This window comes from Leguminivora glycinivorella, chromosome 10, assembly GCF_023078275.1.
Source record: "Leguminivora glycinivorella isolate SPB_JAAS2020 chromosome 10, LegGlyc_1.1, whole genome shotgun sequence".
Taxonomy (NCBI): domain Eukaryota; kingdom Metazoa; phylum Arthropoda; class Insecta; order Lepidoptera; family Tortricidae; genus Leguminivora; species Leguminivora glycinivorella.
Window position 1 is genome coordinate 16,663,255 of NC_062980.1, and position 144,179 is coordinate 16,807,433.

At 35.7% G+C, this 144,179-nt stretch overlaps 2 protein-coding genes across 3 annotated transcripts; one reads left to right on the forward strand and one right to left on the reverse strand.

Annotated features, from left to right (window-relative positions):
- Nucleotides 1–21,822: 21,822 nt before the first annotated feature.
- LOC125230529 (putative inorganic phosphate cotransporter) lies at nucleotides 21,823–43,195 on the forward strand. Of its 2 annotated transcripts, none has more exons than XM_048135710.1 (11): nucleotides 21,823–21,986; nucleotides 22,351–22,637; nucleotides 22,752–22,931; nucleotides 23,330–23,468; nucleotides 23,716–23,933; nucleotides 24,411–24,560; nucleotides 25,057–25,189; nucleotides 25,519–25,637; nucleotides 26,029–26,148; nucleotides 26,244–26,367; nucleotides 42,779–43,195. In XM_048135710.1, the coding sequence occupies exons 1-11, from the start codon at nucleotides 21,923–21,925 to the stop codon at nucleotides 42,829–42,831; spliced, it is 1,587 nt and encodes a 528-aa protein (XP_047991667.1). In that variant the 5' UTR covers nucleotides 21,823–21,922; the 3' UTR covers nucleotides 42,832–43,195. The 2 variants fall into 2 exon arrangements, with proteins under 2 accessions (XP_047991667.1, XP_047991668.1); XM_048135711.1 differs by lacking the exon at nucleotides 42,779–43,195 and adding an exon at nucleotides 42,454–42,649 and having other exon boundaries at nucleotides 21,829–21,986.
- A 1,954-nt stretch (nucleotides 43,196–45,149) lies between these two features.
- LOC125230410 lies at nucleotides 45,150–105,839 on the reverse strand. The gene is made up of 31 exons (XM_048135548.1): nucleotides 105,785–105,839; nucleotides 101,736–101,956; nucleotides 98,803–98,982; nucleotides 98,391–98,529; nucleotides 97,556–97,779; nucleotides 86,444–86,593; nucleotides 85,681–85,813; nucleotides 85,016–85,134; nucleotides 84,072–84,194; nucleotides 83,140–83,345; nucleotides 74,243–74,364; nucleotides 73,870–74,159; nucleotides 72,662–72,841; nucleotides 69,904–70,042; nucleotides 66,934–67,154; nucleotides 66,398–66,547; nucleotides 65,660–65,792; nucleotides 65,435–65,553; nucleotides 64,971–65,090; nucleotides 59,906–60,023; nucleotides 58,056–58,084; nucleotides 53,335–53,350; nucleotides 52,277–52,482; nucleotides 51,811–51,996; nucleotides 51,484–51,622; nucleotides 50,229–50,452; nucleotides 48,279–48,431; nucleotides 47,161–47,293; nucleotides 46,197–46,318; nucleotides 45,949–46,071; nucleotides 45,150–45,394 (listed from the first exon to the last, which is right to left on the reverse strand). Exons 1-31 carry the CDS (start codon nucleotides 105,837–105,839, stop codon nucleotides 45,227–45,229), a joined length of 4,641 nt encoding a protein of 1,546 aa, XP_047991505.1. The 3' UTR covers nucleotides 45,150–45,226.
- Nucleotides 105,840–144,179: the final 38,340 nt, after the last annotated feature.

The window sequence follows — 144,179 nt, forward strand, 5'->3', positions numbered from 1 at the left end:
CAATTTTTTTAAAACGAGCCTTCACCGGTACAATTATTACCACTTTTGGAGATTTTCTCATATTGTGTTAGATCAAGTAGAAAAAGTCCTATAATGTGATATATATTTATAAACTACTCGCAAAGCCCTTTAATTTGATACCACACACGGTATGATCAAGCGCTCGGTTGCGATTTCACTATTTTTAACACGAAAGCCCTCTTAAAGAGTCTTGCGAAGCTTGACGAACGTGGTCCACAGCTGGGCGCCATCGTAGCGATCGTACTTAGACAGTCTAGGCGAGACAGTCGAAGCGATAGATGAAATGAATTTTATTAGGGAAAGCATCTCAAGATTAATTCAATACCAAATAAATTGAAAACAAAAACTAAAGTACTCGAACTTGTATGTATGTATGTATGTATAAACTCTTTATTGTACAAAACACAAAACACAAATATGACACAGGATAGACAGTACAAAGGCGAACTTATCCCTTTAAGGGATTTCTTCCAGCTAACCTTTGAGTAGGTGAAATGTGATGAAGAATGGTAGACAAATATAGCACTTAGTACAACAGTTTATAGGAAAGCCCATAAAAATATAAAAGAGACTAAAACAAAAATAATAAAATAAAATTGGAATAAAAGGTACACAGGTAAAGGTAAAGGTAAAGGTACTTGTGCTCTAACAAATGTTTATAAAAAATAGCGAATTTGTTTAAGGCAAAAACGTTTTTTTTTTCATGATGTACCAGCCTACTGGACTCATTTAAACTTTCTGTATCTACATATGTTTGACAGCAATGCATGCATATCTAGATTTGATTTAATAATCCTTTACTTAATTACATATGATTTTACAGCACTTCAATTGAGGCAGTGCCATGCAAAATTAATTAAATCAGTACTAATTCACTGAAAACAAATTATTAATTGTAATTTTTTATTTTATCATTAAAAGCCCAGAGAAAATATATATTTTCCCTTGCACTATCACTTTCCTTTTTTTCATGGGATCGCAATAAAGTAATATATGCAATAATACAACTGGCCCCGTAGCCGAATGGTATTTCTATGACGACAAACGACGCAGATATGCAATCTATATTGGTGCGACAAAGCCAGACTACATTTGAAGAAATGTAATTCAGCTACGGGGCATGTTGTCTTCTTCTTCTTTTCCTGTTACCCTCTGCTTAGGTGCAGGGCTTGAATCATATTTCTCCATTTACTCCGGTCTTGGGCAGTTTGGGTAACCTCCTCCCATCCCATGCCTAGCACCCTGAGCTCCTGCTGATCCGAACGACGCCAAGTCGATTTAGGGCCGCATGGTTTGCGCTTTCCGGGTATATTCCAGGTGAGGGCCATTTTGGATATGTGGGTATGAGGTTTGGTGGGTGGGGTCTGTTGTACCTATTTTATTAAACCAAGCTATTTTTGACATACATATACCGTACGCATTCTGGTGATTAGATTAGGTACTAAGCTTTTTGAGATTAGAATACCGCGACAGTTAATGTTGACACCACAGAACTTTATTTATATAGAAGAAACAAGTTCATCTATTTGTATAGGGGCCGAGCGTGTCAAATTTTGTACTGAAGTTGTTTCTTGCCTGTAATTTTAAATATGTCTCAGTCTCTTGATTGTTCATAATTTTTGTGTTGTTGCAATTAAATATCACGTAACGAGGCATTTTTTATGTTTTGATTGACTTCAACTTACAAAAATTGACGCCCGAAAGCTGCAAGCTGCGATTAAAGACGGACAACTCAGTGGATTTCACTGAGTTCATTTGACACGCTAAGTAGATACGTTTGCTTGATCTATGGTATATATGACATCTGTGGTTGACACTGAGTTTAATGAACTAACCGTCGGAAAATTCGATATTATACCTACAAAGTGCTTAAATTCGATTAGAATACCTATTTAGGACCTAAAATCCGCCTATATTCAATTTGCACTCTATTAAGAGGGAGTAGAGCAGGGAGAATTTTCAGAATGTGGCAAATTACCCCATTACACACACAAACACCCTTCACGCACACTACCGCAATTTACTGTGAAAGGTCAGTGACCCTTTGCTTTTTCAAGAGTGTTATTTTGAGTTGGTAGTAAACTACTGACCTCCTTTGAAAAATTAAAACTGTAAAAAGGGTAGCATAAAAGAAGACAGAGAAAAAATACGTGCCATCTAGCTTTCCTTCTCTGTTCATGTCTCATGTGACTTTAATTTACTTAAATATGTAGATAACGTTCCCTACGCAGTTGATTGTTTACGTAGGTAGTATTACTTTGCACTTCATTTTGCGTTACTTTTCTATACTTAGATAAAAAATCGTCAGGCGCCTATCCCCGCAAACATTATTCAAAGACGTGTGTGAAGGCCGATACCTCCAGGTCTTCAGAGGCCTGTGCTGTGCATTACGTATAATATATGAGTTGTATTAAAGACTATGAGATGTTTTCTTTATTTATTTGGGTTCTTAGGTGTTTTTATCATGTATTTTGATATAAAAATATAGTATGTGTATAAAAAAAAAAATCTAATGTATAGCGTACATCCAGCAGCAGTCAAGTCAGAGACATAAAGAAGGACAGGTAATATCGGCGCATATCTTATCTTATCCAATACCGCCACCGCCATCTGCATCAGACTCTTGATCTTACCAAATCTCCGCGTCGCTTCTCTAGATTTCAGTTTCTTTAGACGTAAGTTCAAGTTCAAGCAATTTCGTTGCAGCATGATGGAAATAAAGGAAATCATACATGTGTTTTCTAGGTAGGTAGATGATCCATTAAGACTTATTTTACTGTTATTAATCATAATCAATTATTCCAACTGGCTTGGGCCATATGTAGGTATATATTATTTTTAATATATTATGACGAAATTTATGACGTCTGCTAATAATATAGTTAGCTAATGAAAACGATACAGACAGACTTGAAGAAAATTAATTTTACAATTAATTTAAACAACTATGACTTTCTGATATACTATCCTCCTAATATGACTATATACCTAGGAGGTTCAAGCACAAATTGTTCGGCCACCAGTGGGCCTTGTCGTTTTTTTCTTTCGTGTATGATATCAATTTCAATTTATTATTTTTATAAACTTGAAAAAAGAACAAATCAAAAAATATTTAATAAAATAATTTAATTTCTTCCCTAGTTGTATAGTTTCATACTTATGATTTTTATTTTAAAGTAACCCGTTTATATTATAGAAACCATGGGTGATTTTTGTGGACTTAAGTAGAAAACTGCGGTTGACAGAAGTGTGCTTAACACTTCTAAATGTTAATTTCTTGTATCTGTCGCAGTAAGATAGATAAAGCCGTTATATAGTTATAACCCTAGGAATATAATTATACGTCGTAACATAGTTAAACGAAAGCGATTAATTGCTATCTTACTAGGAATATAACTATAATACTAAACTAGTTTAGTCATATAAGTAGTAGGGTACCCCCGTTACCAGCCCGGGTCTGGGGCCTGCTCCCAGGACCCCACCACCGCCCATCCATGGTCTTACTGAACTAAAAAAAAAAAAAAAAAAAAAAAAAAAAAAAAAAAAAAAAAAAAACTAATAGCCCCCCATTTAGATTCATTGCGCTGGGTCTTGACGCTCTCAGAAGCCTCCTTCTAGTATTTACAGAATACGTTCTTTACACAATAAACCTTGTGCACGACGGTCACAAAAGGATTACCGACCCTTTCTATTGTTCGATCTGGACTCGGCGCTAGACCATTGTTACCCTACCCAGCTACCTGGCAGTGTCATGCACACCTTTTCCTTGTGTCTCATACTGATAGGTATTTTATAATTAATTTTTAGTATAACTTTGTAATCATATGGATTGCGATTCTAACCTAACCTAACCTAATTAAAATACCTAACTTTTCCATTCGTAACCTAACCAAATTTAATTAAAACCTACTCTTAGTTAACCTAAGTAGTCTAGACTTACCTTTATGAAACCTAACTGAGTTTCACCTACTTTTACTTTTATTTCTATAAATGTAGGTATTTATGAAATGTATTATAATTACGTTTTAACTTAAGAACTTCTGAGTTACATTTAAGTTTATCCAAATACCTAAACTTAACGATCCTATCTAGCGTATCTTTCTTTTTCTCGAATATTTATGATATCTTATACCTATTTCTATCATACATCTCTTTGTTGTATTACCAAATTTGTACATATGATTAATAAGTCAATTTTTTGATTACGTCTTAATAAAAGTTAATTTCCCATCTTATCAAACTTTCTTTTTTTACATATATTTCAATGTTTTGTATCTGAATAAACCTCGGTAATTTTGTGAAGTTGCGTTTTTGCTTAATTGCTTTATTTATTGTACCTTCTTTGAATAATTTACTTACCTATGTCTATTATTATTTTTTATGACTTGTGTATTGTTTAAGAGAATGCATACTTTCAATAAACTTGTTACGACGTAAGAAACTGAGAACCGGTTAAAACATGTTTAAGGCTAATTCTATGTGAATAAAAATGTCTTTTGTGCATTTTTAAAGATAATAATATATTTATTGTTTCCGCTTATTTGAATAATTCGGGTTTTGGGTAAAGAGATCCTTCGACGAACATGTCAAGGCATGATACTTTCTATTCATATTTAACAAAGAGCATTAACTGGTGTAAACATGTTTTAGACTAACGCACCGGTAATTCTTGTGACTTGAATTTATTATTGTAACAACTTAGTTGCTTTATTATAGATGTTTATTGTATTGTAAAATGACAAAAAGTTTATTGTTTGCGTTCAGGTATAAGATGAACTGGTTGAAACAAGATTTATGGTACGTTCCCCTGCTCTCTACCATATTACGAGTATAAAAGCCAAAGAGAGTCGAGGCTGAATAAGTATTCCTGTAGAGGCAGCCTTCTGTACCAGAGCTCCTTGTATCTAGTGTGGTATATAGAGAAGTGGAGTGTGCGTTCAAAAGTGAAGTGTTTATAGACAGATCCAACAATGGACGTGAGTATGTTTTTCTTTTTAAATTACTGTAACCCATATTGCCTTTTTATAATATTGTTTCGTCTAGTGTTCTTTGTATTTAATTAATAGAATTGTTAATAGTGTTTAAAATATTGTCTTTCATTGTTTCAGTTCTCTGAAAATACTTTCAAGAACTATTACTACCCGGAAAATCAGGGTGATTCAACCGATGAGGAAGGTACAGCTGGTTTCAAAGTTAAGCAAGCCCTCGCAAAGAAACGTCCTGGAAATAATATTGACAGCTTCTTTGAACGACCTAAAAAGCAGTGTAAAACCTTGAAACGGTCTTCGAATGTAAGCAAAAGTTCGCCAGAAGGCGTGGCTAATTTATCATCTGGACAAGATGATGGGGCGTATTCATCTCACTTAATTAAAATAGAGATATATGATATGCAAACAATCAAAAACATCCCATCCACGGAACACTGGAAGCACGCGGACGTCAGACTGAAGTATTTTGCGTTGGAAGACGACTTGGAATTACAAAATACGCGAAATATTGTATATAATATTACAAAACAATTAGCTTCTAAGGACACATGTGTAAAATATTTTATAGATAATAAGAAACAGTGATAAATATAATTTTTAACGATAGCAGTAGGATAGTGTTAAAGTGTTTCACATTTCTTATCTTTCCTTTTTATGATTTAAGTAAATTTCCTTGTAAGATATTCTTTTGCATTGTTTAACATTCCAAACAAAATAAATAAGAAATAAAATGGTGTCAAATGTCTGTAGTTTTATAAAGGTTACTATGTGAGAATTCAAAATAAAAATAATTATTACCAGTACACGTATTTTTATTTATTTCACAAAAAAGGTCTTAAACATGTTTCGTAATACTAGATCATTACATAAAGAATTATCAGAAAACAAGTTAAGCATATGTTTCATAGATTTTCCATGAAACTTAAAATACAAATAAACTAAACAATATTCACCACAAACAGAAGTGAAATGGTTTTGAAGTGATTTATTATTGTAAAACCACCGTCTCGTATTTCTATCTAGAAATGACTTATGATAACCGGAAGGTTTCCTGCCAAAGGAGTCAAAATATTCACCTACACCATTTACATCAATGTGTATAGCAACCCAATGGGAACCCGGTTTTGAATCAGGGTCCAAATTACTGACAATAAAGGTAGGTAGATTAACCCGAATAGGTATTTTGTTGGCAGCAAAAACATTTGAATTAAACAATGGGTTTAGTTTCCTCATACAAAATTGAATTTCTTTAGTATCCATAGTTAAGTAACATATACAAATTATTGATGATCATGCAAACAATGGTGAATTCCAAATAAAATAAATTAAAGAGAACGGGGTATTTATATGTTTCTTAACTATTGTAATCTACAGATACATCACGATTTTTATTTATTTCAATTATATTATCAAATTCTGCATACACAATACAATTAATGGTACTAGTTAGAGCGGAATCAAAACGTACTTCTATCCGAACGCTACCATGTCTAACAAGATTCCAGTGTGAAGTTGAATTAGCAGATAAATCAGGAGTTAAATCAAAACACAATAAACAATAACCTTGACCAAAATCTGTTCTGCTTATTCCATTACCCTCGTTATGGAAATGAATACCAGTTCCAGAAAATAGAGTGTGATATGCTGCTGCTATTGTACCAGAACTAAATGAAGGTTGTAATGTTTTAGAAGGAACTTCATGACCATCTACGAACAAACTAAATGAATTCATATTATAATGTTGAAAATTAAACGGATTTAATGCTAAATTACCATTAAAACCTGAATTTGATACAAATCCAATAATACATCTTTTAGGAATTTGTCCGAGAAATATATTATCTAATGTTTTACCCTGAACCCCCGTTGGTATTGTGAGAACCTTAACTTCTGCCCTCGTAATGGGGTACTTCGCAGTTGTTGTGGCTAATACTTTTTGATGGGCTAACAAAACACTAGGATTGATTCTCGTTCTCCTTACAATGAGGCTGGCATCCATTATTTGTACTTTGAATTTTTTATCTTGGTGGCAAATAAGATTGAATGATTCTTTTGAGCGAACTAACTTAATACGTAGTTCTACACCATTTATTAAGAATTTCTCTTGATTAAATATATCACCATGTAAATGACCAATCATTTCTACTTCCTTACTCTCCTTGATAAATTCCAGCCTTTTGTTAAACCCTTTGTTGTTAACGTCAACAGTATCCATATAGCCCGGCGTATCTTCATACCACAATCCACAAGTAAGATGAGTTGTTTTGGCTGCTGGTCCGTAGTTGAGAAGATTTTCCATATAAGCACGGTAGGCATATGTATTGTTTGGTGGTGATATGAGTTTTTGATTTAAATATACATCAAGTTGATTAAAAAGAGAATGTAACCAGTTATTGGTGGGTCCAACTGCAGCATCTGCTTTTAATTTAGTACCATCTTGGTTCAACACTTTAGCAGTAATGTGTATCATTGTGTGTGATAGATCTATGTAGTCATCACCTGATCCAGGTACTTGAAATTCGATTGGACCGTCATCGCTTAAAGATGAAATTGGTTTATAATGAATCCACTGTCCGCTTTCAATGCTTGTTTGAGTTGATGGAAGGGCAAATATATCTAATTCAGATTTCGCACACTCACATGAATGATTATGTAAAAATGACATTATTTAGTTTGAAAATATATCGTTATTTATATCTTTTTTATTTTTTTTACTTCCTCTTCGTCGCGATGCTTTTAGAGCAATGAGCGGTTCCCTTCTTTTATTGGACATTTTATACCCAGATCCTGACATAAGGGAATCAATTTTTTCATCGGCCTTTCTTTTCAGGTTTGCACTTGCTTCCTTGAATCGTGATCGTATGGAACTGTCTATAGGGCGAGCATTTACCATATCAGATAAGAGTCCAACTCCTGCTCCTAAAGTTTCTTTTCCAATGGTTCTTAAACCACTAGATAATAAAGGGAGTACGGATCTAAATAGTCCTCCCAAAAAACTGCCTATACCATGTCCTCTTTGATATGGAACTCCCTTATAGACAATTCCTACACCAGAGCCGGCTTGGTGTGAATAATAATGTTCGTAAGGACAAGAGGTTGATGATCTGTTATACATCATTTTACACGTTGAAAGTGTAGTTTCACGCAAGAAGACCCAAATTGAAATGGTACTCTGACACCGGTTGTTGTTCTTATATCTATTTCAATTGTATCAAACTCTCTTCGTAAAACTGGTACATAGTGAGCAGGTGAGAAAATATGTGTTTTATAAGCTCCATAAATGAACTTAGTTGGATCTAAAGGTATTATTCTAATTAACGATGTTATAACATCTCCAACTACTTGTGGATGAATGATATCTGTATAAACAAATATTTGAGATGGTAAACCTAAATATAAATTTGCTGGGTTTTTTCCCAATGTGATTTGTTTCAAATTTGTTCTTGGTTTAAAACCCATTTGAAGACTTAGTATTGGAGTTGTTATGATAGAAGTGATATCTTTATTTGATGTTGTTACTCCTATCATTTTTGTTAGTTCATCATAACGAAATTTAACATTATTTTTTAACTGAGGGTTTTCATTAAACGCTTGAAGAAAGTGATCTATATTATCGTAAGTAGTGGCTGGTATATGAGCTTTTATATCCACAATTTTTGAAGTCTTGTCAGCAGGCGAAAACACTTTTTTCTTTATATAAATTATGTTTTCATGCTCTTGTACATTATACATAGAACAAGGGTATTGAAATTCCACCAAACCAACTACCCATTCTCCATCCAATTTAATGGTCTTTGGTAATTTTGTTAAAAAATGTGCAGTCGTATTATCTGTGTAATAATCGGATGAACTATTACTTAACAAAGTTAAATAAAAGCTATTATCACTCATATTTTCTTTAAGCTTGATTCAGGTATCCAAGAATTAAATTTATTAGGATAACCTTGCCACTTCACTAGTATTTCCTTTCTGCCAGCAACTCGACGTGAACGTAATATTTTATCAATTTTATACTCGTTGGAGGGGAGGTAAGTTACTTTTTGTATTTCTTTTGAATAAAACGTCCCAATTATGCGTTCGCCTTCCAAATCCCTTAGTGTATAAACAATCCGAGGAGATCTTTTAATAATTGAATTAATTATAAATATTTCATCACTCCAATTACTTTCGTAACCTTTTTGAAATATATGTTTGTATTTAGTGATTCTAACATGATCTCCTACGTTTAGTTTTGCAGTTTCTGGTGAGATTTGTCTATCTGTATTGCGATCATATAAATTACACCAAACAGTCATAATATTATTAGAGTTAACATCAACTGGACACATTTTTATGCTTGAATGATAGCTGTGGTTGTAAGAATAAAGAAGATCTTGTAGAACATTTATGTAATTATATGTATTCTTATGAGTGAAGTAACGCCACATTTTCGTTTTAAGAGTTCTCTGGAACCTTTCTACTATACTTGCTTTAATATCAGGGTTATTAGTGGTATAATAATTAATATTTTTACTTTTGAAATAATCTCTTACCACCTTTGAAACGAATTCCGTACCTTTATCAGATTGGATATGACGAGGAACTGAGTTGGCTTCAGTAAATATGCTTTCAAAACAATGTTTAACTGTTGCTGAATCCTTCTTCTTCATGGCTCTTGCAAAAGCATATTTACTGAATACATCGATAACACAAAGAATATATTTGTAACCATCATTAAATTGACTATATGTACTCATGTCACTCAAATCAGCTTGCCAAAGTTCATTAAAGTTAGATAGAATGTATCTATTTCTAGTAAACTGCCTATGAACAGGTTTATGTAGTGTATACGTGTCTTGAGATTGTAACCATTTTTTTACATCTTCTTTATTCATTTGACCTTTCATTTCCTTTGTTAAATTATTTAAACTGCTATAACCAGCGGGATGAGAGATATCATAGTAGATTCTGTTAATATCTAATAAGGAGTCCATCTTTCCCAATTTATAGTTTTTGCAGATGATTTTTGTACTCGTGTAGTAAGAGGAGTAGATGTGTTGTTTTCTTTATCTAACGAGGCTCGTGTTCTTATAGAAGTAGAGGGGGTAAAGGGCTCAATCAAAGGAGTGTCATTAATAAATGCTAAATTTGTAGGATTACCTATGCATGACTTAGGAACTTTGATATCTTTTAAAAGTAAAGCAAACACTTCCCAGCCAATTGGTTTAGGACGTTTAAGACATCTAACCGTGTCGCTCACCAAATCAGTAATATTGCTATTTTGAATAGTCTGGTTGTTTATAACAACTTCACCAGTCTGCTTCCACCAAATTTTAGGTTTACTTAAAACAATGTAATCTAATAGCGTTCTAGCTTTTTTTTCATAAGATTTAGGTAATATCTCTATTATTTTTGATGGACTGATCGGCATTGATTCTTGATTTATTTCACCAGGTGTCGTGTTAAACAAAGATGGTGCAGCTATCTCAGTTACATCACCTTTCGCTGATTCCTTATATTCTGTCTCCTCCTTTTTGGGTATCTTTGAATTTATGATATCATTACTTTCTTTGTTGAATTGATCGAACCCCTCCATTACTATAGGTATCTTAAACGGTTTTCGATCTGTTTCAATAAAATGTAGAAACCGCTGCAATGCTTGAGAATAAAGCATCCATTTTTCACGATCGTTCATTTTACTTTTGAGAATTTTTTGCATCTCTTCATCTAGCCGAGATGAGGAATTTTCAGGAGGGTTCTCATTGCGTTTCAACTTTTCAATAAAGTCCGATTCAACTAATAACATTTTTTTCGTGTTTTCCATTTTGTTTATTTATGATAAAGAGTTAACTAAGGCACTTAGAACTGCTCCTAAAATAATAGGTAAAAAGGCACCTCCTTTTTGAATTATAACCGTTTTTCTTAATTTATGTTTACCTTTTGAAACTAATTTCCTTAATATGTCTTTGTACTTTTTTAACTTTGTTTTTTCCTTTTTTTCTAAAGGAATTTTCCCATTCAGAACGTTATAAATGCACTCGCATATAATGTTGATCTCTTCATCATCACAAGATTTAAGTAATGCAGTACGATATTTGGGTTTAAGCAAGTGCAATGCTTCTAATAAATGTTTATATGTGTTTACTCTTGCATGCATCATGTAGAACTGACTAAAATTTGTTGATTTTTATCATATTTAAATCCTTTTTTGGGTACATACACTGTGCAATGTCCATCAAATGGAAATATTTTTGTTTTAAAACGACATATGTCATTTGTATTTTGTTTCAGATCAATCATAAGGTAACCATGAGCATCCTTTGTAGCATCTTTGTAGGCTTCATCCACGAATTTTGAGTTTTCAGGACAAACTTGTCGTGACAGGTATCGTATTTGAGTTTTATCTCTAGGGTTCTTAAAAAATACAATGTAGCTTGTGTTCAGTGAAATATCACGTTGACCTCTTCCTTGATGAAATATGTTTTGTGTTATATAAAAAACACTTAAATTTCTATGATGACTTCCTTTAGTAAAAATATCAACAACTCGTCCATCTGATTCTCTCATTAAATCATCTATTATTAGAAGTTTAGGTTTTTTCCCATCGAAAGTTGAAAAATCTGGTATTCCTTGACTATAATTTACATTTTCTAGATTATAAAGAGGTTGCATTTCATCATAACACCAAATAATTTCATCAAATTCTATGTTACATATCTCTTTAGTATTATTCAAAAAATTTGTAACAAATTGAGTTTTGCCACACCCACTGGGACCTGCGACAATGGTAGTGAAAGGATGATAAAAATGAATCATCTTTGAATGCTGTAATATGTTTAACAGTGTTGATATGAATGCGGATAGACATTAAATGGTGCTATTCAATAAACATATTACTATTTAAACTAAAGTAGAGTAAAAAAAAAAAAACTGATAAAAAATATGTATATTTATTCTGATATTAACACTTTTCTTTATAATCTATTGTTACATTTTATATACCCAACCACCAATTTAAATTTAAACATAAAAAACAATAAATCTATGTTTACAATATTCTTATGCCAAAACACGAATAAATTAATTAAAATTAATTAAAATATAATTTACAATTAAATTTAAGTTAACTATTCAAATTTACATACAAAATATATATTACAAACAATAATTCGAATTTGAATGTTCTGTCATTTACATGACAAAATTTAAATTATTTTTTTATTTTACAATGTCCCCACGCAAGGGTGTCACAAGTGTTTTCTAATAAGTAACGTTTTGTATCATCATGAGATAATGATATTTTATTAATTTTTTGAGTGAATATTACATGTTTTATAGATTTAAATCTTAGCATTTGAGCACGTTGCACATTTTTGTTAAATAAACATGTTTTGAAATTATTTAGAGTAAATTTCTTTGTAACACATACATTGACTCCTTTAGCTTTTGATAAAACACCATATTTACCTTTTTTGTCATCATTCTCATCATATTTTTCAACATCTAAGGCATACATTTTAGATTTTAGACCAACGAACTCTTTTAAAATTCTACCATTATTTTCATCTTTGAAAAATCCTAATCGCTTTTTATTTATAAGTGGGAAATTATATTTATTGATAGGAGGATAGTCAGATGTATCAAAATAGAAATTAAGATCTTTTTTTATATCTGCATAAAAATTTTCAGTGAAAATTTGATAAATTAAACTATCCGTATCTGTATAAAGAAGTTTGAGTTTGTTAGGATATTTGATTTTCATGTAGTTGTAGTGAAAGTCATACATTAAAGTTTTTGATATATCTAATACACAAAACCCCAAATAAATCGGTTTATTATAAAAGACTTTAGTTTTTTTCAATTGAACAGCTACTAAATTCTCTGAGAATATGGATAGACTGTGGAACTCAGGTCTAGCTATCAAAGACTGAACCCCTTGCGATTTCCCTCGATTTTCCCAGTGATTTAATAATTTGACGTTTACACGTTTTGCAACATTTTCCATAGTCTTACCGAACACTGAATTGTTCATTAGTTTAAAAAAATCTTTTTCAAAATCAGATGATGCCAGCGATCTCATGTGGGTATTTAAATCTATGTAACTTTTTAACCACATAGACTGCTGAAATTTAAGAATGCGATGTATTTTACTTAATACCAAACCATTCTTCAAACACTGTTTTAGATTTCGATAATGAATTACATAATTAGTTTTTCTATTTAAATTAGGAATCAGTTTTTTTCTTTACAATTACCCAAACAAACGTTTTCAGGACAGAATGGTAAATCTGAATGTGAGTCATGAATTTCGTTAGGGTATTCGAGGTCAACTTCTAATATGAAACCATGATCAGCGTCATCGGCTATATTGAAGTCTGTATCTACATGAACCCATTCAAATTTACCTGTAGGGAGACATTGAGACATAGCCCATCCGTAAAGGTTGTTTGCATCAAAATACATAAGATAGGACGATGGTATGTTTGAATCAAAATCACCCATAAATTTATTATTAGCTTTCGCATATCTGTTACTACATTGCGATATGCCACCTCGAATATTTTTTGCAATGAATGATATTTTATCTATATCAGTTAGGAGTTCTAATTTTATTTTTGTAGTAAATAACATTGCATCCCAACTTAATCCTGGAGCAGTATAATAATGAGCGGGATCTAAACCATACGTCTTAAGACAAAGGTTTCTAAAATTTTCAAATACGTCAGCCAGTAACAAAACATCTGTTTTTAGGTATAAATCGGAGTAATCGCCCATATTTTTGCAACGAAAATGGGACCAAACATCTTTTGCATGATTATAATCATCTTCTGAGATGTGACTATCAGTCAAAGAACTAAAAAAATTGTCTTTAGAGGGAAGATCAGTTAACTTTAAAGAATCGTATGATGTCATGTATTCATACGGATACACACCCTTTCGTAATAAGCGTTTAAAATCGTCCTCACAAGTGAAATTCAATTTTAATTCATGAAATTGTTTAGGAAACAAGTTTTTTGCTAGTTTATCAAGACTGCTGGGCATAAATTTAAGTGAATCTACAAACCTCAATTTGATTGTGCGATTATTTATTTGTAACTTCTTAGAAAATGAAATGTATTTTTCTTTGTTCTGTGGAATCAATTCAATGTCCCCTTCCACCAAACCAAGTCCATGTACTATGAAATGACTATCATAGTTACTCAAATTATGAAAAAATACAGGTATAAATTGAGGTGCTTTGTATTTTTCAGAACAAAATGTATGCGCTACGCCTTCGTAAAGACCAGTATGGAAATTGTAGGAAATGATAGAATCACTATTTAAATTTCTATCACAAATGTAACATGTCCTACTCTGAGCAATATGTTTATTATTTTCAATGGATAAAGGCAATGGAGTTTTTCCGAAAGTATTCCTCTTACAAATGCTTTTTAAATCTTTTTCTATGTACTTCATAAATACCTGGGTGCAATCTTTACCTTTGTATGTTCTATACACAGACAATTTATCATTATAAGAACACTTAATATAATATCCAAAACTATATACCTCATGTTTTTGAATATTTGTAGTAGAAGATGTTGTAGGGTTATTTGACTGTGTTGCTATTGGGTTTAAAAAGGCTTCAAAATCAGCATAAACAACAAAAGGCACCCTTAATTTACGTTCGTAATTATCGAAGGTAACTTCATTGGTGGGAACGTTTTCATTGAACCAGTTTTTCTTTTTATCTTGTTCTGAAGGTAAATGTGTGCAAACATGGAAACAATCGTTTTTTTGATGTTTCATTAAATTTTCGTGAGTTGTGAAGTTGGATAAGCATCCATCGCAAATATGAACAGCATGCTGTGTATTTGATAATTGCTTAGATACTAATCTAGATAAGTTTTTGATAAAGCAATAATGTCCGTTACTATTTTTGGATATATACAATAAGTTCAAATGGATATCTTTTCTACACTTTGTTAAATGCAATGGTCCTACTATATCATGTTTTTTATTTTGAGAATTGTATTCAATTCCAAAAACGTTTATGCTCATATTATTATTATTTTCAAATTTTGGAATATCCCCCAATTTTATTGGAAAAGTTAAATCTCTAAAATTCAATTTATTTTTATGAACAATATACGATTTAGTACAGTTTGAACGATGGTTTGTTGGGGGGTATAATCCTGACAATACTGCCCATCTAAAACATTCTTGATCACTATTTTTTACATTAATAACTGCTTTTTTATTTTGAATATCTCTTGGTAACTCAATATAAGAAGAACCGCGCAACGGATTAAATTTGTTAACATTAACATCTAGATAGTTAAATTTTACTAAACCCCACCCACTGTCTTTTCTTTCAAAGTTAGATAATTTTGTTAATATATCCTTAATCACGGACTCGAAAATTTCATCCTTGTCGCTACTAGTATCAATAATATTGTTACATAATTGGAAATCAAAAGTATTATTGATTTGTTTGCTCTCTTGTGTAAAATCGGCATTTAGAATAAAGTTAACTTTCAATGCAAAATGATTACTAAGGGAACGATCCAATAATGCAAAGATTTTATCTCTATTCTTTTGTAAAATAGTTTCAGGTGTAAAAGGTTGGTAAACTTTTTCATTAAGTAGTATTCTATAAGTGGCCACCCTATTCTTAAACGCATTCTCAATTAATTGAACATCAATCCATTCTAAGTCAGATCTTATAACATTATTTTTATGAAGATTACTGTTTAAATGATTTTTAAAATATCTTTTAGACACTAACTTTTTACATACAGAACATTCAATTTCAGCATTATTATTTGTACTTACAATGACAGAAGGGGTTGGTTTAGATGACGTTGATGATGTAGGCTCAACAGCTAGGCGACTTTTCTTAACAGATACTTCTTCTTCTGTCTCTAAAACTGTAGCCGACCTTTTCAATCCACCTCCTATTTGAGAAGATCTAAAACAACGAAAACATATACATTTATAAATACTCTGATGCGAGATATAATTAAAAATATTTAAATGTTACTTCATTTATACTAACTCAAATCTTTTCGACACTGCTGACAATAGGCTTGCATCATTAAAACACCGTCAATTACATCTTCAGATACAGTTTTCTTCTTGGAATCGTTGATATAATGACCACTACATGGTGTAAAGTATGGTTTAATATCAAAATCTTCCACTAATGTAGAAGGTAACTTATTTTCTGTGTACCAGAGCCTTATACTGTTATGGAAACATTTTAAAATAAATTCTTTACTTAATTGTGCAATCTTGTCACGAGGTAAAGTGGGACCAATATGATAGTAAGTAAAAACCATTTTGGAAATGAACGTCACAAATAAGTATTACAATTATTGAAGCACGGTGGTAAAACACTGAATGATAACAATCTCAGATACCCCGTTTATATATGTGGGCTCTCCCACCTCACCATCAACGTAACAATAAGATCAAGTATCGCCTCGTTAAAAAACTATCCTATTGTTCAGCAGGTAATGGAATAATCGCTACAAGTAGAAACAAGATCCGGTCATAACAAGTTAAAACTCAACATGAAGCAGGTATTCGTTAAATGGTTTGAACATGCAGGAACATGAATATTTTAAGTGGAAATAACTTACGTCTCTCCGTGACATTGGCTCACAAGTCGGGCGGCTTCATATAACTCTTCATCTAGTTCGATTACTTCACAGAGTCTTATAAGTTCCGCATCATAAACATCACAGTTCAGAGAATCCATTGTCAAACGAAGCCGCCTCCCCACATTGAGTTTCTGCGTTAAGTAATTCAATAAAGAGTATACATTTTATAAAACAAAGAGGGTTATTACATATTAACAAATGTAGTGGACCGACTTAACACTTTTCGTCATTTTTAATGTGAAACAATGCAAAAGAATATCTTACAAGGAAATTTACTTAAATCATAAAAAGGAAAGATAAGAAATGTGAAACACTTTAACACTATCCTACTGCTATCGTTAAAAATTATATTTATCACTGTTTCTTATTATCTATAAAATATTTTACACATGTGTCCTTAGAAGCTAATTGTTTTGTAATATTATATACAATATTTCGCGTATTTTGTAATTCCAAGTCGTCTTCCAACGCAAAATACTTCAGTCTGACGTCCGCGTGCTTCCAGTGTTCCGTGGATGGGATGTTTTTGATTGTTTGCATATCATATATCTCTATTTTAATTAAGTGAGATGAATACGCCCCATCATCTTGTCCAGATGATAAATTAGCCACGCCTTCTGGCGAACTTTTGCTTACATTCGAAGACCGTTTCAAGGTTTTACACTGCTTTTTAGGTCGTTCAAAGAAGCTGTCAATATTATTTCCAGGACGTTTCTTTGCGAGGGCTTGCTTAACTTTGAAACCAGCTGTACCTTCCTCATCGGTTGAATCACCCTGATTTTCCGGGTAGTAATAGTTCTTGAAAGTATTTTCAGAGAACTGAAACAATGAAAGACAATATTTTAAACACTATTAACAATTCTATTAATTAAATACAAAGAACACTAGACGAAACAATATTATAAAAAGGCAATAATATATGGGTTACAGTAATTTAAAAAGAAAAACATACTCACGTCCATTGTTGGATCTGTCTATAAACACTTCACTTTTGAACGCACACTCCACTTCTCTATATACCACACTAGATACAAGGAGCTCTGGTACAGAAGGCTGCCTCTACAGGAATACTTATTCAGCCTCGACTCTCTTTGGCTTTTATACTCGTAATATGGTAGAGAGCAGGGGAACGTACCATAAATCTTGTTTCAACCAGTTCATCTTATACCTGAACGCAAACAATAAACTTTTTGTCATTTTACAATACAATAAACATCTATAATAAAGCAACTAAGTTGTTACAATAATAAATTCAAGTCACAAGAATTACCGGTGCGTTAGTCTAAAACATGTTTACACCAGTTAATGCTCTTTGTTAAATATGAATAGAAAGTATCATGCCTTGACATGTTCGTCGAAGGATCTCTTTACCCAAAACCCGAATTATTCAAATAAGCGGAAACAATAAATATATTATTATCTTTAAAAATGCACAAAAGACATTTTTATTCACATAGAATTAGCCTTAAACATGTTTTAACCGGTTCTCAGTTTCTTACGTCGTAACAAGTTTATTGAAAGTATGCATTCTCTTAAACAATACACAAGTCATAAAAAATAATAATAGACATAGGTAAGTAAATTATTCAAAGAAGGTACAATAAATAAAGCAATTATTATTATTATTATTATTTATTATTTATTTATTGGAAAACCAACAGCACATGAAACATGTTAACAGAAACAATAGAAACAAGAGGCCAATTACAGGGTAATTAAGCAAAAACGCAACTTCACAAAATTACCGAGGTTTATTCAGATACAAAACATTGAAATATATGTAAAAAAAGAAAGTTTGATAAGATGGGAAATTAACTTTTATTAAGACGTAATCAAAAAATTGACTTATTAATCATATGTACAAATTTGGTAATACAACAAAGAGATGTATGATAGAAATAGGTATAAGATATCATAAATATTCGAGAAAAAGAAAGATACGCTAGATAGGATCGTTAAGTTTAGGTATTTGGATAAACTTAAATGTAACTCAGAAGTTCTTAAGTTAAAACGTAATTATAATACATTTCATAAATACCTACATTTATAGAAATAAAAGTAAAAGTAGGTGAAACTCAGTTAGGTTTCATAAAGGTAAGTCTAGACTACTCAGGTTAACTAAGAGTAGGTTTTAATTAAATTTGGTTAGGTTACGAATGGAAAAGTTAGGTATTTTAATTAGGTTAGGTTAGGTTAGAATCGCAATCCATATGATTACAAAGTTATACTAAAAATTAATTATAAAATACCTATCAGTATGAGACACAAGGAAAAGGTGTGCATGACACTGCCAGGTAGCTGGGTAGGGTAACAATGGTCTAGCGCCGAGTCCAGATCGAACAATAGAAAGGGTCGGTAATCCTTTTGTGACCGTCGTGCACAAGGTTTATTGTGTAAAGAACGTATTCTGTAAATACTAGAAGGAGGCTTCTGAGAGCGTCAAGACCCAGCGCAATGAATCTAAATGGGGGGCTATTAGTTTTTTTTTTTTTTTTTTTTTTTTTTTTTTTTTTTTTTTTTAGGTTCAGTAAGACCATGGATGGGCGGTGGTGGGGTCCTGGGAGCAGGCCCCAGACCCGGGCTGGTAACGGGGGTACCCTACTACTCATATAGTTATATGACTGGATTCAGTTTAGTGAAATGATTGTAGGCAGGAGTGCAGCGGTGCGGCGGAGGTATAGTTATAACCCTAGGGATATAAGGGAGCGATTCAGAACCATCTTACTAGGAATATAATTATAATACGGTATTTAAAATTGCAAACGGGACTTAATCGCGTATTACTATGTATTAAGTCCCGTTTGCAATTTTAAATATGTGTAAAAATCGTGAAAGTTTAAATCAGTGTTTTATAATACGTATAGCGGGACGATTTGGAATAACAACACCGTCACTGACGTTAGAACAAAGTTTATTTTGTATCGATCCGAACATAGTACACAAGGTTTGGTTACTAAACAAACGAATCCAAGCTATATTAGTTAAAACGTAACAGTTAGGGCATGCTCCCGGTATTTCCTGGGAAATCCCGGTAATTTAATCGCGGTAAGCAAATTTAAACCCAACATTCAAAATGACAAGGTTGTAATTAGGTACGAGTTCAATTTGTTATGACTTATGATAAACATTAAGATTAAACTGACAAACAACGTCAAACTCGTAACGGAAAAAGTATCGTCCGAGTAACCAGCCAGTATTAATACCCCTAAATACTGAAAAAGGTAAGCAACCTCTAGCAATGCGATACTTGTCATATCAACCTCTAGCAATGTCGCATTACGAATACAATAGAATGGGCACGTAAAAAATAACTAATAATACAAATTAAACAAAAAATATTACCCCCATCAAGATATAGCTCAATCGATTCTACTCTCGATTCTGAACAAACTGATTTCAGGTTTTTAGTGTTAAGTGAAACACGGTGTATAACTATATTACTTAACTAGAGACGTATTATAATTATATCCCTAGACTAAGTTTAATCCAGTGATATAATTATATAACTAAACTAGTAACGTATTATAATTATATTCCTAGTAAGATGGTAAGGAATCGCTTTCGTTTAGCTATGTTACGGCATATAATTATATCCCTAGGGTTATAACTATACCTCCGCCGCACCGCCGCACTCCTGCCTACAATCATTTCACTAAACTGGATCCAGTCATATAACTATATGAATAAACTAGTTTAGTATTATAGTTATATTCCTAGTAAGATAGCAATTAATCGCTTTCGTTTAACTATGTTACGACGTATAATTATATTCCTAGGGTTATAACTATATAACGGCTTTATCTATCTTACTGCGACATATCGATAAGATACTAGTCTAACTACGAAGCAATACATTGAAGTATAAATTGCGCCCATATACAGAGAGCTCATAAAAACATATTTCAAGTCACTTTAGGTACCTACTTGTATATATTTTATACAATGCGACAACCATTGATAGACATCGCGATTCACCCATTTCCCGACCCTAATTACTCCCTTCGTAAACATATTCACCCCTTCGCGACCCGATTCCCTCCATTCCTGATCCTATTCTCCCCTCAGGTCGCGGCTATTTATTCATCCCGTGAAAATTCCCCAACACAGTTGTATCGCTTTCTTCAGGAAAACCATTATAAAAATGGAAATATGTCTTATGATTTTCTGTTATACACAAACTTTAGAAGACACATATACACATTCAAAAGCTACTTACTTAGCTAAATTTCACAAAAAAATAAGTTAAAATTAGTAAAAATGCAATAAATTTGAACGTATACTTTGACAGACATCACAGACATGAAACTGTAAATATATTATTTTCCTACTTTTTATTGCGGAAAATAGAAGGAAAATGTAAAAAGATATAATAAATATATATACCCCTGGAACCCTATTCACCCCAAATTACGGTATTTATTAACTAGATTTATCAAAAAAAAATTGTCCGTTAAGAACAACTCAGCTAAAAGACATTGCGAAAAAATCTTTAAAATTAAGGTACCGCTCTCGAATCTGAATAACAATGAAATAGTCTGTGTCGGACTGTTTAGTTTTTTTGGCTATTTGTTACCAAACTTGAGTGTCACACCTTTTCGGAAATTTTTGATTGGCTGTAGCGTCTTTAAAAATAAAAATATCAAAAAAAATCAAAACAGTCCGACACAGATAAAAATTCTAATAATCTGTGTTGCAAAAATCATTGCTCTAACTTCAAAAACCAGGGAGAAAATAGTCGAGAGCGTTTGTATGGAGAATTGACCTTTTTATGGGATAGGAGGCAAACGAGCAGACAGGTCGCCTGATGGTAAGCGATCACCGCTGCCCATGGACACCCGAAACACCAGAGGTGTTGGAGGTGCGTTGCCGGCCTTTAAGATGGGTGTACGCTCTGTTTTAATACAAAAATATGAAAAAAAAACAAAAGAGGTACCTACGTCAAGATCGTAGCAAAATGGCGATATAGGTATGGAGTCCGCCTGTATAATGGTAGTAGGAAATTTTTACACATTACGTATGAATAAAGTAAGCAGGTATGATGAAATAAAAATATATATTAAATGAATATTTATTAAAGTAACGTGTTATAATCGGAAAACAAAGCAAAATATAATTATAGTTAATTACATTGTAAACAAGATAAGCCTAAACAAATTATACCGACACAAATAAAATGTAAATAGGTATTATTTTTATCTCAGCACCTCATTTAAAGTTGTTTCGTAGGACTTGTAGCCGGCTAACAGGAATATTTTTAGAATTTTTAGAATCCTTAGAATTAGTGACAAAATGAAGGAAAGTGAACGGGAAAGCCAATATCAAAAGGTTCCCACCAGAGAACTTATTAAGGAGAGTAAGTACATAAGTAGGCACGGAAGCTTATGTCTATTAACTATGAAACTAAAAATAGATTGTGTTTTTATGTACGTTCAAGCATTCTACAGGAAACTATAAAAAGTATTATGTGATAAGAAGGGATGAACGTCATGATTGTGACGAAAAAGGTATTACGAATTAATGTGGAAGGAAGTAAATAACTGGACAGGAAAATCGTGATACCGATGATATGAAACGAAAGGAAGTGAATGATGGGATGAACGCGGAGGATAGAGGTATTAAAGAAGAAGACATACTGCTCCGACCGCAAATGATTGGGATTAGGGCAGGCATATTTTTTTATAGCGCCAGTAATTTTACAATAAAATATTTCTTTGCAGATATTCCAGAAATACCAGTGTCTTATGGTTATGGATTTCGTCATGTACAAGTGGCACTCTTACTGTTGAGCTTGACAGTAGCCTATGCGGCACGGGCACATATAGGTCTCACTGTAGTCGCCATGTCTAAACCACCACGTAATACTAGTATTAGTAATTCTAGTGGTCCTATAAGTGCAAGCATATATAACAATACAGTTGAATACAATAATGAAACATTGAGATCCGATATTAATGGAACTGTTTCAAAAATTGGCAAAGATGACAGTATCTGGAATGTTTATATGGTAATCGTATTTTTTTTACTTGTGTGTGTTCTTTATATACTAATATTAAACTAAATATTGTGTTTTCTGTTTATAAATTGTTTCGCTTGGAACTAAACGTTATATCATTTTCAGACATATGAATGGCCAAAATCAATTCAAGAATTGATTTTAGACTCGTTTTTTTTGGGATACTTTTTGATGATGTTTCCCACGGGAATGATTGCCCAAAGATTTGGGGGTAAGATACCTTTGCAAGTATGTATGCTAGTCAACGGAGTGATTTCAATTGTGACTCCTTTTGTAGCTGCCTGGGTGAGACAATTTTTATATACTTAAGATTGCAATACTTAAAATTGCAGACGGAACTCGATAACGGGAGAAGATCAAAGTCCAAGACCACGAGAACAAAAGTCACGTTTGCAATTTTAAGCTCAAGTTTAAAAAAGATTACAATTGTGTGTCAAATATTATAAATGTTTTGACAGATCTAAAGTCTACTGTCACACAGAAATAACATTGTGTAAAGATAAGAAAATAGAAATGAAAATGATATATAAAAACTGCAATGATAAAGAGAAATATAATTTACTATTCAAGTAGGTAGTGCTACCGCATTTAAGACTAACACAACCAACAATATAATAATTTAATTGACAAATATTTGTAACATGATTTAAACAGATTAGGTAAAAATTCTTGCAAATCTTCAGGGAGGATGGAAAGCTGTATGTTGCTGCCGGGTGATACAAGGACTGAGTCAAGCAGGGGTGTACCCTAGCATCCAAACTGTACTATCAAAATGGGCGCCAGCAAGTGAACGAGGCAGATTTGCCAGCTATATCTATTCAGGTGCAAAATATAGGACATGATGAAGTTTGTCGATGACCTTGAAGGTTGTAATATACTTTTTACTCAAGAGAGGGCATTGCTAAATGTGGTTCGAATTTGACGAGACCTTTTAACTATGAAACTTAGTCAACATTTTTGGGCTTTTAATAATCACCGCTACAGTATTACGCTGGTATTCGTAACAGCATGTTTAAAAACTAAATTATTTTTGAAGCAGCTTAGCAGTCTCATTTCGGTGTCTTTTCAGGTTCCACAATAGGAACAGTAATAGCATTCCAGTCAAGTGGTGCATTATCATCTAGTAAGGCGGGATGGCCAGCTACATTCTGGTTATTCGGAGCAGTGTGCATTGCTGCTTTTATTCTTCTGACATTCTTTGCTGCTGGCTCCCCAACCGAACACAAGAAAATAAGTGAAGAGGAGAAAACCTTTATCTTGGGAAGAATTGATGATGGTGTAAAAACGGTACATATAATTTTAAATTAATATGCAACAAAAATATTTTTAGACTTACATACATATTATTGTATGAACCAAGATGTAGACTGTTCAGTATTTGCGTGTCCTGATCCCAATTACTTGGGGTCGGTGCAGCATGTCTTTTTCTTCCATATCCCACTGTCAGACGAAATCTCTTACATAGTTCATCTACTTGTTCTTCGGTTTTCCTCTCACGCGTTTTTTTATATACGTATTATATACAAGCTACACTTATTTTGGGCCGGATCCAATTCTGTGTATGATGTCTTTGATTATTTATTTATACCTCGACAAAAATAATATATTATCAATATTTATATCCCAGTCAATATTATAAGTCTATTGAACAGTGAATCATTTAAACTTTAATTTTATTGTACATCAATACATATTGTCAGATAACATGTATTCGATGTTTTCTTTCTAAGTACTATACATATATTTTTATACTTTATTTTTCAGAGGATGGCTACTCCATGGAAGCAAATTTTGTTATCAAAACACGTTTGGGGAGCTTTTGCAGTACACGTTGCTTCTGGAGTCTGTTTTGTTTTCTTCATTACTCAAACACCTACTTACATGTTCTACATACTTGGTTTTAACATCAAAAACGTATGTAGAATCACATTCTTGTTTTGTATGTGCAAAACTCACCCAAATCTAATTTAAATAACAAAATTATGTATTTATTTTATATATGACAAATCTTATACAGATATAATTACAATAATCTTACATTAACGTACGCTGGTATATTATTCCTTTTTTTCATTTCGTTATAATGTAACTGTAGTTTTTTTAAATGTTCTGTGACTTCCGAGTCCAGTCCCCGCGAATGATACGGGCGGCTGAATTCAATTAATCTTTTTTTTTTGTAACTGTAGTAAAGCTTAAAAAGTACATATTTGTTTGAAATGTAATTCAAATGCAATTTTCTCATCCAATTATGAGGAATCAAGAGAGCCTTTATTACCTGTTGGTGTGGTAAAACAATCTTGTCCCTAAGTGACTACAATTTAAACATTGCTTGAAGTTTTAGATGAACTGTCACCTATATTTACCACATTGACATTTTTTCGTCGTAGGTAACCAAATCTTTATTTTCCAGAGCGGCATTTTGTCCTCGTTACCCTATATAGCAAGTATTATCTTATCGGTCGTCTACGGGATTGTATCGGACTATTGCACCAACAGAGGTATCGTCTCTTTGAAGACAGCAAGGATCGCATGCAACAGTCTTGGTACGTGATATTTAATAATTATTTACTGCATATACCTATGCTCTAATTGTATTGAATTTGTACTTTTTCATGTTTATTTCAATTTCAGATATGAGATTTAATCATTTTAATTTTTTTCTTTCTTAAATCGGTATAATTTCTGAATTTAATGTTACCTTCTTAGGGACATGTGGTGATCTCTCATTTCGAAGGCCAACATTCAAATTGGAGCATTGTGCCAAAATAGTTAGTTTTAGGTAGTTATCATAAATAATTAGGTAATCTTAATCTCAGTAACACAGTCGTTCTCTAATTTATTTTCAATTAAATTTCATCTCTTCTTCTTACAGCACAAATCGGACCAGCACTCTGCCTTGTAGCAGTGTCGTTTACTGAAAACAGTGCATTAGCCGTCGTTTTGCTGGTTCTTGGGGTTGGGTTGCTTGCCGGAGTACACGTCGGTTGGATGGTAAGCATCAAAATATCTTTCATATTTTTATCTTCATAAGTAGTATAGGTACTTACATGTGCAAACCACGAACTCGTTGAGTTCTCTGGCATACCTTTATTCTTCTCTCTCAATCTCTCTCGCTCTGACGATCTATTTACCTTACTCTATGGCAAGAAGTAAAGAATACACTACTTAGTTCTACTAATGTTAGGTGTATGGTTACGGTTTTCTGTAAGTTTATAAGTATTTCCCCAGTAGCAGTCTGCAGTGCTTAGCCTTATAATGACAATTGCTTTAGTTGCCCCAATTTATTTTACCTCTGCATGTTTTTACAAATGTTTTCCAAAACTTGTCATATTACTAATTTACTACATATTTTGTATTTTAATTATATTTCTCTCCATTATAGTTAAACTACATAGACCTGTCTCCAAACTTTAGTGGGTCTTTAATGGCGTTGGGAAATACATTGACGTCATTCACTTCTCTGTCGCAGCCTATATTAATATCGAATATCGTCACAGACGTGGTAAGTACCTCCTAGTATCCTCCCAAATACACTTAAGATGGTGGGTTTACTTATAAGGTTTATGGTGGGTTATAGTTTATATAATTATGTTTCAGAGAAACCGTTTCCAATGGCGTATTATGATGTTCCTAATGGCTACAATCATCTTCATTACTAACGGAATTTATGCATCGCTTATTTCAACGGATGTTCAGCCTTGGGATCAAATTGAGTCAAAAGGTAAGAAAACCTAGGTAATATTTTTTCATAACATTCTGTTTAAGTCTAGAGTGGTTCATCTGTTGATTTCAATAAAAAAACCTAAATCAAACTTCTTGGATAAATTAAGCCAGTGAGCCGCTTCCCAGCAAAAACTGTATCGCTTGCCATTGAGGAGGCACACTGACATTTTATCCCGCCAGGCGGCGCCTGTGCAAGTGTCTAGGCATGTCACTGTCATTCATATCTGAGAGAGAGAAAAAATATCTTCTTACTTCTCACGTATGAAATTCTTTATCTGTGCAATGGACTAATAAGGTGGTGATATCTGTCATAATCTTTGAGTGTGCCTCCTCATTATGATTGGCTTACCACGTTTTGTGTAAAGATAGAAGAAAATCAGGGTACGTAGCCGAATGGCACAAACGCTCACGAAACTGTGACGATTCGATAATCTCGTTTCGTACAAACCTATGCATGCATAAATATAATCGTTATTTTCATTCCAAGTAGAAACATCATTCAAAACATCGGTAGCAAAAGTTCTAGGAAACAGGTCGGAACTCGACTTGGCGTCAGGCGATGGTGCGCAGCCAATCACGATCGAGATGAGCGCGTCGTCGCTGGAGGGTGCGCTTCGGATGCCCATATATGGTAATACAAGCGAGCAATGCCGTCGGGGCTCCGGGGGGACGCTAGCGTGGCAGGTTCGGGCGGGGCCGGCACCCGAGCGGGCTATATAAGCCAGTACACGGGGCACAGGGGGACATTCAGGAACGAGTCGCGGGTCGAGGCAGCCACGGAGAGATCTCTCCAAAGATAAGAAGGAGTCATGTGAGTTCTTTAATATTTATCACTGTTTTTCTTTGTGATTTCATTATGATGTTCTATTGTGCTTTGTTATATGACTATTTTGTGATACTTTGAAACATAACTGAGTTATTAGGGGTTTTTATTATACACTTAGAATAATTTATGGATTTTAAATAATTCTCTGATATTCTAGAGCATATTATATTATAATTTTATTACAATGCTTATTGCATATTTTCTGTGTTTGAGATCCAAGGGTCTTACATTAATTCCAAGGAATGCTGAAGCAAACTAAATTATTTTATATGAGAACTTATTACAATGTTAATTATATGGTTATTTATACAAGCTTTTGCTTTAAATGGACTAAGGTTCTAAACAACTTCAGAAAAACAATGCTTAGCTGCATGCTTTTGTGTTTGAGATCCAAGGGTCTTACATTAATTCCAAGGAGTCCTGGAGCAAACTAAATGATATTTTATGTGTTAATTATATGGTTAATCTGTACGAGCTTTTGCTTTTAAGTGAACTAAGGTTCCAACCAACTTCAGAAAATACTGAAGCAATTTATCTCTTATTTATTAATTAGAAATAAAAGATTATTTTATTTCTGGATATTTGATAATATTGTGATATTATATTTTTATTATTTTATTATATCTTTAGAATGAGCTGCTAATGGGGACTATATTTTTGGAGATTTAATTATGGGATAGCTGGGTTTAGAGAATAAAAATAATGAGACAAGAAGATATTACAGTTTGGTTTTAAAATTATTTTTATTATTTTGATTGAATAATTCCTGGTACAATTCTTACCTCTTTTGTCAATAAAGTTAAAGAGCTTAGGGACTAGGTTCTGTCGGGAATGCCAGTTTGAATTAAATATTTTTATTTCGGATTTGGTTTTGATAAATTAAAGAGACTCAGGTCTTTTCTCTTGCTAGTTGGCATTGAAGTTATGATGCTTGTTTGGGCAGGAGGTCCAGGCTTGAGTATATCAGCTAAGCGTAACGTGACAGTTGAGGCAAGTTTTGTATAGCAATGCGTACAAGCTTACCACATACAATGATGGCCATTAAATGGAATTTTCTTGTTCAAATATAGTGATTGTAATTTTCATTTGTCGATATGTTGGAGGAGAGTCTGGGGTTCTATGGTTTATAAAGTTCAAAATTTTTGAGAGAACCGGTTGATAGGTTCACATTCCAGAAAAGATGATTCTAAGAAAGGATCCAAGGCCTGGCATTTTAGATGATAGAATAGGCGACCTTACCTCATGCGCAAACCAGGAGGTATTTGCCTAAATAAAGCCCCGAACACAAAATAAAACAAAGGGTTCTTGGAATTCTTGAATTGCTGATAGTTTTCCTTTAATTATCTTTGAATAATATTAATAGTGAAGTTGTATTCTCATTTTCGCTGATTCTCACTGACAATATAAAATAGAAATAATATTAATAGAATTCCAATTTCGTATTCGATTCGAAGAAAGAATTGAATTGGCAAATAGCTTTACGTTGATGGTCAGAGCTTAGTATGTATTACCGACTATGTATTGTAATTCATACTAGGACGCGTTGGGGATGAAACACCTTTAAAAATAAAATTCCTAAAAATTTGACTAATAAATTAAAATTTTCACCTTAATTATTGTATTTTATTTCTTTCTACTTCACAAAGTGTATATTTGACTATGAGAATTGAAAGAATATGTTGGTTGTAATTGCTCTATAAAATAAATTATGTATCGGTACTCATCTATAGGGAATATCAGAATAGCGGAAACTATTATCATGTTGGGGGTAGAATTTGTAAAAGTAGGGAAATATCTGGTGTGTTGAAACTTCCTACACTTGAGAAAAGGATTTGTGGTTACTTCGTACAACTTAGGCGTCCTTCCTCTACTAAACGATCACATTTTATTATTTTTCTTATGGCCAATCGTTTTAAATGCAGAACAAAACAAACAAAATTAATTTGGGATTAAATTAGGGGTAGTTCTTAAGCTTAATGGGTTCTTGGGCTGTTAAATATATGGGGTGCTTAGAGTAGAGTATAGGGTAGGTTAGGTAGGTCTCCTTTTGACTGTTACAATCTGGCGCCGTGACCAGCACGGGCTATTTGTGATCAGGACGGGCATTCGTATGCCATGTTGTGGTTGTTTGCCACATTAGAATGTTGTTAGCTTCATTTGTTTACATTTGTTCATGTCTTTGTTTTACTTAAGAGTGTATTTGTTTTGTTTTGCAAGTGACATGTTTTAATGTCACAATTTGTTGCAGTGAAAAAGGACTCAAGTTGTAGTTTCAACTCATTGTATTAAGTTTGAGTAGTTTTGATTATACGCATCTTATTTATATACAGTGTAACTATAAATTGATTACTAACCTTACAGCATTCAACGGGTTTGAAGACAATAAATGGTGATTGACCATTTTCTTTCCACATATCACTTAACACTAGTTCACAATTCACTTACACAACATGTGGTAGTTACTGAATATCTAACACATTACACATTTTAACTAGATTTGTTATATTTCGTTTCACAGTAAATGATGAATTTCACTGATAGGTTACGTTGTTTTGCCGGCTTCAATAGTCGTGGAATTGCGGTTAAATTATCACTTACTTTTGTACGGGGGTTTTACCTCATTGATTGTTATGTATGCGAATATATTTCCACTTGATAGTAGAATAAATATTACTTTAAAAACTTGATAAACAAGTGAAAACACGGAAAAAGTTGTTTGTTTTTTTGACAAACTATGGAACTATTGTTACTAGTGAGGAAAAGTGCCATCTGTCAGTGAACTTTAGCGGGCAACACTGACAGAGCGAGTATAGTCTGGTGGACTACGTGGTTACTAGACGGTGCGCTCAGGTTGAAAATATATGAGGGACTCAAAATTTCATCACAAAACGGATTTTGATTTTTAGAGGGTTTTATGTCTTTTTTCGACAAAATTGTTCAAAATACTGTAAACAGGGGTTTGGAAGGTTAATTTAGTATTGTATTGTAGGATTAGATAAATAATAATAGATACCTAGTTATTTATTTTATAAGGGGGGCAAAGTTGTTGTTTCACCGTACTTGCCAATGTTGATATTTGCGTAAGCGAGGGATTCTAGTATTGAACCGCGAGCGTAGTGAGTGGTTTGTTGTTTGACCGGCCGTGCCGATGTTGATACTTGAGTACTTAAGCGAGGGATTCTAGTATTGAACCGCGAGCGTAGTGAGTGGTTTGTTGTTTGACCGGCCGTGCCGATGTTGATACTTGAGTACTTAAGCGAGGGATTCTAGTATTGAACCACGAGCGTAGCGAGTAAAAACGACGCGCTACGGAGTGCTATAAGTCTGTCTGTCTGTCTGTCTGTATGTATGTATGTATGTCTGACTGTCTGTCTGTACGTCTGTCTATCTGTTCGACTGTCCGTGTGTCTGTCTGTCTGTCTGTGTGTATGTATGTATGTCTGACTGTCTGTCTGTACGTCTGTCTGTCTGTTCGACTGTCCGTGTGTCTGTCTGTCTGTCTGTACGTATGTCTGTCTGTCTGTATGTAAGTATGTCTGTCTGTCTGTTCGACTGTCTGTTTGTCTTGTGTGTGTGTTTGTCTGTGCTATCGTAGCTCCCGAACGCAGGAACCAACTTATATTTATTTTTTGTTTGAAAACTGAATTAGTCGGGAGTGTTCTTAGTCATGTTTCATAAGAAAGCGTTGGAAAGTTAGTTTTAGTGTTTAGTAATGTTAGCGAGCTAAACTTTAAGCTAAAATCTTTTATAGGTAAAATTGATCAAAGCTTTAGGGATTGTGGGGTTTTCAAACTATGTCACACGGGTGGATAGTGGTCAACAAATTCGTATTTATGCTAACAGCGTATGTGGCTCAGCGGTAGTACATCGGACATGTGATTCGAGGGTCCAGAGTTCGAACCTCCGATGGGATAATCAAATTTTTCTGTTTTTTTACTTTTCCTGTTTTTCTAGGATATTTGGGTAATTTATATTTATATACAGTTATATTTTTGATTTTGATTATCTATAGAATTTATGAATATACTGTTATGCTATTGTTTGTAAGGTTGTCGCCGATTTATTGTTACACCTACGTTTCGATACGTAATGAGTGATTCAGTTTAAAGTTCTAACGACCATTATAGATTTTGTTGTTGGATCAGCGAGAAAGAAAAATCTACTTAAGTAGAATAAAAAGGGAAATTCCAAAAATAATACATCATAATTTATATTCACATATTTCTAGGCAACTTAAATTTCTTGTTTTAAGTTTTATTTCTAGGTTAAATATTATTTCTAGGTAGTTTTAGTTTATTTCTGTAAGTTTTACTTTGTAAGTACATAGCCGCAATAGGTTAGTTTCAATGACTTCAACATACCTACTTGTTTAGCATTTATTTAGTATTTTACGTGTAGTAAGATCAGTCGATAGTCGCTTTCGTAAAACTAGTGCCTACGCCAAATCTTGAGATTCAAACGAGAAGAGGGACGGCCGGGCTCGCACCCGCGCCGCCGCCTCGTCGCCTACCGCCGCCGCCTCACCTCACCGTGTCGTCACGCGCCACGCGTTTGTCAGCCTTCGCCGCCGCCGCCTCATGCACCGCCTCGCCTAGTCATGCTCCATGGGCTAGTCAGACCGCTTACCGTCGCCGCCTTGCCTGCCGACGCCACCTTGCCTGCCGTCGCCGCCTTGTCTGCCGTCACCGCCTTGCCTACCGTCGCCGCCGCCTCGCGCCGCCGCCTCGCCGTCGCCGCCCGCCCGTCACCGACTAGTTCCAACTGGTTGACGACAGCTTCAGATAGAGAACTTTGGAAAACCTTGGAGCAGGACTTTATCCCATAGAATAAGGGTTCTTACTTAAAACTTAACATGTTCTTAACTTACCTTTACTTTACTTAACTTACTTTTATCTTTACTTAAGCTTAGTGTTGATATGTATAGGTCTATTGTATGGTTATCAACATTAGAGTAGGAAGTTCTATAATTTGATAGATGGTCAAAATAGAATAGATTTGTGTTTACCAACGGCAAACAGGATAGTCTAGTGAGTTGGATTTTGTTAGTTAGTATGGCACAAACTTAACGCCTGTCATTTTGTAATAGCAATTCTTCGTAGCGAACGATTGTCGTCCTCAACATTTAGGATATCATTGTTTATATACGCGGTTAGTGTAAGGTTTCATGTAATCTTTATTTTAATATTTAACAAATATTAGTTCTTATTTAGTCTCAAAGCTCGTTTTAATCCTTCAGATTTTGTGAAGATCTACCATAATTATAGTTTATAAGATGTTCATATGACGTCAGGGTTTTAGTGTTAGCAACTAAAGCAAAGATTACTTCTGTCAGCTTTCTTCGTATGAATAGTGGCACTGAAACTTGGTAGTTCATGTGCTCTGCCTACCTCTTTATGGGATATAGCCGTGATTATATGTATGTATGAGTAGAAATATGAAAGGGTTTCAAGAACAACACTGAAGGAACGTTTTTGTAGGGATTGTTTTAAGGAACTAACACTTTAAGTACATATCATTAATCATCATCACTTAATATTATAAGTAAGTAAGTATGTAAATATACTTTATTGAACCATTTTACACATTACATTTATGTATACATAATGTTGAGTGAGAGTATAACTAGGTAACAATAGGTAGTCTTATCGCTAAAAAGGAATAAAATATAGTCCATGTCAGCGACTTTTACAACTTTCCTTTATGAATATGTATAAGTATGGCTCGCAAAGCCGAACCTGGTTTTAAATGTCTTCGATTGTTATGTCTGCCCATACAGCTAAACTATAGAATGAATCGTCATCGGCGTTATTTTCGGACCGGACCGATACTACTTGAAATCTTCAAAAAAAAAAGTGTACACTTATCTTAAAGGCCGGCAACGCACCTCCAACACTTCTGGTGTTTCCGGTGTCCATGGGTGGCAGTGATCGCTTACCAGTAGGCGACCTGTCTGCTTGTTTGCCTCCTACCCCATAAAAAGTTATATGTTTTACCAAACATAGTCACATAATGTGTATTAGACGTAGTAAAGTTCGAAATCAGAATAAAAGTAGATGACGACAGTTGCATAATTTTTATTTCTCTTATAACATTGTGTTTTATATTTTTAGGTCTACACTACTTATCTTGTTCTTGTATAATGGTGGGTCAAGACTTTACTATAAGGGGGGGCACGTGAAGATGCAGGAAGTTCGAATTTGGAAGAAACCAAGATTTACAAGTTAACGGGATATATTTGAGATGTTTAATTACTCTTTTGTTGATTTTACCAACCCTATTTACTTTTGTTGCGTACTGTTATATATTTCTATTGTTTGTTTTTCCATTTGTAGCTTAGAAAACTTAAGAAAGCAAGATGAAGGAATGAAGATTTATAAGTTAACGGGACATATTTGACATGTTTATCTACCCTTTTATTATTTTATACTAATCCTATTTACTTTTGTTATGTACTGTTATGTTTTTCCATTGTTTTGTTTTCCCATTTATAGCTTAGGAAACTTAGAAGTTTATGTGAATTGACTCAAGGCACAATGGAGTAAATATCAGCCAGAAGATATTAAAAGGTTTCAAAAATTGTTGCGGGGACCGCTTTCCATCAGGCGGCCGTATAATTACCTGTTTGTCATCGACGTGATAGAAGAAATTGGTAAAATGGTAAATGAAGTCAGACTAGTTAGAGTCAGTTAGCAGTTTCATATTATGTCGAGGTAAGTGAGCATGTCTGAATTATTATAATCTTCGTGTTTTACTTATGTAACTTTATAGATTCGGCGAGATAGATCTACAATATAATGCATTCGATTAAATTCGAATCTTCTTGTGATTAGGTAGGTAGGTACTTTATTGGTTCGAACCATGTCGCAACAGTAGCGATATAACAACGTGAGTGCAACCGTAGTTTATTGAGTATTCTTGTAGTTTATGTTGGTACATAATTGTCAGTTTTAACATTACTCCGTTTATTTAAAATTAGAAAGGGTTTTCATGTTATTCTTTTATATTTCCTTGAATAAAACTAGAGACGTAGTATATTAAACGTTTTAGTTCTTAAAATTAACTAGTCTTTTAAATTTTGATAAACACTCTTAAGAGTAAACTTTTATATTACCATTAGAGTCAAGTACGATCAAATAGAGTCAACTATATTATGAAACGTTTCACTCTTAACTTTAATTAGTTCCTTAAACCAAGGTAAGTGTTTGTTTTACTAGATATATTAGTAGATTACCATTATCGTCGGGTATTCATAGTATTGCTTTCGTCGACGCCGAGCTCACGGAGGTCTACGTTCACTCTATCCGCTCAACAATATTTAGGGAGACTAGCAGGACGGCGTTCTCCCATGCTCTTAAGGCGAATGTGAGGTAACGATACCGCTCAAAACCGAACGAAACGGTGTGTTCTTGTGTTGAAGGACGAAACTCATTTTGGGTTATCGTGCCAGCGAAGTAAGTAAGTAATAGGTATAAGTAAGTACCAAGTAAGTAGTAAGTATTTGTTCTATTATATATTCTATGGAAGTAGGTATATAAGTAGGTATTCATAATATTGCATGTCAAAGGAAAATTATTTTTCATACCTACTCAGTAAAATCTGCGTCTACTATATTCAATTGTTAAAATCCAATTTTACATTCCAATTCTATAGCATCGAATCAGTAAATAAGGGATAGTTCATTACGTTTTTCATAAACGTAGGTATTTATACTTTCTAGCTATTTGATTTTGATTTTGAAAATATACCTACATGTGACTTACTTAAAAATAGGAAAATTTTTGTTTGTCAAATTTCAACTCAATGTAACTGTCAGCAGAGGGTAAGAGTATGTACCAACTATTGTATTGTATTGTATTGTATTGTAGTATGGGCGATTGTCCGCAACCGATTTCTTGCGCGTATTTTGCGTGATGTATAAGCTAACTATTATCAATAGGTATTCTAATTATACGCAGATTAACGAAATAAGACGTAGTTTGTCATTACCATCATTATACATAGATAAACTTACATTAAGAGGTTAAAGGTACACCTACTTAGGGAGTTTTCGCATTCGATATCGGTCGGATCGGATAGTGTGTGAACACACTTAAAGACAAATTTCAATTTACGTAGTTGTGTGTTTTCTGAATGTATGTATAGTTGTGTTTGAATGTAAGTATGTATAGTTTTGTTTTTGAATGTAGGTATGTAATGTATGTATGTTACGAGACTATTTAGAAGTCATTTATTTTCTATTAAGGGCTATTCATCTATTCATTTCTTTTGAAATCGTTGACGTAATTAAATAAAGCTTAAAGTAAGAGAAAGAAACTCAGCGTATTTATCACTATTCATTTTCATCACCAAAACTTAAATCTTAGATTTTTTGTGTGTAATTTGTGACAGAAGAAGAAAAGTTAGTTTCGCAAAGAGGACCTGAAGTAGGCCAACAAGTATGTAAAGGAACACTTTTGTATTTTAAATGTAATGGTAGGTATGTGTATGTATGTTATTTTAGTATTCGCTTGTTTCAAGTGATACGGTAATGCTTGTGGTTGAAACATGATGTTTTAGCATAACATCACATTACATGTTCCTAATAACGCCATCTAGTTTCAATTTGTTGTCTTTAGAGGGTAATGGGTAGATTGGTGACAACATAAATTTTTTATTTTAAAATATAGGGTGTCGCGAAGAAAAGAAGGAAAGTGGACCGTCAAGAAGAAGAAGATGAGAGGTCAATGAGAAATTCCGTCAATGTCGTCATTTTATAAATGTAAACTGGAAAGTTTAATTGTTTTACGTACGTGAAAAAGACGGTGTATACCGTAATCATATGTACAAGCGGTACGTGCGAGTGTGTTATTGTCGCGGGGTAAGTGTTATACGACTGTTCGTGTATTTACAGGACTAGTTCTAAATGTGCTTAGTGTTCATTCATATTTTTCGTGCGACATTTTGCCCGAAACGCAATTGTTCCTACGGTGGTAAAATAATCAGAAAAGATAAATGAAAGAAAATTAAACATCAAGGCAATCTGTCTTCGTCGATATACATTGCCTATTTCACCACAGTCGCCGTAGCACACTTAGTTCAGTGGATTGGGCTACGAAGCGGTAGATTACCGGTTCGAACCCCGGCAATGAAATATTTTTGTGTATTTTATTGTTTGAGTTTTTTCCTTTTAATTTGTTTTAGTTTAGTTTTAAGGTTCTTCCTCTATATTTATTTTAGTTTTGTTTTTAATCTTATTGTTCAAGGTTATCCATTTGTGATTAAACTTTGGTCAATTGGTTCCTTTATTTAGCTTCTCACAATTTGAACCCTTTAGAATACGCTAAATTTTAGTTGTCACGGGGGCATGTATGGCAGCGAGTAAAGAGAGTTGTAATTATTTTGTGTGTGATAAAGATGACTTTTGTTGTGAGTTATCCTCGAGTCTGGTTATCACAACTGATTATGTAAAAGTTTAATTCGCAGGGGGGCACGTATGTCAGCATGTATAATTGTAATTAGTTTGTGTAAACAACAGATGAATCACATTGTAAGTGTATGTGTATGTTACTTTTGTTTCCGATTAACTTAATTAATAACTGAGGGTGCTCGTCATCATAATTCGGCAAAGGTTAGAAGCCAGTAACTAATAGTTTTACATTTACAGAGTTAGTCAATAGCATAAAACTTGCAATGACATGGGGGCAAGTTTAGTGTTAGGATATCTAGTTATGGTAGCGTAGTAGTATCAATTCACGCATCGTTACATGACAATATTGTTCCTTAAAGTATGTTTCTTATCATGTGGATGGGAAATGAATAGAAATATTTTATTCCAGGACCTAGCAACAATGAACTACAATGTAATGACTATGTGCGAAGTTGTACGAGAACCTATTAATTAGACCTTAGTTTGATGAACCAATTAGCTACTTACATTAAAATTTATTATTTTGTTTATCAGGCATAGATTTAGTCATGTTTTTCTATTCCCAAGTAAAACTGATTGTAAATAAGGGACATCCGTCTTTAAGCCGTCATTTTATCCTCCACCTAGCTAAAAATATCGTGTAACTGTAACAGTATTAATTTTGCAATGTTGTGTTGGGGAAACTAAAAATAAAGGTTAATCCAAGGTTCATATTTTGTTTGTAATTACGCTAACTCGACGTGTTTCGTGCTTCGAGCTTTTGAGTTACAGAGCCAGCAACAGTTGTACGGGACAGCAGTAGTTGTACGAGCCGCAGTTGCAGTAGCAGATCTATGAATTGGAGTGGCTGTCTTCGCCTGAAGCCCTTCCAAGAACATATTTGTGCAGTCAGCATCTACTACTTCAGCAGAATAAACAAGTTCAATAACATCTGAAGAGGATCTGGATAATGAAGAATGAGACGTGGGTAATCGTTTGGTTCAGGATATTTGTGGCTGGACAGATGTAAGATGAACATGTTACCATTTTGTAGTTAGAATACCTAAGTTAAGTGGCATAGCGCGTAGTAATTTTGATTAAAGCAATTGGCGTAACTAATTTGGCGTAAAGTAAAGTACATTTGGCGTAAATATAATTGCAATTTGGCGTAAATGATTAAGCGTAATTTTTAGAGCATATAAGGCGTAACCTAGCGTAATTTTTAGAGCATATAAGGCGTAAATTTTATGGTTGAAGTGATGTGGGATTGGTTTTTGGTGGTTGTGGGTGGCCAGTGCATGTGCGGGGCTATGGCTTTTTGTTAAACAGCAAGTCATGGTTTCGTATGTGTAAGGGTTTATTCATGACTATCAGGAATTAATTCTAACGTTGCTCTGACTATATTTATTTTTAGCGTAATTTGTCTCAACCAATTACGTTAAACATTAAGCGTAAGCGTAAACTTTAATTATAAGTTATGTTTTGTAGTATAGTATACTATGTAGATTTTTTTTTCAATATAAAGCACAATGCAATAAATATTTTATTCAAAAGGAAATGGGATTAATTTTTTTCTGTCAATATTTTGATTGTTTGCAACTTTGTATTAAACTGTATGAAAGAGCGAGTGAGGAAGAATAAAAGATGATTGAATGGAACATGTATGTTATGTGTGTACGACTCAGATGATGTATGTTATGTGTAGATGTAAGAGCGGATGGATGAAAGAATTGATGTATGATTTTGTATGAGAGAGTTTATTAAGAGTTGTTTATCATCAAATATTGACAACAGTTATTGTTATTTGCAAACGGGGAAAAGGGGAACAAAGATGTGTTATCAAGAGAATATTGGTGTTAGGTTAAGGTCATACCTTTTATAGGTAAATTCTTTTTGATAACACAATACTCTACAAGAAGCTATCACTATTCGTCCGTCACACTCTCTATGAACGAGTGGGTTTGCAGAAGGAGTGTTTTGATTTAGTTTGCTTAACCTATCTTAGGGGATCCGGGGTACCGGGCTGCACAGCAAGCACGTGGAAAAAAAAAAAAAAAGAACCATGTGTTTGAACTGCAGTGACGTGGCGGTACTACCTTTGGAGAGAAATGTGTGCCTCTGATAGACAGTTTTGGTTATTGCTATTTAACTGAAAAGCTTTCTATAGAAATGATTTTTTTGAAATCAATTGCATTGTAGATTAGTATGGCATTTTGCAGCCGATATACATCCAGATATGTATAATTTTTATAGTAATTTTTCATCATAAGTAGGATTATGATAATAATAACTTCCACAAAATAAAATAAAGTTATTATTAATGTAATAGCAAGGCTGAGGCTGTCCAGGAGTTCCTTCCTGTCCATTTGTATTACCAGTAACTCGGTCGAGACTTTCAAATACTTTTAAGGATGTCTTCTACATTCTTAACTGACCATTTGGCTGACTCCTGAGCTTACGTGATGTGGGGTGGTCAAGCATGTGAATTAAACACATGTTTGAATTACTTCGTGTCCATCTATCCTGACGCTAACCTCAGATAAGGACTTTAGAGTTCGTTTGGGTTCCACACGAATAAAAAAAAAAATCGAGTGGAAATCATTTGAGCCATAACGTAATATATATGAATTCAAAATACTTCTAGCTTTCTTGCTTGGAAATAGAGTACTACATCAAGCCAAGAAAGAAAGGAATCGGTTGTCCTGTGTGGGTTATTGACTGGAGTTATTGCCACTGGGAAAAAGTGTTGGAGGTTACCGCAAAGGTTTTTCCATTCTTTATGAGGAGGTTTTCGTTGTTTCTGGACATCTGGGCAATGTAGGTGGTGGAATCTCAATGGCTACGGTCGTAGATTCCGGATGAAACGCGAGGACTTTGCTACATAGGGCTCACTTGCCTCACAACCAAGTGTCGCATGGAGGGTGGAAATTCTGTCTGAAAGCAATTGGACTCATGGGTCATAATTCTGTGGGTTTATAATTTCATGCCGGATAATTTGTTTCCTTTCTAGTAATGGTCACTTTACACACCACATTTACATCAAGGGGTTAAATAACAATATCTGATTTAGAGTGGGAACATTTGTGCTCCGAGTCAAGGTTTACAAAACCTTTCCTCTGTGACAAATGTTGGGGGCAATTGTGACGATCCGATAATCTCGTTTCGTACAAACCTATGCATGCATAAATATAATCGTTATTTTCATTCCAAGTAGAAACATCATTCAAAACATCGGTAGCAAAAGTTCTAGGAAACAGGTCGGAACTCGACTTGGCGTCAGGCGATGGTGCGCAGCCAATCACGATCGAGATGAGCGCGTCGTCGCTGGAGGGTGCGCTTCGGATGCCCATATATGGTAATACAAGCGAGCAATGCCGTCGGGGCTCCGGGGGGACGCTAGCGTGGCAGGTTCGGGCGGGGCCGGCACCCGAGCGGGCTATATAAGCCAGTACACGGGGCACAGGGGGACATTCAGGAACGAGTCGCGGGTCGAGGCAGCCACGGAGAGATCTCTCCAAAGATAAGAAGGAGTCATGTGAGTTCTTTAATATTTATCACTGTTTTTCTTTGTGATTTCATTATGATGTTCTATTGTGCTTTGTTATATGACTATTTTGTGATACTTTGAAACATAACTGAGTTATTAGGGGTTTTTATTATACACTTAGAATAATTTATGGATTTTAAATAATTCTCTGATATTCTAGAGCATATTATATTATAATTTTATTACAATGCTTATTGCATATTTTCTGTGTTTGAGATCCAAGGGTCTTACATTAATTCCAAGGAATGCTGAAGCAAACTAAATTATTTTATATGAGAACTTATTACAATGTTAATTATATGGTTATTTATACAAGCTTTTGCTTTAAATGGACTAAGGTTCTAAACAACTTCAGAAAAACAATGCTTAGCTGCATGCTTTTGTGTTTGAGATCCAAGGGTCTTACATTAATTCCAAGGAGTCCTGGAGCAAACTAAATGATATTTTATGTGTTAATTATATGGTTAATCTGTACGAGCTTTTGCTTTTAAGTGAACTAAGGTTCCAACCAACTTCAGAAAATACTGAAGCAATTTATCTCTTATTTATTAATTAGAAATAAAAGATTATTTTATTTCTGGATATTTGATAATATTGTGATATTATATTTTTATTATTTTATTATATCTTTAGAATGAGCTGCTAATGGGGACTATATTTTTGGAGATTTAATTATGGGATAGCTGGGTTTAGAGAATAAAAATAATGAGACAAGAAGATATTACAGTTTGGTTTTAAAATTATTTTTATTATTTTGATTGAATAATTCCTGGTACAATTCTTACCTCTTTTGTCAATAAAGTTAAAGAGCTTAGGGACTAGGTTCTGTCGGGAATGCCAGTTTGAATTAAATATTTTTATTTCGGATTTGGTTTTGATAAATTAAAGAGACTCAGGTCTTTTCTCTTGCTAGTTGGCATTGAAGTTATGATGCTTGTTTGGGCAGGAGGTCCAGGCTTGAGTATATCAGCTAAGCGTAACGTGACAGTTGAGGCAAGTTTTGTATAGCAATGCGTACAAGCTTACCACATACAATGATGGCCATTAAATGGAATTTTCTTGTTCAAATATAGTGATTGTAATTTTCATTTGTCGATATGTTGGAGGAGAGTCTGGGGTTCTATGGTTTATAAAGTTCAAAATTTTTGAGAGAACCGGTTGATAGGTTCACATTCCAGAAAAGATGATTCTAAGAAAGGATCCAAGGCCTGGCATTTTAGATGATAGAATAGGCGACCTTACCTCATGCGCAAACCAGGAGGTATTTGCCTAAATAAAGCCCCGAACACAAAATAAAACAAAGGGTTCTTGGAATTCTTGAATTGCTGATAGTTTTCCTTTAATTATCTTTGAATAATATTAATAGTGAAGTTGTATTCTCATTTTCGCTGATTCTCACTGACAATATAAAATAGAAATAATATTAATAGAATTCCAATTTCGTATTCGATTCGAAGAAAGAATTGAATTGGCAAATAGCTTTACGTTGATGGTCAGAGCTTAGTATGTATTACCGACTATGTATTGTAATTCATACTAGGACGCGTTGGGGATGAAACACCTTTAAAAATAAAATTCCTAAAAATTTGACTAATAAATTAAAATTTTCACCTTAATTATTGTATTTTATTTCTTTCTACTTCACAAAGTGTATATTTGACTATGAGAATTGAAAGAATATGTTGGTTGTAATTGCTCTATAAAATAAATTATGTATCGGTACTCATCTATAGGGAATATCAGAATAGCGGAAACTATTATCATGTTGGGGGTAGAATTTGTAAAAGTAGGGAAATATCTGGTGTGTTGAAACTTCCTACACTTGAGAAAAGGATTTGTGGTTACTTCGTACAACTTAGGCGTCCTTCCTCTACTAAACGATCACATTTTATTATTTTTCTTATGGCCAATCGTTTTAAATGCAGAACAAAACAAACAAAATTAATTTGGGATTAAATTAGGGGTAGAAACGCTCGTAGCTATCTGTCTCTATCGCTCTTGCGTATTGGCGCGACAGAGCCAGACTACCTTTCGCGGCGATTCGTTTTCGTTTCTCGTCGCAGAAATGCCATTCGGCTACGGGGCCTGGTTCTTGTGTTAAGCGCTAAGCTTTGAGACAAATTAATGTTGATTCTGACTAGGGTTACATGGTAACCCTGCGGCACTCCACTCAAAGTGGTGCACGGTGTCGGCATTCGTTGATGGTTGTATACAAATAGTACCACGTTGTTAGTCTGTCATCGATACGCCCCTATTTGTTTCTATAAACCAACGAATAAAATATTTTTTGCATTTAAATTGCAGCAAAACTTTGTTTATTTTTCAGAAAGCAGCGACACGGAAAAAAAAAAAAGCAATAACTCCTAGTTAGCCAAAGTTTATGCCGTCATACTATTTCTGATATCAATACATTTCCGATACTCATTAAAAAAAAATTTCATCGTCGTACACTTTTTTATCGTGATCTTCAATATATTGTAGGAGTCTAATATTGCCTTGATGCCACTAAAATTGAGAACTGATTGACAATTTTTTTTTTTAACTAAAATTCCTTAAAATTATTTATTACTCGTAACCCATTCACTAACACTACGTCGACAGCCGAACCACTGCCGCAAGAAGACATACCCGTATATTTTATGTATTTTCAGTGATAGTAGGTACGTCGACAGGCGGAGCATTGTCAGCGAAAGGATTAAATTAAAATAAAATTCAAGGCACATCCTTATCCTCATGAAACAACCATAATAAAATAATAGTTATCGAACATATCTTTGGATTTTTTCCCACAATAGAACAATACACAAACTTTAAAGCGGAGCCTCATAGCCTCCCTTTGTAGGAGTCCGTAGGCAATCGAATTAATTTCCATTTTAAGTGCTAATAAAGAGACTGCAAAATCGACAAAGAGTGAGGATTGGTGGGAAACAAAAGAATCGTTGAAAGCCGCACCGACGATGAAGCCACAATACAAGTTAAGCTTGGGAAGACATTTTTTGTTTTGTTTCTACTAATTTTAAGACGCTACAGGAGCGAAAATGCTAAAACGGAGAGAAGCCCCCTTTTCCTTTCAATTTGGGAATTCTAGTTGAATATACTAGTGTTATGAACTAGATTTATCGACAACAAAATGTCAATTAAGAACAACTCAGTTTAAAAGATATTGCGAAAAAATCTTAAGGTTCCGCTCTCGACTGTTTCCTCCTTCAAAACTTAATCAATCGTAACAAAATTTGAGAATCTGAATAACAATGAAATAATATGTGTCGTACTCTTTAGCTTTTTTGGCCAGTTGTCACCAATTTTTAATACCAAACTTTTTTTTACGCCATAATCAATAACGCCATTTTTGGAAATTTTTGATAGGCTCTAGCGTCTTTAAAAATAAGAATATCAAAAAAATATAAACGGTTCGACACAGATAAAAATCATTGCTCTAACTTTAAAAACCAGGGAGGAAATAGTCGAGAGCGTTTGTATGCATAATTGACCCCTCCTGTAGCGTCTTAAGTGAGTGCAAATAACATTTGAATGAGTAGGTAGGCTCCAAAATTAGTTAAACTAAATTGAAAAATAGTACCTATGCAATATGTAGGCCAGTTAACTACAAATGTTAATATTTAGGCCAGTGCTGTTTATACAAATAGGAAATATCGATAAATTAGCCGCGATGTTACTGTTGTTGCGCTGGTAGTTCTACTGTATAAAATAGTACATTACGATACAAGTGCGTAAAAAAGGAAGCTCGAAACGAGTGGCGATAAATTAAAACACGACCGAAGGGAGTGTTTTAAATCGACACGAGTTACGAATTTCCTTTTCGCACGTGTATCGTACGACGTTTTTCAGTACATATGAGCCTCCGAAGTTTCGACCTGGCATATAATGAACCACTTCTCGCAAAAAAAAAACACCATCTGTACTGAAAAATATTTTAAGTATTTCTAAATGAAAATTTACGAATTCGTTGGGTTAATTTAATAAAACTTGATATACAGTAAAGCGAATTAAAATATGAAACAAAGCATATTACTGAAAAAAAAAGATAAAAAAATATATGCATGCTTTAAACAAGAAATCCATATGAAAACACAGTTACATGAGGCCAATTATTTTCATCGTCGCATAAAGAGCTACTACTAGAATGGGTACAGTTAGGTAGTACCTACCTAAAGTAGTAAGGTGGAAATTACTAATATAATTTAAAAAGCTGACGGAAATATACATGAATGTGATATATTATTGGTTCCTGTTAATAATGAGCAAAATTCATACTAACTTACTGCTTACTAACGGTGCTATCAGAGAGCCTCCTGGGAAAAAACACAGCTGCGGATCTAATGCAAGACTTCACTCCATAGTTGCCGATCGACTACGCTAAGATCAGTAAGTATACCCAAAGACATATAGATATATAACTACCATTGTTAAATGGCATTCGTACAACAAAATGGACTAGCATTTTTGAAACCTGAGTTGCTTTACGAATTAACTGTTCAATACTGATATTACTGATACATATGTAGTACTAGATCTTCAAATATATTTCAAAATTTTCTGTAACTTTGCACGCATGTACTTTGCCCAGTTTCTATCTGTGGAAACTTGTTATTGGCTCATTGTTTTTATGTTATAAGCCTTATTGTAACTTTAGCTGTAAGTTTTCCTAACAAATAAAATAAAATAAATAAATAAAATAATAAACTTTAAACTTAATTATAAGGTACAGCGGGTCAAATTTCGAATCCATTTTTTTCCATTATTACACTATGATTTTGAGTTCTACATGTATCCACTGAACACGCCTGCCATATATAACCGGTGGACACTCTATTTAATAATACCAACATTGTAAAACATGGAAAAAATGGATCAGTTACATTTGCCCCCCAGTCGTGATTTGCCTCGCTGTACATTATCAGGATAGTTGATTTTTATTGAGATTGTGGCTTTTGCAAGTTGCCGTGAAGACGGAAGCTAGCAGGCCAGCGGCCACACAAACATACATCAAAAAGATTATGATTTACACTTTCGTATGTATTATTAATCTTAATATTCTGTGTAAAATCCCGCTCAAAATAGCTATATTATGCAAAAGTCTAAAGCATTGGGTTTTCTTCTCCTGCCTCTATATTTCTTCTCGTTTCTTCTTCAGGATCATTCCATTTTTGCACCTCGGCTGTTCCAATGGAAAGGTATATTATATAAGTTACTAAATAAATCCCACCTACTATGAAAAATAACCTTCCCCATAGGTGCTGGCTTGTCTGTAATGAGAAAATGAGTATGGTTAAATTACATCCCAGCAAAAAAAAATATATTTTTATGTAAAATGTTGCCAAAAAAAGACTACTAGGTTCACCTGCCAAAAACTTATTATCTGGTCTTTTTAACCCGACGGGGTGTTATAAGTTTGACGTGTCTGTCTGTCTGTCTCTGTGTGTGTGTCTGTCTGTTTCATCGTAGCTCCCGAACGGATAAACCGATTTAGATTTAGTTTTTTGTGTTTGAAAGCTGAGTTAGTCGGGAGTGTTCTTAGCCATGTTTCATGAAAATCGGTGCACTACGTCGCGGTCGGAGGTTTTTCAAAATTTTAATTTTGTGGCTAGGTTATTAATATATAATATACTAGCTTTTGCCCGCGGCTTCGCTCGCATTAGAAAGAGACAGAAAGTGGCCTATGTCACTCTCCATCCCTTCACTATCTCCACTTAAAAAAACACGTCAATTCGTCGCTCCGTTTTGCCGTGAAAGACGGACAAACAAACAGACACACACACTTTCCCATTTATAATATTAGTATGGATATTAAAATACTTACAACATCCTCATTTAGTACAACTCCAGCGATTACAGGTGCTACGGAAGCGAATACGTTTGTTACAAAATTGCTAATGCTTATCATGGGGCCAGCAAAGTTTGGAGCTAAATCGATGATGTTTATCTGCAAACAAAACATTTTTTTTAATTCCGTGCCCAAAAGCTCTAATTTTATATTAGTAACATATTTTTGTTTCTCTCTCTCTTTCTTAATTTGATCTTTCTTATTGAACACAATTTAAAACTTACAAAAAATCCCGAAAACACTGCTGTTTCAAAAGCGCAAGTAAAAATTAGTATCGTCTCCACTAGCACAATGTCTTTCTTCACATAGGCAAGAGAGATTAGTCCTACCACCGTTGGTATAGTTCCTGAAATGAAAAATAAATAAATATTGGGGGACACCCTCACACAGATCAACCCAGCCCCAAAGTAAGCAAAGCTTGTACTATGGGTGATAGGCCACGATATACACACTTGTATAGAAAAATACATAAGTACCTATATTTATAGAAAACATCCATGACTCAGAACATATGAACAACAAATATCTGTGTTCATCACACAAATAAATGTCCTTACCGGGATTCTAACCCAGGACCGCGGCTTATATAGCAGGCAGGGTCACTACCGACTACGCCAGACCGGTCGTCGTCAAATATCGGTTTAAAAAAACGTCAAGCGATCATTCACAAAACTTTCTTCAGCTTGTGATGTTCACAATTTCCTAAACATAACTAGTTCCAAAACAACCTCTAAGACGACCAGTCTGGCCTAGTGGATAGACCCTGACCATGACTCAAGTGTTAAGTCAATTTACCTAAGAGGGCATTTTCGCGAAAAAAGATTCAAAAACTTTTTTTTTTCTAAAATAGGCAAATTTAATGTTTTTCCTACTCAGAATCACGAGCCCTTTCGATCCTACTAGGTAAAAAAAGCGTCCCAAATTAAATTTTTCCACTTCGTTACCATTTTTCAAACACTTTGTACAGCAGTTACAAAATGGAAAGTATGCAAAATAATTGGGATCATTTTTTTTGTCTGTTGTTTTTTGCCCTAGATCGAAAGGGCTCGTGATTCTGAGTAGGAAAAATATAAAATTTACCTACCTAAAAAAAAAGTTTTTGGTGATTGTTCTCGCGAAAATGCCCAATATTGTGGCTATAATATATTTTGTGCATTAGAAAATAAAAGGCTGTAGAAAACACAATACCCATGCTTTGAGCTAATTTTCTAGCATTGATGACGGAGAGCCACTTCTTGACAATAACCATGTCGATGAACCAGCTGAAGAAGAAGTTGGTAAGCCACATAACAAAGAACGGTATTCCTGTGAGGAGGCCATTCTGGAAACAACACATATTTTAAAACTACTAAATACACGTGTCTCATTTGTTTCGAGTTTCAAAAGTGAAATAAAAATATTATGTTTAATATTAACTTAATAAGTAATCAAAGCTTCACGATGATTAAATAACAACAATTTTGCAATATCCATTGAGTTAAGAATATTATAAGGTTCACAATATTCTAGTCAAAGCGGACCCCAGACTCTCACGATCCATGGAAAATTTTATGCCGGGATACGGCAAGGAGGAGTTGTGATCGAAGAGCCATGAAGGCCCAACACACGTGCGAAGAGTGCCCTGCGTGGGATGAGCCTCGCGTCGAGGGCGAAGCGAGGCTCATCCCACGCAGGGCCACACAGGGGTCCACGGCTATAGGGGGAGACCTCTCCAGCCAGCCAGCCAGCGCTAATACGTCATATGCTTAGCAGTGAAGAGGCGTGGGAGGCAGTATCCACATTTAGCGTCGTTGTCATGACGCAAAGGAGGCCACCGAACGAGTGCGCGAGAATGACGCCAACTCGCTCTCTCAGCACCGCAGAAGGCCGCCTGTCTGGCGAAGAGTCTTCGCAGCTCTCTGTTGCCGCCTAACAGAAACTTGCGGGTGATGAACCGGGAGCTCCATCACCCGTCTGAAGAGTTTCCGTGCTGGAAGGCCCTCAAGTGTTCCGAGGTGCCTTTAGCGGAGTAGGCTGCATGACCAGCCACAAGAGCCGGGCCCGCAAGAGCAACGCTGGCGGGGCAACGGTGGTCTACAAGTTCTACAACCATGTTCCCGAACGCCCAAGGCGAACGTCGGAACACCCCAGGGGGTTTAGTCCGTGGGAGTCAAACATACCGACTTGGCTCTCCCTAGCCAGTGGGAGCCATAACGGATTCCCCTTAGGTAAAAAAAAACCCACGATAATGAATGATTTTGCGGTAACAATTATACTTCATAGTTACTTATTTATAATATATTGGCATTAAATACTTATCTACTTACAATTTTTATATCGACCTTCATCACTTTGTCCATAAAAGACGGAATTTCAGAATACATCGTCATCTGAAACCATCCCTGTCCAATATGGGCTATTGCGACGGCGATCATGCCTCTGCAGCATAGCAACTGTTTCCAAGGAACTTTAAGATGTTTCTGAAAAAAAAAATTTTAAGAAAAAAAAACCGCCGCCTTTGGGGTTCTGGTGAAAGCTACTTGCGAATGTTACATTATGTAGAAATGTGTAAGTATTTTTTTAAACTGGTTTTAATACTTTAATCATTTGATGGTAAACACAAATGAGGTTTGAGGAGTTTCCTCAACAATTCCTCATGAATCCGATTATAAGAAATCGAAGCTTGACAAAATTTGACTTCAAAACTCAATATTCTTAACAAACATAACTAAATAAATGTCACTGTTCTGAACGTAAATGCATGATATTCTTATAAAAATACCAAAGTGACTATAAGTGTGCCGTTCAGATTTAAGGAGTTCCGATCTGAACTTCATCAGCAGTTCCACTGCACCAAATGTCACTGTTCTGGAAGTAAATGCATGCTGTTCTTATAAAAATACCAAAGTCACTATAAGCGTGCCGTTCAGATTTGAGGAGTTCCGTTCTGACCATCATCAGCAGTTCCACTGCACCAAATGTCACTGTTCTGGACGTAAATGCATGCTGTTCTTATAAAAATACCAAAGTCACTAATATAAGTGTGCCGTTCAGATTTGAGTTGAGGAGTTCGCTTCTGACCATCATCAGCAGTTCCACTGCACCAAATGTCACTGTTCTGGACGTAAGTGCATGATGTTCTTATAAAAATACCAAAGTCACTATAAGTGTGCCGTTCAGATTTGAGAAGTTCGGTTCTAACCATTATCAGCAGTTCCACTGCACCAAATGTCACTGTTCTGGACGTAAGTGCATGCTGTTCTTATAAAAATACCAAAGTCACTATAAGCGTGCCGTTCAGATTTGAGGAGTTCCGTTCTGACCATCATCAGCAGTTCAACTGCACCAAATGTCACTGTGCCGTACGTAAATGCATGCTGTTCCTTAAAAAAACACAAAAATCACCATATGTGTGCCTTTCAGATTTGAGGAGTTCCCTCGATTTCTCCAGGATCCCATCATCAGAACTGGGTTCTGAGAAAAATGGGACCAATCTGTATGCATTATACATTCAAGGAAAAATTTTTTTTTCAAAATCGGTCCAGTAACGACGGAGATTTCGTGGAACAAACATTAAAAAAAATAAAAACATACAGACGAATTGAAAACCACCTTCCTTGAGAGATTTGAGGCGGCGGTTAAAAAAAATAGTTGCGATGTGTAGCCATAGTTACAGGAGCCGCTGTTAAAAACTAGTTTTCTGTATAAGATGTTGCATTAGCTGACTGAACCATCCAATTGACTATATTCTTGCAAAGAAACTACGTATACAGGGTGTAAACCTAATACGGGCGAACCTCTTAACGGTGGTGATTATAGTACATAAAAAGTGGAATTAGATAACTTTTACTTAAAATTGAAGTATTTTTTATATCCATACAAATTAATTCGGCCCGCAACGTAGTGCAAACACACTCGCGTTAAATGCTCGTTGACAGTTGTCATTGATTGTCATCGCAACCACGTTTACAGTACATTGCTGCTGAGAAATTTTTCAAAAATTAATTATAGGCTGAAAATTAAGAGTAGCTCAAAAACACCTCTTAATTGATGATAACAATATTGAATTATATGCCTGGTTTCATTTATCGCCCTTATTACGTTTACGCACTGTATATTTGCTTTTGATTTGATACAGACGTAGTTGTAGATTGAAGATTGTTATGGGGTCGAAAAGTGTTCGAGTAGAGACCAGACCACGGACTAATTAGCAAACACACTAAACGCAGCTTAGGTAGAAAATCTAAAATCAACTACTGATACAAAAATATCCAGACCTTTCCTTTAGCCTCTGTGTTTTTGAGAGCTTCCTCGATATATTGTCTCTCAGCGACAGAAATTCGAGGGTGTTGTCTAGGTGAATCAGCTCCAAGGAACCAGAAGATGATGGCGACGATCAGTGATAAAAGACCGTAGAAGCGGAAAACGCCTGGCCATCCAACAGGAGAGGCTGCTAAGTAGCCCGTCAGTAACAACCCAACGACAGTTCCTAAAGGTTGACCTAAAAGCAAAGGATAGTTAAATCATAACATACCTCTATATTCACATATTTCTGATGCAAGCAACTGGGTCTATCCGCAGCAAGAGTAACACGAGTCATGATTTTATGGCATGTTCTATTTATTCACGACGCAAGTTTAAGTGATAATCTATCTCTAAATAAATGTTACTTTTTTTTAACTTCTGATTAGCAGAAACGTCTGCAATCGATGCCATTAGGCTTAGAATAAATTTAAAAGTGGAAAATGTCTGCCTTGGGTGAGACTTGAACTCACAGCCTCTGGATCGATACTCCAGCGCTCTGCCAACTGAGCCACCAAGACTTCAACGAAGCCAGCGAAATTTTCCACCACTTATATCGATCCAGAGGCCGTGAGTTCAAGTCTCACCCAAGGCAGACATTTTCCACTTTTAAATTTATTCTAAATGTTACTTTACCAAAAGATCCTTTAATTTGCAACTGCAGTTCAAATGAACACGCAATGAAATCGTGACTCACGTTACTTTTATGTTGATTCACCCAACAGGTGATCGAATAGCTGCAGGGCTATGATGCTTGAAATTACATTACTTATCTACGTGAATAAAGCATCCGTCACGTTCTGGCAATTATGTCAGTGTGAGAGGGTGTCTTATCCACGTTGATAAGTAATAAAATTGCAAGCATGATAGCCCGACTGGAACTTTCCTCGCACAACGTGTCGGCATTGCGATACGATATCGGGTTACGAAATTTTAGCAGCATCCTTTGTAAAATGCTTGGCCTGGTAGCTTTTAAGACTAAAATCCACTTGGCATTGCTATATATATAGGGTAAGGGCTCAGGGTGTTAGGGATAGGGTGAGAAGAGGGTATCCAGATCTAAGCTGCCCCAGCCCGGAGTCAATGGAGGAATATGAACCCCGTACCCTACAAGGGGTAACTAATTTGAAAAAGAAGAATACCTATTAAATTGTATGCTTAGTTTGCTTTCTTTCTGTAATTTTGTTCATGTATACAAATTATGAATTAAGATGATAATTTTATATTTACCTCCATACGCAAATGCCGTCAATTGGCTTCGTTCTTCCAACGGTGCCCATTTCCCGAATGACCTGTGCATACCTGCTACGAAACAAGACTGGCCCAAGCCTTGAATCATTCGGAGAACCATCACAAATATCCAGCCTCCCTGAAAATCATGAACAAATTTGATATATTATTATTAAAATAAATAGTCATTAATTTAAACAAGTAAATGCAAAAGAAATCAAACCGTACAATGGAAACAGAAATGTAAGTCAATATAAAAATAAGATTTCAATGACTCGTTACAGACGAGACAAAACGTGTAAGCAACTGTGATATCCTGAAACTTACGTAATAAGCCGCCCACGGAGTAACAAAAGAAAGCAATCCATTTATAACCAAAGCACTGGTAAGAAGGTAACGCGTACCAAACCGGTGGACGATTTGTCCCGCTGGTATCTGAAGAATTACGTATCCTAATCCGAATGAAGCCAAAATATAGTCCTGAGATTTTTTATCCCATTGTAGTGTTGGAAACTGTAAAAAATATTGAATGAATATAATAACTACAGTATTTTCCTACCTACTGCCTAAAAAACTTGGATCAATAGGTTAAAAAGCAGTAAGTATTTCTTGCTAGACTTTGGTTTGAATCTAAATCTAGACTCAAAAAAATTTAAGTATATTTCTAAAATTACCCGGAACCGGTAGCTCTTAAAAAGTGCCGAATGTCAGATTGCTATTTCTATCGTCTACGCACATGCCATCTGAAGGATCTTATACGCAAATAAGTACCTAGAATTATAAAAAATCTTACCGGTTCATGAAAAAATATTCCATTAAACACTCCAACACTTCCCATATCTGTATCATTTCCAGCTTCTAAACTTGAGTTTGTAGTGCGTTCATTGTGATGTCCATGCATCATGGCTACTAAGGCTACTCCCATGAATGACCTTAAGCTGAATGCTGCCATGTAGCAAAAGAACAGCAATAAGGTCTGCTGATGTCGGTAGCCATAGCCTAAAAATGAGGAATTCATATATAATTTAACATGTATTTTATAAGGGGGTCAATATCAACTGTTGGATAATTTCAATCAAACGATATATTTAAAAAAATATATTATGAGCTAAAGGTAACACGCGTTTCATAATAATTATTACCATTGGAACCGAATGCCTATAGATAATGATGTATATCATTGAAAAGAAAATGATTAATTAAAATTACCTCCCAGTCGAGATTGACCGTCTGTTATACCTTAATTAGCTTGAAAACTTTTGACCTTTCAACTATTTAAACATTAATCTACAATTAAAATCATTGATTTACATACACATATTTCCAAAAAGTCTATTTATTTATTTGGAAATCTACCCCCTATGTGTGGAATACTAAACTTTAAAAAAATTTGCAGCATTTCTTTAAAATAAAATAAGCATTCTGTTGTTTTGCCTTTACTTTCATTGTTTCATAATTTTTTAAACAAAGTTTAAGTTACTTTTTTAAAGTCGAGAACTCAGACGAGAATACACGTACAAAACAAAATATAGATATTTTTTGCATTCCAATAAAATTGAATAGTTAGTTTAATGAAAAAATTTATGAACTAACCCATTTTCACTGGTTTTTCGTATAAGGTGAAATAAGTAATTGAAGGCGTTTTTTCCTTGCTGCATTTTTCTTCATAATTTCTTTCATCTGACTTTATCATAATCTAAAGTGATCACTCGAATGAAAGTATTATTTGTGTTGTGTTATAGTTTAAAATGTTCTTATTAAATGATAAATATAATAAAGTTCTTAATTTTCGTAATTTCTAAACTCTTCTGGATAATTGTATCTATAGTTATTTTATTAACAAAACTTCACTTAAACTCGATTGTAGAAATTGTGTATTAATTCACCGCGATTTGTATGTGCTTGCCAATATGCTTTGGGTTTTTGACTAAACTCTTGTCAACTGATACACCTGCTCAAATAGGTAAGTAGCCGAATTCATTGGCGTCAAATCAAATAGAGGAAGGTCTGATACTATATTTAGTAAGGTTAATAACTCAAATAATTTTTGATTATACATGGCTGGTAGAAACTCCAATAAAGTACGGACGTTTTATTGAATTAATTAAATACTTAAAATAAATACTTTCAAATAGAAAAAAATCTTTAGCTCTCTCTCTGTCATTTTGGTCACTCGGTAAGTTGTCCAGAAGATTGGCCACTTTCTCCGCTGTATAGCGACGCTAAACTGCTAAGGGAAATATTTTCCAGTGCTCTGATCACTAGAAACTTCTAACAAAGCTAATAGACAGGTCTTAATGTGGAGTCGTTGCGTGCTACCCCCTCCATCTCAGAATTTAAGTTCCAAATCCCGCAAATATGGAGGATACAACTGCACCGTCGCCAACTTTGGTGATTGGAATATAAAGTAAACAACGCAAGGGTAATGTCCACACAAATAGGCTAAGACAAGCGGATGACCCATACTCCAAGGCACCTGCGTGGGTGTGTAATGATTGGTATAACTTTTTTTGGTATAGTAACATTTGATATAACAACATTTGGAATATATTTAACGGATATAATCACTCATTAGATATAATTAACGTTTGGTATAACAACAAAATATCTACTTTTATTTTATATATTCATCATTTGGTATAACACTTATTTATAATAACCGTTATATGGTATAATTATCCATTGATATACAACTAGTATACTATAACTAGCAAATAGTATAAAGTATTTCATGAATTAATTTTATTCTTTTTTGAAGGGATCACAGTTCTAACCTAACCTACTTTTCTGATAGCAGTACATATGTTTAAGGATCACAGTTCTAACCTAACCTAACCTATTTTTCTGGCAGCAGCTCGTTGCCTGTAGTGGTCACAGTTCTAACCTAACCTACTTTTCTGGTAAATGATGGATCTAATTCATTGTACAAAAAAATGTTATTCTAACTGTGCTTTAGAAGAAATTAGTGTTATACATTTTATTTATTATCAGAAATAAGCATTATACTCAAAGTATGTTATAATAAATGTTGTTCGAAAAAATGATCATTATATTAAATAAGAATTATACAATTTTTGAGTATATTATTTGTTATTATACGATTCAATAATTATATCAAATGATCGTTATTACGACTAAAAATATATCAAAAAAAGCTATATCGACCGTTACGCACCCCACCTGCGTCATTCCGTTAGGCCACTTGCCATCGACCCTGGCCGCGGGACTTTGGGTTCGAGAACCTGCGGCACCTTAACACTGATATGGGCCCTCTAGATGACGTCATTAAGGCTGCGAAAAATTCTATAAACGACTAGTACCTACATGAGAGGTAGCGGTGGCACTGACTGTCCAGCGCAACTCCGAATTAACATCCTTAGATTAACATGAAGCCATTCTTGATACGATTAATCGCTTCGATTGAATGGACAGATCTGATATCGTGGGATCGTGGCGATCGGTCGCATCGAAATTACCAGCCAATCCAGCCATACAAGTTTGCCATCGACGTAAATGATCAATGGCCCCGTTACTCAAACGAGACGGAATAATATAGCCAGTAAGTAAGTATGATATAAAAACAGAATCGTTGGTCGCAACGGGCCATACACTTCGGATCCATCGTTGATTCATGCTTGCACGGGATTATGTTGCAATCGCCGATATCCTATGCAATTAAGTAAATCGTTAACGATTTTGGAATACACTGTCGATCGATCGTTTCGATTAATCTGTTACGACGGATCGCACAGATGAATCGTACCGTAAATGGGGGGCTTTACGGTTATTTTGTCCTCCTAGCGGGTTGTCCGGCATTTCAGCAAAGTTCACGAGCACTCTTCCTGTCAGGTAAATAACCGTTTAAGTTCGTACAGTGTTAAATTTGGATTATCTAATAACATGTTTTTAAATGATTGCAACGCCATCTGCGTAAATATTATCATTCTGCGCGTCGCGTCGGTCGTTATGTGTTTAAGCATTTATACTTCTTGTAACGAAAACTGTAATACATGGAGAAGGCGAACCACGTGACGAAACATCTGTGGGACCGTGCGCGACGACACGCCACGTGACAGGTGACCATTATGGACAATATTGTCGCCGCTGTTAAGCGAGAAGTAAGTAAAAATTGTGAAAAAATTAATGAAATCTTGTGTTATTTTACTATATTAGACAATTTTGGACAATGGTGGTTACAACATTATCGCCAATAACATTAAAGTTGTTGTTTTCAGTGAGAAATTAACAAACTGGTGACTAAAACGGGGTTTCGTGCCATCGCTCACGAAATCATTTTCCAACCTAAGACGATGAATAAAGACAAGAAATTGGTGCTAGCTGGGCATTTTCTATAGATTGAAGACTTTTTTCCACCATTTGTACCTATGTGCAATAAAGTATAAAATAAATCATTGGTTTTTGAAATTGTTGATCAGTTCACTGCTATGCTATGTCATTTTCATAGGCTAACTATTGGCTTCGTGCGAAGTGCATGGAGGGGGTAGACAAAGCGATCGCAGCGCTTGCGGTGGTCAAAATCGACACTGATTGTGGTTGTCATCTATCATAACTCATAAAATATAATACAATGTGGTGTAATGTTTGATATGGGGTATCAATGTTGTTTCGTTGTTAATTGTAAAAATAATGGCATAAATAGTCGTTGCACGTTCTATGCGTTTATTAGAGCACATTGGAAATTGGATCAAAAAACTAAATGGATAGCTACGGTGAAAAGAAAACGTAAGTGACATGTCAAAACAAAACATTATAATAAATTATATTTAAGCTTTCTTTACCTAATATTGTTCAATACGCTGTTAGTATTTTTCCTACTGTAAAAGATTATGCTTAAAGATTCAGGCCTAGCCTGGGAATTAGGCCCGTGTCGGATATTTCTGCGGCCGCGGACATGACTACGTACTTACGTTTAGATTTATTTTATATGGCATTAACGGGACGGAGGTTTAGCGAATACCATATCACTAGCTCGAAAAACTTGTACCATTACTCCTATGTTCTTTAAGATTCCCTATATGCCCTGCCAGCACCAATTTATTGACTCTTTCTGTAGTCTGGGGTTGGAAGTTTATACCGTGAGTAATGCTTTGGAAACTGATTTTTGGTATTATATCCTTGTCTTTATAATCTATCTACCTAAATTACACTTGAAATAGTAGCTCTTGTCATTCGATTTATTTAAAATTAACGAAAAATCGTTAAAATATAGTGTTTGTTTACATGTCATTTTTTGACATTTTCCACTTCAAATTCACATGGTAGTAATTGTCGTGCACGTAGCCAATAGGTATTACAAATATCATTTGCAGGGTACAGGGTTTATTGTAAAATAAAAACAAACTAGCTATAATAACTTTTAATTATAGTATACATTACAAAAACTTGTTTCATTTACTTGAAAATATTGGAGGTTTAGCAGATATCACATCAAATATGTAATCATCAATGCGATGAAATAAGTTCTCAGGAATTTTATTTAAAATGTGATAAGCCTTCAGCGGATGGACTACTTCTGCTTTTATTGTTCTCGTGCTCCTTCGTCCGATTGAAACGTCGATATTTAAGCATTTTCGTCAATCCGTTTCGATCAATTCGATTTGTACACATGAGCACACTTAAGGAAACAAATAAAATGATTTTGGAACATAACTGGGATTGGCTTCCACATCGGCTTTTCTACCTCCAATAAAATTTGCACTATAAATTCACCCTAAATTCAATTCAATACTTGTATCAAAAGATTACGCACTTTTAAGTAAAACTTCAGAGGTTGGACGACACTTTTCTTTTTACGGCAACTATTCACTTAAACGGTGGTTTCGTTTCCACCACGGTCTTGGAAATAGCTAAAATTTAGTCGATATTTTTCTTGGAGTTATTACAAATTCACCATAACAAATTTTACTAGGCCCATATTAAATTTATCTCAAAAACGATATGAAAATGTTTACAGCAATATGGATTCGACAGCGTAAGTCAGCGACTAAGATGTCAATTTTGGCCGTAGTGAGCGCTGTGATCGTTTTAGCTACCCCCTCCACCCGCTTTGCACCCTGCCAATTGACGCAGGTGTTATTAACGCAAAAGTCCTAGCTGAAATTTCATTCGAAATGACTTTCAATGTACTCGTATAGAGAAACTTCTCACAAACGGTTATTTAGCTACTGGAACCAAAAAGTTCCGTTACGCCTATCGTGTTACCTATATGGAAATTAGAAGTACCTCCTCAAGGAACCCTCTTTAAATGTATCAGAAGGTACTTAAAGGGTTTGACAAATTGGCCTTCTCGGTAGTAACCCCACCTACAGAGCAAGAGGTCCCGGGTTCAAATCCTGATGAGATCTTTTTTATTTTTTCTACAGATTCTAATTTCCATAGTGTTACCTAATCTAAAACGTCAAAACATTTGGTAGAGGCTCCTGTAGAGGCTAAGCTGCGTCTCCGAATAAAATGAAAGTACAAACCATGTGATATTTTAATAAATTTATTAATATTATAATATTATATCACACATTTTGGTTTCATTTTTTGTCCATCGATGTTATTTCTACAGGTTTTTCGGCTTCCATTTTTTCTTCATCTGAAATCAACATCAACTTAATTTATTGAAATATTCGCTTATACAGGTACCTATAGTCTGACCGTTTTCTAAAATCTAGTTCACTTTATATTTGCTATGGCTTACTATATATATAAACTCTACTTACTCTAATAAAGGCTTACTCTAATGAAGTCATTTTTAAACGGACAGACACAGTGAAATATGGTTTGTCATTGTTACAAAAGAATTAAAAAAAAAAACCGCCGCCTTTGGGGTTCTGGTGAAAGCTACTTGCGAATGTTGGATTATGTAGAAATGTGTAGGTATTTTTTAAAACTGCATAATACTTTAATTATTTGACGGCAACACAAATGAATATACGTATACCATTAAGGTTTGAGGAGTTTCCTCAACAATTCCCCATGAATCCGATTATAAGAAATCGAAGCTTGATAAAATTTGGCTTGAAAACTCAATATTCTTAACAACATAACTACCTTATAAATGTCACTGTTCTGAACTTACTGCATGTTATTCTTATAGAAATACCAAAGTCACTATAAGTGTGCCGTTGAGATTTAAGGAGTTCCGATCTGATCTCTATCAGCAGTTCCACTGCACCAAATGTCACTGTTCTGGACGTAAGTGCATGCTGTTCTTATAAAAATACTAAAGTCTCTATAAGTGTGCCGTTCAGTAGTAGTAGTAGTAGTAGTTGTAGTAATCACTTTTTTGTGTACAACAGTTTATATACAATTTGTAGGTACAGAGATACAAAGGCGAGCTTATCGCTATAAGGAATCTCTTCCAGCTAACCTTGGAGTAGATGAGAGGATCGTTCCAGTAGGTAAGATAGACAAACTTACAGGAGTACAATAAAGGTCAAAAGTAATCCAAAATATTGTTAACAATTAAATAAACTACATACATACAAAATGACACTATAAAATAAATTACATGCTAGAGTACATTAATAAAATACAAAATATGTACCTAACCAATATATAAATATATCAATACATACATAATATACATATATAAATAACGCATAAAGTATATTATATATAAAATTCCCAAACATTATCGTACTTGTTCAGAAAGCCAAAGTTTCTTCAGATTCACCTTGAGTAATGTCACAGACTGAGACCGTTTGACCGACAGAGCCATCTCATTCCACAATTTCACAGCGCGCACCGTGAATGATTTTGCGTACAGATTTGAGTAGTTCGGTTCTGACCATCATCAGCAGTTCCACTGCTCCAAATGTCACTGGTCTGGACGTAAGTGCACGCTGTTCTTATAAAAATACCAAAGTCATTATAAGTGTGCCGTTCATATTTGAGGATTTCGGTTCTGACCATCATCAGCAGTTCCACTGCACCAAATGTCACTATTCTGGACGTAAGTGCATGCTGTTCTTATAAAAATACCAAAGTCACTATAAGCGTGCCATTCAGATTTGAGGAGTTCCGTTCTGACCATCATCAGCAGTTTCACTGCACCAAATGTTACTGTTCCGTATGTAAAATGCATGCTGTTCCTTAAAAAACACAAATATCACCATATGTGTGCCTTTCACATTTGAGGAATTCCCTCGATTTTTCCAGGATGCCATCATCAGAACTGGGTTCTGAGAAAAATGGGACCAATCTGTATGCATATATATTCAAGCAAAAAATTTTTTTTATAAATCGGTCCAGTAACGACGGAGATATCGTGGATCAAACATTAAAAAAAAATACTTACAGACGAATTGAAAACCACATTCCTTGAGAGATTTGAGGCGGCGGTTAAAAAAGAAGATCAGTAAATCTATGAAAGTACAAAAGGTTGTTACAACTAAAAAAAAAGTGAACCTACCATCGACCTGGTCCCAAGGCTGCTTGTCAGCAGACATGAAGAAGACGAAAAATGCGTTGCAGACTGATATGATGGCCGCCATGACAAACATGACGATGCGCCACTGCTGTGGATCATACTGAAACAATGCGATAACCAATTTTAATGATTTGAAATGTAAATTCTGGTTACTGCTGCCAAAGTGGTGTACCCTTGTTTCGCCGACAAACTTTTCATCGAATATTATTTCATCGACAACAAATCATCGAAAGTTTAGTTCGAGTAAAATTGTTTCGAGTAATTTGGTTTCAACTACTATTTATTTGAAATTTTCTTAGTTTTGATATAGCGAGCCTAGCAACATATAAACAAGAATAAAAATTTTCAGAAATTTAAAATATGTGCTTATATATGAATATTTTATTCTCCGACTCATATATCTTTCGAAGGCCGCTTTAGCACAATATACAAACATGGAGTAAATGTGTATTTCTCCGTGGACCGCAGCCCCGGCCCTTGATGCGGCGCTGCCCGATCGTGACATCTGTCACTAGGTCACTACACAATCAACAATGAAAATATTTATTGTTACTGATATGAATATCTACGCCAGTTTCTGCCCGCAAATTATAATGTACTGAATTTCAGTGATCGATGAATTATCAAAGTGATCTGTGTTTCGCCCTTCAGGACTGTGTGACGACTGACATTCCTTAATATTTTTAATACTTATATCCTTTTTAAATCTCTGTGTTATTTTAGTAGGTATTCTATTTATATTTAGCGTAATTCCTTTAATTTATACTTAAGTAAGTCTATTGATAGATAAATTATACCTAATACCTATAAATGGATCAAACGTCCCGTTCGCGGTGCCCCTACTCCCCTGACTCCTCACGCACTTACAATGCCCACGGGTTGAAAGTACATATCGGAAAGAAACACAAAACTCAAACAATCGCCTCTAGCCTCACCCCCACGGTACAGCAACAGCAGCGGCAACAAGCTCCTTCAGCCAGCAGTAGTAGCCTAGGCTTGGACGATCTCGCGACACTGAAGCAATCCGTGCGAGTGTTGCGCCACATCCCTAAGGGAGCCCGCAACCTAGCAGCTGGGAAACTTTGCGATACCATCGATAAATGTTTGAACAACAAACGGCTGATTGGTTCGCATTGCTGTCTTTTGCTTTTACCGCTTTAAAAGCGCCGGCAAAAACCGGCTCCAGCAACCTGACTTCCATTGTTAAGAAGAACATAGAGTCTTCTGTGATGATCGATTCCCTTTTTGTCGAAGCCGACACAACGGCCTATAGACCGCCATCGGTTTTAAAATGGTAATAAACGTTTTTTTTTTGTTTTTTTTTTTAAGAACAATTGAATCCAAGGTTTTCGAGGGTGACTTAAAGGGCGCAGTTCGTGTTCTTATGTCAGACGATAGCGTAGCGCCCTCTAACCCTGAAACTCTAGCCAGCTTAGTACTGAAACACCCAGCCCCCTCTCGGCCGCTACATTTCCCACTTGAACCAGACAGGTCTTGTCCTGCCCTTTCTGTCAAACCAGACGATGTTGCACAAGCACTTGGCTCTTTCAATAGCAGTTCTGCTGCGGGCTTAGACGGCATTCGCCCTTTACATCTAAAGGAACTCACTTCCTGCACTGCTGGCGACAACGGGCCGCGTTTCCTAGAGTGCCTGACTAAATTGTGCAACTTCCAACTTAGCGGGCAAGTGAACCCGGAAGTTTGCCCTTACATCTATGGAGCATCCTTATGTGCCCTCTCTAAAAAGGATGGAGGTGTAAGGCCAATTGCGATTGGATGCGTATTTCGCCGTTTAACCGCTAAGCTTGGATGCCGTGCTGTGCGCGACGAAATGGCTTCATTATTACAACCGCACCAACTTGGGTTCGGTACTAAACTAGGTTGTGAGGCAGCTATCCACGCCACCAGAGCGTTCACGCTTGATCCGAGCAACGCAGACTGCGTGGTTGTTAAACTCGACATAAAAAATGCCTTCAACTCGTTAGAACGTGACACGTTATTATTAGAAGTTAAAAATAAAATCCCAACACTTTATCCGTTTCTTCATCAAGCATATTCCTCCCATTCCAAATTATTTTTTAATGAATCTCTGATACTTTCCCAGGTTGGTGCACAGCAAGGAGATCCGCTTGGCCCCCTTATCTTCAGCTTAGCCATCCAAAATGCCATTAAAACACTTCAATCACCCTTAAACGTATGGTACCTAGACGATGGCACGCTTGGCGGCAAGCCGGAAGAAGTTCGTAAAGACTTACTCGAGCTTCTTCCTCTCTTAAATGAACTTGGTCTCGAGATCAACTCAAGCAAATGTGAGTTTTATGCCTGCAGCGCAAATTCCCGGTTGTCATTTCAATTATTCAGTGCCATACTTCCCGGACTTAAGGAGCTATCCACCAATAACTTCAATCTGCTTGGAAGCCCTATTTTTCCGGAAGCCGTCCCAGAAGCGTTCAGAGTAAGAGAAGAATTACTACTTATAGCTAAAGAAAGACTTAAAAACCTTTCAGCACATGTAGCCCTTACTCTGCTACGATTCTGCTTTGCTGTTCCCAAATTAACATACTTTCTCCGTACCGTACCTACCTGGCTACATTCTCAACATGTTGACTCCTTCGACCGCACATTAAAAGAAACTGCAGAATGTCTCCTTAACGTATTTCTGAATCCGGACCAATGGGACCTGGCATCCTTACCTATTCGGAATGGTGGCCTAGGCCTACGCCGCGCTAGGGATGTGAGCCTTCCAGCCTTCTTATCGTCGGCGGCTGGGGTTTTAGACCTTGTCTCTAAAATATTACCCTTAAATGGAGACAAGGCTATACCCTATGCCTCTGACGCACAGTCGGCCTGGACGGCTCTCAATCCGAGTGCGACCGTACCCGAAAAGCTATCCCGCCAACGTTGTTGGGATGCGGCAGGAGTTAAACGAACGTTCGACTCCCTATTGCAGAACGCGGTCGGAGTGGACAGAGCCAGACTCAATGCAGCCTCGAGACCCGAAACCGGTGCTTGGCTGCACGCCCTCCCATCTCCAAGCCTTGGTACCCTACTCGACAACGACTCACTGCGGGTGGCCGTTGCTCTACGCCTGGGCTGCGATGTATGCCAACCTCAGTCATGCATCTGCGGCTCCATGGTAGAGAGCAATGGCCATCACGCATTGAGTTGTTGTCGATGTGCCGGTAGATTCCCACGACACCACGCCTTGAACGATATCATCCGTCGGGCCCTGATATCCGCAAACATCCCCTCGACGCTGGAACCGCCAGGCCTCAGCCGATTGGATGGCAAAAGGCCCGACGGCTTGACGCTGGTACCGTGGGAAAAAGGCAAATGCTTACTCTGGGACGCGACGTGTGTAAGCACTTTTGCCCCCTCGCACCTCGCACGTACCATCAGGACGGCGGGCGCAGCCGCCGAGTTAGCAGCCCTACAAAAGCGGCAAAAGTACTCGGCGCTCACCAACTACCTGTTCGTCCCGGTAGCTGTAGAGACGTCCGGTTGCTGGTGCGCGGAGGCAAAAGTCTTCCTCCGTGAATTGGGGCGCCGCTTACGGGAAAGAGGCCTAGACCCGCGCTCAGGGTCATTCCTTTTGCAGAGGCTGTCCATTGCCATTCAACGCGGTAACGCGGCGAGTGTAATGGGCACCTTTGCACCAGGGGTTGCGCGGGGAGGCCTCTTCCAGTAGGTTTTTTTTTTGTTTTATACTCGATGTACGTTTTTTAGTTTTACAGTTATTTAAGTTTTTAAGTAGATTTAATTTCATTTTATTTGTAAGCTAATTTGTACCCATTTTATAATTTAAATTGTTTTAATAAATACTATTCAACTAATATTTCTTCATCGCTGATTCATTTCAAAGTACTTCAAATAGCAGAAATACAAAACATCGCAATTCATTTAGTCGACGTATTATTACAAAACTTTCTCATTTGTCGTACTACACATTTATGGATGTTTTATTCTAGGAAACTTCAAATTGTCGATTTTATCGTGGCACATCACATACGTCCATAATTAAACTATGACCATTGGCTTTAATCCTATATTAGAGTACCAGTAGGTTTAGGTTAGGTTAGAACTGCGATGCTACAACAACGATGAACGTGTTTTAAACTAGGTTTAGGTTAGGTTAGAACTGTTACCACACACAAAAACGACCAGCTTACAGAGTAGGTTTAGGTTAGGTTAGAACTGCGACCTACACGACAACGAATAGCTTCTAATCCACACACAAAAACGACCAGTTTACAGAGTAGGTTTAGGTTAGGTTAAAAATGCGACCCTACACAACAGCGAACCTTTTTTAAAGAAGGTTTAGGTTAGATTAGAACTGTGATCTAAACAAACAGTTTATAAAATGTAAAATTTTAGAAGACATCATAATTGAAATAATATTATTCGTAATGAATTGTATTTAATGTAAAACAAAATAAAATGAAAAAACACGAAATGAAACACCACGATATAAAGTAAGTATACTCGGAATAAGTTATCTACGAAGTAAAAGTCTACGGTTTGATTTTACTTGTGTCGATTGTTCTACGATATGAACTGTCGATGAAATGAAATTATTTGAAACGTTGTCTTTGAAATAATATTCGAACAAGTGTCTGTCGGCGATTCAAGGGTAAACCTGCCAAAGTAGACAAAAAACTCGAAGTTCAAAGGCACAGATATCAATAATAATAATGAGTGTTGAAAAAATCATTCAAATTCAAATAAAAAAGCCATTGCTCTACCTTCAAAAACCAGGGAGCAAATAGTATAGGGCGAAATAAGACTTATATTGACCGGGATATGAACCGTAATCACCTTATTGATTTTAATTGAGGTCCCGATATTTCGACGCAGTTGCTTAAATTGCACCATGATCACGGGAAACTGAAGACCGTCAATATAAGTCTTTTGAAACTAACTGTGAATAATTTAAAACTCTTTGGGCGAAATACTTAGTTAACAGTTTTTATCCTCTTCCAAAAGGACGAAATCATCAAAACATTGCTTTTCGTACTTTGTCATGTCCAACGGGTGACAAGAAACTTACCACATCGGTGACCACATTAGATACAAGAACGGGCAAAAGGGTGATGCATATTGTAGAAAAGGTGTTGCCAGTGGCCATCAAAGAACCACTGAAGTTTGGTGACAAGTCTATGTAATTAACCTGCAAACATAGTACATAATTAAATATTTACATTTTTATATATTTTTATCACTATTTCTTTTTTACTTGAAGAATTCATTTAATGCACTGAAACTTTTGCCTTATGAAGACATATCCCGGTCCTGGGCTAATCTCATCCAGAAGTGGACACGCAACGAGCCAAAGAAATGAATCAGTCGTCTAGTATATTCATGTCAGTCCTTCGATCAATTGAGAAAAGCGGCTATTCTTGCTGTGGATATTGTTTTCTTCTAAGAAAACTCTTCATTAACTACAGTTAAAAAAAAATATGAAGGTAGACGGAGAATAACAAATTAAAAATAACTATCTGATAATATTCTTACCATCCATCCAGAATGAATTCCTGCAGATAGTCCCACTGCCATAATTAGTAGTAATACTGCTAGTGCACTACTGTTTGTAAAAGTAACTAACACCAGACATACCGCGGGACCCCATTGAGCTGTACAGAATAATAAAATAATACTAGTAAAATTCGTATATAAAATTTAAATTATATTAACAAAGAGAGAAATAATTGTACTTCTTAAGGATAACAACAAACGTACCAAGACAGTTGCACACCTTACGCGCATTTTTAGTGGAGAGATAGTTCCTGTTGATGAAGAAGTCTGATAAGACTCCAAAACCAATATTCGCGATAGAACTCGCTACGTAGGGCAGTGAGGATAGAAGTCCACTCTATCGAAGAAAGGTAAAAGTACGGGTAAGTACGTAAACACCTACTACTAGATTTAAAAACTATGTTCAATTTATGATTAAGTACTAAGCCGTTTTATCTTTAAACATTAAGGCTGCGTTTGATTCCCTTAAGCTGGACTTCCGAGCAAAGCGGCTCCGGCGTCACTAACGCAGCGACACTAACGCGGCGACAGAGCGATATTACTATGCAGTATGGAAATGAAAATATACACCGATTTTCGGTTCGTAGACAGTAAATGTATCTCGGTAGATACATTGTTAGAAAAAGTAAGAAAGGGAGAAAAGCTAATTTATTTATGCAGGCTAAAATTATCGGATGGTAGCCGTCACTTGAATGTAGATTATAATCCCAAGAAATCCAAAAATTGATCGAAAAGTTCGTAAGGAATTAATTTGGTATAACTTTCATATTTATATCAGCAGACTACGGACAAACTGAACAGGATGTGAATAAAAAAGTTTACCAAAAAATTTTAAAGTTTGTCTTTACATTGATAATCTGCTAATATTTTCCAATTGCTTAGTTCATTAGGCATACGAGTAATTGACATTTTGAACTTTATAATCTGCAAAAAGATACTTACATCTTTGACGTTAAAGCCGAGTATATAATGCATGTACGACGGTATTTGAGTAAAGAGAAATACAAAACTGATCCCTGCTGCTGTGTGAGTAGCAAATGTAGACCAAAGAGGTATAGATGTGAAGATACGTTTCCATGGTGCCTTGGCAGCCTGAAAGAATTTCAGTAAGTGTCACATGGATAATGTAAACATAGGCGTATAAAATAAATTTGATTTATCAGTATTAGTAGCCATTACTGACAATAAATTATCAATATCTGATTTCATTGCCAAAAAATGAGAATATGAATGAATAAGGTATGTACTATAAATTAAACTACCTGTTATACATATATTTATTTTACGAGTATAATATCAGTATGTCCAATTAAAATTTATGAATACTGGCTGACTTGTAGAAAAAAAAACGAACCTACTCGGTAAAGCCGACGGAACAGATAGAGCCAGATTTCCAATAGATGAAAGAGGTACTTTAGACAAAAAGTTTAGAGTTGAATAGTAATTCTATGACACATTAGAGAGTAGCTTTCAATCACCTTTTTGTTTGTACCATCATCAATCTTCCCCAAAATGTAATTTTTTTCAGCCTCGGTGATAGTTTTGTGAACATCGGGACTAGCAGCGCCGAAAACGGCTAACATCAGAGAAGCCGCTAGACATAAGGCGCCTGTTATCCAAAAGGTACTTGGCCACCCTGCGGCAGTTCCGGCCAATAACCCTCCTATTTGAAAGGCAATAACTGTTCCCAGTAACGTCCCTGAAAAAAGTAAAAACAAAACTTATTTTCCCAATTACATACAAAAAAAAAATCTAATAAAAATAAAAACCAACAATAATATACAAAAGTTATCTGTACAAAACATGCATAGCAGATAAACTATAAGTACATTGACGTAACTTCTGTTGATTCCATTCCAGGATGAAGGAGCAAAGAAGACAGAAAAACGCAGTATCAGATACTAATAATACCCTTTTAGGGAATCATGATGGTATCTTATTACTATTGTACCTAGTATAAGATACATAATATATGTACACCAACAAGAGAGCATAAAAAAAGTTCTATTTTATTCTAATCTACAGGGTGTAAACCTAATACGGGCGAACCTCTTAACGGTGGTGAGTATAGGACATAAAAAATGGAATTAGATAACTTTTACTTAAAATATTTTTTTATCCATACAAAATAATTCGGCCCGCAACGTAATGCAAACACACTTGCGTTAACCGCTCGTTGACAGTTGTCATTGATTGTCATCGCAACCACGTTTACAGTACATTGCTGTTGGGAAATTTTTCAAAAATTTATTATGGGGTGAAAATTAAAAGTAACTCAAAAACACCTCTTAATTAACGATAACAATATTGAATTATATGCCTGGTTTCATTTATCGCCCTTATTAGGTTTACGCGCTGTATTTCGAAATAATAACGCATGAAATAGTAAAAAAAAAATATAGTAAAATAACCAATACCGTCGCTGCGCGTGCAAATTTCGCTATGTGTTTTTAACCTACTTTACAGGAGACACAAAAAACTGTTTATTTCGGCAATTATTGAACATAAATAAATCAATTTTTTTATGGCATAAGTATTTTCACTTTTGCATACATTAAGAAATAACTTGAAATTTTATTTCAGTTATTATAAGGTTAAAAAAATATTTTTTCATAAATATGTTACATAGCGATTATAATTTGAGTCATAAAAAACCGGTATGTGTCTTACAATCACTTAACTAGATTTTATTCTTAAGGAACAAAATACAATTTGTGCACTTTATCGTCACATGGTTATTTAATCATATGATTTGAATTAACTATGTTGTTGTTTATTTGTAATTTAGCAATTCATTTTCAAATTAATTATTTCAGAAAAAACACGATTTAATACTATAAGCTTAATACACAATACTATAACAAAACTCGATTAAATTAATATATTACTACCAATATATTACAACTATAATAATATATTTTTTCCATATTTTTTTAAGAATGGAGGTTATTTCAGTTACAAAGTTGCTCAATGTGGTATTATGTAAACATTTATGTATTGAATAAGATTTCATTATACATTTTTTAACTTTCAAAAACTGGATAATGCTAGTCTGGCTCGAACACCGAAGGTTACGTGTATATTTTACTATTTTTTTTTCTCACAACTATATTAATAATCATGTATGGTGTAATACGATTTATTTTCCAAATTTCATAGTTTAGGTCAACCGGAAGTACCCTATTAATTTTGACTTCCTTGAGAGTGTAGATTTTTTTTCAACTCAATTAACCTATGTTGTATTTACTTAGAAATAAGGTTTTTTACAGCTTCAAGGCGTTCGGTACAGTACACTTGAGTATAGGGTTTTTCCGAAATAAAGAATATTGACAAATTGATAAACGGATTGACAAGAAAGTACATAATTGTATAAGGGTTCCATTTTTCTTTTTTGATCCGAAAACGATAAACAATCTTTGTCACTCAAAACTTTGTGTGATTTCTCAAGTCGGCTTTTTTCATTTATTAAACATTTTATTTTCATTTATTTATTTTAAAATGTTTCCAGAAAGGATAGAGTCTTACCAATGCAATGTTAAATCACTTGCTATTTTTTTGAGTTACTTAGCATAACTTTATCGTATTTCGATAGTTTGTAATATACGTTTACACGCACTGAACCCTACACGAAATTTGTCAGTATACTAAACACTAATAAATTTCTGACAGTTAATCTTAAAAATCAATTTGAAATGATTTATTTTTAACAAATATTAAAAAATAACTATTCGGTCAGAGTGAGTACTTTCAGACATAGTCTCAATAAAAAGGGAAACTACACTCTTTGTCTCATTTATAGAGGTTATACTTGACTACAAACCCACCTACCTTACACCATTTAAACAAGTTTTAAGAGAGTAGGCTAGATTTTTGTAAGAAAAGCCTGCTATGTGACGCAAAACACACGATCTGGAAACATTCACGATTTCTACAAATAGTACAAAATTATCGCTGTGTATGAGATTGTACAAATCGGGCACAAACATCTAACACATCTTTTTATACAATATTTCCGAAAATATAGCTATGTGTCATAATTCACATAGCAGGCGCAATTCCAAAACTGCTGTTATAAGAAGATAATGTAGTTATGTGATTTATTGCAGTTAGCGATTATAGGAGGAACATTCAATGTATGGGCATCACATACCTACTTTTGATAAAACCTGTAATACTGAAATGAGCTCGACGCTGTTTTTGGAGCATATGTATTTAGAAATAAGGTTTAAAATGGCATTGAAAACGAAAAATCGTTAAAAATCACATAGCGAATTTTGCACGCGCAGCGACGATACGTAAATTAACATCCTGGCTAATTCCGCTACAGAAGACCTTAAAAAAGCTACCCCTGAGAGAGGTGATAAGATATTGGCAAACTATTTTCTAGTAGTTGAATATGTGATCATTGATATGATAAAAAGAAAAAGAAAATCGTGTATATATCTTACCAGTGTAAATAAAACTACTAATAGTGGCCTTTTCACTGACGGGGGCCCATTTTGCTAAGAGGCAGTGGGCACTTGGGTAAAGACAGGCTTGGCTTAATCCTTGTATGACTCGACAACAATATACTGCCTTCCAGCTACCCTGAAGCATAATTATATTCAAATATCAAATTGCACCTTACAGCTAAAGCCAAAGCGGCACATATTGAAATACATTACAACATTAACATTATAATTTATAAAACAATACTGATAAATAACAACAAAACACACATAATATTGTCTTCGGTTACCGCGATAGTTCCCCATGAAATAAAAGTATGGAAACGGATTAAATCGCGTATAATTAATTTACAATTCATCCCGACGTTTCGAACACTTTACAGCGTTCGTGGTCAACGGGTGACTGAGGAAAAATTACAATGTGCAAAAGCTACCCACATACAAGAAATATTAACGAACCATGACCATAAATAATATAGAGTTCACTCGCTATAAATAAAGCTAGTTCAAAAATATTCAAAAAATTTACCATTACTATGTTAAAAAACTATTAATCAATTTATCTAAACAAAATTGACAAAAACAAACTGCATATGTCCAAACACCATACAAAGCAGATGCCTCACAGTCTTCGTCGTGCTTGTTCCATTATTAGATGTACTACTGAATCCCAATCCGGTCACCCGTTGACCACGAACGCTGTAAAGTGTTCGAAATGTCGGGATGAATTGTAAATTCATTATACGCGATTTAATCCGTTTCCATAGTTTTATTTCATGAACAAAACACACTGGAGTTGAGCAGCGTGAGCGCGCGCGCAACCGGCGCCAGTATATACAGTAAACGGCCATAAAGAATGCATCGACGGTCTTGGGATGTCCCTTCGGGACATCCCGGTGTCCAATTCTTGTGGATAGAATAGAGGTTATTTTCTCTAAATTCCCAATCCTCTGACCAAAAAAAAAAAATGGTCTTCACATAAGCAAGAACGAGACAACGCGCTTTATGGCCGTTCACAGTAAAGCAAAAATTAGAGCTTAGGGAAAACTTAATTATTTATCTTGATCGTCAGTACAGTTTTCGAAAAAAAAAATTTTTTACTTCAGAACAAAATGTTCAAATAATTTAAAATCATTGATAGGTTCTCTTATTTAAGATTTACCAAAAACCGGCCAAGAGCGTGTCGGGCCACGCTCAGTGTAGAGTTCCGTAGTTTTCCGTATTCAAGTTCAGTTCAAGTTCATAACAATTTTCCTAGAAAGTCTTTATAAAGTTCTACTTTTGTGATTTTTTTCATATTTTTTAAACATATGGTTCAAAAGTTAGAGGGGGGGGGACACACTTTTTTTTCCTTTAGGAGCGATTATTTCCGAAAATATTAATATTATCAAAAAACGATTTTTGGAAACCCTTATTCATTTTTAAATACCTATCCAACAATATATTACACGGGGTTGGAATGAAAAAAAAATCAGTCCCCACTTTACATGTAGGGGGGGGGGTACCCTAGCAACTTGACAGTCCAGCCCGCGCGACCATATTCCGGTCAACCGTCCGGGTTTTTAAGCGACGCGCGCAGCGCGCTGCGCATTCACAACTTTTTACAAAAACGTCTGTATCTTCTAAACTACACAAGATATAGTTGAAAAAAAAATACTTCGGTATAAATGAACGTACAGTACTTGAAATAAAATTATAGTGATAGTAAAATATGTATGATTATATACTATAAATCAAGGTTAAACTTATGTAATCGAAAAAAAATGAAGAAATTTTTTATTTGACTATTACCTAAATTACAGGAAATTTTGAGCGATGACCCCCTTTTTTTATTACGTATTAGAGAAATATACTATTTTACCTTTATAATGATACCACAACCAACACATACAGTTCTCATGAAGATATCCAAAAAAAATTAAACAAATTCAAAATCAAACACAAACACGCGGAGTTTGACAAGGCACTGCCGAATTTATTTTTTCATTCACTAAGTAACGAGCGTACACTGCCATCTATACTTTTTGTAGCAAACTATGTAGTTAGGCTACGTTATTGTATCAAGAGAATAAGTAAATAATGCCGCAATATTTCGCTAGATGTCACTTTAATCAACTGTGTCTCCATCCCCTCTTTTGGATAGTAAGGTATCGTAGGACTGTCTACCGGAATTTTTTTTTGGATACTATGCTATCAAAACATTTTTTTTCACTTTTTATTTTACCACTTTGTCGGCGTGATTGATGTACAATTGTACATATTGGTACCAAATTTCAGCTTTCTAGTGCTAACGGTTACTGATATTATCCGCGGACGGACGGACGGACGGACAGACAGACATGGCGAAACTATAAGGGTTCCTAGTTGACTACGGAACCCTAAAAACGGGGTCAATCTAATTCAATGTTGATGTAGGAATTAATTCTAAATTAAGTAACAAAGTGAAAAATGCTTAAATATTGAGAAAACAAATTAAAGATGACAAGTTATTAATTGCTTTCATGCTTTGTTACAGCAAGTTTTCAGTAAATATGATCCTTAATTTGAATGATATAGTCCTTAATTTGAATGTAAATGTAACACTATTCAACCCTATTGAATTTATTGATGCCACAAAAATATTTTCACCAAACAGAAATATTTTGTAACACGATATTGTAATTTACCTACAATTTCAAAGCGCCTGTGAAAGGAATCCGGTTACATTCGATATTTGCAGACTAATTTTATTTCAGTCTCTTTTCTTAGAATATCTTACCCATACAGCAACCGTTGGAGTCGCTAAAGTTACAATTCCGTTTATCAGCAAACTTATCTGAAGTGGCAGTTTCCCACCGAAGCGTTGGCAGATCATACCGGTGGGAAACATAGCGATGCAATATCCAACGAAGAAAGCACCTAAGATCGAATCTTGTATAGGTTTTGACCAGTCGTACGTCTGGAAGATGAAGATAAAACATGAATTTTTTTTGAGCGAATTGAGCACTATCATAGATTAAATATAAGAAGATCATAATTATCATCCCATACATTAAAATGCGACCGCCTGAGAACGCGCATACACTACACCATACATAGATGGCACTACAAAAAATGCCTTGTTGCCATCGATTATTTGTAGATTGGCGTTAAGTGTCACTTTCGAGCCATAAATCAATTTCAAAACTGACTTAACGCCATTTACACGTATAATCGAAAGCTACAAGACTTTTTTTTGTGGCGCCATCTATCATCTATGTATGGTGTAGTGTATACGCGGTCGCATTTTAATGTATGGGATGGTATGATCTTCTTATATTTTGTCTATGGCACAGATGGCACTATAAAGTTTGATTTGAAATAGATCTAGATGATTCGGTGGCAATGCTAGCAATGGGGGTGTTTGGACCGATTTAGGTCCGGGGTAGCACTTTATAAGTCCTTTACCGCACCAAGGTCACCTAGATACTATACTGTAAGTGAAAGCGAGAAAAGGTTATTTTTGTTTCTCACTCGCACCTCACGTCGTTTTTTAGCTAGTTTAGCTTATTATTATTTGGTGTATGGCAAAACTTATTGCGGATTACATTTATTAGTAACTACCACAAATTTCGTAGAAGCTGTTTTTTGTCCTCTTGACAAATACTGCGTTGTTGATATCGAACATTTAACTTTTTTAATATTTGACTCATTAGATAAAATTGAATTATTTTCTCATAGAAAATATGTTAATTTGTATTTTTTAAGTAGTCTCACTACTATTATACTATAAACATTAAATAAATGTCATAAACAAAGAAAAAGTGACCAATGCCTCCAAGTGTTCGAGGTGACGTGTGTGTGTTTATTTAATGTACCTATATTTGACTCATGTTAAATTTAAGTGAATAAATTAGCTGTTTAAATGGTAAATATTACTATACGAATTTTTTGTGTAAAATGAGTGAAAACATATCAAAGACAAATAATAAATACGTAGGTACTTACCCGATAAACATTCCATATACCGTCTTCATCGCTACTGTTTGAACTATTTAGATCATAACTACTGTTAGTAACATTATAATCCAAACCACCAGTTATATTAAATTCTGTTTCATTTGCTTCAATGACAGTCATATTCAATATAGATTTGTCATGAGCAATGGCACTCGTCATTGCTACAATAGTGACTCCTAGGTGTGTTCTTGCCATATAACCAATCAACATGCAGATGAAGAGTATAATGGCTTGGACGTGACGGATTCCATAGCCGTAGGCAGGTACTTGTTTTTCCTCTGAAAAATAACTAATAATTTAATACAAAATTTCCAGAAGTTTTCTAAATCTTCAGCAGTTTTGTAAACTTTTGCAAACTGACCATTTTCACTTATCACTTCATTTATTGGCACTTTTTCATAAACTTGGTTCTTTTCCGCAATAGCCATTTTGTAAAATGGCGCATTAGTGTCGTTATTGTATACGGTACAATAATTATATACACTAGGAAATTAATGTCAGTCAAAGAATATCAAAATAGTGCTAAACAGATGCGAAAGTTCTTATCAAATATTGCTTATCAGGCAGATGTTAAAAATATCTAGAGTGAACAAAAATAAAATGAAAAAAAGGCCTATCATAGAATATTAAAGCTGTTTATCAGATATTCAAAATAAATGTTGGTTTATTATTATTTTAACAATAATCTCTTAATAATTGGACTTGAAAAACCTAGTAGCTGTGGCGAAAGTTCCAGGCCCCAGTGTATAACAATATCTACATAATTATTATGCATGTTGAAATTCCGAGCATATTAAATTTTTCATATTCAATCGTACTCACGAGTCCCTATAACGTGCTTCAGACCATTTTATAATTTTTATAATAACACAAGATGTGGGATCCCGAATATCCCGACGTCTACTACTGTCATTTGGAAACTTTTAATCACTGTCTATAAATTATTTTGACCTGATTCGTGGTCGACACAAAATGTTTTATTTATTGCCTTACAAACGTGGCTTTTTATCTCGCGTTTATAGCAATAACAAAACACTTTATATTCCACAGTAACTGCCTATTTCTCTGACGGGCTATATAATAAGTGACTAATGGTCGAACAATTTTATTATAACGTTGTGTATCAGTCGAATATCTATAGCTACGCATGCCATTAGCGTTAATAGCTTTTTAATATAGTTTGCATCAAATGATAATACCTTTTTAATGCGAATTAACGGATTATTTGATTATCAATATTATATCAACATAAAGGCTAGCAGCAGGGCTAGCACATGACTGGCGTGACATAGATCACACGTCTTTTTAACCGACTTCAAAAAAGGAGAAGCTTCTCAATTCGACTGAATGTTTTTTTTAATTTTTTTTGTATGTATGTTACTCGATATCTCCGAGAATCGTGGACCGATTTTTAATTTTTTTTTAATCGAACGGGTATAACCCCGAGATGGTCCCATTGGCACCAAGTCGGGGCCTGATGATGGGATCTTGGAGAAATCGAGGGAACTCTTCAAATGTTATAGGCACATGTAATGTTTTTAGTGTATTTTTCAAAGGTACACCAGTATTTACGATTGATGGTAATAATTTTATGTGACTGAGCTGATGATGGAAGGTCAACTCCTCGATGGTTAGGAGTTAAAGGATAATTATTTCACTACTGTACGTATATTCGGATTGATACATATAATATCAGTAGGAACCACTAAAAATCAATAAATAAATAAACTTAAAAAAAAACCGCCTTCAAAAATAAGCGCGTTACAAAACACGGAGAAACTAAAAAGCAAAAAATAGTAAACCTTTGAATTCAGATTTCTTGTCGTATTGCAATAATCTAAACATCCAAATTATAAACTCTGAAAGGCCAATCACGAGCTAGCCCTGCTAGCTGGCTTATAAATAGTAAAATATTTGAATCAATATTGGTATCATATCAGTTGTCCTCGTCCAGCCTAGCCGAAATTACAATCATTGACGCTATACGCCGATTGAAATACAGTCCAGCTCTATCTAACCAATATAGAATAACGATAGAGTTAGCTACGGTAACTGTATTATAGTAAGCGTTTGTAAACTTGCCTACGTACCCTGAAATTATATTTTTCTACTTGTTGACTGTAATCTGTCAATTAGGGTACCACAGACTAAACTATAAGTGCTAACTTTTCAGTGTTGGATACTCTATGGCAGTTCCTACTCAATTATAATAAGCTCATTATAGTTGACTTTAGTTAACTGTAATAATTTCAAAAATAGAACTTCATACAATTTCTATACTAATTTGCGATACCTGGCAAATTTTCCTGCATCTGAAACACATTTTTTTTTATCTGTCGCGTTATCGGCCAATCAGAGACGGTTATTACAAACAATTGGTTGCTAGGTAATTCGATGTTGATACAACGGTGAACGACTCTATTAACATTAATTTTAACTTACATGAATGATGATATTTCCGTCCATTGATGATGTAGATGATGACTCGTAGAAAAAGTATTGTATACAATAGTGATATAATTAAGCTTTTTACTCTCGTACTGTACTATTAGGCCACTCAGCAAGCTTCGTGGCGTGGCCTAAACATGGTACTCGACAGAAAAGCTTTGTATTATATCACGATTGTATGCCACAGTTTCGTTTTCTTTTAACCCCTTATTTGCCAAGAGTGGCCCTGAAGCTTTAGTAGTTTCATGTGCTCTGCCTACCCCATTATGGGATTGCATGGCGTGATTGTATGTATGTATGTATAAAATCCTATTGAATATGATGTGAATGTACAATTTGTGTCGCTTAATTTCAAAACTGGGCAAATCTATTTTGCTATAAGGTTGATTATCTTTCAGATCATTTTTCAGAATGGATTTACCTAAGTTTGAAGTTAAGCGACACATTTGATCTTTTAGAAAAAAAATCAACCACAGTTTGAAATGTCTGTTTTGTAACTTTTATGCAGTCTGTTTCAGAAGAATATTGTTCTTAAGATTCCGTTATCTAAACTAAATTCTACTATCATTATTTTGTTTAATTTAGTAGTTAGTAGTAATTATTTGGGATTTAGATAGTCATGTAGGCAACTTTATGACTACCAGCAGCCGTATTTAAATATCATAGATACCTATACATAAGAAAATATAGACGTAAGGTTTAAACAGGCATCTTCTTTGCCTTTGGCTAGTCTGTGGCCAAGGTTAAGCAAATTTATAATTAAAACAGTACGTGGAGTCCCTCCGGAAGAAGTGAAACTTCAACATAAACAACTCCAACGCAACATAAAACAAACAACATAACCTCAAAAATATTGGGTTGGTAAGAAAGTAATGAGCGATCGATTGAATTCCACTTAAAAATTTTGAGAGAGTTCTAGAATCTTCTATGGTCGAAAGTATATAAAGGGCGAGTCGCACAGTTTCTCGTCAGTCATTCACTAGCTGTCGCCGAGCTAATATAAGGAAGAAAATGGACGAATTAAAAGTGCATGTAAGGCATTGCTTACTATATGAATTTCAGTCTGGCCATTCAGCCGCCGAAGCAGTGCGTAATATATGTCAGCGTGTTGCTACTGAAGTTGTGTCTGAGGCCACGGCGAAACGATGGTTCCAGCGGTTTCGTAGTGGCGACTTTTCATTATCAGATCAACCTAAGTCTGGTCGACCGGTGACGATTGATGTAGCCAAATTAAAAACCTTAATTGAAGGAGATCCGAGGCTAACGAGTCGTACTCTTGCTACCGAGTTAGGCTGCTCTCATGTCACCATAGAAACACATTTACACGAGTTGGGAAAAAACTACAAATACAGTGTTTGGATACCGCACGAACTTGATAGAGATCAACTAAACCGCCGTGCCGATATCTGCATACAACTTCTGTCTTTTCGCCGCACATTCAACTGGTTGGACCATCTTATCACTGGAGATGAAAAATGGGTCTTATATATAAATCACACACGCAAACGTCAGTGGCTAGCTCCAAACGAAAAAGGAATAGAGGCACCAAAAACAGAGCCTCACCCGAAAAAAGTTATGCTGTCCGTTTGGTGGGATATTCATGGTATTATTCACTGGGAACTCCTACCAAGTGGAATGACTGTTACCGCATCAGTATACTGTAATCAGCTTGAAAATTTAAACCAAAAAATCTGTCAGAATCGTCCACAGCATGCTAAAGTTTTTTTCTTACACGACAATGCTCGCCCACACATTGCAAAAGTGACTCGGCTAAAGCTATTGGAGCTAGGTTGGAAAGTGATACCTCATCCACCGTACTCTCCAGACTTGGCACCTACGGATTACGCATTGTTCAGATCGCTAAGCAATGCCTTGAATGAAAAAAAGTTCGATGATCAAGCCCATCTACGACAGTACATAGCTGAGTTTTTTGAATCTAAAGCTAAGAACTTCTTCGCCGATGCTATTCATTCTTTACCAGAACGATGGAGACAAGTAGTAGATAACGAAGGCCATTATATTTTTGATAAATGATTAAAATAATAAATTAAATAAAAATTACAATATTGGTTATGATTAGCTCATTACTTTCTTACCAACCCAATATTTTGTCAAGTGACTATCACGTTTTTATTTGCATTGCTATTTGATCAAATTATTGTACTACTCATTTGCAATCTATCTAAATGTAAAACACACACATTACAATTCATATCTGTTCTGTCACTGACTGAGTGAATAAGTGAAAGAATGGAATGTGTGTGACGTTGAGCGTAACGACACTGACAGAATGTTACGCGCTGAGTGAGGGGCATTTCACGCAACGGAACAATGACTGAGTGTTACGCGCTGTCAGTTAAAAGTCGCATTAGAAGTTTCACTTCAAAAAAGCAGGATCTTTATAAACTTATATTATCCTGTACACTCTTATGAAGGACACCATATAATATAATAATAATCATAATAATCGCCGGTGAGTGTCACATTACTTTTTAAATTAAACTGTCTTAAAGGGCCTCTGCGCTGTTGGCTTCGGCCCCACGCACGCCTCCCAAAAGTCCGGGACCCCATGGTCCCGAGAACTGGAAAGATCATAATGTATATAAACTTAATAATGGTCTTTCAAAATAATGTAAAATCTGTGCAGTCACGGGACAGGCTCTGCCTAGTCTGATCCACTAAATGTGTGACTAACAAAATGACTTATTTTGGAAATAAATTTTACTTTACTTTACTTTATATACCTACTGATAGTTACAGATACAGCTACTCCATCTTCAATTAGTACCGCGGTGAGGTAAAACTTTCTCTACACAAAACCCAACTCTTCTCATGAAAATCAAATTGTCAAGAGGGCGCTGTTATTCTGATGTATGCGGTGACAGTTCAGTATTTTTATAGTATGAAGAAAATAGTTCTAATGAAATTCCGCAACATGGCGCGTAGTCATATTTAAAATATTTCTGGTCAGGTTTTCTTAGATAATCATATTATTATTGATGTGTTCCAGCCGGTGAGTAAGGCTGCCAGAGCTCAACGAGGGTGCGGTGTGTTGGTGACGGAAAAACCTATGGAACTAATTTATTCCGTCTATTGTCCTTTGAGTCGTCGGCAACCCGAACCCTCCTTAGAAATGGTACACTCCTTTTTGGTGTGTACTTAACACAACAAAAGGGAGTGTACAAGTTTCTAATGGGATGACAACGCGCATGTGACACTCCTTGAGTTGCAGGCGTCCATAGGTTACGGTGACCGCTTTCCATCAGACGAAACGTGTGCTTGTTTGCCACCGACGTAGCATAAAAAGATAATTATTACTATCGTGGTTTTGTGACGTGTCATATTATTCGTCACTTTCGTCTTTGTTAGAACGTGACAGTTATTGCGACAATTTTTTTTACATCCATTGGTTAGATCTGTCTTAAATCATTTTATTTCACCTTTAAGGAGACTTTTAAATTGGATATTCAGTAAAATTAGAAGAAGTATAGTTGATATTCATTTTAATAAATAAAACATAATAACAGTGAAAAAATGTTATCAATTACATAAGATCCATTTACTAATTAGGACAAATATACTTAAAATAAACACTTACAGTTAGAATACATTAGAGAAAAGCACCAGTCGCACCAAAATAGTATAACAAGTACACAATAGTAATAAATTAATAATTAAGCCTAATATAGCCTGACAACATTTTATTTGACCCTGAAAGAGTGTCGCTACAAACCGCTTTCATATGGCGGCGCCGGTAATGTGCGGACGTCATATATAACGGGGACATCGTGTACTGGTTTTTTCGTAAATATTTGTAGAAAATGAAAACATGGTTTTAGAGAATCAAAGTTTAATAAGAAATGTTTAAATACTCGCTACTTGTTTCCGCACAGTCTAAAATTCATGAATCTTGTGCCTTTATCGAAGTCGTCGATGTTTATTTTCTGGGACCTTGTTTTATACTGGTGTCAATGATGTAACGGCCTCCTTATTTCTATAAATATTTTTCACGGCAGAGCTACAGACACCATAAATAAGAACAAAAATTTATTAAGCTAAATCGACACCAAATATGATCAGTACAGGAGAACCGCACTATAAATTGTCAGTACCGGACATGTCAACAACCGATTTCGGAACATTGTTATCGAAATACTGTGAAATTCTTCATCCTTTTTTGTTGTTAGTAATTTATCACGTTAATTATAATTATATTTACTTTTTTAATATTTTTTTGGGCATATTTGCTGTAAAACCGTTAGAAAATTTAAAATATTTACTTCTCGTCTACATCACTGTCATTCGATGACTTTAACGACGGGTGTTAAATAGTAATCCTTGTTAGTAAAAAAAATTAGTTCAGCTGAAAATCCACAACGTGGCGAGGGTCAAATAAAAACTTGCCAGGCTATACATAAATAATCGTAAGTCCCACTACTGGAAACAGGCCGTCTCACGTGTGAGATGGTCGGGCTAAAGTCCTCATTTTAGCCCAATAAGGATTGAGGTTTTCAAATATAGAGGTATCTTCGAATGTTCTCTCAGAAGGATGCCGGCTTACTCACAATAATAGTCTCATTTCAGGCAAATTTGGTTATTAGTTACCTATGTCTTAACTTTAGAGTTGTATTGATTATTCAAGGATTAAAATAGAATAAAAATAAGTTACACAAACAAGTAACTGTTCTATTAAATCAAATACTTATGTCTAAAACACAACAATGATACAGAGAAAGAAATAAAAATATTAGAGGACAACTAGACTACCTACATCGGTCTCATATCATTAAAATATAATAATTGCGTAATATTCTTCTGCTTGTGCATATTTATGGGCCTTTAAAAAAGCTAGATTTATACTAGGATATCATTCCGCCATAAATAATTAACTACATTGACTATCTAAAAACTAACACAGCCAAAAGGCACTAAAACTAGTTATAATAAGTACTGGTCAATCTGGTTATGGGCCATAAAGCTACATTCTTCAACGAAATATCTGTCCCATCCCCTGGCTATTATTATCTTCATGGATAAGCAACTAACCAAATAATATCAATCGAAAATGTTTCAAAAACTTATTGGTACGAGTCCAAACGACTCGTGATTTCCGAATCGAGTCTTGCGCTCCTTAGGCGATTGACAAAAATTCCTACTATTTGCTATGAATTCGTACCACATCTAAAGTTTTATTCTCTAACCTATTCGAGAGTCCCACTGCTGGACACTCTCTCCTTTTAATTTCCACGACTTCCGATTTGATGTATCCTCAGGCCAACTGTTCAGGAAATTGTTCAGATTATCTCTGCTTGCTTCATGTATCCTATGCGGTAGACGTGACAGACTAACGGTTCAGCCACGACATTGGTCTAAGAGCAACAGCGGTGAGCGGCGACCATAGATTGACACAGCGCAGCGATGGGACTTTTCATTCGCACGTATGGCTGCCGCTCACCGCTGTCGCGCTTAGACCAACGTCGTGCCAGCCACAACAGACGTAAGTCTCATTTGAGCCTAGCGGTTTTTTAATCTACATTATCAACTCGGGTTTTAGAGCGCAGCGGGGTGTTCATAAAACAAATAATTACTTTTACATCTAGAAATATTGCAGTCTATAGCGCGTTGGCATGGCAAACTATCAGCCTTCGGCTTTGACTTCTTTAGTAGTAGCTGCACTGACAGATAATGAAAAAAAAAACTTTCTCGCTATAGCTTGAGTCACGACTTAATTAATAAGTCTAAGCTTTGACGGTCTCGTTGTCCTTAATGAGATGGATCTCCTTTGAATTGGCACCTTCTGCAAAATTATACAAATGTTATTGGTTACAATTAGATACAAAATGACTGTTGGTAATTTACTAAATTATGAATGTATAGAAGAAACTAATTAAGTCGGGTAAGTAAGGTACTTAAGTTATCATTTTGTTAAAGAATCAATTGCAATAGAAATGCGAAATCAGCAAAGTAAGGCCATCGTAGTAATGTAGAAATTGCAGACAATTCCCAAAAAGCGGAAACATTCTTGAGAATGTTCGCAGAACATTCTTGAGAATGAAACATTCTTGAGAATGTTCGCAGAACATTCTCGCAACATGCAATTTATAATATATATATATATATATATATATATATATAATTAGAATATACTTGAAATAATGTTTAAATGGGCATAATATAAAACTATATGTTATTATAGGTATAATAATTATTGTCTATTACAGTTAGCTATTTTGTTGATAAGTGATAAGTTACCTAAATTCTCACTATACTTACTTCAGGGAACATTTCGACTTTCAGACTTCACAGTTTTAGTCCTGATTTTTTTAAATTAGGTACCGAACTATTATTTCATGATGCCTGTTTTTGGTCATGCCAATATATGTAATATATGTATATACAAAAAAAAAAACAAACAAAATAAAAACAAAAAGATCGCTGTCAGGATCGAACCTGAGAACATCGGCATACGAAGCCAGGGCACTACCACGGGACTACGTCTTGACTTGCTGAGTTCGACGAAATTATGGTATAAACTACGAAGTTACTAAGTATTCTGATAAATTCTCGTTCTCGAGAACATTCTCAGAAGTTACCGAAAATTCTCATGAGGAATGTTCTGCAACTTTGGAAACTTCTCGACCGTGCATTGCTAGGCCATCGTAGGCCACGTCTTTGCCTTTGGCTAGTCTGTGGCCAAGTGTAAGCCCATTTATAATTAAAAAAAAAAACACCAACAGATATATTGGAGCACGCAAGACACAAATAATATACTTATCTAACTGATCATGATCACATTATTGTCAATTTATTAGAAGATCGGCAGCCCTCAAACCTGTCAGCGACTTAGAATATACTATTATCATGGCGTTATATATTATTTTCATACCGTTTTCATCGTCGCCATAAAAGTTCCAAGATTGAAGATCGACTCTTACAAAAACGACGAAGATTATATTCGTCACGATCTGAACCGCCACCACAACAATAAATGTGATTTGCCACTTATGATGATTTGCCTAAAACAAATTAAAAATCGTAAATATTGATAGTCAAAGGTAGTAAAATTGTATTTATAATGAAATTCAAAACCAGATCATTCAAGGTAGCTTTACCAGCCAATTGAAATGAGATTGGTTCGAACATAATTGAATGCTGTTTACCAAATAAATTAGATTGTGGGCCCTAAGGAGAATATGTATTGAAACGACAGTTAGACACAAAGATATTTTTATGTCTCCGTTAGAGCAGCGTTAAAAACAGCAGCGGCGGCAAGCTTCGAAAGAAATGGCGACATTATCTTGACATTCTTAGAAATGTTGGTCCGAGATAGGGATGACGACTACATAAAAAAATTGAATCCTGTTTAGTCTGTCAGTTAGATTGTCCAAAAATACTGAACACAATTTTTTCGCTTTTTCTAATTAATGAAAAAATACAAAAATATAGATCATCAAAGTTCCGGAGTGGGGCTTGTTGGCGTCACTTCTAACTTCTAAGTAACAATTGTACCTAGGCGTGACGTCACGCGAAACTTCAACGCACTGTACCGTCCTCATTTTTCGTTTACGAGAAAAAAAATACGTGTCTAAAATTCTTTGATAATCAAACTGACGGACTAATTAGTTTTTTTTTTAGTCGTCTCACCTATTGCCCGAGATCAAGATGCGTGGAGGAAAGAGATAAATGTCTTCAGCTAATGTGGAACATAATAGGGAATAAATAAACTCAAATAAATTATATACCATGTCATCTCCAACGATGGTAGACACTAGGAATGGAATAGACAGGCCTGACAAATTGGCGACCATGTTACCCAGCCCCATCATTGGACCTGCAAAATTCGGCGCCAAATCTATGTGGTTGATCTGAAAGCAATCAAAATAAATTACATTTAGACACCTCTTTAAACTTATAGCTTAGTAACTTAGATGCCCAGGCAGACTACGCGCACTTTTTCGATTTTTGGCGCTATTTTCGCAACTTTTGGTAGTTTCTTATAATGATGATATGTACCAATAACATATACTAAACATTTGAATTTTCAGGTTGGTATGAGATTTTCAAAATTTCAAACCTAATGCGGAGGCTGAAGATGTTGATTAAAAAAACTGAAAATTTGCACAACGGTTTCATAGACTAAGGGTCATTGATTGATAACTATTAGGTTTGGTAATTCCAGAAAAGTAATTTTTCACTCAACCCTAATGCCCATTTGGAACGCTCATAACTACTTAAACAGTTGGGTGTAGCCCAATGTATGCGGTCCACTGCCTCCGCGCCCTCATACTTAAAAAAGTTGGGCGTAGCTGGAAGGACGCGGTCTGCAGACTATATATATCTAAGTAAAAATTCTTGGTTTTCGTTATAATTCTAATTTCAATATATTCCGTTTACAGCCAGGTCTCTATGCATCACTACGTATAACGCTCTACTGGCATTAGATCAAGTTATGCATTGACGATATTGTTGCACAGTGCATACGTTTGACTTTCGAATATGTCAAAATCATTTTTATAAAAGCGATGCTCTGATGTAAATTAACAATTTTATGCCGGAGCCACACTAACGTGAAATGCTGTTTAAATCGGCGATGATGGACGTTTTTCAAACGGCCACACTGGGATCGCAATAATCAACGGTATTTCCCGTTAGTGTGTCCCCGGCATTCAGACACGTTTGTACTTACATGATACCCGGTATGAACTCCAGAATGTAGCCCCAGACTAATAACCAATAAGGTGACGGCTAACCAAGTCGTATTCACATAACACGTCCCTAATAAAAATATTGAAGACAATACCAGACCTGGAAAAGTAACAACCTGGTAACTTGAAGATAAAGTACACAATGAATAAATAAATATTATGGGGAGAAACAATTTGACTGTTCCACGAAAAACACAAGAAAGCCTTTATCCAACTAACTATATAGACAGGCAATCATGGTCGCGCGATAAACATCAAACCGTCCCTATGACGACCGGTCTGGCGCAGTCGGTAGTGACCCTGCCTGCTGCGCCGCGGTCCCGGGTTCGAATCCCGGTAAGGGCATTTATTTGTGTGATGAGCACAGATATTTGTTCCTGAGTCATGGATGTTTTCTATGTATATAAGTATTTATATATTATATATATCGTTTTCTGAGTACCCACAACACAAACCTTCTAGAGCTTACCGTGGGCCTCAGTCAATCTGTGTAAGAATGTCCTATAATATTTATTTTATTTTATTTATTTATTTATTTATTTATCGCACTATTTGTAAGTCCGATAGGGACGGCGCGATGTTTTATCGTTTATGGCGCGACCATGCAAGGCTATGATTGCAAGATATCCAGACACCCTTTACTTACCAACTGTATTACAAAATCTTCTAATATTAATAAGACTCATAAAATTCCGATTCTTCAAGAAATCTGTGAGGATTCCAAAACCTATTGCCATAAAATACATCGATATGTAAGGTAAAGATGATAGCACCCCATTCTGTAAAGAAAAAAATCCTCGGTAAAGGTTGATTCGTGGTTTACGTCATGGTGTTTTCAGTCAAAGGTTTATGTACTATCAGCTGCTAAAGTGCATGGAGAAATTATAAATGAATTCACTGATGAATTCGCCATGCACTTTTGCAGCTGATAGTACTTAGGATATGTTTCCGCCATAAATATGTGGCGTTCCATGTTTAAAGAGTCCACAAACTTTATGTGCAAAAGGAACCTTTAGGCATGGAGAGTCACATGAAAAGTTGTCGTAGCTTAATAATAGATGGCGCTGCATTCAAAAATCTTGACTGATAAGTGACAACTTTATGCCATACTATTCAAATTCAATATCCTCTATGGTTTACGTTAAGAGATTCTGTATTAGATTTACACACTATAGGGCTCATTTTAATAATAAATATTACATGTTAAATTAAAGTAGTTATGTACTTATATTTCTACGAGTACGCTCTATTCTATAAAATATTACTAGAAAAAATCCACAATATGAATAACGAGAAATTCTAAAATGAAAGTGAAATATCCCAGACGGCGGCAAATATATATGACAACCGACGACTTATTAAAAAGTTACATAATATACTGTAATGCGAGTATAATATAATATACTTACCTCCTTGATGTTGACGCCAAGGACTTTGTTCATATAGAGAGGTAATTGAGTGAGGACGAACAAGTAACCGACAGCTGAGCCCGCGTGTGCTATAATGCATGCCCAGACCGCTGAACTTGTGAGGATATGCTTCCAAGGAGTTGACCGCTTCTGTTTGAAAAAAAATCTGCTATTAAAAAGCAATGAGGTCATACTAGCAATGTACAAGTTGCAAAACAATCTCACCAAAAATTTCTGGAATGATCAAATTCTCATCCAAATCATAGATTAAATATAAGAAGATCACCATCCCATGCATTAAAATACCCTCTACGACCGCCTAAGAACGCGCATACACTACACTACATAGATGGTGCCACAAAAAAATGCCTTGTTGCCCTCGATTATTTGTAGATTGGCGTTAAGTGTCACTTTCGAGCCATAAAATGTCAAAAGTGACACTTAACGCCATTTACAAGTATAATCGAAAGCTACAAGACAATTTTTTGTGGCGCCATCTATGTGTGGTGTAGTGTATGCGTTCGTGGTCACATTTTAATGTATGGGATGGTATGTATCTTCTTATATTTAATCTATGACATGTGCAAATTGACAATGAGAACATTCTCTTGAAGATAAGGATGTAAATATTGTAAATCTTAGGCAATGATCTTAACAGTTGACGATTGCTTCATTTGATGTTTGAGTTACACACCATAGGAATAAGTAAGGGGAAGAGTTGTAACTCCATACATCAGTAAACGCGAGTAACGCGAGTTATTTGTATAGGCATAGTTATAGTGACATCTAGCGACAATCACGCGTCAATCACGCGGCAAATAGCTCGAATTATCAGTAGGTACCACTACTCAATACTAGGTGTCTATAGTGTCTCGTCTGCCAAAAATTTAATATTAGAACAATTTAAAACTAATATTACAAGCGGAAGGAATTGAAAACAGAATACTGATTTGTGTTATTGTAACATTAGCTAAAAATTGGTGAGCATTAGACTCATCGTTCGTCGCGACATCTATTAACAAGTAGCAGTACTGATAATTTATGCTACTTGACGTGTGATTGACGCGTGATTGTCGCTAGATGTGTCTATGACTATGCCTGTAGACGACGGGTGTAGGCATGGGTCCAGAGGAGCGAAATAAGAACAAACGGAGATACTTTTTAGAGGTAAGTGTTAGAGCGCATGTACATGCGTGTATCGCACGGCAGCGAAATGGGAACTGACAGTGATTGGTCGAAAGCCGGTGCTTGTTGCACACATATGCATGCTCTCGCGCACACTTTATTCACACATACATAGGAAACAAATCTGGTAAGTACCTTCATACTATTTTTATAAATTAAACCTAAATATATTTGTTTATTAATCACTAAGTTTTATGTTTCAGGTTTTCTCTTTCAGGTCCAGTCTAATGCGTTGTCTACATTCTCGGCCCCATTGTCCGTCAAGGACAATCATCATCGTCATCATCAGCGGTGGGGAGCAAGGCGAGACGTGCTACTGGTCTGGTAAGCATTCCGGATTGCGTTTTGACATCGACGATTCGAATGCGCCCGTCGGCGCCAGCGTGGACTTCGTGAACTCGCCCTTTGGGCCAGACGTTTCTAGGCATAGCTGGGTCTACAATTACCACGACATCGCCTTTTTTCAGCTGTTTGCCCTCTTGGCACCATTTTTGTCGTGGTAGAAGATTTGGTAATACTTCGCGTATCCAACGCCGCCAGAATGCATCGGTAAGTCTTTGTGCTATTCTCCACATTTTCTTTCTGAACAGGTCAGTGTCATCAAATACACCAGGTACTGGGAGGTTTGAGGACGTGCCTAAAAGGAAGTGGTTTGGTGTCAAGCTTTCTGGGTCGCCGTGGTCTGTCGATACGTAGCTAAGCGGACGACTATTGACAATGTTTTCCACCTCTGCCATCAATGTCATCAGAACCTCTTCACGTGGAGCTCGTTCCTTCAAGATTGCTTTTAGGGATGTCTTGACACTTCTAATTAATCGTTCCCAGGATCCGGCCATGTGTGGACTCGCCGGTGATATGAAGTGCCATTCAAGTTCATGTATGGTCAGTAGATCTCTGACACTCGCTTGGTCGCTTACCTCTTTAAACGATCTTCGTAATTCAGCATTAGCGCCTCTGAAGTTGGTACCATGGTCTGAGTACATTCTGTACGGCCAGCCTCGTCGTGATGCCATTCTTCTCAAGGCCATGATAAAGGAGTCTGCAGAGAGCGAGGGTACTAATTCTATATGGATCGCTCGTACTGTCATGCAGGTGAAGAGTACCCCGTACCTCTTCTCATGTCGACGGCCGACTGTCACTTCCATGTGCCCAAATAGGTCAACACCACAGTGAGTGAACGGGCGTTGGTGATGGGCGAGTCGTGCTGCAGGTAAATCTCCCATCCGCGGGTTACTCGGTTTTGCTTTTTAATTCGACAGTACAGACATCGTGTCGCGACTGTACGTACTGTAGGGCGTAAGTTAATTATCCAGTATTTTTGACGAATATCGTTAACTACAGTTTCATTATTGCCGTGTGCTGCCATCTCGTGGTAGCGTTTGATTATCAATCTTGTGATGTAATCACGCCCGTCAAGTATAACGGGGCGTTTCAGGTCGTAATCGATATGTGATGCAGCATCGATCCTCCCGCCAACGCGAAGTAATCCACGTTCATCTAATTCAGGCGTTAATTTGCGTAATCGACTGCTCGGTTCGATTGTCTTATTATTTTTCAGTGCATAAATCTCTTCAGGAAACGTCTTCATCTGTGAGTAACGCAATAATTCACTTTCAGCGCGTCGCATCATCTCGGCATCGATCTGCGTATTACCAGGTTTTCTGCACTTCGTAATAAATAGTAATACGTTAGCCATACAGCTCCATAGTCTGGTCCACGAAGAGAATTTATTTAGGTCAGGAACAACAGGTAAGTCTTCTTCCCTTATCTCATGTAACATATGTACTTGTAACAGCTGATCTTTGTTTACATTATGTTTTGCAGCGTCAAACTTCGGCCAGGCGTCGCGCGGCGCGTACAGGAATTCAGGGCCGCGGAGCCAGTCGCAGTCGTTACTCAACTCGTAAGTATTTAATTTTGTCGCTTTGTCAGCTATGTTCAAGTCGGTAGGTATATAATTCCATTCACAGGATCTCGACAATTCATCAATTTCGCCGAGTTTATTAGCCACATAGACTTTATAGTTGCGCGTATCGTTTTTTATTTGATGTAAAACGATCAAAGAGTCCAACCAGAAATACCTTGTGTCAGGGGTCAACCGGTGTTCGCGCGCTATCGTGTCGGCGAGGCGGCAGGCTATCACTGCCGATTCCATCTCAAGTTTAGGTATAGTTATGTATTTCTTCACAGGTGTCGAGCGGCATTTACTTGCGATGAATGAAACTTGTACTTCATTAACGTTCTTTATTTTACGCCAATAAGCGACGGCAGCGTACGCAGTAGGGGAAGCGTCGCAAAAGATGTGAAGTTCAAGTTTTGTAGACTCTGTAGTCATCTCGTTCTGGCGCAAGGCATTGCAGTGAGCGTTATCAGTATTATCGCGCTCGCTCGTTATTTGTTCGCATTGGAAATAAAATCGTGGAATTCGCAAGTCCTTTAAAGTTTGTAATTCCGTTATCCAGTTGCGAAATACTGTGTATTCACTCGTAGGTATTTCATCGTCCCATTTTGTATCCGTTCTCCAGACATTTCGTAGCATTATCTTTGCTTTTACAGTAAATGGTGCGAGAAATCCAAAAATGTCAAATATTGACATATAGATGCGCAGGAGTTCACGTTTAGTGGGTTTTCTTTGCAGGTTAATTATCTCAGGTGGAATGCGCTTAAGTGAGAGATCAAAGCCGAATGTATCGCTGGCCGGGTACCATAACAACCCGAGCGTTCTCTCTGGTGTGTTGTCGCACTCGGTTTTGAACCTTATTGCCTTATCACTTAAGGTTTCTTTTGGCGTGCATTCTAAAACTTCTGGTTTATTAGATATCCAATTTCTTATTTCGAAGCCACCTTGTATGTGGATTTCGGAAACTTCTTTTATCATCTTGATAGCCAGCTGTTCGTTGTCCACACTCTCGATGTAGTCATCCATATAATGTGACTTCAGGATGGCGTCGACAGCTTCAGGCATTTCGTTTTGGAATCGCATTGCATTTTTATTTTTAATATGTTGTGCAATGAAAGGAGAACAATTTGTTCCAAACAACAATGACGTCATAGCGTAGGTTTTTAGTTCGCTGTTTTTATTCTCGCGCCATAAAAATCTAAGCGCGTACTGGTCTTCTCTCGATATCTTGATGCGAAGGAAGAATTCTTTTATATCGCCCATGATTGCGATAGGTTTCTCTCGGAAGCGTAGCATGATGCCCAGCAAAGATTGAAGTAGGTCGGGACCCTGAAGGAGGTAGTCGTTCAGGGAGCGGCCTGCGGTAGCAGCTGAAGCGTCGTGCACCAGTCTCATTTTTTTCTTATTTGGGTTATCGACGCCGAAATGGGCTAAATAATATACGCGTTTATGCGGCGCCAACAATTCTTCGTCTGATAACGGTCGTGCATAATTGTTCGCAAGTAAGTGATTTATACGCTCTTTATACCTAGAAGCGTATCCTTCATCTGATATCATTCTTCTCTCGACAGCGAGAAATCTCTTATAGGCAGTAGGATAAGAGTCGGGAAGTAAATCATCATTTTTCCATGGTAAACATATCTCATAACTCCCGTTAATTAGTTTTGCAGAGTTATCGATGATGTTGACAGCACGAATGTCGTCCTTATTTACGCGTGGCTTAGAGTTCACTCCAATCGATTCGAGCGCAAACGATCGGCGGACGAGTTCATGTAGTTGCTTATCGGCGCTGTCGCTAGGTGCTTCGCTTGACCATTGTAGGGATGAGTGCGTGTCTGCGTCTGCGCACGTGTGCGTTTCTGCGTCCGTGCATGTGTGCGTCTCCCGCCGCGCGGTAAGTACGTCCGCGGGGGTGGCGAAGGAGGGCGGAGTGCATGCGTTGCAGATTTCGGCGGCAGGTCTCGCGCGTTCATACAGCGTTGTTGTCAAGGCATGCTTGGCGGTCGAAGGTCGACCGAATGCAGCTGCAGGTACAGGTCCATTTAAGCACCAGCCGAGTTTTGTTAATGTGGCATAGGGTTCAAAATCACCACGATAAACAGTCTTTAGTGGCCTTATTAAATGATAAAAGTCTTGACCGATTAATAACTTCGGTTCCATGTTACTGCATGGTAAAACACTTTTTAAGTCACGTAAATAATCGTAACAGTCTAGGTTCACGTTGGATAAGTCCAGTGTAGGTAAGTCTAGCTCACTCACTTTTCGCGCGCGTAAATCGTACGTTTCACCACTTGAGTTCGAGAGTTTAAAGTTCACAGTTTCACTTATGCATTCGATATTGAACTTAAATGCACCTTTCATACGTACTGTTTCTGGCTGACCTTGAAGGTTGACACAGTTAGCGAGATCAGCTGATATTAAACTCACGGCGGCCCCATCGTCCAATAGGGTAGGGCGTAGGTAGCGATAGTACCGCTAGGGCCATGTAGGTTCACTCGTACAGACTTTAGGTATACACTATCACTGGGAGCCAAGACGGTGTTTGTTACGACCTCGGTCGTGGGATTATTATTGTTATTGGTAGATTCATCTGTTGCACTTAATGCTGGCGTATTGTTTTGATCTTCATTGGTGCTGCTATGGCGTGGCGCTGCGCTGGCCGTGGCAGGTTTGAACGGCCAGTGAAGCAGGCGATGGTGGGGAAGCCCGCAGCCGTCGATATCGCACGACGCGGCCGGGCAGGTTTCTCTCCCGTGGCCTAGCAACAGGCATTTATTGCATAATCTATTTATTTTAACGAAGCGCCATTTCTGCCGTCCTAAGGTAAAAGGCAGCTATTCGACAAAAGCTAGTTTTGAGATAATCGCAAAAAACCTTCTTTTTTGAATTTCTACAAAACGGATTAACTTTTTTCATTATTTCTTTTTGTATATAGTAGGTATAAGTGTTTACTTATTTTAGACATTATTTGTGTGTTTGTACAGCGACTGGTTTTTTTTTAATTCGATAAAAGCCTTTTTGCATAGTATTAAGCTTCAAAAATGGTAGATATTACTAGTCAAGAAAGCGGTAAAACATGCTTTATACGGTGTTCTAATCTAGGATTTTCTCTTAAACTAGGCTATAACGCCGTATATAATCACATACTATCTTATTGCTTAGCAACAATGCCCATCTAGCACTCGAGATTCTAAGTTAAAGGCAGTATCGTAGTTATTCGGCCTTTTTAATTAGTATCCTAGTGAGTTTTCCAGATTTTCGACTGTACTGCTAGTCTAAAAGAACGCATACTATCAAAAAAATCGTATATACGGCTTTATAGATTAGTATATTTGTAAGAAATTGGAACAAAATGCAAATACGTCGTTTAAAAACGTATGTATTAAAGAAACAAGAAAACGCCATTCTGTCCCTATTTACTTAAAAAAAAAAACTTGATCTATCGATTCTTTTTGGATAGTGATAAATATAATATAATAAACTTTTACAGTACACAATAATACCTGCTCTTTTAAATTACGAGTAGTCAGTAAGTAGTCAATTATTAGTATCTATTCGTCATTTTTCCTCAAAGCCTAGATGATAAGAGTGCCGTCTGTATACTAAACATACGTGTACTAATTCGGAGTTTTGTGGAAACTTTCTTACGTTGCTAATGGAAACAAGTTAGTAAGTAATGATAAAATACATAATTATAATTTATTTTGCCTCCAATTCTCAGAAGTGACGCGATAGATTGACATATGACATATGATATAAAAATTGACCTTTTTTTCAAAGCAAAATAACAAATTGACCTATTTTAATGCCAAGATGAGAGGTAGAACAACAACGGGTTTTAATTGTGACCAATCTATCTGCAAAGGATTTGGATGACTATGAAATTTGCCGCACAAGATGTGAGTTAGAAAGCAGTTTACACTACCTACTACCAAATGGTTTCGCATGAATTATACATACAGTTTAGAAGAATTTCATGGTCGCTCCAAAAACCTGGCTCTTTTCTATAAAAAAATTTAGAGAAAAAGATAATATAATTATTGTTATGTGACGAACAGTTTGCAAACAAAAAACAATTTTACCAATTTCTATTACAGATTGTGCGAATATGTAGCAATAGTTCAGTAAGCTAAAGAGCGTCATTCACTGCGGCTGGTTATATACATGAAACAAACACATCCAAAACGCATCCAAACTCAGGAATCTTCCGTCAAAACTCGAGCTCGGAAGTTAAACGACCAAGAGGTACCTCAACCTCTGATAGGGTTCAAATACCTACGATAAAATGATTTTTTGCGAAAAATTTGGGCAAAAAGTGGTTTGGCAAGCAATTTGTCAATTCGTTTTTTGTTTAAGGAAACTTACATTCCTAGATTTACAAGAAGGAATGCCTTCATAAGCAGGTTCTGCTTAAGTATATGAAAGTACAGGGATCAAATATTCTTCTGGTCCGATTAAGCTGCTTTTCACTACGCTCGCCAAGTACCGGTCTGGTATCAAGAGAATGATGTCGAGTTTGTTGCGAAAACATTAAATCCGTCGAACTACCCTGAAATGAATTAAGCTAAGAAACAGATAACATCGAGCAATTCAGAAATGACTGGATTAGTAACCATAAAAATCTTCAACAATGTTACAATACAAAAATTGCGATCCAAAAGTTTATAGAGAGTATCAAAATCAAAGTCAATCAAAATAATTAGTTATAAATTGAATTCGACTACAACAAAATAGTCATTTAATGGATTTTCTGGAAACAGTGGCAGATGACCCCGTAAGTTTATTATATAGGCCTAACTTTCACACGAACATGCCTATGCTTTTTGATACTGGTTATCAAAAATATGGTTATTTTCATATTCAATTTCCTATTATATTCATATTAATATTCCATGTTTGTAAAATAAAACATAGTTGAAAATGTAGACTACTGCCAATACTTCTCCTTCTTATTCCTCATACCCTTATCTCATTTTATGTGGGGTAGGTAGAACAGGTCTTCCTCTTTCATTCTCCTCTTTCGTCATCTCAACACTCATATCTTTCTCTCTAATATCCTATTTCACATAATCCATTCATCGTTGTTTGGATTTACCCCTCCCTCTCTATATCAACATTCATCTCTAACGTTCTCATTCTAAAATTGCAAATTATTTACTTGTTTTACTGTAAATTAAACCAAAAAGGATAACGTTAAATACTTAAACCGTGGAATATTAATATACCTCATATAGTGTTTGCTGCAAAAAAAACTATATACGAACAACTTTCCCACCGCAAACTACGCTAAAAAGACGTATTTGCTTTCGAGCAATAATATCTGAAAATCGAGTTAAATGTTTGTATCTCGAATAAAAATGACAATAGAAATGATGTAGGAAATGTAAACAATAGTTTTTATTGTTAAAACGTATCAAAAATGCAATAATTCAGTATTTTTCCTAACTTCGTTTGGTTTCGATCAATATTTCGCGCGAAAAAGCCAGCTGCGCTCTCGTACTGTCAGCCACAAGCTGCGCCGGTGCTCGCAGCTCGTCACTGATGGCTTTTCCATAGCATAAAGTATCTTTCGGCTGGCGGGTGGATTGACAAAGGTTGGAGCATATACTGTTTTATAGGCTAGTTTGCAGCACTTTCACTCATTTTAAAAGTTTTTTTACGTTTAATATGACACCCATACAAAATAAGAAGAACGTATAACACTTATTCGTTTTTATAGACTAATATTGTGTTGTGTAAAACAATCGAGCGATACTAGGCTTAAATGACGTATTTGACATTTTTTACAGAAAAAATGTATATACGCTTTTTTAGACTAGTATCAGTTTAAAAAATTGATCAAAATCCTACGCTAAAACTATGTATAACGTCTTGTACGTATTTTTAGCCTAGTTTTTCACTTTTACGTACTTTTAGGCTAGTAATACTGGATAACATGTCAACCTAACCAGAGCGTAAAAAAACGTATATCTGCATATACGTTGATTTAGCTTAGTTTTGTTAAATAGCTGCTTTTTTGGCTAGGAAATCTTGGAAAATTAGTGCAAATACTGCCTTTTTAGAGAAATTTTCTCGGAAACTAGGCAACATATCGAAAAACGGAAAAAAGTGGTCGATGCAGCTTAACCTGTACATTACGAATATTACAATAAGTCAATTTCGGCAAAATGTCGAATAGCTGCCTTTTACCTTAGGACGGCAGATTTATCTTTGCGGAGTGCGCGTTTGAATTTTATGCAGTTAGTCAGCGGGTGATAAGACACTTTACAAAACTTGCACTTTGTGTTTGTATCACTATCGTTGTTTAATATGGGGTGAACTTGATATTTACGGTCGTCCATCTTCTTAGGAAACTTATTGTGTTCATTTTGAGAATGAATATGAGTTACACCTGCGGCGGCGATCTTCGTGGCTTCTTTGTGCAGGAACTCAGAAAATAACTGCAATTTCGCCTTATGTGTATCGCTATGTTCGTATATATAGTCTGCCCACTTGTTGATAAGCGCACTTGGACACTTAGATATAACGATGTTTAGTAACTCAGGGCTTCGAAGATGATCGGTCTGATTAATGGATTCGGCGGCTGCCACGTAGTTCCTCACTTTGACAGCAAAGTTCACCAGCTCGACGTGATAAGCTTGCGGTAAAGGTTGCAATTTCTTGATTTGCGATAAGATTTTATTTATAATTAGGTCGGGTCTACCGAACCGTAGCTCTAGCGCTTCTAGGATGGCGCGTGGTGACGTATCAGTGGTAAACAAAGATGATACCGTTTCTTTAGCTTCACCACGGAGACATTTTTCTAATCTTGCGATATTTTCAGTATCACTGTAGTTACATAACTTCGTGGACTGCTCATACGATTTTTTAAACTGTATCCACTCGAGTGATTCACCAGAAAATAACGGTAAGTCCTTAGACGTGGCTAATCGGGATAATAGGCGAGTATTAGCACTTTGAGTTGTAGTAGCCAGTTTCTCCATCGCGTGTGCTAGGTTTTCAAGTGAGCTCGGTCCGGCGGTAGGTTCCTGCCAAGGTGTCGCGATAACGCGTTCTTCTTGATCGTCTTGGCGACTTTTCTCCAACCACTCCTCCACTTTTTTAGATGTTTCGGACAAAATAGATCGACGTTCTCCGCTGCAACGGGACTTCTGAGAATATTCTTCATCCAGCTTAGCGAGCGCAGCGTCTAGCTTTTTATCTATTAACTCCTTCTCAATCCTAGCTTTAGCTTCAGCGGCTTCTAACTCTAATTGTCTTCTTTTTGCTTGCAGTGAAGACGTAGAAGTTTTGTTCGAAGCATTAGATCGATGATGACCTTGTTCTGTCTCAGTCTTAATGCTACCCTCTTTATAGGCGGGGTCTTGTAGACTAAGTGCCTTCGCGTTGAACAGGCTTGCGTGATCCATAACTTCTTCTTTGGAGTTCTTTGGGCACGATTTATGCGATTGCACTTCACTCTGAGTATCCATGGCATGTTTCAGTTTCTCTCGTTCGAGAGCGGCTCGCGTTTTAACCATAGTGCGCGGCGGGGTGTGAAACATTCCTTTCTGTCCTGACATCGGTGCTTCTCAGGAGCCGGTTTGATAGGACCATGTGTAGACGACGGGTGTAGGCATGGGTCCAGAGGAGCGAAATAAGAACAAACGGAGATACTTTTTAGAGGTAAGTGTTAGAGCGCATGTACATGCGTGTATCGCACGGCAGCGAAATGGGAACTGACAGTGATTGGTATGCCTATACAAATAACTCGCATTTACTGATGTATGGAGTTACAGGCTCCGGCGTTTATTATCAACTCTTCAATGGTCTTAAAAAGAACTATTAGTTTGGCAATAAATAAATATGCAAAGAACAATACAGAGACTTTCCATGAAAACTTTCGCAATTTTGAAACTTTTATTTGGTGCATTGATAGGTCAAACATCAAATTGCGTAGACCAACAATGAAACTAGTAGAGAGTAATGACAGATTATTATTCAAAGAGTTACAAGCAAATTTTCAGGTTTGAAAATGGTATATATACCTTAGGAACAGCATCAGCAGCACTATCACCCATAATAAACGCCAGTTCTTCAGTACTAATGGTTTTATGCTGCTGAGGGCTAGCGGAGCCATATTTAGCTAACATGCAGAAGCAAACTAAGGCCAAACTCCCCCAGAGCCAGAAGGATGACGGCCAGCCAAACATGGGGCTTCCACAAAAGAAACCGGAGACTTGGAAGGATATTATAGTTCCAAATTGCGATCCTGGAAAACACAATATTTAAAATAGGTTAGCAAGTTTAGATAGGGGGATGGGTTGCTAGGAGGTAGGGTCTAGCGAATGATATTCCGCTTTGTGTGGTAGGGCACAGAACAGCGGATATCATCTCGCTCGAATCTAGAGCAAAGCCCAACTGGGGAAGTACCTCCGCCTTACAGAAGACCGCAGCCAAATAGCACTAGACCCTACTCGTAGTGTTGTGTTCCTGTCGGTGAGTAAGGCTACCAGAGCTCAACGAGGGTGCGATGTGCTGCTGACGGAAGGATCTACGGAACTAATTTGTTCCGTAGATCCTTCCGTTAAAATTGAATATTGCGAGATACCTAGAAAGTGCAAGTACTTAGGTACAAAACGAAGATAAATTTTTTGGTAGATACAGCGGTACTAATCTCGACTCCGGGGCAATTGTAACTAATCCGTTTTGTCCATTATTACACTATGATGTTGAGTTCTACATGTATCCACTGAACACGCCTACCATATAATATAACCGGTGGACACTATTTAATAATGCAAACATTGTAAAACATGGAAAAAAAGGACCAGTTACATTTGTCCCCCAGTCGAGATTTGCCCCGATGTACCTTAATATTACCTGTGTATACGTAAGTGCTGAGCCGTCCTCTCTCACTCAGGGGTGCCCATTTCCCTAACATTGCGTGAATACTGGGATAAAAAGCCGCTTGCGTTGCACCTTGTAACAGACGGCATATACACACCCCTATCCATCCTGCCTGAAAAAAGGTAAAACAAAGATCTGAAAATACATAAAAATCTAGTGCACGTTTCGGAAAAATTTAATATTTTGGATAAATCAATATGAATGAGGAGGCACACTCAAAGGTTATGACAGATGGCGCCACCTTTAAGTCCATTGCACAGATAAAGAGTTTCATACATGATTACTTTTCCCTCTCTCACATATGAATGACAGTGACATGCCTAGACACATGCACAGGCGGCGCCTGGCGGGGTAAAATGTCGGTGTGCCTCCTCATTGTACTTACAAATTGGGGTATCCACGGAGTAATTATAGAAGTGACACCATTAACAGCCAATCCGACCATGAAAGGAATCTTGCCGCCGAACTTTTGTGCCAAGATTCCCATTGGCACCATCATTGTTGTATAGCCGACGAAGAATGCGAAGAGTGTTATTTCTTGTTGCTTTTTACTCCAATTATATGTCTGAAAAGTAAAAATATATTATGTTTATTTTTTCTTTAAAACAGAAGTGAATAGGCTACTACTGACGGTGAGCTCCATCTTAGCCTATGTCCATTTTCCATTTCCCTCCTTTCTGTCAGGAGTGCCTAAGAAGAATAAGTTCATTTAATAAAAAAAAAATATTCGTAGAATTAACTTATTAAAGAAGGTACCTAAGGCGGGATACCCCCATTTGCCAGAATTTCATTTGCCATAATTTTAATTGCCATCCTATTCAACAATCATAATATTGTTTCTCATAACATCTTATGCCATAATCATTGTTTACTATATTAATCTAGTGCCAGAAACTTTGTTTCCCATAAAGTCAGTTTCCATAATGTCATTTGTCAGAATCATCGAAATCCGTAATTACCACATTCCATACCATCATTTGTCATACAAATTAGCATCCAGAAAAGTCAATTTCCATAATGTGCTTTGGCAGAATCGAAAACTACTATAATAGGTACTAGAAGGACTAGAGAATGAAACTGCTATCAGAAAGTAGGTTAGGTTAGGTTAGAACTGTGACCCCTGAAAATGAAACTGACTATCAGAAAGTAGGTTAGGTTAGGTTAGAACTGTGAACCTCTGGAAAAGGAAACTGCTTGAAAAGTAGTTTAGGTTAGGTTAGAACTGTGACCCCCCGGAAAATGAAAATACTATCAGACAGTGGGTTAGGTTAGGTTAGAACTGCGACCCCTGGAAAATGAAACTGCTATCAGAAAGTAGGTTAGGTTAGGTTAGAACTGTGACCCCCTGGAGAATGAAACTGCTGGAAAAGTAGGTTAGGTTAGGTTAGAACTGTGACCCCTGGAAAATGAAACTGCTATCAGAAAGTAGGTTAGGTTAAGTAATAATATGGGCAACAATTAATATGGCAATAATTGCTTATGGCGTTTGAATATTCTATGAAACCATATTATTGCACTTAATAATATGGCTAACAAATAGTATGGCATTGTATGATTATGGAAGGTAATATTCGGATAAACAACGAGTATGTCATATGATTTTTATGGTAAACAAATCATTCGGGCAAATGAAATTCAGGCAAGTTAGATTCGGGCAAATGAATATTATGTTAAATGACTGTCGGGCAAACAATAGACAACCACCTAAGGCTAGCATTTTATACAAGGTGCTCGCGAGGAACCCGCATAACTTTAAGCACGCGTTTCTGAGGCCAAAAGAAAGAAAAAATGTTATATGAATTTTAAAATTTTTCGCAAAAAAAATTTTTTTCGTTGTTTTTTTTTTACTTTTTTGGACGTATTTTCACATATAAAGTAATTTTTATCCATGAAGTTGGCAATTAAAATGAGTTCCTTAATTTATTTTTCTAAAAACCAAATTTTTTGGAAGTTTTTCTTGTCACATTTTGACATCTATCAATGACTACTGTGAGACCTTTTCTGAGTAACAATACGGAAATGTTTTTTTTTTTTAATTGGCAATAACTCTGAAACTAGACGAAATCTAGAAAAGTTTATATGACATTTTAGTCTTAAAATGTGACCAAGAATATGCCGTTAAAGTTATATGGGTTCCTCGCGAGCACCTTGTATAAAATACGAGTTTCTACGTATTCTGTATCAGAAGTCACTTAGAGCGATTAAAGATTGTTTATGTAATGAACTGATAAAATTACATATTTCATATTTTACAATTACATTCATAAAATCAAGAGACATGTCAGACATGTGCTTAGGATAGTAGTATAGGTACTATGTATTTAGCTAATTACAGATGTAGTGCGAAAAGGGCTTCCTTCGTATTTTTCCGAAAACGTTCGTATTTGTCATGCTAGTTCAGTCAATGTCAGTACGTCTTGTACTGAGACTGACTGAAATAGCATGACACGTTCGTACGTTTCCGTAACAATACGAAGACAAATCTTTTCATACTACATCTGTACTCCACACCATACATTAAATATAAGAAAAACATACCATCCCATTCATTAAAATGCGACGACAAATAATCGATGGAAACAAGGCATTTTTTGTGGCGCCATCTATGTGTGGTGTAGTGTATGCGCGTTCTTAGGCGGTCGTATTTTAATAGTATGGGATGGTATGATCTTGTTATATTTGAGGGGTGTCTTTTCAAAGGGGCTTATTTCCACTTTGAACTTTTTTTGGGAAATTGAGAAAAACATAATTCCACGGTATTGATTTTGAAATTAATATTTAATTTGCAAAATTGTAATATTGTAAGTTGACGTTAATGCTATGATTACATCAAACGTAACATGTGTACCTAAATAAATATTTAATTAACATATGTTTTTGAGAATTAAGCACTTTTGATGCGAACTTTTGGGAATTAAGCCCTTTTGTTGTGGCCTTGTAGCGTAAATGTTATTATTATAAAATAGTTTTATTTTATTTTTGGATTTTTTATTAACGTTAGTTGATATGAATGTTGTTGTAATACATACATTGGTTTATCCACATGAATAATCATAACACATTTTTCAAAATGTGTTCTAAACTTTGATGTTAATCTTTTTTTTAAAGATCAAGGCGAGACTTTTTGAACTTTTATCTCAAAACAACGCGTAATTTTCCATACTAAGAAAAACTGCATTCATAGTTTAAAAAAAAGAAAAAATGGAAATAAGCCCTTTTGAAAAGACACTCTTCTTTAATCTATGCCCACACTGAGTTTTAAAAACAATAATAAACCTTTTTAGCAAAAATCCCGCTGACTTTAGTTAAAGAGTTTACCTGAAACACACTAGAAGTCTTCCTGTCACACTCACTCGTTTCATTAAAGGTCTCATTGCCATTGCTTATATTCCTTGTACAAGACTCATGAGAAGTCATGGCAACCATGGCAACACTGAGATGAGCTTTGATGGTAAACCCGATAGAAAGGCTGGTGAAGAGGATGAGAACTTGTAAGTGACGGGCGCCGATGCCTCGCGGCGCTTCGTATTTCGGAGGTTCTGCAATATTGATAGATGCTGTATTGTTGTTGACAGTGTAGGGATTATGCAGGGTTGATTGACGTGACAGTAACAAGCAACTGTTTTGGACCATTATTATGGTAAAACTGGTAAAAGTAAGTTTGTATATTATTTGTGAAAGAAAGTTCTTCAAAAAACCATTGTCCCTACAGATTTCTAAAAGCTCGACAACGTACAAGTAATAACCTCTCAGGCCCCGTAGCCGAATGGCATTTCTACGACGCGAAATGAAAACGAAACGCCGCGAAAGGTAGTCTGGCTCTGTCGCGCCAATACGCAAGAGCGATAGAGATAGATATCTACGAGCGTTTCGTTTCGTGAGCGTTTGTGCGTTCGTGTTCAGCTACGCACGCTGGAGTTGCAAGCGTCCAATGTTTGTTTGTCACGATGTAGTTAGTTCTTCATCAAAGCAAAGTAAGCAAAGTTCTTTAACCATTATTTGTTTTTATCAAAAAGTTGACAGCCGATATGCTTAATAGAAAAGGGTCATTTGTATAAATAAATAAATAAATATTGGGGACACCTTACACAGATCAACTTAGCCCCAAACTAAGCAAAGCTTGTATTATAGGTGCTAAGCGACGATATACATACTTAAATAGATAAATACATACTTATATAAATAGAAAACATCCATGACTCAGGAACAAATATCTGTGCTCATCACACAAATAAATGCCCTTACCGGGATTCGAACCCAGGACCCCGGCTTAGCAGGCAGGGTCACTACCGACTGAGCCAAACCGGTCGTCATATATTCAGATTGACACTTTGGTAGCTGTCCAAGAGATTAGAGATGATCCCCGTTAAAGGGACTCAGAGAACGAAACAATCATTTACACATTACACGAAGTGCAATAATAATTACTACCCACCGCCGATAAATTCATTGTCGGAGTAATCCACCAATATTAATGTGTTATTAATGTGGGTAAGTGGATTTATCACTGATCCCCGGTTGTCAAGTCTTGTAGAGAGTAGAGTAGACAGAAAACTATCTCAACCATTTTGTCTCCGTATTAGTAATTCAAGCAAAATTTTCTAAATGACTAGTGCTATCATCTCAATAAGGGCCAGTTACATCAACCGTTAATAGATACCTAAGTTAAGTCAAAGTGCGCAGCAGAAGTCTATGGAAGTTCTTATACAAAAAAAATGGGAACGCTAAATTCGGTAACGGAAGATTTGGTGCAACCGGCCCTAAGTAAGTGCAACGTTTTCCTACATAAAAATAAATAAGTACAGTTTTTATATATAAAGTTCTTATCGAAGAAGTAGTAATTTTCCGTCCGATAGCAGTTTGCCAACGCGGAAGTTACGTTCCACCTACCCGTTTGTTATCCAGTTTGGTGTTATCTAAGGCGAAACAAATTTCTTTGCTGACCAGTTGTTTCCTACGGTGAATGTATTTGCACTTACTCTTATACTCTAAAATATATATTTTTTCACTAATTATGTAACAAAATTTGTTACAATATCATAAATTCATCATTTCGAAAAGGAGTTGTTTTTAGATTTTTTTAGATTTTTAGCAAGTACGAGTATTAGTTTGAACGTTTTTTAATAAAATATCCTTATAGGTGATGTGAAAAGCAGTATAATAATTCGCATGCTAGTAACATTAAATCTACCTTGGACGTTTATATTTGAATCCCTTTCAACGCTCTAATTTCTATTTTAGAAGTCCTTGCTATGCTCATTGTTTGGGGGCAAAACCTTGAAGAGATTTGTGTGCAAAGGGCTATAGTATTTTATACAATCGTGATATAATACAAAGCTTTTCAGTCGAGTACCATGTTTAGGCCACGAAGCTTGCCGAGTGGCCTAATAGTACGGTACGAGAGTGAAAAGCTTAGTTATATCATTATTGTATACAATACTTTTTCTACGAGTCATCATCTTCATCATTAATGGACGGAAATATCATCATTCATGCAAGTTAAAATTAATGTTAATAGCGTCGTTCACCTTTGTATCAACATCGAATTACCTAGCAACCAATTGTTTGTAATAACCGTCTCTGATTGGCCGATAACGCGACAAATAAAAAAAAAATGTATTTCAGATGCAGAAAAATTTGCCAGGTATCGCAAATTAGTATAGAAATTGTATGATGTTCTACTTTTAAATTATTACAGTTAACTTAAAGTCAACTATAATATTATTATATATTATTATAGTTGAGTCGGAACTGCCATAGAGTATCCAACACTTAAAAGTTAGCACTTATAGTTTAGTCTGTGGTGTCCTAATTGACAGATTACAGTCGACGAGTAGAAAAAAATTTTTAAATTGTATATTGATATATGGGTGTACAACCGTAGGTGTTGCCTGAAATAAAACTGTATTTATTTATTTTTTGTTATAATTTATAGAAAATTCCGATTTATTTTTATTTATTTCAATTAATTGTTAAATATTTGCGTTTCTTAGATTCATATTAAAATGCTTTTAATCTTATTATATTAATATTACATTTTCCAGCCAGATTCATATCATAATTATACCCTTCTTTACATATTAGCTTGACTTTCATTTTTATTATATTTTGCCTATTTTCAGAGAAACCCTCATTAAAGAAACCAGTATTATAGTTAAATAGGTAACTCCTAGTTTTGGTATTTTATAAAGTATGTAAAGTATCATGAAAATTCAATATCTTTGACGGTTAGACTTACATAATAAGATTTCATGTTTATTTTATTACCAAATATAGAATAATAAGCGATTGAAATCCATTTATATACAACAAGGGTATCATAAAGAATTTTGAATGATTCACGGCTTTTTTCATTAGACTTACATTGACTGGGATAAAGACCGTGATCACCTTTTTGATTTTTGTCGAGTTCCCGATATTTCGACGCAGTTCAGTTCAGTTCGGTTACTGGGTACGTAGCCGAATGGCACAAACGCCCACGAAACGAAACGCTCGTATCTATCTCTATCCCTCTTGCGTATTGGCGTGACAGAGCCAGACTATTACCTTTCGAGGCGTTTCGTTTTCGTTTCGCGTCGCAGAAATGCCATTCGTCTATGGCACCAGTTCAGTTTTCCGTGATCATGATGCATGTAACTGCATCGAAATATCGGGAACTCGACAAAAATCAAAAAGGTGACCACAGTTTCTCCCGGTCAATATAAGTCTAAGGGTATCATTTTTCAAAAAACGGATACCACATTTGAAGTGAACTGAAGTCAAAGTTTGTTTGTGTAAAGTTCATTCACCTATCGATAAGACATTTATTTTACCCCATAAAATATAAAGAACACATGGCCTAAACCATTTCTGAACGTTGGAGCCGTTCATTATCGACTATATTAGGCTGGCTTCGTGCACGCATCAACATTGCTGTAATACGCGCGACCAGCATGTGCATCCGAGGCACACGCCACCGCTTCAAGGCTATCACCCGATGGCTCGGCTTTGACGACGGTGCTGCCCTCCCACATATAGACTAGATATTATAAACAAATATTTTATAGATATGTTATATAAGTTTCTGTGTAACTTGGTCCTATAATAAATTATGGTTCTCTTCATTACACTAAAAAAATATATATATATATATATATATAAAGTGGGTTGTGAAGTATTTTAAAGCAGATAAAATAAATGTAAAACCGTTTACAACACACATGTATATATATATATCCCTCACTGAGCTTAGGGTTCTATTTTAGAATCCCTCACTTCGTTCTAGATTCAGTTTACGCCCTCGTTGTAAATTATGTCATTTTACTCCATTGTAATATAATCCACTATTAACTGGCCTATTAAAAATAAAACAGAAACTTTTTACATACCATCAAATATTTCAGATTTTGGCACATTTTTATAAACAACCTTACTACTAGACATTTTGTTCTGCAATGCGGTAAAATATAGTTCAAATAAGATACGTGTTTATATATTTTATCATATTATATGCAAAGATAGTCATTTTACAAACAAAACATTAATCATAGCATCATAAATTAATGAGGATGGGGACCTGTCACTCATAACAGAATTAGATAAAATATTTACTCCAGAGAGGGAATGTTTTAAAGATGTTGCACAAGTTTAATGACTGACTAACAGACTTATTCTAACTTAGGAGTTCCAATGACTACCTTCCGACTCCATCTTGAGACCCTGGCTGTCATGTAGCACTAAGAGTGCTTGTCAAAACTATTCGAACGGCATAAGACTCATATCAAATTTTATCGAAATCGGTTAAATAGAAATGGTCAGTTATTTTTATAGCTGACTGTACTTCTTAGCTCCGAGTTATCATAACAATTCATTGACATCCAATACAAGTGGGTCAAACTTAGCTGAAAAGTTTTTTCAATATCGGTTAGGTTAGGTTGATTAGTTTTATCGCTGACTGTACTTTTTTTCACGGGCAACTAATAGTCATCGAGACGTTTCTAAAAACCCCAAACAAAGTAAGTTTGCGCTATTTTATCACAAAACATAAGCATCTCCGGTGTCCATCATCAGATCAGCTTCAAGTCACCATAAATATTGCATTTTCATCGGATATACATAAGTGTGCAAAGTTTCAACTGACTCAGAATTCGGAAAGTGGGTCAAAAGCTTCTACGTTTTGAGTCACACCATAAATTAAATATAACAAGATCATACCATCCCATACATTAAAATGCGACCGCCTACGAACGCCCTTACACTCCACCACACATAGATGGCGCCACAAAAAAAATGTCTTGTAGCTTTCGATTATACTTGTAAATAGATGGCGTTAAGTGTCACTTTTGACAGAGATTTACGGCTCGGAATTGACACAATGCCAATCTACAAATAATTGGTGGCAACAAGGCATTTTTTGTGGCGCCATCTATGTGTGGTGGAGTGTAAGCGCGTTCGTAGGCGGTCGCATTTTAATGTATGGGATGGTATGATCTTGTTATATTTAATTTATGGTCACACTAACATACTAACAAGGCAAATTGAATAAAAAAGCTTTTAATAAAAAAATACGACGCACATGCCATTACGAGTAATTTGTTGATACATTTCATTTTCTCTCACTTTCTCACACTCTTGTGCATAATTATTATAGAAAAATATGATATGGATGTAGATAAAATACAGCAGCTTGTAAGTATCGTAACGATTTCGTTATCAGTGTATCTTACCTTTACCTTCCTGTTGACTATCTGTCAAAAGATAAGAGATGTATGTTGGATTCTAAGGCAGGTTCACACACTATTAATAAAGCTAGTTATACAATATTCAAAAAATTTTTACCATTACTCTGTTAAAAAATAATTAACCAATTAATCTACACAAAATTGACAAAGAAACAAACTGCAAATGTCCAACACCATACAACACAAATGCCTCACAGCCTTCGTCGTGCTTGTTCCATTATCAGATGTACTACTGGATCCCAAGCCGGTGGTAAAGTAAAGCCATCCTCTCTATTAAAGTTAGGATATTTCTTGATCTCAATGGCCTCTCGCAACATTCTGGGTATATATCGCTTCTCCTTAGCGAGAACCAGAGGCTTGTCAAACTTTATAGCATGATTGACTTTATCCATGACATGTTCAGAGACTGCAGACCTTTGCCGACGGTGCTTGACATCCGCTATGTGTTCCTTCACCCGTGTACTTGAACCCGTACCCGTGAACTTTAATAGAGAGGATGGCTTTACTTTACCACCGGCTTGGGATCCAGTAGTACGATGTATGTTGGAGTTTATAATAATCCATACTAATATTATAAATGGGAAAGTGTGTATGTCTGTTTGTTTGTCCGTCTTTCACGGCAAAACAGAGTAACGAATTTTGACGTGACTTTTTAAGTGGAGATAGTTGAAGGGATGGACTTTTTGTCTCTTTCTAACGCGTGCGAAGCCACGCGAAAAAGCTAGTATTAAATAAAGTAAAAGCCTATTTGAAAATCATGATAATATCTACGTGCTTCAATTATCTAGTTCTGAATCTCAATAAAAATTATTATCTTTAAAATTTCATTAATATGTTGCAACATGATAAAATTGTTAGAATAAGTTTTATTTATGGTAACCTCAAATAAGTTAAGATATTGATTGTTTTTGACACATGTTTGACATGTATGTACTTGTAACTTCCTCTTCCGTTTAACCGTTGAAAGAACAACTCATAGTTCCGGATTAAATAAAACCTTGTTTTATTTTATAATACTTTAATAATTCTAAACTAATAATTCTAGGTTTAACAAATATGAATCTTGGAAATAAGTATATGAAATAAATTGTGCTCAAAATAATCAATAGATACAAAGTTACTTAATTTTCGTATTTGTTAAATATCAATAATTTCACACATTTTTTTCTTTCTAATCCCTTGCCAAGAGAAACATAAAATATATATATATTTATATTGCCTTTGTTTTTGGGATACAGGCGTAGGCGTGACTTTATGTTGTTCCTACTCGCAGTTTTGCATTACACCATTTAAAATATGTATTGTATACTTTGTAAATAATTTATCTTAGATGTCTTAAGTTGGTCTGTTTCTTGATATTTTTATATCAGTGTGCACGTTTACAATATAACCAGTCTTTTAATCTAGCTGTTGAAAACTCGCTACACTCACATAAAATATAAAAGTGTTCGCTCGAGTCACATAATCAGCAAGTATTATGACGCTTATTTCACCGTGACGGCTCGTGCTATCTTTACACCCCTATTTAGGCCACATAACATTTACATGATAAGCGCAAAGTGCCATTTCTACTGTTTTATCCGAACTGGTTTTTGTTTTTAAACCACAAAATTTCACATTATGCTTCTCATGGTTTTGTTTTTCTAATACTCCATCAGCATGCAAAATAAGTTTGTGGAAAAAATTTTTTCGTCAATTTTTGTAGGTTATGTAATTTGGGGTACTGGTAAGCAGGTAACGGTAGGTAATGTAATTTACTCATTGTCACAGGTGGTTTTGTGAGTTCATACTTTTGCTACTTGCTACTCACGATTACTGGTATTGAAGTCTCAATAAACACTTATCATTGTTTAAACAGGACAAATGTGAAGGCTAGACCCGTATTGACTTTACTGAAAAACATCTTGGTGAAAGTGAAGTCTTATTTCTTGAACTTTATGTAAGTAATTTTAACTATAAAACTCCCGTGAGACTCATACATATTTAAAAACATGTCGAACGCTATATCGACTTAATACGTGAGTAACCCGCTAAAAATATTTTTAAATATTTATGTAAGTAATCAAGTGATCCTAGATAACTTCTGTTATATAAAGATAGTTCGTTAGGTACTGAAACACATTGACTGACTTTAGGATATTTGGACATTGTTCTTACAAGGTTTTCAATCCACTAACAACTATTGACGTACATTTTTTAACGATCAGACAGCGGATGGTCAGTGTACACTACCGCCCATGGACTCCCGAAACAACAGAGTTTGTTATTTATCGTATTTAGGTATTTAATTCCATACTTTTGTTAGTAAGATGAGTAAAGACTTGCCGTTTCTACTGATATCCTCATTTCTGATTCGATCGCGCAAAGAAAACGAGCATAGCGAACATAAAATCTAACGATGGAGCTACTTAACGAAACGGAGTAAGTATCCACGCTTACTCCGAGGGCCTAACACGAATCTCGTACAACGTCTTTCCTCCCTATCACACACATACGGATTTAAAAGTGCGCCAGAGTGTAGAAATGCTGTATCTTTCGTACAGTCCTAGGCCACTCTAGAACTCTGTCGTATTGACACAGTGCTTTATTTTCTATAGAAGTCAGTTTGACTTCTACTGTGAATGGGTCCTACAGTGGCCTAGGATTCAGATTGGTTGACTGTAGTTCGTAGTATTACTTCACTCTTTTAGTTCACTTGTTCAATTTAAAATAGTTTAGTAGCCAACCAATCCATCATTATTTCAGTTCTGTCATACATTATATAATAAAATAAAAATAAAATTTCTTTATTTCAGACCAAAGTCCATACAGGGAGCATTATTATTTACATTATTTAAAAAACTTATTTTATATTGATAGATATGAATGAATGATATGAATCACTCAAATGATTGAAGTAAAGAAATAAATAATGTTCAACTGAATTGAATTAGTGAATGAAAGAGTTACATCAAGATAAGTATCTACTTCAACTTTACGTCGTTCATGGTAGGCCTCCTGTTTTCTTTGGTAGGTAGACGTTAAACATCTATGCGGGGAACCAATGCGAACGTTAATGGGTGATTTTGGATCATTTATTTTTATTATTTTGCGAAATCATATAGAATAACAGTCTCTGTTTATTATTTGAGCGATCTCTATGAGGTCGTGAATGGATTTTAAATTCTTAGGACTACTTGTGTACCTAAGTACCTACTGTATAGTTCCTTTCCAAAATGATTTCAAAAGCACTGACTTTTGTAGTTTAGAGTCATCCAAATGTAAGTTAATAGTATCTTCAGTCGTTCCCTCGCTGTTGACGATCGTGACATCTCCATCTAGGCATCTGTTCCTCGCCAAGCGCATCCTGGCAGTTCTAATTGCATGGGTGCAGTAATTTTAATACACCATTTAGTAGGGGGAGGGGCCTTCTTTCTTCTTGCTTTCATGTCGTAATTTATTCTCTGTTTCTAAAATCGTCAATTAATCTCGCCTGTGCAAGGGTTAGGTTTAAGGGTACTTACGTCATAATTTCATAGAAGCGTGAGATTCAAATAACTCAAAACATTATACTGGATAAATTAAATATGCTTGAAAATAAATAGGTACTAACTTTTGAACGCAATGCAAAGCAGAATGTATTTCAATTTACAAAATTATTAGACTTTGTAATGACCAGAATATTTCAAGCGCATTGTTTTACCTGCAACTGCAGTGCTGTTTTGACTCACTGTAACACTGAACGAAGATAATACTAAGTAATGTTTTTTATTTATTTAGTCGTATGGCAAAGAACAGAATCATTCATAGGTTAAAATTAAGTCCAATCAGCCATTTATTGGCCTCGTCGCTAAGGGTGATCAGGCAGGCAATTATGTTCACGCGATAAGTGATAAAATAGCAGGCCGTCCCTATCGCACTATTTGTAAGTGCGATAGGGACGGCCTGATATTTTATCGTCTATCGCGCGACCATGCTTCCCGTGCAGGTCTTCTAGCGGTCCATTAGCATAGCGCGTTACAGGGCAATCTCCCTCCCTCTATTATGTGCTGTAGGGCTATCATGGTCGCGCGACAGATGATTAAACATCGGGCCCTCCGTATCGCACTTACAAATAGTGCGATAGGGAAGGCTTGCCATTTTATCATTTATCTCGCGACCACAATTGCCTGCCTGGATTGTTTGTGCAGTCTCGCCACAATTGTTGCAAGCCGGGGACTCCACCCATCCACACCGGTGTTTATAGTAAGCACAGCGACCGTAGCCAGTACGGAGTCGGTTGAGGTTACACCAGTGCCGTCTCGGGAGATCGCAGCCTTTGATTATGGTGCCTGGAACGATTTCTGATCCTAGCTTTCCCTCCATCAAAGACTTCCACGACTGTGACTAAGTAATGTTGAATATCCAATATTATGTCACGACTACTGCATTATTATTTACAAGTAGATTGTTACGACTTTTTTTTAAATATCATCATTCGCCTGCCCTTATTCCAGTCATTTGGGCGTCGGCGCAGCATATCCTTCTCTTCCATACCTCTTTATCGCCCGTCATCTCATCATTCACTTACTTTCGTCATCATCTATGACAAAATCCATTCACCTTTTTTTATTATTATAAATGGGCTTACTCTTAGCCACAGACTAGTCAAAGGCAAAGACATGGCCTACGATGGAGAGCTCGCCCAGGAGATGCCTGTTCACTCTTTATTTTCCACGACTGTTTTAAATATGTCGTCCAAAAACTAATGTATACACATATTTTTACTAAGCGTTTACAAAGTGAACCAATCGCATTCGCTAAAGCATTCTAAAAGGCATTTTTCCCGCATTTCCTCCTAAAGGAAGCAACGTGGTTGCCCGAAACATACGCTGTATTTACAATAAGGCGTAAGCGACATTGAAGGGAGTGGTTTATATGTCGTTTTCTTCTTTAGCCGTGGACCGAAATTGTTCGATGCCATTAACAGGGAATGCTTTCATTGCCTCACTGAGGGCTTCATTATTTGCGCTGCTAATGGACGGTAGGTGTAGCCGTGTATGCAGCCCTCACCGTCCCTTAACCGATTTTGGATACCCCTTTAATTTAATAGGCGTCTCTAGTTTCTGTTACATTTTATCTACTCTCGTGATTTGGATTTTCATAAAAGGTGCTCTAAATTGCTTCGAGATAAAATTCATCATACATTTCAATACTCCGCTATGTAGCAGCAGCTACTACTGCAAGCAATTTAGAGTTGTGCAAGCTCATAGCTCTGGAAGCACGTGAGTGGGAGATCTGTGGTTGCGTATTTTGAACACAATTTTCAATCGTAAACTGATTAACAAGTGCTTTTAATGCGTAGTCTGTCAAAAAAAATAAGTCGTACCTCCAGGTTTTGATCTCTCCAGCTTAGAAAAAAAACTCGAATATTCAATAGACACTTGAATTGTTTATTGTTTAATCTAACATAATAGATTACTGTTAAAATAAAAATTATTCTGTTGTTAAATTATTTTGTTGTGTAAATGGAGAAATATGATTCGAGCCCTACTCCCCAGCAGAGGATAACAGAATTTGAAGAAGAAGAAGAAGAAGGGTGAAATAACATGTTTCGATAACTAAAATATCAAAATATCTGTGTCAACGAAAATATGAATAACCTTGTCATCTTGAATAGAAATATGAACATAATCCTTTATTTCCATTGGATATTGCGACGAATTTTGTACTGCCATTATTTTTAAATATTTGAAATATTTTTCCTCCTCGACAACCGTTTTGGTAGAAAATACAATACAATACAAATATTCTTTATTGCTCACCAATAATAATAAGATGACATCAAAAAATTAAGCACATAACTTTGACAATGGTACAGGCTGTCTTATCGCCAAAGAGCGATCTCTTCCAGACAACCTTAAGACGCATACGGTACACGTTCGTACGTTGGTAGACGTGATAATAACAATATTATAAATAATTGCTTCTTACATAGTATCTATAATTTTATCTATAATATTCTGTTTACATCAACCCTATACATTTTTCTTAAAACCCTTAAAACTTTCTATATTTCAATAATCGGGAGATGTTTTAAAAATTAAAAAATGTTACAAATTTCTAAACACGCTGTAGATTTTTACTGGTCCATATTTTCAACAATTTTGAATTAAATTCTTCCTATAAAAAAACGGATAAAATAAGTGGCATATTTAAACCAGTTTATTAAAAAACGGTTATTTTATTTTATTAAAATTAGTAACTTAGACACCTATGGAGATAGGTATCTCCGTTAACATACGATTGGGTTTTACTGTGGTTTTACACAAGGGGCCCGTTTCTCGAAACGCACAAGCCTTGTATTACAAGTGCGCGTATGGGTTGTCATGGAAACAGACTTGTGATACGAGGCTTGTAACTTTCGAGAAACGGGCCCCAGGTAGCAGAGAAGAGAAGCTTGTTGAAAACTATATATAGATAATAGAAGAGGGAAAATGCTAAGGCACGTGCTACAAAACGACGGTAATCAAATTGGTAAGGTATTTACTAGGGTGGAGCGAAAAAACACTTTTCTGGAATTAACAAACCTAATAGTTATCAATCAATGCCCCTTAGTCTATGAAGCCTTTGTGCAAATTTTCAGCTTTTTAAATCAACATCTTCTGCCTCCGCATTAGGGTTGAAATTTTGAAAATCTCATACAAACCTGAAAATTCAAATTTTAGATAAAAAATGTTTTACATTATTGATACATATTATTACAAGAAACTACCAAAAACTGCGAAAAGAGCGTTAAAAATCGCCAATTTTCAGTATTTTAGCGGCTATTTTGGCAAATGTACTGAAACTAGACAAACGCAACTTTTTGTAGTTTCTCATAATGATAATATTCGTTCGTGGATCTGCACGTGAGGGATCCGTGAAAGTATTGTTTGTGTTGTGTTAATATTTTATTTTATTTGTACTAAATTAGTCTAACATAGTTATAAGTTTTGACATCATATTATGGAACCTGTCTTCTGAAATAAATGATTTTTATTTTTATTTTATTTTATTTTTTTATTTTATGTATCAAAAACATATACTAAACAAAATACTGCCGAAATTTTTTCGCGTAAAATAGCGTCTACCAAAAATTTAATATTAGAACAGTTTACAACTTATATTACAAGTAGAAGGAATTCAAAACAGAATACTGATTTGTACTATTGTAATATTAGCTAAAAATTGGTGAGCAATAGACTCTTTGTTTGTCGCGACATCTATTGACAAGTAGCAGTCTGGTAATTTACGCTAGTTGACGTGTGATTGTCGCTAGAGCCATCTTCTGCTGCCTAAAGCCATCTTCCGCCGGCTTACCACGCACGCGCACACTAACGTAATAACAATGCGTTGCCATGGTTACAGAGCCAAACAATGCGTTTTAAATTTTTTCGTTACTGCGCCCGTGCGCGGGAAGCCCGCCGGCGGGCGCTGGTTTTGAGGAATAGACTTTATGTAGGGTTTTAAAGATCTATGCACGACCTGTAAATGACGAATAACAGTAAGTTCGGGAGTAGAAAAAAATTATTATGGTGATGATAATAATTTAATAAACCTTCGCAATTATTTCGCTATTCTTTAATAAACTCCTAAATTGCAGTTCAGTCGAGCTATTTTAGCGCGTTGAACAAGTCGTGATTGTACGGTCGAGTTCAAAAACATATTTACAAGCCAACATGCCAAAAATATATTTGCACATCTCTAAGACTTGAGAATAAGGTGGTGTATACATATATTTGGAACGTTGGTTTGTAAAGATTGTTGTGAAGCCAACATGGAAAGCTGTCTACACATAACCTCGTTACGTAATCTACACAGTATTTTTCTCGCTGCTTTGGTGATATTTTTTTATGAAATCTAATTATTCTTGTATGAAGAGAAACTGAAATTCTTCGTAAAGGAGTATGTGAAAATCAGCAGTTTTAAAAATGTTACAAAAATGTCTTAGACTGACACAAGTGCAAAGTTTAGCAGTGAATATAATATAAATATATTATATATTTGCAGGGACATAAATATGTAACGTAAATGTATAGGTAACTATGTCTCGCCGGCCAATGGTGAAATTAATGAAACGCCACTTCGACTAATTATTAATTATTACGTAAGTACTTATCAAGTAAAATCTGTAAAATAATGAAATAGGCTGAATAATTATTTTTCATTAAATGAGGCTTCAAAGGTATTATTAATTGAACTTCTTTTCTTATTCAATTGAATTAAATGAAATTCTTAACTTTATAGTTTTTTTGTGGCTTCGATATTTTCCATAACGAACATACAACATGACTGCATCTTATCATGATTTTATTAAGTATAGTGCAATAATAAATTTGTTAGACAATTACTTTTTCGTGTCATAGGCTTGCATTGCATAATCATTATGCATAAGAGTTTAAAAATCTGATTTACGACCCGCCTCCGATTTAAATAATGTTCCTTGTACAATGGAAATAGGAACTCTTTTGCTATATAAAAGCACATAATGATATAAACAATAACTATGCGCAGTATGTTAAAATTTTCCCTAATGAAACCATAAAATCATGCCAAACACGTACAGAACACACGTAAGTTGCTAAACACTTACCTATTATTTTCTTTTATTAAGAATGTATGCACCAAAACGATTTGCCAAAGTACTTAAATGCACAACGCTTTGCGCAAATTTATTCTTTTACCTAAGTAATGGCCCCTTGGCATGTCTCCGTACAATTTCTTATGCAATTTAAATTAGATTTATGCGACATTAAAATAATATGGTGCATGAAGGCAAGGCTTAGCGTAAATTTAGTTTAGGCTTTTAATAGTTTTGCACCAGCCGGCGTATTATGCTTCAATTTTGTCACTTATTCACGTGGATAAGACATCTGTCACTCTCGCTGACGTACTTGCCAAAGCGTGACGGATACTTTATCCACATACATAAGTGATAAACTTTGAATCATAATACGCCGGACGTCTGGCTGTCTTTTATTTTTCACCATATCCGTCACGTTCTTATAAACGCGCAAACGTATGGATATGTGAAAGTGATGCATGATATAAAAAGTGACAAAAACACGACCATGATACGGCCACAGTTCCTTCCTAGTAGAAATAAAGTGTTAAAAATCGAACAAAAATAAAGGAGATAACTTAAAATTTTTTTAGATAAATAATAATTATATTGTTCAACCAAAATTACTTTAGTCTAAATCACTATTAAAAATATTATATTTTGTGATAATACGAGTACAAAGCGTAAACCACATCATAAAATGTTTTAGTTCTCGTTCAAAACCCATCTCCCTATTCCTCAAAAATGTATGATCAATGTAACTCCGCAAATCAAAGTAACCCACCCCAATTTAGTCATTAAGTATACAAAGTTCCGACAGCAAATAATATTTAAAAAAAGATGAATAAAATTCGGTCAGAATTCGTAGAATAAGGAATATTTGAAATTATACTGCGAAGTTTTTTTTTCTGAAAGCAACTCTTTCTCTGTAAAAGGTAGTGACAAAAAGATTTGGGTTACAAAAAAGCATTCCCTATCTGTTTCAATTTGACACCAATTACGTTGATGGAACGAAAAGCGAGTGAATGAAAAGCAATTGAGATATAGGATACGGCGAATATTCATTGGAAGTTTAGGGATATGAAAAATAAGGATAATAATGTATTTTACACAAATTGTAATTAAAAAAATAAATATAAGAAAATAATGGAGCCTATAATACTAGTACACTACTTCTGAGCATAAGGCTTCCTGTCATGGATGAGAAGGCTCGGGCTATACCCCACTCTAGTTCAACGCGGATTGGGGACTTTACATACACCTTTACCTCCACTTTATCTGCCCAACAATATTTAGGATGGCCAGCAGGACGGCGTCCAGTTGGACAACCCAGATAGGCCCCCTTGACTGCCCGATCCTCATCCATCCTTATGAGATGGCCAAGCCAGCGGAGACGATATTCGGTCGGCTATTAGATGTTTAATTGCGGCATTCTTTCGGATTCAACTCGAACTCGGCATGAACGCGGGCTGGCAAGAGGTCGCTCTGGACCGCGAAAAGTGACGAGCTCTTGTGATGGAGGCTAAGCTCTGTAGTTGTACCAACCAACCAAGGTCGTCGCGCCAACAAAGTAAGAAGTAGTACATACACCTTTGAATCCCTTCGCAGATGTATGAAGGTTCCCTCACGATGTTTTCCTTCACCAAAAAGCTAGTTGTAAGTATTAAATTTTATTTCGTACGTAAGTTCCGAAAACCTTATTGATACGAGCCAATAAGGTTTCAAACCCACGACCTCTGGATTTAAAGTCACACCAATTATTTTTAAGATATAAGTTAGTTTAAGATTTTTGCATTTTTGTATTTTGTTATTTAATTTTTGTAGTATACTTTTTAAAAAGTAAATATAAGATTCTTTTTCATACGCAGAGATAAAAAATAGCCAGATATCATTTACACAAGTTGTACCTACACTTTTAATACGGTCTGGTTCTTTTTATGCTGAAAGAATAGTGTCCATGACGTCCATGTTTTAAAGTCGTTCTCAAGAGAGGTACTCACTCCTCAATCAATCAATCAGTGACATTTGGTGCAGTGGAACTGCTGATGATGGCCAGAATAGAACTCTTCAAATCTGAACGGCACGCTTATAGTGACTTTGGTATTTTTATAAGAACAGCATGCACTTTCATCCAGAACAGTGACATTTGGTGCAGCGGAATTGCTGATGATGGTCAGAACCGAACTCCTCAAATCTGAACGGCACGCTTATAGTGACTTTGCCATTTTTATAAGAACAGCATGCGCTTACGTCTAGAACAGTGACATTTGGTACAGTGGAACTGCTGATGGTCAGAACCGAACTCCTCAAATCTGAACGGCACGCTTATAGTGACTTTGGTATTTTTATAAGAACAGCATGCACTTGCGTCCAGAACAGTGACATTTGGTGCAGTGGAACTGCTGATGATAGTCAGAACCGTACTCCTCAAATCTGAACGGCACACTCATAAGTGACTTTGGTATTTTTGCAAGAAAAGCATGCATTTAAGTTCAGAACAGTGACATTTATTTATTTATTATTATATGTTTGCTTGCCGCTAAGAAGAAATAAGCACAAGGAAGTTTTTTTAAAGCATCCAGGCACAGCACAACGTAAGGCAAGGCAAACTTGCAATCGATTCGCTAGCTATTTCTAGCTACCTATTTATTTGTTTATGAAATTAGTATTGAGACAAATTATTTTTGAGAAAATTAGCACTTATAATATTGTCCATATATTTTTTGATTAAAAAAAATACACTCCTTTAAATCTTGCCAGACCTCGTCATGGTCGGTCAGATGATGCCAATATTCATATTTAACAATTTTAACTCATGTCAAATTGATAATATATATTAAAAAAAAAAAAAAAAAAACATTTTTTTCTTAATAGATAATAATGAAAAGATTTTAGTTTTCAAGAATTTTGAGATTCTTAAACTTTGACATGTCGTTGGGGTGAAAGCTAAATGTGACAAATTATTCATAACTCCGCCAAGTTGCTGCCAGTGCCGTATCTTCATCTTACTCGTCAAAACTTGGGAATAATGTTTCTCGGATTATAATGGGGTATGATGTTAGTAAAAGTTTAAAATACAACCCATACATATATAACCTATTGTTCTAAAAACAATCATCTTCAAAAGTCAATCCAAAAATCACACAAGGACAAAAATCAAATTGCTCGACGACAACAACGTACAAGATGCGAAGTGCTAAAAAGTTCCTACTACGTTTTGCATAGAATGATAGAAAGTGTGCTGCCAATTCATACAAAAGGCGTCAAGTTAATCTCGCCAACATAGTCAAGATTTGCCGCGACCCCGGCCTCAATTTTGTAGGACTACATAGTTATTTGATGCCAACAAGTCATCCAGCATACGTCAAACATGTCCCGCCTAGCGCCGCTTAATCTTGGCAGCTGTTTCAGATACGTCAGCTATTTGGGTTTTGGAGCGCAATATTCGCTTGATACTATAGGTACACGACTGGTACTGCAATTCTAGCCTTTTACATATTCAGTATTATGAAGTCAAATTAGTTTCAACGGCTGCCGGTAGTATTTTTGATTACCTACATAAGTTTTTTATTCGTAACAACCACTTAAAATCCTTTATGCACGTTGCTAATAATGTTTTTGATGGGAGATCAACTTCACGCCGACTAAGCTCCATGGTGCGCTGACAAACCTTAAGGCGATACGGTAGGGGTCAATTCTCCATACAAAAGCTCTCGACTATTTCCTCCCTGGTTTTTGAAGACAGAGCAAAGATTTTTTCAACACAGATTGTTATTTTTTTTATCTGTGTCGGACCGTTTTGATTTTTTTGATATTTTGCTTTTTAAAGACTCTAGAGCCAATCAAAAATTTCCAAAAACGGCCTTTTTCATTGTGGCGCAAAAAAGGTGTGATACTCAAGATTGGTAACAATTAACCAAAAAAGCTAAACGGTTCGACATAGATTATTTCATTGTTATTCAGATTCTCAAATTTCGTTTCGATTAATTAAGTTTTGAAGGAGGAAAGAGTCGAGAGCGGAACCTCGATTTTAAAGATTTTTTTGAAATATCTTTTGACTGAGTTGTTCTTAATGGACAATTTTTTTTCGATAAATCTAGTTAATAACACTTTTATATTTAACTAAAATTCCCAAGTTGAATTAAATAAAAATCATGAAAATCTGTTGAGTAGTTTTTGAACTATACTCATTTGAAATGGAGCGCGCGGATTTGAAAGACGTTTTCGCACGTGATGTAAACAATTTTGGAATCATAACGGCTGCACCGATTTTAATGGTTGGGGTAGCTATCAGTTTGTATTAAAACATTTATTTATATAAAAAAAAAAAAAAAAAAAAAATATGAAACTGTATAATAAAAAAAATATGAAATTTTAAATTTTTCTTTTATTCTCACGAAATTTACAAATAGTTTTTCCACCATATGGTCACATTTTTATTTATTTAAATAAAATCCGATATTAACGTCTACAAAATGAAACAAGAAACATTAAAATCCGTTCAGTAGTTTTTGACTTATACGCATTGAAAATAAAGCGCGCGGGTTTGAAAGACGTCTTTGCACTTGATATGTGATGCATCGTATCGTTTGGTATCGCTATACACGCAAGACTGATTATTTATTTTGGTCTCAACTTACTATATTACTATTCAGAATCAATGGTTTTAGTATTTATATATATTATTAGTTTTTTATTCCGAGTTTAGGTATATTTAGACAACCCCGTAAACTTGACCATCACATAATTTTTATTTTAATACGTAAAAGAACTTAAATGCACATAACATAACATTTGTATTAATAGCAATTGTCCTTTCCGAGGACTCCAGAGATAATTTTCGACAACTTCTGTAGGGGGCTACGGAAACATATATTAATACAAAACATATTTTTTACTTCTCGTCTAGGTTATACTGAAAGATAAAAGAGATACAAAATAATATCAAACAAGGAAATAATGATAACATAATAATTTATAGTAATAGCATAGTGGATACCCCCCTCCCAACTGAGGGGGCACTGAAATCTTCTCGAGGCTGAGGCGTAGGGTTAGAGCCGGCGTAGCTTTATTTGACATTCATATGCGCATTGTAATATGCCTACTTGAAAAATAAATATTTCATTTTCATTTTTGATTCTGAGGCACTCGTAAAGTGTCATTTTGCCGTCATTCCTGCCTCCATTTACATCACGTCCGATCTCGCACGTAACGCCCTGAAAGCCTCCACGGCTACAAACTGCGAGATAAACTCAACGAAGGGCATTGGACACTCTAGCATCCGTTACCACCCTGAACTCACTCGAGGTCTCACATGAGGCAAAGACCTTTCGAGGCTCTAAGCTAGGTCCAAACCCGAATCTGGCCTGACTTTACGTCTATCCTTCACCCGAAGACTCCAGTGGTTTTTATTTAAATACCAAGACATCTGTATCGGAAGATGTGAGGATACGCGTGAGTCCCTGTTCCGCCATATCTTTTGCGCGAGGTACAATGAGGCTATCAGCTTCTTCCGGTTACGTTCCTACCCTGAAATAGCAGAGCAAATGTTCTCTGAGGAAGTAAATTGTTTAGAAAAAAAAATCACCACATTTATAACATCAACAGGCTATAGTTTCTCGAAAAAGTCTTGTTGGTTGTCATGCTGAACAGTGTATTCCTGGAGGAATAATGGCCAAACTTGAAAACTTGATCCGCAGACTCAACATTTATAGGTTAACTTGGTGCGCAAGGAACTGTTTCCAACCAAAATTAATAACCAGCATCCCACCAACATCGCCAGCACTACAAAAACATACGCTCCTTGTCACAGAAAACAAGTTATTTTATACATAGATATTTCTGAAGCCCCCTACAGAAGTTGTCGAAAATTATCTCTGGAGTCCTCGGAAAGGACAATTGCTATTAATACAAATGTTATGTTATGTGCATTTAAGTTCTTTTACGTATTAAAATACAAATTATGTGATGGTCAAGTTTACAGGGGTTATCTAAATATACCTAAACTCGGAATAAAAAACTAATAATGTATATGAATACTAAAAACATTGATTCTGAATAGTAATTTAGTAAGTTGTGACTAAAATAAATAATCAGTCTTGCGTCTATAGCGGTACCAAACGATACGATGCATCACATATCAAGTGCAAAGACGTCTTTCAAACCCGCGCGCTTCATTTTCAATGCGTATACATAGTTCAAAAACTACTGAACGGATTTTAATGTTTTTTGTTTTATTTTGCAGATGTTAATATCAGATTTTATTAAAAAAAATAAAAATGTGACTATGTGGTAGAAAAACTATTTGTAAATTTAGTGAGAATAAAAAAAAATGAAAATTTCATTTTTTTTTTATTATTCGGCCGCCATCTTTATTTTTTAAATGATTTTAATATTTATATAAATAAATGTTTTAATACAAACTGATAGTTACCCCACCCATTAAAATCGGTGTAGCCGTTATGATTCCAAAATTGTTTCCATCACGTGCGAAAACGTCTTTCAAATCCGCGCGCTCCATTTCAAATCAGTATAGTTCAAAAACTACTCAACGGATTTTCATGATTTTTATTTTATTATGTAGATAATATTATCAGGTTTAATTTATATACATAAAAATGTGGCCATATCATAGAAAATTTATTGGTATTATTCGGCCGCCATCTTAATTTTTTTTATGACTTTATTTTTTTATATTAATGAACTCTTCAATACGATGCGATAGACATCCCAACCATTAAAATCGGTGCAGCCGTTACGATTCTACAAATTTTTAAAAATATGCGGCCGCCATTTTGGAAAATGTCCGCCATCTTGAATTCTAGTGAATGAAAATCGTGTTTCCTCGGATGAAATCATTTGTATTGGTCCCTAGTATCACTGTGCAAAGTGGCTTGCTTTCTGCATAAAATGCAGTTTTTTTCCGTAAGCCCTATGACTAAAAGGGGGGCTCCTTTCCATTTTAGCATTTTCGCTACCGTATCCTCTTAAAGGATTTTAATGATCTTTTGTCAAGAACCAAGTAAGTGCTTCTTCTTAATCTTTAATTTATCATCTCTTAAGCAGGTTTTAATGTAATACCCCAGGCCAACTCGTTAAACAGTGCCAGAAACAGAAATGAGAGTCATTTCCGTGAACACTTCGCGGAGTGATTACGTTTAGTAAGTGAGTCTGCAGTTGTTAATACAAAAGCCGTTTGCAAGTTTGCAGTTTACTTCAAGTTAAGGACGAACAGCGGCTAATATGACTTAAAGTTAATATGACTTACCTATACAAAGTCGCCTTTTTAGACAGTAACCTTCATTTTTCTGCCTTACCGATATTTTTATAATGTCGTTCATGAAAACATATTTGAAATCCTGGCGTATAGACGTCAAGGCAAGTCTATTATTAGTCTAATTATTCCCCAAAACGCATTGGTGCGTATATACTGCGTGTACGTGTATATCTCTGGCACTTTCATTACATTGCTAATACCAACTTTTTTTTTTTTTTTTTTAATTATTGCATGAATAATTCAATATATTTCGACGACGACCAACTTAACAAACAATTAAATTAACAAACCGAAAACTCTCTTGAAGGTTCTCATGTATTAAAATAAAAGGAAACGATCGTCAACACTTGAGAACTCATGTCTTTCAAAACTTAATGATCGCCTTATTTGACGTTTTCGTTAACACTTGCATTTATAATGAACTCACCGAATGCCATAGAAAAACCCTAAAGCTTGCAAATAATGTGCAAAGAACAATACTGAGACCTTTCCATGACAACATTCCCAATTTTAGAAAGTTCTCTTCGGTGTAATGCTACGAAAAACCCGCTTTGTACGGGGTTTTAAGCGCGTCAAGACAAATGTTTTAGAAGAAACACTTTAATAACGTTGGATACCAAACGCCAACAACGCAAAGACAGAAGCCCTCCTACATTTATACTTACAATACATCTGGCCAACTCTATTGTAACGTCTTCAAGACCGTGTTCGGCCTGGCCAGCCACATAAGAGCCCATAATAATATTAATAATCTATAATTTTCTGAGTTCGCCTTCATCAAAACCTATGTCTTTGTAATTTTTCAGTACAGATGGTGTTTTTTTTACGCACTAGTGCGAGAAGTGGTTCATTATATGCCAGGTCGAAACTTCGGAGGCTCATCTGTACTGAAAAACGTCGTACGATACACGTGCGAAAAGGAAATTCGTAACTCGTGTCGATTTAAAACACTCCCTTCGGTCGTGTTTTAATTTATCGCCACTCGTTTCGAACTTCCTTTTTTACGTACTTGTATCGTAATGTACTATAAAAAAAATGTAATGTTTTTGAATGAAATTGACATTAGTTTTAATTACACTTGTACCACAAGCATTCGTCCACGGCTCGCTATTATGGCATTATAACAAATGAGTGGACTGAATTCGCCACTCGTAGTTTGAGATTAAGCTCTGTAACTCCGAATAAAGGAATATTTAACTAAACTGGTTCTTAGTTGTTTGTAGTAACTTACTATAAAGTTATAGTTATTTGTTACTCTTTGAAATACATTTAAGAATGATACATAATTAAGTATTTGGTATTATGAATTGGTGTTAGGACGTGAAAAATACATTCGCATCAAGATTGCAACGTGCCACGCTACGAGTATACAAAGTTGCTTTTCATGGGACATTACGAATTTGGTATACTTAGTTTTACAAAAAGTGGATCAACAGAAAGAAATTATCACAGAATGGTCACATAATTTCACGAAAATCGGTTGAGAATTGAGACCTGTAGTGGAGAACATCCGGGCGTAAATACTAAAAGCAAATTGAGTTGAACCACGCCACGTCTGTGTGTAGATCTCAATATTTTTATATATTTTTCTGAAATCTTTAAAATAATTATTATAGTCAACGCTGTCTATATTTCTATCATATTTCCGTTACAGAATCTATAACGAATGGATTATTTTAACATCATCTTCAAAATCATTGTTTTTGTCTCCTTATCCCAATTTTGTTTCTTTGCATCTGACACGAAAAAAGGGAAGAATGTAAATTTCAATATCTTTTCCTTAATGTTTTTTTTTACTAGCGTAGTGTAGTGTCCCACTGCTGGGCAAAGGCCTTCCCTCCGCTTCTTCCACTCAACCCTGTCTCGTGCGTAATCCTGCCAGCGTGGATAGAATGCGTCCAAGTTATCCCGCCATCTCTCCAAAAAAATTACTCTTCTAAAATTTATGTAGGTATCTCTCGAAGGCGTTTCTGATTGTCAAAAAATATGAAGGAAACATTTCTACTTATTTTAAAAGTAAACTAGCTACATACATTTTTCCTTAAGGCATGTTACGATATTTTTCATTTTAGAGCACGGAAGCTTTCCCATTTTCCGCGTCAAAACACCCTCTTACGATATTGTAACGGTTTCGTTTGAAAGCACTGAACTGCAATGCGCAGTGCGTGAGTGGATTTCAAATGACCTAATCTTGAGAAGCACATTCAGAAACGTTTTATTACCAAGGTATCATATTTATATATTTTCAACCGTATGTTTTAAATAAATCTCTTCTCATTCCATGATTTTGAATGTGCTCAAATTTTGTTTATTGGTAAAAACTCATACTTGGGCATTTTCAGAATTTGGGGGAATTAGCGTAAGTTGTTAACAAAAATTAACTCACTTTCAGTTTTGTGACGATAATTAAGCATGAAATTTCAATAAAAATATTATTTTTGTGTTAATTATTGAGCGACAATCTTCATTCACAATGTGAGAAAAGAATTTTTTTTGTCAGATTTTATGCTTAATTTTATTGTCGTCACAAAACTGACAGCGAGGTAATTTTTGTTAACAACTTACACTAATTGGGGGACCCAAATTCTGAAAATTCCCACTTACCCGATATTTATTTAGTCAAACTTTTTCTCATGGATGGTATAATCATAATCATAATCATAATAATTTATTTGTAAAACCAATTTACACGTCAATAATACATAATTAGTAATTAACTACAATACAATATAAATGTATGATAATTAGAAGTTACAAATTTATTTTCACGCTGGACGTATCATGCCTTATATGCTATGAATTCATTATAGCTATAAAATGACTGCTGGATAAGCCACTGCTTTAGGCGGAATTTAAAGCTGCTCAAGCTTGGAGCATCTATAATATTTTTTGGCAACTTATTGTAGACGGTGGGACCCATGACATGAGTGAGTTTAGATGACTTGGTCAACTTCCGGCTTACACCCATAATCTTATCGGCGTTTCGCGTTCCGTGACGCCAGAGTTTAACATTCCGAATGTTTTAAATGACGCCAGATTAAGAAAATTAATCTTCTGAATGTAATTAAAATTATTTATGTGGTGTGATTTAGCCTTTTATAGCCACGTGCAGGATGACTATTGCTGGCAGCTGTGCACGTCAATGTTAATATACCTAGCCTGATAAACAATTAAAAGCGGTTTCGCGTGGGTATCGTTTACCGCAACAAAGGGCACAAAATAGTAACTAATTTGATATAGTTACGAGCAATTATCCTCACTGCGCGCTAAGAAAATTAGTGAGTATTTTGTAGGCGGAACGCCCGCTCCCAGTCCGCACAGCGATCGTGGGGCCCAGAGCTCGCTCCCAGTCCCCATACTGAAGCAGTGAGTGTACGGTGGCGAAGTAGCAGGTTCGCGTTGCCTCTGCAAACACCGTCTTCGCAACCCGTCCCAGTGCAAAGCACGCGCTCCCCAATTTGCCACACAGCTTATCCACGTGTTGATTCCAAGCCAGGCATGTGTCGATCTCGAACCCTAGAAAGTTTGTACTAGAGTGGCCTGTTCAAGTACTTCATTACCTACCCTGACAGTGAGTGGTCTTGTCGTACGACCAGCAAGATTAAAGACTAGGTAATGAGTTTTCCTAAGGTTCAACGATAGCCCGTTCACATCAAACCACTCAGCCAGCTGTGCAGTTGCTAGGTTCAGTTTGTGCTCGATGCTTTCGACTGTCGGTGCTGTGACAATTGCGGCGACGTCGTCAGCATACATCAGCACCCCGGCCGTGTCTATGGACTCAGGCAGATCATTCAAGAGGAGAGAAAAGATATACCTATTGATACAGTTCTTTTTCTCATGGATGTATACCCTATTGATACAGTTCTCGTTTGAAAAGCTACCTTATACATCAGCAACTTTGGATACCTACAAGTATGTAAGTAAATTAAAAAATTAATTATATTCTCTGAAACATTCGTATGCAAAGTAGCATCCAAGGTTAATAACTTTATAAGGTACTTTATATGTTATCAGTTTTTACTGATATTGTTTAAAATTATCGTGAATTTCTGAAACAAAACGACGGAAGAATGTGCTGTCGGCTAATAATAAAATTCCAAAGAACGGAAAACGGTTTTCATTGCCTTGTTTTTGTGAGCACAAAACAAGGATTTCAAGACCGGTCGGGTTAAGATTTCACGGTCCGTGGAATCTAGACTAACTAAAGGAATAATGTGAATCATGCTACTAAAATGTGTAAAAACGAAAGTAGTCATTTATTTTCCAAAAGAGAAAAGTTGTGATTATTGCACGTGTCAATTTTGATACCCAAGCAAGCGAAAAACTACAATATTGTGGAAACTTAAAAGTTACGAGGATTTGAAGGCACGTCTTAAAATTTTACCACCAAGAGAAACACAGCATTTTTCACCACGCCAAAACAAGGAAAATATTCAGTGTGAAACATTAGTTTTTGAAGTACCTATCAAAAGAGCCTTTACCAGCTGGTGAAAATATGCGACCATAGACTCTGGTTGCATGTTTGAGCCGTTTGGGGTGGAGACCCTTGGACCTTGGGGACCCGGAGCACACTCTATTTTCAAGGAGCTGGCGAAGCGCCTCGTAGATGCTACGGGTGACCAGAGGACTGGTTTGTTTCTTGCGCAGCGGATAAACATCGCGATCCTGGCAATGCTACCAGCCTTCTGGGCACCATACCATCCGGCGCGCGAGCTTGTTCCTGTATTTTGTTTGTAATTTTTTTATGTAAGTACATATATTTATTCCGTGATAGATTCAGTTAAGTAGTTTAAGTTCTTTTTATGTTTTTATACAACACAATAGGTATCTGCTTACCTACATGGTTAAATGACATAGGTACTTAGTGGTCAAAAGTAACATTGGGTTAGGAAATAAGACAAATATTTGAAAGCAGTGTAGATCTTCCAGTAGATTTCCAATGTTTAACCCCAGTTTCTAACTGCGCCATTCCTAATGACAAAGAGAATGAACATCATAGAGGCTTATTTTCAAAGTGAATTTTATAGTCACCGTTAGTTAACTACCAACTGTCGACAAAGGATTAAAACTACTAGAATCTTAGTTGCCGATTTGATTCCCATATTCTTTAACAGTATCATTTGCCATTTTCTTTAACTGTGTTTTTTATGCGATATGACGAGTATCAATTAAAGGTGTCGTGCCATCTAAACGAAAAATATTTTCTTGTTATTTTTTTTTAATAAAAGGCTCATACATATTTCACACAATTAAATAGACAAGTTTCTTACTAGTCAAATATGCTTCTTTTTAAGAACTGCCAGAACGATTTGCTAGTGACGTCACGGTCAACTCATTTACTTGATGTTTTCTCTTTAACTTATTAAATATAAATTATATTTTACAAATAACGAATGTCCATCTTTTTCTTCTAATTATTTGGTGCTTTATTTTGTGCACTGCATAATAGTACATTTCGTTATAAGTGCGAGAAGTATGTCATTACTTCACGAGTCACGGCACGCGAGTGGCAAATCTCGGGACGAGTGAAGAATGACATTCTCGCACGTGTGACGAACGACGTTTCTTAATACAGTTGCGAAAAAACACTACTACTTACTTACAACGAAATAAAACAATCCGAACTATCAATTTTCCCATGGACATTGACGGATTATTTGACAATTCAAAGGCGTATTTTTGAAACTTTTAAACTTGCGTGCATATTTTCGAGTTTGCTATTCATCTAACATAATTTATTTCATTGGGTGCCATAAAAACATAAACATTAACGATTTGGGACGATTATTTAATGTATAACTACATTTTAATTTAATCGATCCATTTATGCCCCGACGTATTGCAAATAACGTAAAATAATTATGACAAATCGCGTAACATATTGAGGTTTTTTGAACGTGCATTAAGTTAAAACATGGTAGACGCCTCTACTTTGACAGTAGAAGACGCGTTTCGTTCCAATCATGTTCTGTTTACACGACTCATTATGACCGATTTTTCAAAGTATAAACCATTTTATAAATTATGTTTAGCATGACTAAAAGTAAACAATTACATATGAAATATTAACGTTTTAAATATTAATCACTTAATAGTATGTTTATAGTTTTATTCTGTCTTAGTAAACTAGACTAATATGAAAACAGCTCGGTAAGTAGTCGTAAAATGGAACGTATATACTTTTTACGCACTAGTTCGTAAAATACAACTTCTCGCACGCTAAACAGCCAAAAAACGGGCACTTTTTGAGCAACTGTATTAAAAAATATTTTTCAGTACAGATGGTGTTTTTTTTACGCACTAGTGCGAGAAGTGGTTCATTATATGCTAGGTCGAAACTGCGGAGGCTCATCTGTACTGAAAAACGTCGTACGATACACGTGCGAAACGGAAATTCGTAACTCGTGACGATTTAAAACACTCCCTTCGGTCGTGTTTTAATTTATCGCCACTCGTTTCGAACTTCCTTTTTCACGCACTTGTATCGTAATGTACTATTATGTTTTAGTTATCTTAAAAATATGACTGTTTAGATATTTTGTAATGTTGAATAAATGAAATAAAATTCTATAATACCTTTTACCATTAAAATTAAATAAAAGATAAATGACTCTTTTCTTGGAAATATTATATTAAAAAGTATATTTAACTAATTACAAATATATCTATCAGCTTCTAGGTTATCTGTAAGTGTGCCAAATAAAAATGTAATTAACGCTGCAAGCCGAAGATAAACGTCAGGTTGAAAAATTTATTGAAGTTTGTAGGAGCCTTAAGAAATAATGAACTCTTTTCAGTACCTATAATACAGTGTGTAAGCTTTATACGGGCGATAATTAAACCAGACATAATATTATGGTGTTTTTGAGTAATTTTTAATTTTCACTTTATAATTAGTTTTTGATTTTTTTCTCAACTGCATTGTAAAAAGTGCATCGAAACATTATGAATGAATTCATTGATAAATTCGCCATGCACTTTTGCAGCTGATAGTACTATAAACATGGTTGCAATGGCGGTCAATGATAATTGTCAACGAGCGTTCGCGAGTGTGTTTTGTTACATTGCGGCTCATGTACTGCATTTTACTACACACTCGCACTTCGAACTGACAATTGTCACTTAAACAGCGTGACCATACAAGTTGTTTGTACTAATCACTTAACACCTGCACTAATCAATGTGTAAACAGGTCTTTAATAGGGAATGTAACTAGTATACTAGTTATAACATTACTAAACATAAATATAACACATCCAAAATATAAACTAAGAAAGTAGAAAAATAATTTTTGTAGGCAATTTAAACGCAACCACTTTGGCGCGCTCGATCGAGTATACTCTGACGTCACACGGCAGCTCCCGACACACGAATGGGAGTGAGAAAAGAATGACTCTTTCTCGCTTCCACTTACAGACGTCAAGTGTGACATGACGTCACTTTGCGTTTTGAGAATTTATGCGGGGAATTTAAAAAAGGCACTTTTTGAAAATTAAACACTTAAATTACGATACATTTCAAAAGTATTTTGTAAACGTTTGTTTTTTAGCAATAAAGACTACAAATAAAAATATTTCTGCCATTTTGGAGTTACGTGCTCCCCTATTCGGGAGAGAGATTTATATGTTAATGCATTTAACCTATATCTACGTTTACTCAGCATGTAAGCTACTAAGTGCAACTAGATGCATGTTAGTTATGAGCACATCTGTCGCAGAAGCAACTACTGAGTAAATCAGTGCTAACAGTATAATTCTGAAACTAAAATCTAATACAATGAGGAGAGGCTAACTGATATTTTATCCCGCCAGGTGGCGCCTGTGCAAACGCCTAGGCATGTCACTGTCATTCATATGTGAGAGAGAAAAAAAACATCTTCTCGCTCTCACGTATGAAATTCTTTATCTGTGGAAATGACTAATAAGGTAGCGCCATCTGTCATTACCTTTTAGTCCTCCTGATTATTATTCAAGGAGAACGAAACATGCAACCTACTCTTCCAAAATTGTTAAGAAAGACGGGCACCTAGCCAAATTTACTTTCTCTTAAGCTTCGTAAACGTATTAGTTAGTTCTCCCTATAGCTCTTCTATAGTGGTGCGACAGATCCAGATTGAGTTTTGATTGCCATATAGCGTCAACCACTGTCATTTCGGCTAGGTCGGACTGTTAAAAGTGGCGAACCCTATTGGGTTCAATTGTTGGTTTTTAAATGGTTACACTAGGAAATTACAACTCAAATAAAATCCAACAGTAGGTACCTAAATAAATGTACCTGGAGTCTTCTTGGCAACTAACCAGTTTTATCAGTTATTTAATTAGTTTGATTTGACACTAAACGGTCAGCCCATTGGTATTTTTTAAGGCCATGACAAGCTAAGTTGGTAGCAATTTTGACAGCCCGGCCGGCCGGTCAATTCTCCATACAAACCTCAATACAAACGCTCTCGACTATTTCCTTCCTGGTTTTTGAAGATAGAGCAATGTATTTTTCAACACAGATTATTATTATTTTTATCTGTGTCGGACCATTTTGATTTTTTTGATATTTTATTTTTAAAGACGCTAGAGCAAACAAAAAATTTCCAAAAACGGCCTTTTTCATTATGCCGCAAAAAAGGTGTGATACTCAAGAGTGGTAACAATTAGCCAAAAAAACTAAACGGTCCGACACAGACTATTTCATCGTTATTCAGATTTTCAAATTTCGTTCTGATTGATTAAGTTTTGAAGGAGGAAACAGTCGAGAGCGAAACCTCGATTTGAAAGATTTTTTCGCAATATTTTTTAACTGAGTTGTTCTTAATGGACAATTTTAGGGTTTTTTCGATAAATCTAGTTAATAACACTAGTATATTTAGCTAAAACTCCCAAATTGAAAGGAGCCCTTTCCATTTTAGCATTTTCGCTCCTGTATCGTCCTTAACGTCAAACTTCTAAGAAACTATGATATTTACTGACTAATATTAATATCATTTGACTGCATTTAAAATCTGGGCCTGAAACATGAATAGGCTTTCAATTCATTTTCGATGTCATATTAACAAACTTGTGCATTCACGAATACGGTCTTCTAAGCGGAAACCGCGTTTTAGTTTATGATAGTGCATCATATTGTATGTCACAGTACAAGATGGAGAACCCAAGTAAATGTTTATTTAGGAACAAACCTTAATGCCTCAAAATTATATGATTTACTAGCACGGGTGATAAAGATCCTTAGTGCGTTTTAACATTATCCGATCCGATATCGGATGTAGGACCGATGGCGCCTGTAATGTATGGGATCATACATTACAGGCGCCATCTTGGATTTTTTCCATTGAAATCCTTCCGATATCCGATATCGGATCGGATAATGTGAAAACGGCCTTATAGCAGTATAATCCGTTTATAATTACATCGAGAAGAGATGAGAAATACGTCATACTAAGCGGATGCAATGCTATACATAGAAAGCATAATAGTTGGTCAACTGTATAGTTTGTTAAGTAAGTACTTATTTCAAGTTAATATTTAATTCATATCTGTGGAACTGGGCTGGACATGTCTGCCGCATGCACCCTGAACGGTGGGCCAAAATGGTTACCGAGTGGGACCCACGGAACACCGTAGAGGGTGCAGGTCGGGGTTCAGGCAGACCAAAAAAGAGATGGCGGGATGACTTGAAGGCATTCTATCCAAGCTGGCAGAATTACGCACGTGACAGGGTTGAGTGGAAGAAGCGAGGGGAGGCCTTTGCCCAGCAGTGGGACGCTACAATAGGCTAATAAAAAAAAACTTCTATGAGATTTTTACTAAACTTCTCCCAATTATAAATTTGTCACTGTAAATAAAAATCAAAATAAATAAGGTTCCGCACGCACCAAACCTCCTCGCAGACTAAGATGTGGGACTGCTGTGTGGGACCGACAAAGAAAACCATAGAGTTCGTCAGTATAACCGGTCATAATTTCATAAAAATACCCTTTTTAGCTCATAGTAGGTTTGTCACTAAGTATAAGTCACATTATTCAACTTTCTTATAAAGAATTTTGTATGTAAACCAAACTTGACATAGTGATGACGTCATACCGAGGTTGGTCCGTGTATAGGCGGAGTTATAAGAACGCCTGTATTACCAGAAGGGGTAGGCAAAGTACATAAAACTAGTCACGTTTCAGTGCCACTCTTAGCAAATCATACCAATTTACAGTATAAATAAATAGCTCTATTGTATCACATACAATATCTTTAAGGTTGTAATTTCGTACTTTGTACTCGAAACATAAATACCTCTATTATGTTATGAAGTTACAATATCACTCTGCTGTATCAGCCACAACATCTCAAAGCTTAAGTTTTGTATAGCAGCGCAGAATCCTTTAAGCCCACAATTTAATTAAAACCATCGTCGCCAAAAACACTTAAATCCGCGGCTCAGCAAAAATCCCTTCACCTTGCAGATATAGGAAATTTTCCAGAGCATTAAGTCCCTGCTTACGCTGTTTAACTATTTTAGTCTTCATTACAGTAATGTCAATGGTTTTTAAGTCATAGGCGGAAGCGTCATCAGTGACTACCTCGTGAGACCCAAAGTCTAACTGCCTTGTAACGGTAATTATAGAAACTTTTTATATGTTACGGACCCCAAAAAATTACATGGAACATCTATTTTTTTAGAAAAAATTTAATAAACTCGTGATCCTGAGTAGAAATATACATAAACTCACGCTTGTACCTATTCCCAAATGGTAGACAGAGCACATGAAACTGATCAAGTTTCAATGTCACTCTTGGCAATTAAGGTGTTGAAAGAAAGAAATTGTGATACCTAATTGTGATATTGCAGTGACAGATTGCCCATTGCGCACGCCACAATAGAACCCATATCCCGCAGTTGACGGGTACAAATATATTATTATGTATGATGAAATTCCCAATTCTTACACAATTTCTTTACTTAACTTTTCGGTGTTGCAAGGTGTCGTGTACCATCAGGAGATCCGTTTGATTTTTTGCGATACCATAAAGAAATTACAAACTTTATTAAAAATGCCCCAAAAATTGTTATGAAACAAAAACAGAGTTTCATGGTTTTGTATGTAGAACTAACCGGATCTAACTAATGGCATGAGATGATTTCCATACCAACGGTTCAATTTCTGTGAATTTTACGTGTACATCAACTGTTCTTCTAAGACTTGCACCACAAGGCTTTTAACGTTAATCGGGTAGGCTGAAGCTATTTGATAAACCTGTATACAGACTGCGCAATCTGTACGCTATTTGTTCATTATTAATATTATAATTAATTCACCTTCCTACCTCGAAATGGCATACTTAAGCGAGGAACTAGACATAGTTCCTCGCTTAAGTATGCCAATTCGAGGTAAGTTCTGTTGCAGATGGTTTTGCCTAGTGGTGAATGTAATTTTAGTTTAGTAGTATTTTCGTTATAAATTCGTTAGTAAGTTAAACTTTCGTGAAACATATTTAAATACCCTAAATGGTTTAGCTTTAAGTAAAGCTTTATAAGTATGATTTCAAACGAATTATCGTGTGTGATTTGTACCTATATTGTTACGTATTAGTCAAGACGCGTTTATACAATGGTCTCAATAGTAAAAAAAATGTTTAAAATACTATTGTTTTTTATATAACAAAATTAATAGCGCATAGGTATGGATGAAATTCCTGCAATATATTATGACATGGAATTCTGTTTGGCCTTTTAGAACTTTAATAATTACCTGGGTACTCTTAGTCCGTTTTCACATTATCCGATCCGATATCGGATGTCGGAAGGATTTCGATAGAAAAAATCCAAGATGGCGCCTGTAATGTATGGGATATCGGTCCGACATCCGATATCGGATCGGATAATGTGAAAACGCACTTACGGTAGATGTCGCTAGGGCACATTAAATTTATAACGTGTGTAAGAACAAAGACATTTATGTAACTCCGTATGGACGGATACAGTCTAACAAAGAGAGAAAAAGGTACGGTGGCCTAGATGGCGTTACACCTTTGGAGAACGCTCAGCTAGATGGCGCTAATATTAAAATTTGTCATTTTCACACATATCAAGCTAACAATATGGGCCAAATTGTCAAAACTGAGATTCAAAAGTTTTAAGCTTGTGGTGAGAGATGGCAGCCTATGCACTGTGATTACACATTTTACTTTGACAGTAACTCTCTATAATACTCGATCCTCTTTGGTAAGAATGCGTAATGGTAGCTCAGATGATAGATCACTGGGCTAGCCATCCAGTGGTCGCGGGTTCAAGTCCCACGTAAGGAAGGGAGTTTTTCCAGTTTTAAATAATCTCTAAGCTTAATAATAAAAGTAGTTAAATCCTATTCTAAACTCCAGTCATTTTCGTAATCCACGGAGGTATCATATTTCACGATCTTACTCCCAGTCCAAGGATTTAACAAATTGCGTAACTGGACCGTGACACGACAAAATGTTAAAGCAGTATCTTAACATATTATTACAAACAGGTAATAGAACTTAAATAACAAACAAATTAACTTATAAAATAACATTAAATTAACACAAAAGAATTAACTATGAACTAAATAATTAAAACAATAACATTAACACTAAAGTTAAACTAAATCTATAAATAAAACATAACTACATATAAAAATACTTACCTAAAGAAATAGCCCAGTTACACAGAAAATCTTAAATGGTATATTATTTCCTAACTACCAAATTAGTAATTACGAGTAAGTATCCATTTTGAAACATAACGAATACCTGAGGACGAGTATACTTTTAGAGTTAGCTATTTAGACGCGTAAATTTTTCCGCAGCGCGAAATCAGAAAATTGAGGAAAAACTTTCGCCGTTCTATTAACATGTATAAATTAAACACTTTATTTTAAATTTGATCTTTTTTATGCAAATCTATTTCATTTCTAAATAATACAGGCATGTGTTCCTATGCTGATGATGTATGTATGTTTATTATTATTAATATATGATTGCTTAAATAAACCTGAGATACAGTTTATTACTACTAAATACCATTTGCTACCAGCATTGTCTATTCTATTCTATTCTCTTCTATTCTATTCTATGCTACTAGCAGCTCGCTGCAACAGCGCACCACGAATCACAATTTAAGTAATCGATTCATCATTTCTTCAAAAAGTCATTTAATTGTTGGCGTTACTCTCAATATTTTTTGAACCGTTTTAATGAACATTCTGTATGCACACTCAATTGCACGTTTTATAATATTAGTTTTATTTAGAGCAACTGTCAGCATCAACTTTTTATGGATAAATAATACATATGTATCCACTGGTCACATAATTTACGACAAGCGTGTTCAGTGGACACAACTCTATTTGATAATGTAGAACATGGAATTTTTCGATTAATTTTAATAGCACCTTAGAGCTTAGACTTAAAAAAATACCTTAGAGTCAAAATACTTCCCGACGAATACTTTCTTAACTGTGTCCCTGATTTCTAATAGCCCTGCGAACTTCCCCGATGGTAACCGATTAAGCCCGAAGCTTCGTACGTGAATAATGTCTAGACCCTGACAAATACTTCAGAAACTTTGCCAGGATTAAGTGCGATTTTTGCCGGCAATGATTTAAATCCATAAATCCAAGAGCTAGATCAGATGAATGAGCCGGATTTTTAGAAGTTGGATAATCGAGAGCTCTGGGAAGTTTTGGACCCCCGAGTGACCTTCAAGGGGAGAGGAAAGTTCGAAGGACATCGGTATTAGTAATAGACTAATGGCTTGCTTATCTTATAGGACAGGGCACAGAAACAGGGTGATTACCTTATTCTTGAAAAAAATATTGCGAAAATTGGCGTTGGTTAAAATTTAATTATTTGCGAACAGAAATTTCTAGGCATTAAGAGTTAGACTAGGCTTAGTGTTTCAAAATCGTTATTTCAGTTATCGTCCAAGGCATTCATTTTACTCTTTTAAATTTATTTTAAGCCATCGGTTAAAATATGTATATGGTAATTATGTAAAAATAGACAGTATCTATAAGTACATATTACTTATAAATGTGAGTGTGCACGGGGAAACGTCCCACTTTGTCGATCGCTATAAAGCCGCTTTGTCAGTTTATTCATATAAAGATACAAGTAAATCTCGCCTTAATGGTAACCGACAAAGTGGGACGTTTTACTAAACACACTCACAAATACACATCTCCTGTGTGTGAGATATAATATACTTATGAGCACCCAGGCCTCTGACCTCTAGCAAAAGAAACAAAGTTCATCCTCACTTTCTGGACACGTGGCAAACCAAGAACAAACGGGCCTCTCGCTCGTTTTTGCCCAGAACGTGCAAGTTCTGAAATGAGCTACCTTCTAAGGTGTTCCGCTTGCGCTATGACATGGGATTTTTTAAGAAGCAGGTATTTAGGGTTCTCAAAGGTCGGCAACGCAGAAGTGGCTCCCCAGTAGGCCTAGCACATGATGGCCGCGGGAGTATGTCGCCGCGAGATAGATGACACGTCTTTGTCTAATTGTATTAATGACATAAGGACAGGTAGTCTATCTCGCGGCGACATACTCCCGCGGCCATCATGTGCTAGGCCTACTGATGTTGCTTATGTCCATGGGCCGCGACGACTGCTTCCCATCAGGTAGCTCGTCTGCTCGATTGCTGCCTATTTCATACAAAAACTAATATAAATCTGCTAGTCTGTAATTTATTACTGGTGCTGTATATAAAAATAAATATATATAGGTATTCAATTTATAATGATGCGTATGCGAAATAATGATGAATGTGTAATTAAGTTCTTGGAAATAAGTATCATTGCGGTGAAATAACAACTATAACATGTTTCTCGTTATTAAGTAAATTAATTTAATGTTATAATTTATTTCTGATAATAATACAAATATGATTACTATTACAATTTAGTAGTATTTTAGTATTTCATTATAAATATATTTAAATCAGATTATAGACCCTGCGGTATACCCAAGGGGAAGTCAGAATAATAACATGTTGATGGTTTTAGACGGTAGTCCTCCACAGCATAGTTCATCATCATCCCTGGTTCCCCAAACCGGGTAACATGCGTAAAAGATTTTCCCCACCGTTAAAAAAGAAAGGGCCTGAAATCTACTAATTTTCCGGTGAATTTCATGAGACACTCAAAAACAATGTAGTGTAGTGTCTTATCCGAATAGTCACACAGGCATTCCGCTGACTCACGCGACTTTACCACAGTATAAGGACGAGTCAGTAGTTAAGTTACTCTTCGGCAGTGGCGACGCGAAAGGTACCTAACTGCGTTCGAAAGCACGTGGTTAGACAAAATTACTTTAATTGTTACTCGATATCGACCAATGTAAGATGTTGTTATTAAATGCTATTAACTATAAGTATTAGTATAATAATACCACATTCTATCAGTCAGAAAACACACAAAAATATCATACATATTATTCTTATCCACGTTTATCCAAATCCGCTTGCATGTGTTGCGTACGTACACGACCCCACCCCGCGCGGTGTATGTACGTTTGTTAGAAGAGTTATTACTGGTTTCTACTGTGTCACAACGATGCAAAGTTATCGTCGCTTGGTCCTAATAGGGAATGTTACGCAAAACTCTGCACAGAGGCGCCTGGCAGCCTAGCAGCGGGCCGATTTTTGAGTCTCACGCGTTCGAATTCAGAAAATTGTCACTGAAAATAATAAGCAAATCACCGTTTTAACCGGTATTTTAGTGACAAAATTCCGCATGCGAGATTCAAAAATCGCCCTCCAGATTGAGGAAAGCTCTTTGTGAACAATGTTCGGCATCTTGCCCCTTTCTCACACTTGTAAATTCGCATAAAGATGACAAAGAAGCAACACGTCGAACGTTGTTCATGGTATGCCACCTAACCAAACAAACCGCTTGGATACGTCAATATGATAATGAAAACTTTTCAAAAACTTTTTAAAGTGGCCATTTTTTTTTTCAAAGTTGTGCACCCACTCTTTTTGTAACATGGGCATTTTTTACGCGATTCATACTCAGAATCGCAAGGTCCTTCGATCCTGGTAGGAGAAAAAAAATGTCCCAAGAATTCCATACATTTTTTCCAACCTTCCATTCCGTTACCGCCATACAAAATGAATGAAAAAATGGTAACGGAATGGGGAAAAATCCTTGGGACACTTTTTTTCTCCTATTAGAATTGGAAGAGCTCGCGATTCTGAGTGGAAACCACATAAAAAATTCCAAATCCAAAAAAAAGTGGGGTGGACAACTTTGAAAAAAAATGGCCCAAGTGTGGGGAGGTTTAATAAGTGTGATTAGTGCTGCACTCTGGCGGCAGAATATTACCGCAATATTCCCTACTCGGTTTGGCCGAGACCAAACTCGGCGAGGCTTCTCAAGTCCCACAATAGAGAGATAAAGCTGTGACAACAATAGCGCTAAGTATACGAGCTCATTCCGCCCTAGAACGATAAAGCTGGGCGAGACAGAGCTATGCTTTTTAACCCCGCCTCTATAAGTTTACCACTTTTACCAGAGACCACGCCAGGAAAAGCTGTCAAGAACAGTTGAATTTAAATTACTGTATGACGACAATAATAATATTATGCTTTTTCAGTTTTTTTTTATATACTACGTCGGTGGCAAACAAGCATATGGTACGCCTGATGGAAAGCGGTCACCGTAACCTATGGACGCCTGCAGCTCAAAGAGTGTCACATGCGCGTTGCCACCCCATTAGAAACTTGTACACTCCCCTTTGCTGTGTTAAGTATAAGCAGCAGCAGCAGTTTAGTTTAGGACTGCGGTTGTGATATTGGACAACTTTTTTTTTATCAGACACGTTTGAATGTGAACCGTGCATCAAACCATAGATTAAATACAGAGTGGGGCCTTTAACAAAGGCGAAGAATTGAAATGTAGGCTATTCTCCTTATACTGATCCAGATTTGTTCAGTGACTTTTAAAAATTATGAAGTCTTTAAATTTTTTATTTTTCATACAAAATAAATATTAGCTTCAATGTACGCCATTATTGTTGTCATTGACGTTGTCTGTCACACTTTAGACTTAACAGAATTCGCAATACATTACCTCCTAGAAAAAACTTTCAAGGGTGATAAAAGTCAAAATACAAGTTATTTTTAAAAGTCGCCGAACAAATGTTGATCAGTATAAGGAGAATAGTCTACAGTTCAATTCTTCGCCTTTGTTACAGGCCCCACTCTGTATAAGAAGATTATACCATCCCATACATTAAAATACGACCGCCTAAAGACGTACAAAAAGGAGATGGCGCCACTAAATGGCGTTAAGTGTCACTTTCGAGCCATATATCTTACCGTATTTTTATATTTAATTTATGATCAAACTGATATCACCTGTTTTTCGCTCTGATTTGTCACCCACCTGCTATCTAACGATTTGTTGATACCCCGTTAGTGGAAAAGAATGGTAAGACCTGTTTCATCAGCAGTGTCTGTGTTTAAACTTTGTCTTTGGTCCAAACAAGTATTTGGTCTCCTGCCGATAAAGTACACTGACCCTTAAAAAATCTCTATACTCCTTACTTGCAGAGACCCTAACTGTAGAACCTTGGGAAAATCTTCTCTGTAGACGGTTGCGTGTGTATAAAATTTGGTTTAGTTATTGGCCTAACTCAGCATGATTAAAAATCCGTTTATCCCAGTTCAGGGAAGTTTTGAATTGGCCAATTATGTCTTAGTTATGGTTACCAACGAACACGTTTCAACATCATAAGTCATTTAAATACCCAAAACCATTCTAGAATATTAATTTCAGCATTTTGATTTAAATCTCATATCCGTGATTTAATTCAAACCAAAAACAGGAATAAATCAGTTTCGTGCTATCACAACTCATAAATCGTGGAACAAAAGCGTTGGTCAAACGCAAAAACAACAAATTACGTCTCTAAAACTGATATAAATTATATTGGAACCTGTGTGCAGTGCTATTAGTTTCGAATTTACCGTCCTATAAATTTGGTTTGAAATCGTAAAGCTTTCGGTAGGAATTACATGGTCTTTTATTAGGGCCCATTTAAACGCTACGAGAACTCGCTTACGAGTTTCATTACATTGCGGTATTTGATTGGTGAGCTGAATTATGACTAACCTGAACCGTCCGCAATGTAAACATGCGAGTTTGCGCGTCGTCTAAGGGTTTCCCAAAACAATATATCGATGCGGAATCGGCTTTCTCCAAACAACTGGGACTCGTCCGCTGGCGGCTTGTCTGCTCCTTAGTATTATAAATATCGTCACTACTTTAAATAAATCTCGTATCTCACGCTGTTCCTCAAAGTTAAAACGCAGTAAGTCTATATGCATTCCATACATACTTACTACAATTTTCTTTTCATTGACAGACGAAGATAGAAGATTTTTTTTAAAGTAGTGACGATATATACTACATCGATACCAAGAACGATTTAAAACGAGACTGACACAGCCCATACAAAAACGCCTACCTCCAAAATGGATCGAGTATTATAGAGAGTTACTGTCAAAGTAAAATGTGTAATCACAGTGCATATGCCATCTCTCGACACAGGCTTAAAACTTTTGAACCTCAGTTTTGACAATTTGACCCATATTCTTAGCTTGATATGTGTTAAAATGTCAAATATTAATATTAGTGCTATCTAGCCGAGCGACCCCCAAAGGTGTAACGCCATCGTATCTATATCTGTATGGTTCTGAGGTACGTTTTTTTCTAAGAATTTATCTGTCTATACGGAGTGACATATGTCTTTGATACTAACGAGCGATTTCTCATACATAAAGTGCGAATCGATGCGAATAGCCCGGAATCGATGGGAATAGACGACCGGTCTGGCTCAGTCGGTAGTGACCCTGCCTGCTAAGCCGCGGTCCTGGGTTCGAATCCCGGTAAGGGCATTTATTTGTGTGATGAGCACAGATATTTGTTCCTGAGTCATGGATGTTTTCTATGTATATACGTATGTATTCATCTATTTAAGTATGTATATCGTCGCTTAGCACCCATAGTACAAGCGTTGCTTAGTTTGGGGCTAATTTGATCTGTGTAAGTCCCAATATTTATTTATTTATTATTTATTTATTTATAGACGTGGTTACACCCAAAATGGACCCTTAGTGGGAATTTTTATTGATAGCCTCTGTAGTGTCCGAGTGATATTGGTAAATTGATGAATTCCCCTGACGACATAGTGACCAAGTCGTGCTACAATTGAAATTTCTATATTGTTTCGGCGTGGATTTGGAATCATGTTAGTAGCATATACACTGGATTGATTATACACAGCAATATGTAGGTACTATAAAGAATAGGTATAGAAAATGTTACTATTTTTTTTATAATGGACAAGTGATGGACAAACTTTCAAGTTTCTGTTTTCTTTAATTTGTTTTTACTAGCTGGTAAGTTGGTCGAATTGAAAAGCCCCTAAGAAAAAATAAAATTAGATTTATTAAGAAAACATTAATATTCAAACGCCATCTAATTTGAAAGAAGAAAATCTGATATTCTTTACTTTTGGAATAATTCCTTTAAGAAATGTCGTCTTTAATAATAGAATTGAAATAAGGCACCTACTTATTATAAAAGAAAATTAAAATGCTAATTGTAATTAGCAGTGACAAAAAGTTAATGAAATATAATGAAAATGTAAGTGTTAGTTTAACATGATTCAATTTACAATTTAATTTAGATTTTTCTTAATTAACGGGATTTTTTAAAACCTTAATACAATCGTGTCAAAGTGATTACTACAAAAGTAATTAAGAAACGAACGACGTTAATTTCGTAATAAGAATACACAAGCGTTTTCATTTCCAATAAAGTTAAGTCCTTTCATTTACATCATCATCATCATCATTCTCCTGCCCTTATCCCATTCATTTGGGGTCGGCGCAGCATGTCTTCCGCTTCCATACCTCCCTATCATCCGTCATCTCATCATTCACTTGCTTTCGCTTCATATCATCTCTCACACAGTCCATCCACCTTTTCCTCGGTTTTCCTCTCCCGTTACTTCCTTCCACACTCATTCGCAATGCCTTTCTCGTCACATCTTCGGGGAGTGTGCTCAAGAGCTACACGAGCTTATTCCACCGTCCCCATTCTACCATCGGACTCTTAGACGCACGGCAGGTCTCCATCCTTACTTGGTGGATATTCCACGAATCCGCACGAAGCGCTTTGCTTCTTCTTTTCTTATGCGCACTGCCAAGGAGTGGAACTCCTTTTATTTCCGAGCTCATATAACCCGGCAACCTTCAAATCAAGAGTGAACAGGCATCTTCTGGGCGAGCTCACTCCATCGTAGGCCACGTCTTTGCCTTTGGCTAGTCTGTGGTCAAGAGTAAGCCCATTTATAATAATAATAATAAAAAAAAAACATGACTTTCATCCCTTAACCTTTTTATCCTTTTAAGTCCTTTCATTTACACACGTAACAATTATAAACTCTATGATGTACACCTAAACTACTTAACTCCATGCTACAGCCGGAATTAGAGCATAGTTGCTCACCAAAATATTCTTCACACATTTTAAACGAAAGTTTCGCTATATAGTTGAATAAGAATAAAAGAAATTTAGTTCATACAAACTAATTAATAGATAAAATATTGGCAAATGGCGGGAAATGAAAACTTTTTTCACGATTGTCACCCATCTTTCGATACCAAGTGAAAGATAGAAGAGTTGCGTTATTATGGAAACAAATCAAATTATTTTAACAAATATTTTGATTTGTGTTTTTCAAGTAGTCACACTACTATATATAAATTAAAAATCGAAATAAGATGTCATATATTAAAGAAAAAATGACGGACACCACCAGTGGCGAAGGCAGGATTCGAACCGGCGTCTTTAGCAATCCGGGCTAACGCCATGAACCCCTAGGCCACACCCTCACCGTTTTTTAGGGTTCCGTAGTCAACTAGGAACCCTTATAGTTTCGCTATGTCTGTCTGTCTGTCCGTCCGTCCGTCCGTCCGTCCGTCCGTCCGTCCGTCCGTCCGTCCGTCCGTCCGTCCGTCCGTCCGCGGATAATCTCAGTAACCGTTAGCACTAGAAAGCTGAAATTTGGTACCAATCTGTATATCAATCACGCCAACAAAGTGTAAAAATAAATAATGGAAAAAAATGTTTTATTAGGGTACTCCCCCTACATGTAAAGTGGGGGCTGATTTTTTTTCATTCCAACCCC

Bases quoted from the DNA above. Each gene is read 5' to 3' on its own strand.
- LOC125230529 (XM_048135710.1), top strand. From the start codon at position 21,923: ATGAAGGAAAGTGAACGGGAAAGCCAATATCAAAAGGTTCCCACCAGA. The intron at 23,934-24,410 runs GTACATATAATT...TTTATTTTTCAG, and splicing joins TTGATGATGGTGTAAAAACG to AGGATGGCTACTCCATGGAA. The intron at 26,368-42,778 runs GTAAGAAAACCT...ATGTATTTTCAG, and splicing joins GGATCAAATTGAGTCAAAAG to TGATAGTAGGTACGTCGACA.
- LOC125230410 (XM_048135548.1), bottom strand. From the start codon at position 105,839: ATGTCTAGTAGTAAGGTTGTTTATAAAAATGTGCCAAAATCTGAAATA. The intron at 72,842-73,869 runs GTAAGTACCTAC...TTCATCTTCCAG, and splicing joins GTATATGGAATGTTTATCGG to ACGTACGACTGGTCAAAACC. The intron at 70,043-72,661 runs GTAAGATATTCT...ATTATGCTTCAG, and splicing joins CTCCAACGGTTGCTGTATGG to GGTAGCTGGAAGGCAGTATA.